Genomic DNA, 141897 nt, shown 5'->3' on the forward strand with positions numbered 1-141897 from the left:
TTGCACTTTTTACACCGCTCAGGCCCAGGGATAGCACCACCCATGGTGGTCTGGGCCCTCCTACATCACTCAGCAATCAATCAAGAAAACGCCCCCACGGGCATTGCCCGGGCAATGTGTGTATGGGTATACTGACTGCACACCTATGTGCATGTGTCTAGTGTCAATGGAGTTGGATCCCCGGGAACTATAGTTCTGGATGGTTTTGAGCTGTATGAGCCAGGAACAAACCCTGGTCCCCTGCAAAAGCAAAGGTGCTCTTAACTGCTGAGTCATCTCTCCAGTCCCATGATGGAGATAATGTTTCAATTGAGGTTCCCTCTTCCTGGGTATGTCAAGTTGACAACAAAGGTTAGCTTACCACACCATTTTAATTAAGCAAGCAAGAATAAGCTTTGAAGTTGATCACCAAACACTGATTGAGGTACTTCCTGTTTTAAGATACTTCCATATGAATGGAATGACTTACTCATTTCAGTGAATCATCAATTGTTTGGGCTTTCCCTCTTCATAATGTATTTATATTCCTTCATTCATAATTTCTCTTCAGTGTTCCTTATTCCACTTGTTATTTTATATAAAAGTCTATGGTGAATAAGAAATATGCTGAAATATATTCTGCTAAAGTATGCATATATACAATGTACATCACTACACAGATAGCATGTATTCAGATGCATGTATTGTATTTGCCTATAGCTCCAAAGTAAGCATAAAACTAGTGAGGACTACATTGTCTTAAATAGATTCTCTCTCTCTCTCTCTCTCTCTCTCTCTCTCTCTCTCTCTTTCTCTCTCTCTCTCTCTGTCTCTGTCTCTCTCTCTCTCTCTGTCTCTGTCTCTGTCTCTCTCTCTCTTTCTCTCTGTCTCCCTCTCTCTCTCCCCTTCCTGGCTGGGAAGGAGACTGACTTATCTATCGCTGACTTATCCCTGCCCCTCTGTGCAGCAAACTGCCAGTGCTAAAGAGTTGAACCTCCTCTATGACATCACAAGGGATACCTCATCTATGACATCACAAGGGATCTATGACATCACAAGGGACACCTCATCTATGACGTCACAAGGGACCTGTTAGTCAGGCACTGTGGAGTAAATCCATTTGCCACCGCACTCTTATCAACCAGACATCTTAACCAGGCTTGTCCCTGGGTGGATACCTCTAAGGGGATCTGAATCTGTCACACCTCATCACATTTCTCCGCTCTGGAAGAGGATAAGGAGAGAAGATCGCAGAGAACACAGTCCCCGTGACTTGTGAAGCAGCCCTAAGTTTACTATGGTTGTTGGCAGAAGCATGGAATGTGAGAAGAAAGTAAGAAGGCAGATAGAAATGTAAATAAATAAGCAGCAACACAGTAAAAAGGAATTTGCACGTCAGGGTGCAGCCTGTGTGAACATGGGAACCCATGAAGACATGACGAGAAGAGTGAGGAAGGAGAGATGAAGGACCGAAAGGTGCATGGAAGGCCGCAAAGGCGGGCTGGCAGGGTTCCTTCGTGGCCACACACACAGCCTGTTGACTTCCCTGAAATTAGAATTTTTTGGGAGTGATAATTATAACACCACTTCTTTACAAATCCTGTTCTAAGACCTGTGGCACTCTCCTCTCTGCACTGTTATACTATTTAAAGTGGAAGTCACAAACCTAAAAGGTCCATTTACTTAGGAATGTCTAGGTGGCCAACCACAGGCACCACAGGACGGACAAAGCATTGGTGCACCGACTCAGAGGCAGCATGGCCTAGTTATCATCCACTCTGCACATTCACAGGTTCCTTTTGACCTTGCAACAGTACCAAGCCCCATAACAGTATCACTTCCCAAACCAACCTACGTTCTCCAAAGGCTAGTCACCCTGACGTCAATGGCCAGCCTTCAAGACAGCACCGGAGGGTGAGATGGCCCTTGACTGAGAAGGTGTGCTTGGTTCTGTGTTTTTGTTGGAAACAGGCATCAGGGTGCTCAGGAGCCATCTGGAAGCTCAAGCTCAGAGCACGTATCACGTATAAGAATTACCCAAGCTGCTTGTTAAACAAGATTGCTCTGAACTCCTTGCCCTACACACCCCATTTCCTCTGCTCTTACTTCCCAGGACTGCAGTGCAGAGATCTGCACTTTACCCATTCCTCCAGGAGATTGTGACGCAGCTTGTCTTTACACTCAGGGAAATACTACTGACTGGCTAATTGTGCATGTGTGTGTGTGTGTGTGTGTGTGTGTGTTTGTGTGTGTGTGCCCGTGCGTGCATGCATGCCTGCCTCAAACCTTCCTAATGCTATGATTACAGGCATGTCAGGCATGTGACACAATGTCCTGCTCTGTAATTTTAATGTCACATCAAACATTTCCACATTTTAGTCTTTCCATGTCTAGAAAATTTAATCATTGGAAATAAAAGCCTTTACTAAAGACATGAAATCATAAATAATAAGTCAGTTTCAAGAAATGGATGTAGATAGAAGATTGGTATATAATAGATGGATAGATAAATTGCTCATTGATAGATGACAGATAGATATAGATGATAGACAACTAGATAGAAGAGATATGGAAGATAGATAGATAGATAGATAGATATAGATAGATGATAGATAGATAGACAGATAGTAGATGATTGATGGATTATATATATATAAATATATATACATAGAGAGAGATGATAGGTAGATGGTAGATGATTGATGGATTATATATATAAATATATATATAGAGAGAGATAATAGATAGATGATAGATAATTGATAGATGGTAGGTATAGATAAATAGATATAGGTAGATGGCAAACAGATGTAGAAAATAAACCACTCAGAGTTCCTTCAATTTGAGTTCCGTGTAAGTGTGTCATGACTAGTATTTTCTGTCCTTGAGTTATTCAATGAAAAATATACTTTAAAGCAGCAGCTGCATGCATGAGAGAAACAATATGAATGTCCACACATGCAGTTATGGTGAACCACCATTGACATTAAGGTCTGAGTGCAGTTGCTCTATTTAATGGTAGAGGAAAAAGCCAGTATGACCTCAAAAAATACAGCTATTCTGAGAGGATCCTGAAAAAATATATATATGGAAAAGCAGTCTGTTGGGTCCCTTCGAATCTCCCAGATGCGACTTATTTATACCTTTCAAGAAGACAGTGAGAAGTGGGCTGCAGACTCGAACAGGCTGCTTTGCCTTGGAGCCACACTCTTTTAGGCTGTTTTGACCCAAGCTGAGAGCTCAGTCTAAGAAGTGGCCGGTGTTCTATACATGGGAAGGGGAGTAAGGTGGCTTTCTCATCGCTGTCTCCCTGCCAGGAAAGTTCTCAGAGCATCCAGGTTTCCAGTCAGAATTTATTTAACTATCCCTAGTACTACACTGTTCTGAGTCATAATATGGTTAAAAATTGCATTATCTTTCATTACAGGCTAAGTTTTTAAAACATACTTCTAACTGAAAGAGAATGACATCATTTCGCCTCCCTCTTCTCCCTCCACCCAAACCCCAGCTACACTCCCTTGAACCCCCCTAGTCCTCCCTCAAGTTAATAGCCTCTTTTTATTTATTGTTGCCCTTACATGTGTGTATGTATGCATGCATGTATGTATGTATGTATGTATGTATGTGTATGTGTGTATGCATGTATGTATGCATGTGTGTGTATGTATGCATGTATGTATGTATGTGTATGTGTGTATGCATGTGTGTATGCATGTGTGTATGTATGCATGTATGTATGTATGCACATATATATGCCATCCTTGGGAGATGCTAGTTCGCCTTCTCCCCAGCCATCATTAGTGCCCACGGTTCCTTGTCTAGGGACGAGACCCTATGGCATTTCCCCCTTCCATGTGAACACGCCCCCCTAACATTGCCATAGCTCTGATATTGTTTATGCAGCCATTTCTAGGGGACATTGCTGCACACCAGACTTTCTGGTGTTGTGAGTCTTCCAATCTGTCTCCCCCACTTTTCCTCAGGCTCCTTGGGCCGTAGATGAAGGAGCTGTGATGTAGACACATCCATTGGAGCTGGGCTGCCCCTGAGCTGTTGACTCCTGCATGGGTGCAGCGTGGTCTTCTGTGAGAGTCTCCACTTGCTATGGAGAGGGGCTTCTTTGCAAGAGGTGATAAGTAGACTTATCCAGGGGAGGTGGCTCCATTTTTTAAAAAGTATTTGCACCAAAGCAGAGAATTCGACATCTCTTACGACGGCCTGAGTCTTCTCCTTGACATTGATGGTGCAATCACAGATGTTCTCATGCTGCCATGATGGGATGTGCATCAAGGGCGACTGAATCTCCTCACCCGAAGTGCTATGTGTGGTCTTTAGGGACCTTCTGGTTTGCTTGATCATCAGTGGCTGCCACCTTCAGGACTCTAGCTGCGGTAGCAGGCTCAGGTCCGCCGAGCTCATGTCTGGTGTCAGAAGGCTTGCTGGGTAAAATCTCAGCTCCCGAGAATGAAGGAGAAAGCTTTGGCTCAGTTGCTGTCATTGGCCATTTGGATAAATTCATGATTGTGTAGTTCCCTTCTTCCTTCTAAAAGTGGCCGAAACCAAGGAATTTTCATCAGCTTTCTCCTTGGCCCTCCTCTCTTCCCTCATCTCTCTCTCTCTCTCTCTCTCTCTCTCTCTCTCTCTCTCTCTCTCTCTCTCTCTCTCTCTCTCTCTCTGTCTCTCTGTCTCTCTGTCTCTCTGTCTCTCTCACACGCACACACACACACACACCTTTGGTTACAAGGACAAAGTCCAATTAATTGCTTCTAGGAACAAGAGTTCAGCAAACCTGATCTCACCGAAAATGTCAACATCTTGTCTCTTTGGCTCCAGGTTTCTAGTCTTAATTTCTGTGTTTAATATGAGCTTAGAGGCAAGGATATCTCCATTAAATTACTTGAAGAGGAAAAGAAAAAAACTAGCAGGGAAGCACCTCCCTTCTCAGCATTTTGTGGGCCTTCATGAATAGTTACTTCTGCTCTCCCACCTTCCTCCCCGTAGCTTTCCAGGAGACTCACAGCTTGATGGCTTGATTCTCTCCTTAAAGATGTCACACTGCCCAGAAGTCCAGCCTTGTCCATGGAGTGGACACAAACTAATGTGATTCCAAACGTGTTTATTTAAGAAAGGCAGATGTCACCATCTATTTAACTAAGTCATCAGCTGAGAATGACAAGTGGAGTAATCTGAACTGCAAGTTAGATAACAAGGTCCCAGGACGATCAGAGGGTCCAGCCCGCTCCCTCCTGTGGCTCTGAGTTCTACACTCAACCCTTCCCTCCTGCATGGACCCTCGTGTCCCAGAAGAGGCACACCACATTGGAGATACCTAGGAGAAGGCACAGAAGACGACGAGCTGCCGTCATTGCCAATACACTCCACGCATGTAAGCAAGGACAGCAACAGACAGAGCTTTCTTCCGGAAAGTGTATAAAGACAGCTCAGCAACCGACGTGCTGTTATTTCTCTCCCTTTCTTACTCTTTTCCTTGTAGTATGGTCATTTTAAAGATGCCATGTCTTCACTGCTCACAGAGAAGAGATCTGAATTTTAAGAAAAGGCAGGATAAAACCTTCTCTTTTCAGAGAATCTTAAAGGTAAAAGGGATTTCAGAGCACAGTTGTATGTGGGACCTCTGACTTAGCTTGATGGGACCCTTAGTTAGAGATCTTGCTTTACAGACAAGGAAGGAAGCTAGGAAGGGTCCACATCAAAGCCCCAGGATTGCTCTGCCATGCGGCCAACACAGAGTAGCCCCGTCCAAACATCTTGTTTGTACACGAGGAGCTAGAGACCAGAAGCTGAGTAAATTATTAGTCTCTTCAATTCCTTTTGAAAAAATACTTAATTATATAACTAACCCTAAATCGCACAGCTCCTACATGTTCTGCTAAGTATGAGGCAATGACAGCAGAAGACAGATGAGACCTTGCCCTTCACATCTTACGTATGCCAAACACACAGAAAACCAGTGACGACATCTTTCAAAAATTGTATTCGTCTATTTTACTTTACACGCACGAATGTTTTGCCTGCATGCATGTGTGTGCACCAGGGGCCTGTTGGACCCTCTGGAACGGGGGTGACAGATGGTTGTGAGCCACAATAAATGAGATGCATGGGACTTGGACCTGGGTCTCTGCAAGAGTCACAAGTGCTCCTAGCCCCTCACTCACCTTCCCAGCCCTCAAGTGAGTGACTGCAGAGCAGGCTCACTGGTAAACTAAAAAATGCCCCACAAGTACAACACATAATTGTCTCATTTTTACATCTAAACTCCTGCATTCTACCAGAAGCAAAAGCCCCTACACTGGGAGGGGGGTTCCTTTTGAGAAAGAGAAATAGTGACCTTGCCACAAGAAGAATGGACGATTCCACATCGGGGAGACTTACAGTCGGCACATGCGCTTGTTCTTGGGAGGGAAGGGCAGGTTTAAAGTGTGGACATCAGCTCTGAAGAAGGCAACACAATGACCCTTTGGTGAGTGCTATGCTTCACAACCTGCATTTCGCTTTCAGTGCGTCAGTCTTCGTATGAAGACTGTCACCTAATGGCTCGCACCTCTACTGAGCCTCCATCTGCTGATGCCCTGGGTCTGCTCCATAGCCCCACAGCGGAAGCCTGTGTTTCTCTGAGTACCCATATGGACAGGACTGAGTTCCTCTGCCATCCGTACAGCTAGTGTTGCTGTGTTGGTCCCTAACAGAGTCCCCAGATGAGAAGATTAGCAAGGCAAATTCGTTTTCCGGTAACTGCACACAAACACCAAGAGGCAACTCTAGGGCTGGCTGATACCTCAGACAATTCTGTTTTCCAAGTTCGATTTTCACTTCTGGTATCTTTTTTAGTGTGCCATTTGGCATAGTGTTTCCATTCTGTAGGAAGTTAAACTTTCAGGGTCCCCCCCCATTTATATCCAGAGTCTCTTGCTTCCCATTTTGAGTGGAATTTTACTAGTAAATGCTTAAATGGCAACTCCACAAATATGAGTGACTTTTTGATGCCAGAATAAACACCAGCACCAGTTATGTAAGTCGGTCTTTGGCTGGCTTAGGAAAAAAATATTTTATTGTTAAAAGCAAATGGGAAAACCCCTACGGATAGAGCTATCACCGGGTGGAGGAGGACTGAGGGTATTATATCTTTGAATGTATCACTAACAATTTGAGAAAAAGTCTGAAAGAGCAATGCCCACTCTCTAACACAGAATGCTTTCCCACTCTGTTTTCTGACAAGAATCCCAAGACAAACAGACTACTCAGCTCACAGAAAGCAGCCCCTGAGCAACTCATTTTTAGAAAGGAACATGGCTCCAAATAGAGGCTCCCAGTTTGCCCAGAAGGATGCCCTGTGGGTTGATACGGAATGTCCATCATTCAGTTGTCTGTTTCTTTATTCTTCCCTGTCTCTGGCCTGAGTTGGATAGAAATGAAATAACACCAAGCCTGAGAGTAGGAGAAGCTCTTGATTCATAAGTGCCCATTTCCTCTGGGGGTGGGAGCAGGCGGAGATGACCCTTCCTGGTACAAAGCCTCCAACCTATCACTGCCTCTGAGCCCAAGTCTCATCTCGGGTCTACCCTCAAAAATCCAAGCATCAGTGGTCATCTTCCAAGGTCTTTTCCTGTTTATTGCCCTAAAAAGGGGTGTGGCTCAGTGAACAAAGGCGGTCCCCCAGGGCCAAGCAGTGAACAACACGCTGAGAAATATTCAAGCCCATGTCTTTCAAATGTCACTGTGAGTCATCCTCTCTCCTTCCTGCCCATGGTTCAGTCATCTTGCCCGCTCCGGATGGGCGCCTTTCGTCGGGGGCCTCGGTTCCCTTCGCTTCCCTGCCCACCACCCCGCTGTCTTTGTCTCCCTTACCCACTCCGCCGTGTCCCATTTTCCTAAAAGGTCTGGCGCCCACCTCCCCGCAACGTTATCCCTTTGTTCCAGGAAATAAGGAAACTTTTGGAGGCAGCAAAGCCATGACTCCAGAGGCCACAGGGTGATATCCTGTCTCACCTAATCCTTATTTATATCTGGCTTTTAATTGCATTTTCCCCCATTTCTCAAGTGCTGCACACCTCCCTTCCTCTTTTACAGGAAGGGACATTTTATTTCTCATTCAAAATGCCTTCCTACTGATCTCAGCCCCTCAGAAGTTCCAGAGGGCCCTTGTTACCTGTTGGTTTGCTCGTGTTGGTTGATCTGTTGGCCTTGCTGTCATTTATTATCTTTCAACCTCCCCCGCTTCCCCCTTTCCCAACTTAGGCCACAACTTACAGCCTGCTGGCTTTTCTCATCTTCACTATCATTATCTTCAGACCGAGTCCTCCCAAAACGGATTTTTCTCCCACCAACCCCATGCTCTTTAAAAGAAACAAAGAAGAGAAATGTGATGGCTTCCACTGCCGGAACGTCTGAGGCTTTGTTTGAGCAAGCGCTTCAAACCCAAAGCTAAACCTTGACTTAACACACAAACTCCATTGCGGAGAGGAGTACCCATGTTGAAGCCCACCAATTGGCCGAGGGCACAATCAGAGGGTTATTGGCAGGTACCTTCTAATCTCCCTGGTGCACTGGAAAAAACTCAATTCATTAAAATAATAAAAAAAAAGATCTTGGTCCCTCATGTGAGCGGCATGCGATTTTCCATGAACGTTCGCTCAGAAGGCTCCGTGCCTATTATACATCCCGTTTATAAATCAAACACCCGTCGTCCTGCGGCTGCACGCTGACATGTCAGCGAGGTGTGGGTCAGCCGCACACACTTCCACGTGAACGGCAGATGAAGGCAAAAAGACAGGGAAGCGGCTCTTTTTTTGGCCCCCTTTTCCACCAGTAATAGGCAGCTCGAATGTTAAAATTGGGCTGGGACTCCAAAACCAAAGTCCCATGAAGCAGAGAAGCAAAGGGACTTGAGATGAAAGGCAGGATCTGTCTGTTCTCTTACAGCCTTCACCTTTCTCTCGCTCCCCTTCATCGTGTTCGTTGGAAAGGAACGAAGGTGCGTGTGTGTTCGAATTAAAGAATATATCTAAGAAAAGATGGGGGGGGTGATCTGGCCCAAGAAAGACTTTGGTTCTAAAAGCTAGGGAAGGTGTTTTGGACCTGGGGGTCTACAGCTTTGTCTATGTCCAGAAACCACCACTGAAAGAGGACACTCGGGTTGTCTAGGAGAAGGCAGTCAAGAATCCTGCTGTGTAGACCACCATGAGGGCAATCAAGCCACTTGAGCCACACTGTGACGTTCCCTTGTCCGTCCTTGTTGCTCCGGGAACCCATGACATCTCATGGCTTCCCTTCCATGTCAACAGCATGAGGAGTTGTTGTTAGGCAAGATTATTTTCCTACAGAATGAGGCGTGTGAGTCTCCCAGTCCTTGCCCTTTGTCCCCTCTCCCGTCTCCTAACAACTCTGTCATCTTTTGCCAAGACCAACAGAGCACAGAATGAAAGTGACCCTAAAGGAGAGCTCCAATGGGACTTGTGTTTCCTTTATACACAAGGGGGAAGGACATTGAGGAGATGTAGGAAAAGAAAAACCAACCAAAACCACGAGGGTGTGAATCAGCCGCTGTAGGAAATGATCTCACGTTGTGCGGTTAAGCCAAATGGGACAAACCAAAGAAGAAAGCAGGAGTGGGGAAGTGGGGACAAAGGTTCTACCAGGTTTTACATAGGTCCAACCTAAGACTCACAAACATCCCTGCTCTCCACACTATAGGGGGAAAGTGGGGACAAAGGTCCTACCAGGTTTTACGTAGGTCCAACCTAAGACGCACGGACATCCCTGCTCTCTACACTTTGAGATGTAAAGGATAAATTATTTACTAAGATCCCCCTATAGGGGGAGTAAAGGTGATTTTAATTTCCCTTGAAACAATGAAATCTTGTCACAAGAAGTAGTCTGTTACAGTGAGCCAGTACCAGCAAAGATCAGATTAATTTTAAAAAATGGGAAATACTGAATCCTGACTAAGAAATCTGAACCACCAGCAGATATCAAATCTGGCATTAGCCTCCCAGAGGACAGGTACACCATAAGATCACATCCAGGCAGGTTGTAGGATAGACTGGGTCTCTCGGAAGTATCTCACTGAAGGGTTGTCATAGAGAACAACCTTCCTCAACCACGGTTTGATATTTGTGTCAAAAAACATAGATTAGAACAAATTGAACAAATTAGAAAAAGATTGGGTCTAGATACATGAGTTTGGAAAAAATCAAATCATCAGTTAATTCTAAAGTACACTATTTATACAGTGACTTGGCCCATATGTAATTTAAGGGCCTTATGCAATCAATCGTGTGCAATTTTGTGAACAAAGATCCCATATTACACTTTTTCTTATTTTTGTGTATTCAGTGTGTGTGTGTGTGTGTGTGTGTGTGTGTGTGTGTGTGTGTGCAAGCATCGTGGAGCCTGTGTGGAGGTCAGAGGACAACCTGTGGGAATCATGTCTCCCCATTCACTATGTGGGATTGAGCTCAGGTCAGCAGGCTTGGCAAGTGTCATTACTTATTGAGTAACATTGCTGGTCCTCAATTATTTTTTTTTAAGTAACAGGAAGAAATTGGCGGTGTCACCTATGTGGCGTGGCATTTTCCAGGAGTGACAGAGTTTGCTAAGGAAAAGGTAACTGACATACAGCAGTGGTCACCTGTCCCTCCCTGGTAGTCCTGGTCAATAGCAAACTGAGTCTAGTGTAGCCTCCATGGACTTGGCATAACTGTGTCACTACAAGCTATGCTTGCTAACATTTTTTTTTTTTTTTGGTTTTTCGAGACAGGGTTTCTCTGTGGCTTTGGAGGCTGTCCTGGAACTCGCTTGGTAGTCCAGGCTGGTCTCGAACTCACAGAGATCCACCTGCCTCTGCCTCCTGAGTGCTGGGATTAAAGGTGTGTGCCACCAACGCCTGGCGCTTGCTAACATTTTTATTAAGTACAGTGACTAAATTAAGGGAAATTTTCAGTGGTGTGTGGTGTATACCTACTGACCTACTGATCTTTTTTTTTTTTATTTTAGAATCTGACATTGTATCCTAGGATTTTTTTTTAATTCTTTAATTAACTGAGTAGAGGTGACATAGATTTTCAAGGTATTTATTTGACTTTATGAAGTCAGCCTCTGCCATGGTTGGTAACAGCCTTTGCCATGGTTGGACTCATAGAATAAGTTGTTATGGGTATAAAATCAAATGGCAGGGCTTAGAGCAGTTAGTTTCCTTAACAGCAATATCTAGTCAATATGTGTTTGCCTGGCTTACAAACGTGTTGTAACCAGTGAAGAAGCATCTGTCCCTGAAATGTCATGTTGTACACACATAGCCAGTGTATAACAGAACAGTCATGTATTTTACTCTACAGACATCGCGAGCACTTGTCACACAGAGATTCTGTTTGCCTCATCGCTTAGTTCTGCGTTGTACTTATTTTGAACTTCTGGGGCTATCCATGTGTCAAAAGGATCATCAAAAGGTCACAGTTACCCTACATTGTAACTTAATAGTAAAAGCATTTGGGCAAATGTATACACTCAGAACAATGCACCATCACCACTCTAAGATGCCCAACAGAGTTCTGCAGAAATGTTTGCATTAGTAAGGGAAGAACTGAGGCACACTAAGGGGGGTGGGTACTCAGAGGGCCCTGATGGGGCCAAGAATCAAATCTCCTGAGTTTTGCTTAGGGCTTCTGAATCACACCAGCTTGGCTAGTCAGCAAAGGTCAGATGAATTTTAAAAAAGGGGCAGGGGGTGGTGGTGGATACTGAACCCTGACTAAGAAATCTGACCCACCAGCTGACGTCAATCCTAGGATCTGAGTAGAGAAAGGGGACCCTACAAAGAGGTCTAGAGCCATGAAGGCCAGGCGCTTATCCCACACGTGGGGATAGAGCCCCCTCCAGAGCTAGTTAGCGGCCCAAATAGAAGAGGTGACTGATGTGGGGGGTGTGGGTCCCCCCACCTCCGTACGCCTACACTAGAGCTTTCCATCTTCACACTCTCGAGGTAAGCTTTCAACTCAAACACAGACGTCCACTTTCAGCAGCAACACAGCAATAGCTTTCTTGTTTCTGCGTAACATCAAGAGTGATCATCTGTCTACGGTCATACCACCCTGGACGCGCCTGATCTCATCTGATCTCAGAAGCTAAGCAGGGTCAGGCCTGGTTAGTACTTGGATGGGAGACTGCCTGGGAATACCTGGTGCTGTAGGCTTTAAAAAAAGAAGGAAGGAAGGAAGGAAGGAAAGAAGGAAGGAAGGAAGGAAAGAAAGAAGGAAGGAAGAAGAGTAACCATCTGAATGTGTACAGGTCAGTTACTGAGGTGGGTGTATCTACCACAACAGAATACCGAGGTGGGAGCCTAACTACCATAACCGAATACCAAGGTTGTTCTACCATAATAGAATTTCTGAGACGGTTTGGATGTCAAATACAATGAGTAGACTTTAAAGCAGTTTATCAAGAATCGAAAATGTCAGCAACCATGTGTTTCTGCCAACTCATTTCAGACTTAAATTCTGCATATCTATCATATGTCTACGACTTACAATTTCAGAACATTCAAAGGCTTATTTAAAAATAAGAGAAGAGTCCCCTGTCCCTAGAATGTTTCTCTAAAGACAAGCTGTCTTTGTATTTTAGTTAGTTATCTCTCAATAATGTGTTTAGCAGTGACTGCCATCTCACTTGAGGAGTTGAGGATTTAGCTTCTAATTATCACCTATGTGCTTACATGTGCTTACCATATCATATGTATGTAGAGTTTCATATATATCATGTGTACAAATTATGTACTTCTTGCAATCACCATCAGTATATATGTATGTATATGTTTGTGAATGTTGTATATGTGTATCTGTGCATATGGGTGTATATATGTGATGTGTGTTTTCATGCATATGTGTGTATGTATGTATATATATGTGTATATGTCTAAGTGTGTATATTTATATTAGTCAGGGTTCTCTAGAGGAACAGAACTGATTGAATATATGTGAGATTTATTAGATTAGCTTATACATGTGTATATGCATGTATGTGTGTAGATATATATGTGTATATGCAAGTATATATCTGTACGTACATGTGTATTAGTCAGGTTTCTCTAGAGGAGTAGAACTGGTAGAATGGATATATACATATACATTATATATCTTTATACATACATAATACATAAACACAACATACACATATACATACATACACACATGTATATATATGATAGATAGATAGATAGATAGATAGATAGATAGATAGATAGATAGATAATTTATTAGAATGGCTTACAGGCTGTAGACCAGCTAATCAACAATGGCTGTTGGAAAGCCCCTGAATCCAGTAGCTATTCAGTTCATGAAGCTGGATGTCTCCGCTAGTCTTTAGTAGACATCACTATTCCAAAGTAGGAGGCTGTAATGCCAGCGAAGGCATAAACTTGCCAGCAAGAGTGAGGGCAAAGAGCAAGCACTTCCTTCTCCCATGGCCTTTATATAGACTGCCACCATGCAGTGAGGCCAGATTTAGGGTGGGTCTTCCACCTCAAAAGGTCTAGATTTAGGGTGGGTCTTCCAACTGCAAATGATTCAATCAAGAAAAATCCCTCACAACTGTGTCCAGCTGCTTAGGTTTTAGTTCATTCCAGATGTAGTCAAGTCAACAACCAAGAATAGCCACCACCATATGTGGTGTGTGTGTGAGTGTGTGTGGGTATATATGGATATGTATATGGGTGTGTGTGTGATGTATGGGTATATATGGATATGTGTGTGTGTGAGAGTGTGTGTGTGTGTGATGTGTGGGTATATATGGATATGTATATGGGTGTGTGTGATGTATGGGTATATATGGATATGTGTGTGTGTGAGAGTGTGTGTGATGTGTGGGTATATATGGATGTGTGTGTGTGTGTGTGTGTGTGTGTGTGTGTGTGTAGGGGCACCTGCATGGCACAGCACTGACGTCAGAGGACTACCTCAGGGGCCAGTCTTTGCCTCCTCTTGGTGAGGAAACATTTATCTTGTGGCTCACCATTACACACACCCGCATATCCAGCCTGTGACCTCCTACAGGCCTCCATCTCTGCCTTCTAACCCCCACACATAAGGTGATATTAGAGACACATGCTACCACATCCAATTTTGTGTGCTTTGGGGGGATTCCAACTTAAGTCCTCATAATTGTGTTACCAACTGAATCATCTCCCAGCCCCACAATCATACTTTCAAATTTCAAAGTTTATTCCATTGTCTCAGAATGTTCTTTTTCAGTAATGTTTTGTTCTTATTTCATGGGTATAATTTAAAAAATATTTGAGTCACCTTTCTCCCTCACAATTTGTGTATCTATTCATGGTCTCTATTTCTTCCAAAGTCCTTTTCCTTGTTTCGTCTTTGTCTTTCCTGTGGCAGATTTTCCCCAAGTATACAGTAATGTTTTCATATTTCCAAACAGGGAACCAAAGGGTTGATGAAGGTTGATGAGTGACACTCGGATGAGGCAGTTTATCCCTGCCATCTCCACACTGGGCTCCTAGCTGTCTGCAGCTGTAGGTCTATGCTCTTGGACTAACTAGAAGAAGGGTTTCCAGTCTCCTCCCCAACTTCTGGAGTCGTGGAGTCTAAACGATGGAGAGAATCTGGGGGTCTCCCCTTTCACTGTGCAGGCTCTCACTGACTGATGGTCCTGCTTTCAAGATGTTACTACTCACTCCATCAATCATGCTCGCAAATCAATCATGCTTGCAACCCAACTCAGAACCCTCTGGTTCACCTCTACAGAGCACAGGGTCAGCTGGAGGGAGGGAAAGGGGGTGTGACCACCCATGCAGCATAGAGCTGCTGGGGAAAAGGGACACCTTGTCAACCATTGTCCCCAGTCCCATGTGCTCCATTCTTTCATGCCCTGGGCCAGCCGTGCTTCTGAAGTTCCAATGACATTGCCTCACAGAGTCGGCTGTTAAACATGTGACAGAGGTGTGCTCATGGAATATGCTGTCTGTGTGCTTGCTGTCAGACATTTGTTTGCTCTCGTAACAGAAAAGACAGGCGTCTACAGGAGGATGACAGCTTAGGGAAGAAGAAGGCTGTCTCCTCCTGTCTCCTGAGTTTGGATCGGCTCTTTCTATCATCCATTCTTTTGATTTTGTATCACTAATGAGTAGAGTGAGCATCTGAGATAATAATAATTTAAAAGCACATAGAGCAGCTGACATTCAACAATAAACCGTAGTGGAGGCCTATAGAGATGGCTCAGTAGGTAAAGTGCTTGCTTTGCAAGTATAAAGACCCAAGTTCAGATCCCCAGAACCCATGTAAACCAGAGGAGGTAGTCAGCCTCTGTAATCCCAGAAGCCCTACAGCAAGATGGGAGTAGAAGCAGAGGAATCTCTAGAGGCTTCTGGGCCAGCTAATCTGGTGAACAACACAAGACCCTGTTTCCAACAAGGTAGGAGATGAAGACCCACACCAGGCATCCTCATCTACTCTGCATACACGCATGCTCACACACATGAACGTGGACACAGGCACACGCGAATGCACACACACACACTACATAAATGAACAGATAATTGAAGACTAAGTCCTAGTGGAATGTATATGGAGTCTGGATCTTCAGGGTGATTCAGGCCCTGTGGGGCACCCATGGTAAGCACAAAACCATGGATTCCAGCCACCAACAACACTACTCCTATGGCATCTGTTTTGCTGGTTTGGGGGCTCTTTGTTTGTTTGTTTTTGTTTTGTTTTGAGACAGGATCTCTCTCTGTAGTCTTGTCTGTCCTAAAACTCACTCTGTAGACCAGGCTGGCCTAAGACTCAGAGATCCACCTGTCTCTGCCTCCTGAGTGCTGGGATTAAAAGCATGTGCTACCACATCTGGCTTGTAAATTATTTCTAAATTGTGTGTGTGTGTGTGTGTGTGTGTGTGTGTGTGAGAGAGAGAGAGAGAGAGAGAGAGAGAGAGAGAGAGAGAGAGAGAGAGAGAGAGAGAGAGAGAGAGAGAGAGACTGCATGGACCTCAGGCTACATGGCCTGTGAGCTTCCGGCAGTCTCTTTTTCTCTGCCTAGCTGTCAGGGATTAGGGATGAGTGCCACCAAACCAGGTTTTCTATATGGGCTTCAGGGACTGGACTCTGGTCAACAAGCTGCATAGGTGATTCATTTACCCACTGAGCCATGTTCCTGATCCAATTCCTTTATCTAAAATGTGGGTTCAACATGAGTTTTCTCTACTGATAATCTCAGCTCATGTCTACCCTGTCCAGATTGTATGCCATTGTTATAGAGTCCATTTTAGAGGTAGAAAACCTCCCCTGAGTTTGCTCAGTTTCTCAGTTAGCGATAATAAGAGCATTGAAATAGTCTGGCAGAAAATTCAAATATTACTGACAAAACACATTTACAGCATGGACCTATTTTCAGTTGAGAGAACTCCCAACTCCCTGCAGGCACATTTACTCACTGAGCCATTTCACTGACCCTGTTTTTGTTTTTCTGTTACGGAATGTCACATGATAGCCCTAGCTATTCTGATACTCACTAGGTAGGTAGCCAAGGCTGGCCTTGAATTTATGACAGTCCTGCTTCAGCTTCCACACCGAGTGACAGCTGTTGCTCTTCAACATAGTAGGGAATGTGTAACAACCTGTCTTCAATTGAGAAAAATTTTTCTAATCCTTCATTAAGAAGAACTCTGCTTGGGTACAACTTCTAAAATGCCACTTTTTAAAAATGTGTATGTGTGTAGGGCTGGAGAGATGGCTCAGACATTAAAGGCTAGACTCAAACCAAAAAATGTGAGTATACATATATATATATATGTATACATACATATATATGCTTATATACACATATATATGCATATACATACAGAGATAAACACATATGCATATACACACATATATATGCAGATACAGACACACACACACACACACACACACACATACACACACACACACTTGCATGCATGCAGTTGCCTGAGGAGGCCCGAAAGGAGCTTAGTGACACTGGAACTGGAGTCCCTGGCAGTTGTGAGCTGTCTGATCAGGATGCTGGGAACTGAGCTCCAGTCCTATGCAAGAGCAATACGTGCTCTTAACTTCTGAGCCATCTCTCCAGCCCCATGTGCCTAACTTGGAACCACTTACTCTGCCATCAAAGAGAGACCTATCGAGTCATAAGCTTTAGAAAAAGAAGAAAGAGTTGTCATATTCCAACAACAAAGTTGATTTTTATTTCAGAAAGCCAACATAGACAAGGACTGCTCCCTGTAGAGCCCCTTAACTGCATTCTTGCACTTTGCAAAACAAAAGATTAATACATTACTGATTAATAGCAGAATAATGACGCAACTCAAAATGTAGCCATCCCAGTATCGAATAATGCAGACATTTGTAGAAAAGCAGACCAGATCATTGAGGAAAATTAGCATATCCTCCAAATGTAGTTATTTGATTGGCTGGCTATCTAGAGCACTTTAGATAACCGTCAATTTTCTATTTTAGACAGGGTAATGATTTCCTACACAAAATGAAAACGGCATGAATGAGAACACAGGAAAACATGTGCCTAGTGCAGGCCTTCATGGTCTCCTCTCCACCATCCACATCCACTGTCTTGGCCATCCTACCTGAGGTCATGGCTTCTACTAGAGGCTAGGGACCTCGCTTTCCAACCACCTTCATGATGACTGTCTCTGGATGGCCAGAGACAGCTATGTTTGTTCAAGGGCAAGCTCTGTTTCACCTCCCTCAGATTCATTCTATTCTCAATGGGTGTCAACTCCAACTTTCTAGGTATTCAGGACAAAATGTGGAGCCAGGCTGGATTCAGCTCTCAATCTTCTGTTGGGCATGCCATCAAAGCACACACAGCCATGGCAGTATCGTTGTCACCTCCTGCCTGGATTGTTGCAGCCATCACAAATGGGAGACTCTGTTCCCACATTTACCCCTTTTACGATATCCATTGCACACTTGCAGCTCTGTGAATTTGTGAGCACCACTTGTAATTCAGGTGCCCGTCAACCTGCAGGCCTTGACCCCTTTGGGGGGTCACATATCCTGCATCTCAGATATTTACATTATGACTCATAATAGCAGCAAAATTACAGTTATGAAGCAACAACGAAATAGTTTTATGGTTGGCCATCACCACACATGAGGAACTGTATTAAAGGGTTGCACCATTAGGAAGGTTGAGAATCACTTCCATAGAGGGTTGGATCTCCTGCAACTAGAATTACAGGCAGTTATGAGTCACCATGTGGGTGTTGGGAACCAAACCTGGGTCCTCTGTGGAGAGGACATGAATCCCTGAATTAATGTGGATTGTTGACATGAACATGGCCATGTCGAGGATACCAAGGCATCAGACTCATGCGAATGGAAGGGCTTTCCCAAGTCGGAGTATGGATGTTGACACAGTTGATCATTAAAACAGAACATGCAGAGTGTCCCAGATAGCTGCATGATTACAGCCCCCCAACCCCAGACTTCCCTATAAAGACCCCCTACCTAAATTAGCTAACCCAATTCCTTGTTCATGCTGTATAAAATAAACACACTGAGACTCTTGCTGCTGGTGTGTTTCCATGCCAGCTTTGTGTTCTGGTGCCTGTCTTAATCTCCTATCAATGCCCAGTCAGGTTTCCAAGACCCAGCTCTCAAGGCCGTGGTGGTCCTCTACAGGAGCAATCAGTGCTCTTAACCACCGAGTCATCTTTCCAGCCCGTATGCAAACCAAAACTCACCTAGAAACCTCTGTGAGTTTGTCCTCTTCTCCCTGTTTCATGCCACGCCACACCAGCCCTCTGAGCTTTCTGCATCCTTCTGCCTCAATATCCTTGGTACCTGGTCAGTACCAGGAAATCACATTGAACAAAGCCCACCCTGGTGTCTTAGTCAGGGTTTCCGTTTCCATGAAGAGATACTATGACCACAGCAACTCTTATAAGGAAAACATTTAGTCCCTTACAGTTCAGAGGTTTAGTCCATTGTCATCATGGCAGGAAGCACGATGGCAGGTAGGCAGACAAGGTGCTGGAGTAGGCGCTGAGAGTCCTTACATCTTGTCCCACAGGAAACAGGAAGTGGTCCGAATCACTGGGCACAGCTTGACCATGTGTGAGACCTCAAAGCCCGCCTCCACAGTGACACACTTCCTCCAACAAGGCTACACCCACTCCAGCAAAGCCACACCTCCTAACAGTGCTTTAGAGGCCATTTTCTTTAAACAACCACACCTGGGGATCCTCTTTAGACCAGTAGAGTCCAAACCTCAATTTGGACTTGATTGGTTTTTCTACTTTTCCTTCGAAACCCTTCCTTTCTCCTTTTATTGTGTATGTATGGGCCTATCCTTGTTATGACAGGCGTGTGGAGGTCAGGGAACAACTTTGAGAGATTGTTTCTCATTTACTGTCCCTTTTCCAAAAGATGTTTTTTTCAGCCGGAGGAGATGGCTCGGTTATTTTGTAGGGGTTCAATTCCAGCACACACCTGGGGACTCACAGGGTACGTAAAGCTTGGACATACAGACTTACATGTAAGGAACACACCAGGACAGTCATTGACATTGCTCTTAGACGGCTTAATAATAATTCAGGAACACCATCATAGCTTTACACTGAAACACTTTGCTGAGTGGCAAATTGAGAATAAACACATTCTTCTGCACAACCACAAATAAAAGACCACATTTAAGGAAGTGGGTATTCATATTAGCAAGTATATAATTCCTGAGCAATTTCCTCAAATTCCCAAGTCTTTTTTTTTCTTTGCATCTAGAGACTGTAACTGTGGACAGTGGAGCATATTCTGTATAAACGCTGTCTTCCTCTCTCTTCTCTTTCTCCTTCTCTTCTTCTCCTCCTTGTCTATAATATCACTGACATATTGTAAGTAGCTGCGCCAATTTCCTCATCACCAAATTAAAGATTGTTTTTGGAAAATGTCTTCTAAGAAATTAGAGTTTCAATGCATTACTTCACGCCTATAAGGAGGCAGCACCATGACATGACTCTAAGGCTGGCCTGCGCAGCCAGACGGACCTATGTGAGTGCGAGTCAACCTGTACAGCTCACGAGCTGTGAGAAACGCCTGGCTGCTCCCTGGCTCTCCTTCACCCCTCACAGAGCGGTTGAGCAAACAGATTGACACGTGTGATGCATAGAGGAGTACCTGGTATGTGGCGGGTACTCTGTGAGTGCTAGCTTTCTTTATGGTTGTAAGCAGCCATTTCCATCGAACGGCTGAGTGAGAGTGGGAGACGCGCCAGGCAGCTTCACACCTCCCCCAAGCGTACAGGCTCTGTGGTAGCTCAGGTTTCTGGTTTGGGGAGCGCAGCGTTTCTGCCTCATCTCTTCTTGATAAATGACAACCACTGGAGGCTCAGAAGGGACAGGAAAGGCAGCTTAGACTCAGAGGTGAGCCACTTTGACCAGACATGCCTGTAGGGTGGGGCAGAGGTACCAACAGCTCCACCCTTGTGGGAGACTATGTGGGGCATTCCCGTCCCTCATTCATGTGCACGTCTCTCTCCTCTCACAGGTCACGAGCGAACACCTTCCTTGTGGGAGACTGTGTGGGGCATTCCCGTCCCTCATTCATGTCTCTCTCCTCTCACAGGTCACAAGCAAACACCTTCCTTGCAGCTGCCCATCACATGCTGTGCAGTTCAGTGGAAGCCAAACCCTCTTTCCAACAAGACCAGGGCAAAGCTGTCGCCTAAAGGACTTGGCTTGAAATATATTCTAGATCAGCTGCGCCCCCCCCTCGCTACGGCACCCCTGGTCTGTCCTGGGTCCACCACAGCTCAGAGTCTGCTTCGGGGTACCTGGGACTGAACCTTTAACTGTGGAAGAGTTTGAGAAGATGGATCATGGCCACACATCTACAAAACTTGGAGCAATACTGCCCACACAGTAGGTTCTTCGTAAGTATTAAGCATGGTTACAGTTGGAGGATGAACCCACAGCTCCAGGGACAAGCCAGGGGTTCCATAGGAGACTCAGACAAACACAAGTGCAGGCACACAAACTCTTGAAAAGTGTTGATGGTGAGGCCTCATCCTCATAATTGCTTCCCATCACATCACTGGCTGGCCCCTTGCCCTTAATTACAAGGGAATGAAGGCTCCGGCTGAGTTGTAATACAAAGAGCCTGGTGCCATGTGCCCCCATGAGACCCACCACAGGCATTCAATTTAGCTAATAAGTATGGCTACTGGGAGACTTGAATGTTCTCTCTCCTGTGGACAGCTTCTTCTTCTTCTTCTTTATTTTTTTTTTAAATAAGTGAAACTCTTTGGTTCATCCTTTCTCTCGGTTTCACAGAGGACTTTTCACGGCGGCTTGTTTGAAGGTGAGCAGCAGGGGTCGTAAGAACTTAATTTTAAGAAATTCAAAGAGCAAGGAACACACTTTGTTCTCTGCCTTTCTTAAGCCTATATTGCCAGCCTTTCATAGTAATTTGTCTTTCATGGATAAAATATACACAAAAATCACTGAGAGGCAAAGGCAGCTGACGTGACCTTGGCCAACCAAGTCCTTCTGTTTTTAATCGGCGTGCACCGAATGTATTATTAAGATTTCTACACGGTGGCATTCCCAGCGAGTAGGTCGGCTCGGAGAGAGAATTTATCGTTTCTTTATTTTTCAGTTCAAAAAAATAAGGGCAAAGAAACTTGCACATGGGATTTTTTTTTTGATTTTCATTTATCGGCCAAAAAGAAAAAAAAAAACTAATGTAGGCAGAATCCCAACACGCTAAGACCAGAACTAAAGTAATAGTGTCTGGGGAACCCGTGAGTGAATTATTGTGATCGTAGGTGCTGAAACATGGATTCTTCCTGGGCCTCTCATCTGACCCCACTGCACACGGGCTTTTGTCCACTTCCCAGCACTTGAGCCAGTAATGATCTCCTCCAGGCTGGACTGAACGCTCTCCCCGCTCCCTCGCCGTCTTTCATCTACTGGCTGTCTTTGTTCGTCGCCACCGCGGTCTTCCTCCTCCTCCATAAGCCCTCTTCTTCTAATTTTGTCTGATCCTTTGGTATTTCTGTTCTTTCCCAGTTCCATATTTTAAAAATAAAAATGAAAACGACAATTAGAGAAGAGAGGCCAAAAAAAGAAGAACCCAACTCAAGCAGTATTATTTTATTGTATTTTTCTTCTAATTTTTCCCCCCAGGTTGGTTTTTGTATGCGGTGAATAGAATTTTTGTGTCTTCCTCTATCCCACCAAGCATTTTCCTTTCATTACTTCATGCATTGATAACCTCTCTAACTTGTCTTAATTTCTGCTTCCGTCCTGGCCATTGCCCATTGTCTTCCACTGTGGGCATTTGATGTTCTGCCCTCTTCCCTCAAAACCATCAAAGAGCCCAAAATTAGAGCCTCGATTCTCTTTCTGTTCATTCAGGTTTCCCTTTTGTTCTAAGAGATGAGTATAGTTTATTATTATTATTATTACGTATGTTTATTTACTGTCTGTGACAGACACGTGCCATGGTGCTCTGGTAGATGTTGGAGGATGATGTGGAGTTGATTCCCTCCTTGTACCACGTGGGTCCCCGTGTCTAACTCACGTCATCCGCTCAGTAGCAAGCACCTTTGCCCTCCAAACCGTTGTCTCTCTGGCCTGAGACGAATGAATATCATCTAAAAGAAACATTGAAAAGCCCTTCCGTGCTCCCACCAACACCATCCGAACCTTAAACAGTCCTGCTTTCCCTGGAAACTAACCTGGCAACGCATATCACAGAGATGCTAATATCTAGAACGTATTCTTTCCTCTAAGCAATTCTCAAGATTTTTCTGGAGTTCCTAGAAAAGCGGCAGCTATGCCCATTCTCTCCTAGATTGGTGGAATATTCACAGCTGTTATTTTTTAAAGGGGGGGCAGGGTATTGCCAGAACTCAAAAAAGTTTGGAAACATTAAATTAAGCAAATCTTCCATAAAAATCTAAAATATCCATCCTAGCACACTGTCTGCGTGGGTGTCGTTTCCCTGTTCTGTGTCTGTGCCAGCGGTACGGCCTGCAACACCCCCCAAATGGGAAATGATTCCTTCAAAAGATCATTATGGCATTGTTTGAACTAGTTTATTTTTTTTAATTCCAAATGTTAGCGGAGGTGTAGAGTCTCACACCTTTAATCCCACACCCAGGAGGCAGAGGCAGGAGGATCTCTGTTTACCATGTTAATTGGCAGTACGGACCTGGGAAAATGGAGCCTAAAACTGAGGCAGACCAAAGTCTCATGCGATAGCCAACTTTATTCGGAGCACCGGACGATTTATACTGTGAGGCTTAAGAAGAGTCACGTGTAAGGTGTTCAATCACAAGGACAAGCCACACGTGGCAAAAACATGGATTTCCCATAAAGGTGCATGACTGGCAACTGAAGTGAAGTCCTCCTGCCTGCTATACCTGGGAGGATCATGAAAACATCTTCCAAGAACAGTTCCATGTTCTGAAGAAACTGAGGTCAGCAAGAGCATGTTCCAACCTATCTCTCTGAGTGAGAGGCCGATCTGGTCTACATCAAAAGTTGTAGGCCAGCGAAGTTTACACAGTGAGACCCTGTCTTAAAAACAAACAAACAAAATCCCAGATGCTTTTCACGTCTATAAAGCTGGGGTTTGGCTGAGCAACTGACAGTATAATAAAAGAGCATGCAACTGGGCGTTGGTGGTGCACGCCTTTAATCCCAGCACTCGGAAGGATCTCTGTGAGTTCGAGACCAGCCTGGTCTACAAGAGCTAGTTCCAGGACAGGCTCCAAAGCTACACAGAAAAGCCTTGTCTCAAAAAAACTAGATAGATAGATAGATAGATAGATAGATAGATAGATAGATAGATAGATAGATAGATAGAAGAGCATGCAGCCATTATAAATAATGATGAGGCCAACACTTACTGACAATGAAAGAAGTTAGTTCCGAGCACTTAAGGGCACTTGCTGTGCTTTCAGAAGTCCTGAAAAGACACTTAAGCAGACAGGTGTGGTGACACACACTATAATCCCAGCACTGGAGAGACTGAGGCAGGAGGATTGTGAGTTGGAGATAGGCATGTTATGTAGTGACACTCAGTGAACAAGTAAATGTTTGAACACACATAGGGAGATAAAAATGCAATAGAAGTTGTGACCCCATTCAACTGCATGTGGTCTCCTGTTTCTTGACCTGCAATAATCTGGTGTGTGTTAAACACCACGGGATGCACACCCGTGTCCATGACTAGCACCCGAAAGAAAATAAGGTATTTAATTCTGAACAGTGGGCACGGGTTTGTTTAGAGACTCAGCTCCCTTTTGCTAAGAGTTCTGGAAAGTGGGAACGACAGGAGGAGGCTGTGAGACAGCTCTGTAGTCAAGAGTGAGTACTGTTCTTACAGAGGACCCACGTCCAGTTCCCGGCACCTGTGGCAGGCTCCTCACACCTGCAGCTCCAGCTCTAGGGGACCCAGTGCCTTTGGCCTTGGCCAGCGCCGCACTCGTGTGTAAAACCCTCATACAGACACACGTGCATGCTCATAATTAAGAATAATAAAAACGTATTTGAAAGGCACTCCAATTTGAAAATGTCTTTGCCTCGGCTTCCCTTGTCTTTACAGTCAGGGTGCTGTTGAGTAGTGCAAGCCCGGGCCTCACATCTCAGAACCAACCAGCCTCCCAGAACCACCCTGCCTCCTCCTCGCCAGTTCTGAGACTGCAGTTGTAGACCGCCATGTCTGGAAAATGGATCAGCTTATGTAGTGACGAATGTAAGTGAAACACTGAATCCATTTCCCCATGGTTTTCCTTTTCCAGCAGACTAGCCAGCACCGGGCCTTTTCCTTACTTTTGTTTCTTTTTCTTGGGGGCCACATAGCATTTTTATTTTTCATGTATTTCTATTAGCATGTACTGATTATGCTTCATAATAGTTTTTCGTATGACATTTTCATACATGTACATTGTGTACTATGAGTCTATTCAACACTGAGACAGACAGACACACACTCACACACACACACACAGGCACCATTTTTAAATGCCAAGGCTAGGAGAAAAGGGGTCCTTCTGAAACATGTTCCATCACAAGCAGAAACCGTGTGCGTTTGATCAAGTACCCCAAAAGTTGTTGCTAAACAGTGAAAGATTTAAAGTAAGTGAAATGGGCCTAATTTTTTCCCCTGGAGCTAAAGCAATTTACTGTTGTTGCAGTCAATTTAAATAACAACAGTTTAATCTGAAATACTTTAATCAGCTTCCTTTCTACATTTACCCAACTTGCCACTCAAGTTTTGTTAAGTTCGCACAAGTCTCTACTACTATGTATGTAACATTTTTCCTTAGAGTCCTGTTTAAACTCAGGAAACTCTGAAGTCTGGTTTGAGGGGCTGGGAGCACACATTGACCATGCTGCTCTGGTTTCAAACACCCCCATGGGTTTTGAACCCATGAGGCTCCTGGGTTCGAACCCTAGGTTCCCATCACCGATCATGCTGCTCTGGTTTGAAATGCACTCAAGAGACTCCTGGGTTTGAACACTCGGTCCTCTTCTGCTGGCACTGCTTTGGGAGGCTGAAGACCCTTCAGAGGTGTGGTCTAGGGGTGACAGGAAGCAGGTTTGAGCACCTGTGACTCAGCACTGGCTACTCTCCACAATCTCTGACGTTGCCTAAGGCTTTTGTTGCCACAGCCCAGAATGCCTCCCCGGCCCGCCATACTTCCCCCCAAAACAAACTTTCTTTCTTCCTCAGAGCAACTGCCTAAGAAACTTCTCCATGCTTGTCCCTGTCTCTACAAGTGCTCTTCTAGGGTGAGTCTCTCTTTCCTGAGGCCCAGGGTGTTAATAACTGTGTTTATGATCTTTCCCCAAAGAAGATGGCAGAGCAGTGGATAGATCTGAGAAACCACAGCGTGTCCACGAGTGTGTATTGATGGCTGAGTTTCTTCTTTCTAGGTTAGAAATAGGACTCCAGTATGCTGGAAAGTCGCCTGCTTCTGTGATAGCCAGTGTTTTTGTTTATAATCCCCAAGCGGCTGAATGCCATCTGTGTTGTATTATCCGTTCCTTCAAGTAGTGTTTATTGAGCATCTACATTCTGTCTGGCACTGCCTGGGGCTATGGCAGCGATCAAAACTGACGCCCTGAGGGCCTGAGGCTGAACATCTAGTGTTTTTTTTTTTATAGCATTCTAATTATATGTTTCCTCTTCTAGACTCTAAACTCCTGGAGAACAAGGTCTGGCTCTAACTTAGTTTCCAGTCCCCCACAGCCTCCAAAGGAGGCATTTGGCACCGATAAATCAGGAGATGGTTGAGGCCACACAACTTGTCGTGTTTGTCTTTTACATGGCCTCTTCGCTGTTCCACCCCTTGACTCTAAAAGCTTGCTCTGAACTCTCCTTTGTTTTTCCCACTTTGTTGATTTTTCTCCTTTTGGTTTTCAATTTTTCTGAGTTTAATGCATAACATGTTGAAGAAACAGTGGTGATGTGGAACAGAAAAGTAGCAACCGATTCAAGAAACGCAAAAGAAGTTTGCAAAAGAAGTTTCATCTGATGCTTTCGAAGCACTCTGCTTTAGAAATACAAGGGAAGAAATGCTTCACTTTTTATTTTTTTAGATTTTTTAAATGTCTTACTGCATTTCAATGTGTGTGTGTGTGTGGCTGTATATGTGTGTGTGAGAGTGTATATGTGTGTGAGAGTGTATATGTGAGTGTGTGTGTATATGTGTGTATGTATATGTATGACTGTGTGAGTGCATATGTGTGGAAGTACATGTGTAAGTGTTATGTGTGTATACGTGTGTGAGTGTATACGTGTGACTGTGTATGAGTGTGAGTGTGTATATGTGTCAGTGTATGTGTGTGACTGTGTATGAGTGTGTGAGTGAGTGTGTATATGTGTGACTGTGTGAGTGCATATGTTTGAATATATATGTGCCAGTGTGTGTATGTGATACATGGTTTCATCACAGCATGGATGTGGACGTCACAGTTGCTCTCTCTCATTCTACTGAGCGGGTCCCCGGGATGGAACTTAGTCCATCCGGCTTGTCGGCAGGCACTTTCTGAGCATCTGTCCTGAGAGTTCAGAAATTTTGTCTTTGTAATTTGTGAGTACTTACTTTGCAAAAAGATTCAAATAATCGTTTAGGTCTAAGCTGCCTTTAGCATACCTCACAAGCTCATGTGTTAACAAGCAAACGAGAAATGCTCTTTCCCAGCTTAGGAAGAGAAATGCTCTTTCCCCAGCTAGGGAAAAGCCTTATGTGTTTACTTTTATCTTAAAGTCTGCTAAGTAACAAGTGTTTAAGGCCATCGCCCCTTAGCCTTTCTTAGGTATAAAGAGCTAAGCCAAAGCCTGGCTTCCTAAGCATCTCACAGTACCCCATCAAGACAACACCTGAGCATCTGCTCTGGGAAGGTTGGTGACATTCTGCCATGCCCAGTCTCTGTGGATTCTTCGACTCACAGCAATGAATACTTTCATTCCTGTTTTTTCTTCCCTCCTACGAAGGAAATAGTGAACAGTTGTCCTGAGGTTCCGTGTGAAGACTGAACCTGGAGGCAGAGAGCTGGACTTGTCGGGCTCGCAGCTGCCTCTCCGTGGGGCTGTCTGCCCTCACATGGAATCAACAGGGATTTCCCAGAGGGCTGAGGAGGTCATGGCCTTTGGGAACAAAGTCAAGTTCTGATCCAGCCCCCTCCTGCGGCCACTAGATGACACTGCCGCCTCAAAAATGACAAAGTGGTTCCCGGCTCAAAGCAGAGACTGTCACAGAGCTTGGAACTTTGCTGCATTTTGTGCAGTGTTGCTGCTATTATTATTATTGTTATTGTTATTAAATGAAAAAGAAAGTAGTGAGATTTCCAAGAGAGAAAAAAATAAAATTAAAGCCCATGAAACCAACTGTGTTGGCAGCAAAGCCTTAGCTTGGATCTGTGTGACCTTTTTGTTCAATATTGAGTATCTGTTCAAAAGAACTACAGTGCCTGAATCGTGTTAGGCCCATAGGAGAGCTAAGAACAGCTGATTGGCTATTCAGGAATCAGACAGTTGGGGGCTGGCAAGATGGCTAGGTGCTAAAAGCACTTGCTGCCAAGCCTTACAACCCCAGTTTGATCCCCAGGAGAGAAATACACTCCCCAGCATTGTCTTCTGCCCTCCACACATGCCTACACACGCACACACACGCGCGCGCGCGCACACACACACACACACACACACACAGAGTGAGAGAGAGAGAGAGAGAGAGAGAGACCCAAGAGAGAGAAGAAAGAAATTTAAGAAGCAAAAGAAAAAAAGAGCCAGATAGTCATGTCTGCACTATTGCTGAGGCTTTCATCCCCTCCCCAGTATGAACAGTCCTTGTCCTTTCTGGGGCAGCCATGCCTGACACAAACGCTGTGGAGCAGCTGGGCTCAGGTGTCATATTGTGAATTATGCATGAGGGAACTCGACTCTCACTGCAGTTGAGCTCTGGGAAGAAGAGAGGCCAGGAGAAGCCATCAAGACTTGGGCCAAGCCAGACATACAGAATGGAGGAAGGGTTAAAAAAAAAAAAGGGCCAAGTGGCAGAAGGTAGGCTTAAAAAATATGGACTAATTAAGCTATAAGAGATAGCTGGGGACAAGCCAAAACTAAAGGCCAAGCTTTCATAATTAATAAGAAGTCTCTGCACCATTATTTGTGAGCTGGTGGTCCCCAAAGAAAATCAAACCACGGGAGGGATGTTACCAACTGATCCTCAAAATAGATAAGGTTTTGGATTTTTGGTGTTTTGGGACGGGGTTTCTCTGTGCAGCCCTGGCTGATCTGGAACTCACAATGTAGACCAGGCTGGCCTCAAACTCACAGGGATCCACTGGTTTCCTCTCCCGAGGGTTGAGATTTAATGTCTGTCTGCCAGATGAGGGCAGGCACCCACAGAGGTCAGAAGCAGCCGTGGTGGCCCGGGAGCTGGAATCACAGCAGTCGTGAGCAGCCTGAGGTGGGTGCTGGGAACTGAACTCAGTTCCTGTGGGAGAGCAGCAAGCTCTCTTAACTATTGAGCCTTCTTTCTAGAGAGCAGAGCCCTGTGCCGATGAGAGACAAGAAGGGTGACCTGTCTGTGTCAACACTGTACTGAGGCAGGAACCTAAGGTCAATGTGGGTGACAGCGGTAACCAAGACATGTGGGATGGGGAGAGACCGGAGAGGTGAAGTTTGTAAAGAGAAGCCTTTTCCTTGAGAGAAGCCTTCCCGCCAGCCTGGTTCTAGAGCCACATCAGTCCCAAATAAACACATAGGAGGCTGTATTAATTATGAAGCTGTTGGCCTTGCTTGTTTCTTACTGGCTAGCTCTGGCTTAAGTGATTACCCCATAATTGTTAATCTAAGTATGTCTCTTACTGGAGAATAGTTCTGGGTTTCCTACCCCACGGTATTACATCTTGACTCTCTGTGTTTCTCCTTCCCAGAGTCCTCCTGGACTCCTAGTCCCACCTATCTAGATTCCTATTGGCCAGCAGTGCTTTATTGACACAGGACTTCCTCAACAGAAGTTCATCCATAAATTGGGTGTGTAAGAAACTATGCAGGGGCTGGAGAGATGACTTAGTGGTTAAGAGCACTGGCTGCTCTTCCAGAGGTTCCAAGTTCAATTCCCAGCAACCACATGGTGGCTCACAACTATCCATAATGAGATGTGGTCCCTTCTTCTGACCTGCAGGCAGACATGTACACATAATAAATAAATAAATCTTTAAAAAAGGAAACTGTGAAAGTTCTTCTGATGAGTGGTACAAATGTCATCTCAGCCAGTCTTTAAAATTCCACCCACATTTGGGTGGCTCCGTGATCAAAAGGAGTGTTTGGTAGCATCCATGGGCCATGCCTTTTCCTCAGCCCTAGCAATGCTCTGGAGGGTCTTAGTGTGTTCTGGGAGCTGTAGCAAAACACCGCGGTGATGGTGAGCAGTTCTGGAGGCCAAAGTATACATGTTTCTCTTATTGGCTAATGAATGAAACACTGTGGCCAATGAGGCAGGAAGATAGGCAGGACTAGGAGACAAGGAGAATTCTGGGAAAGATAGGCAGGAGCCGACCAGAGTAACCATGCAGCTGCCGAGGAGGACAGGATGTACCTGGCATTCTCCGTGGCAGCAGTACGTAGGTGGGACAAGAGAATCTCCAGCTGCAAGACATCCAAGAGTAAAGTTCAGGTAGGTCCCCTTCCTCAGAAACAGTGCTTCCTTCCTGTGCCAGGACACAGCAGAAGGGTCAGGTAACCTCTCCCCGTCTTCCTACAATGGGCACGAAACCACCCTCAGGTTCCAATTCCTTCCCAAAGACCACACTTCTTGCTAGGATTTCAACCGTGCAAACTGGGGACAGAGGAAACATTTGCAAACCATGGCATGAACCCATTGGATGTCTAGGAAGTCACTTTCCTGATTCCTGCGGAAACACTTGAAGATTGGTGCCCCTTCTGTTACTTAGGGAATTCTGGAGTCTACGTGAGACGAGGGTGTGGAAGATCTCTGCCTTGAGCCACCCAAGCTGACAGAGTTGCAGCTGTGCCCCCCCCCACTCCTCCAGACCCACCCGGAAGGAGACCACAGTTCATGGACTCTGGGTTTCCTTCCTTGTTCCTACCTCAACATGACTTTTTAATGATGGAGATCTGAACCTTGATGTTTCCGTAGTCCCACAATGTAGGCTACGGAAGCTCAAGACTCTTTACACTCTTATTCTGCAATCTTGTTTCTTCTGCAAGGCAAGGCTGCCGAACTAGAGGTAAGAGATGAGGAGGGTGCGGAGTTGGAATGTATGGTCCCCGGCTAGCGTCTCTAGCCCGTCATACTATCGAGAAGGCTATTGCGCTATTCTAGACACAAAGCTGTCAAGAGCCAACCTCTTTCCTGTGGAATCAACACAGGGTTGACGGTGGGAAGTGGAGTTGGGGCTTGGGTGGAGCAAACGTCTGCTCTCCTCTAATGCAGTTTCCATGGCTTCTGCTTCCCCTTGTCCTTTCCCATCGCCCGTCCTAACTCACCAGCTCCTGCCAAGGAGAAGATCTTCAAATCTATCCTTCCTCCCGTTGTGAATACCAGCATCCCCCCACACACACACCTGCCTACATCATTGTCTATTAAATCATGAAAGCTGCCTTTCTGAACCAAAAATCTGATCCTGCCAACCCACGTTCTTCCATGGTACCACAATGCCCACACAGCACTGAGCGTTGCCTAGACACAGCATGCCATGCTCTACCCTGCCACCTTTATGGCTTGGCCTCGGGCTGGGGCTCTGGCTCATTGGGAAACATCGTGGTGAAGGACATGGACTCATTGCTAAGTACACTGGCTTTGATTAGACAAGTAATTTTAAAACTCGGGCCTTGTACGTGTCAAATAGACACAATACCCCTGGGTTACATCCCCGGCCTTGAACAAAGAATTTTAACTCTACAACATGCCAATAGAAGGATTAAAGGAGAATCTTTGAAATTTTGTGTTGCAGAGTGGGGTTTTGCCTGTGAGAGTGTGTATGTGTGGTTGTGTGTGTGTGTGAGAGAGAGAGAGAGAGAGAGAGAGAGAGAGAGAGAGAGAGAGAGTGTATGTGTGTGCAACATCAACTTGAAGTTGTGTTAATCATCTGTAACTTTTTTTTAAACCTAGACTGGGTTTTGGTGATGATAATGACACTCACAGTATCATTACCCAAGGAATTTGATAAACATTGCATTAACTGAGATTAGTTTCAGGGGAGTTGGGTGGCACCCCGCAACCCTTCCCCTGCCTGCCTCAGTGTACACAAGTTCTGTTTTCTTCAACCAAGACTCACAATCCATGAAGATGTACCTGTCCTACCTCTCCCTCCCTCACGCACAGCTTGCCTGAATCTCGCACCCAAGTCAAGCCTGTGTGTGTGTGTGTGTGTGTGTGTGTGTACCACGGGCCAGAAGAGCACTGAAACTAGAGATGGCTGTGTGTGTGTGTGTGTGTGTGTGTGAGTGTGTGTGCGCACTGCAGGCCAGAAGAGCACTGAAACTAGAGATGGCTGTGAGCCACCTTATGGGTGCCTGGGATGCAATCCTGTCCTCTGCATGAGCAGCCACTGTTCTTGACCACTGAGCCAACTCTCCAGTCCCCTAAAATGAGAATATTTCACACAGGTGCCTAGCACACAGTCAGAGCTCTGTAAATGTGTGTTATTATCCCTGCATGTCCAATGCTCTCCTACCTACAAAAATTGCAGCCAGTAGTTTATTTATTTATTTATTTATTTATTTATTTATTTATTTATTTATTTATTTAGGTTTTTTGAGACAGGGTTTCTCTGTGCATCTTTGTAGGGCAGGCTGGCCGGGAACTCACAGAGATCTGCCTGCCTCTGCCTCCCAAGTGCTGGGACTGCCTGACTGTGCCACCACTGCCTGACTGCCAGTGTCTTTTTCAACCCTCTTCACTCTATCAGTCTTCTGGTTCTTGCTGGGAGTTTTCCACGGAACTTTGTATCTATTGCTTTCCTGTGGTTGCTGTGACAACTGGCCACATGGTCCTGCAGTCCAGACATCTGGACATAGCACGCCTGAACTAAACTCAGGATGTCACGGTCCGTGCTCCCTGGAGGGACTCTGAGGGAAGACAGGCTTCTTTGCCGACAGACTCCACTGGAGTACCACGTCAAGTCAGTCCGTGTCCTATAGCATGTGCTGCCTAGTCTTTTGGCCTCCACAGAGCCTCGCCTTCTGCCTTGATGTAAAGGGGCCTTAGGATGGAATTGAGAGTCGGGTGACTCATCGACTCTGGTCCTCAACGCACTTGTAAGTCTCCCTATTAACCATACAAGGCAATGTTTACGTGCTCTTGGTATGAGGCCCTAATAATAGTATCGTTACCCAGGTCCTTCAGAACTGAACCTTCCTACAACCGTGCGAGCACCCGATTAGACCGCCACCGCTGTCTGTGGCTGTAGCGGCCGGAATGCGCCAGATCTCCTCTGCACATGCGCAACAGAGAAAGTCCTTATAGAGGAACAACAGTCTGCCCCGGCCTGGCCCATGTTCCCTTCTGGTCCCTCTCTGCCAGGGCTCTATTTCCAGACCCAGAGCCGTCTCTTCCACGTGTTAATCTGCAACTGGAAGGATGCTTTACAAATGGATTAGATGATCTTCTAGGCTTGAGCAGTTAAGCAAAGGGGACCTTCATCCTGGGCCCTGTCTGCTTCTCAGTGCTAGCTAGGCGGAGAGGCTCCAAACCTCCTTCCAACACCGCTTTTCCCAAATCATGGGACCAACGGGACAGGAGACGGTAGACAGGCCCTGGCAGCCATGCAGCTCCCTTCACGGAATGTGAGACCGTTGAGTGGCAGGGCGACAGGCATGGAGGGTGCTGCCATCGGTCTGGCTGGGAGCCTTGGCCATTTATTTTAAGCCCGGTTTTTATCATAACCGAGCCTCCTAGTTTTATGGCTATTGCTTCACTGCCTGTTTCCCCGTCTCGAGTCACTCAAGTTCATACGGGTTTTTCTGAAACGAAGCTGCTTGTCTTCCAGCGTCCTCCTGTGACAGCCACCTCTGGCCCGAGATGCCCTGGATTCACTGCCCAGTGCCCCCTGAAACCCGGTGTGGTACCACACACCTGTAATGCTGCCACCAGGGAGACAGAGGCAGGAGGATCCAAAGTTCAAGGTCATTCGCCAGCACATAGGGAGGTCAAGGCCAGCCTGACTCAAAGCAAAACATGGAGAAAGGGTGTGTGTGGGGTGTGTGTGTGTGTGTGTGTGTGTGTTTGTGTGTGAATTACTCAATCATTCTGCACAGTGAGTTCTTGAAACAGTCAATTGTGTACTGTTTTACAAACATGATGTTTGTTTACATCCATGCAAATCTTCTCTTCTTTGTACTGGTAAGACACCCTCCCACCACCCACGCCCCCAAGCCCAAACCAGAAGGCTAACACGCAAAACAAATGGCAGTCCAGAAACACATTGAAGATCCGCGTAAGATGGCTATGCTCAGAAGATTCCAAGGTTTGAGAAACTGCTTAGGCATCCAGAACTGCCAGCTAAAGGAACCTCCTTTCTTCATAAATCCCTCAGCCTCTGGTACTTTGTTACGGTAGCCCAGGACAGGCTAAGACACCAGGGACAAACGTCTTTTCTGAGCAGTGAGAACCCCCTGGCAGGTGGCAGGCTATGTCAAAGGAGTGTTGCTGTAGTCACATACCTGTCACTCAGTGTTGTTCATTACGAGTGAGTGGTATATGAAAAAAGTTTCTCAAATCTCACACCTGTTTTAGGGTACGTAAGGTGTGTTTAATAAATACATTGGCTCTATAGTTGGACCATTATACCCAGTAACTAAGAGTAATTATTACTGGGCTCAAATATGTGGGATTCGATGGTCCAGGGCAATACTTTGCCCAAGTTTATAGTTCAATGACGCCCACAGTCAGTTCATGCTTACTAAGTGGGCCTGCAATATGGTTCAGCGTATAAAGGCCACCAAACCTGACAGGCAACCCCAGTTTGAATCCCAGGCCCCAGGTAGTGGAAGGCAAGAACCTATTCCTGCAAGCTGCCCTCTGACCTCCGCTCATAGGCATAGCCTATATGCCATAGATGCATGCTTACACATAAACTCCTGCATAGAAAAAAGAAATTGTAAACTGGGCGTTGGTGGCCCACGCCTTTAATCCCCACACTCCAGGGGCAGAGGCAGGCGGATTTCTGTGAGTTCAAGGCCAGCCTGGTCTACCGAGAGAGTTCCAGGACAGCCTCCAAAACAATACAGAGAAACCCTGTCTCAGAAAAAAAAATTGTAATGTAGTAATAAAATACAAATTTGGACAAGAGAACCCACATCCATGCTGCCACAAATTCCGGATTTTCTTTTTCTTTTTTTTTCTTTTTTTTCCTTTTTTTTTGGTTTTTCGAGACACGGTTTCTCTGTGTAGCTTTGGAGGCTGTCCTGGAACTAGCTCTGTAGACCAGGCTGGTCTCAAACTCACAGAGATCCGCCTGCCTCTGCCTCCTGAGTGCTGGGATTAAAGGCGTGCACCACCAATGCCCGGCTCAAATTCCGGATTTTATGGTTTAACCCGGTGAACAAAAGCTTGGGAGAGAACGCAGCTTGCATTGAACCTCTACAAAGTTGATTAACTGTTGTGCAGAGGTTGGACTGTTGCGGTCTGAAGCTTAATGACCAGTTTTTCTCTGGCTGTCTGGGACAGCCACTCCTCGCCTACCCTGTGTCTAACCTAACATCTTTGTAACAGGTAAAGCCTCGGGGACATTAATCAGATCGTTAACTCACCAACCCAAATGCTAAGAATGCAGTCAGACTGCGTCTGAGCTAGGCCTACACTGAGGTCGCCTCTCTTCCTGTAGCCAGCCTACCTGATGGTCCCCCGGACGGACGTATATTTTATGACCTCCTTTGCTGTGTTATTACCGTCATTTTATCAAACTGTTACAACCTCGGAACATGGAATTTGGGGGTAACCCAAACCTGGCCATGGCCCCTCATATCCAGAATGAACTCTCTCTAGTGCCCCGGGAGGTGAGAGATCTGTGGTTTTTGCACGCACAGCTCAACCCTGCAAACCACGTTCATTGACTCCCTGCTGAAGCAGCCTGGGTCTTACGTGAGGACACCGTCTGCCGCCACAGCAGGTGCGGTGGGCCCGGTCTGCTTCGGACTCGTGTCTTTCCCACGGAGCAGTCGCGTGGCTTCAGCCTGGTGGGTGCATGCGGATCCCCTGCGGCAGGCGCGCGCCCGGCGCACCCACGCTCAGCCCTCCCGCCCGTGGCTCCGGGGCGCGGCCAGGGCCCAGCGCCCGCCCAGAGCGAGCCGAGCGCCCAAGTTCCTTGAAGGCGGGCGGCGGCCGCAGAGCCGTCCTTCCTCCTCCCCTCCCTCCTCCCTCCCGTGACGCGCGTGCCCCGCAGCGCGCAGCCGCAGCGCCGCCAGCATGCGCGCCGAGGCCCGCGGTGGCCTGGAGCGCTTCTGCAGCGCCGGCAAGGGCCGGGGGCTCCGCGCGCTGCGACCCTTCCACGTGGGCGATCTCCTCTTCTCCTGCCCGGCCTACGCCAGCGTGCTCACCGTGGGCGAGCGGGGCCACCACTGCGAGTGCTGCTTTGCCAGGTACGCGGCGGCGACCGGTGCGGGGACCGTGCGGGAGGGAGGGGCCTCGCGGGGCCACGTGCGCCGCCCCGCACTGCCACGGCCTGGCCCGCACCGGCCTGCGCCGCCCCACGCGTGTCCGCTTTAACTTAGGCTCCCTGTCTGGGCCAGGCCGTCCCGAGGTGGGCGGTTCCCCCACTCCCCAGGCGTGATGACTCAATCAGCCAGGGACCCTTCCGGTCCTTGGATAGGAATGGGTGGGGGGAACCACGGTTACTGGGGGAATATTTGACTGCCGTCTATCACACATGAGCCGTGTGTGTAGAAGTTGTATCCATATCCATGTGCCAACCTTGGAGGTAGTTTTGATGCAGAAAGGTACCTTCTCACCCCGTCTCTTCGTTTTACAAGACGCTTTATCTTGAGAGATCGTTTTACAGTTGGGGAACTAAGAGCCCAGAGAAGAATGGTGGCTGTGTATACACCAGACACTTATTAGGGGGCTGAAACCTGTCCTGGCTCAGAGCTAGCCACTTCCACTCACTTCTGTGCTCCCTAAGTTTGCTGAGGTAGGAGGTCTGGCTTTGGGGTTCAGCCTGTCCCGGGCCCTCCATGGAAACCTGAGGAAGGGACCCTGCCTTACTTGCTTTGAAGGCCAATGGCTTCATCTTCGAAATGGGCATGCTGAGTTAGGTTAAGTTAACCTGAGGTTCTGCAGGTACCTCTTGAGGGCTGGTCCGCGTCCAACCCTCAAGGAAGCCCTCAGCCTCCCAGACGTGTGTGTGTGTGTGTGTGTGTGTGTGTGTGTGTGTGTGTGTGTGTGTGTGACAGAAAAGACAACAAAAGAACGGACAGAGGTTGAATATTAGAGTAATGTCGGCCCGGACTCCCTGCTAGAACTGTCTTCCGCTTGGGGGGACCTGGAAAGGAACTAGACGCAGAACCGTGCCGTGGGCAGCGGAAGGGCTGTATGTGATGTGCCTCTTTGAATTGGTGAGCCAGGAGCTAAAGGGTCATGGCACCACTTTGCGACGTTTGAGTGAAGTGAGCATTGGGTTTTCCCAAAGTTAAAAAGGCTGCTGCGACTGGTCCCTTGATCTTCTGAGCCTCGCTGTGGCTGGGAGTCTGCTGCAGTGTGGGTGTCTGCAGTACGGGAGCAAGGCGGGTCACCCCGCGCAGAAGGGGCCTCCGTCAGGGGTCCTGGTGCTGCTGGAAGCCGCAGTGAGATGGTGCCGGCCTTGCCGAGTGCACAGCAGAGACTCGTGGTGCCTACCAGTCCCCTCCTCCTGAAATCCAGAATCAGCATTGGCAGTGAAGACCTGATAGTCTTCTGTTGGGAGTGTCCTGGTTGTACACGCGGGCACACACGCCTCCCTCAAATCGGCCACCCCCCCAACCCTGCTGCTTGTGAAGAAGTTTGCTCTCTCTCCTTTTATTTTTTTCTGTTGGACATTTGTTAATGTCCATAGCTGCACGTGGCAGTCACACCATCCTACAAAATCTTCTGTCTGTCTAATGTAAATTTCTGTCGCCAGCCAGAGTCCTTGAAAATCAGCTACAGTTTTGCACAAGAAATAAAACTCAGGAGACCCACGCAGCGAGAACAGTCTTCGCACCTCATCCGATGATCGCTATTCAATCTGATTAGTTTTGCTGGGTCTTTCAAATAGACTGCATAGCTCAGCCTCCTGTTTGTATATGGCCGAGGCCTCACCTGTTTATGTTATTAGACACAGGGGTGCCTCTGTGGGGCCTCAAGAGTAGGAGTATTCTGCAAATGGGGGTGCATGGAGGTCCGTGTGCCACATCCCCAGATGAAATCTACCCCCAGTCCTTTCGTGTGTTAGAAGTATAGTGAGAAGATTGTCGCTTAAGATAAATGAGCCACCTCTACACGTCAGAATTCAACTCGCTTGGAAGGAAAAGCGTAATTTCTTCACGAGAGAATATATTGTATTAGCCAAGAAATAATGACAGATTTTTTTTTTCTTTTTGCTCGATACAAAATAGGATTCTTAGTGCAGGGGATGGGGTTTCCTGGGAGGTTTTAAATTAGTGTCTCGTTTTCTCAGCTTGGCAGGTGACATTTGGGAACATGCAGATCTTGCCTCAGCTGCTAGGAGGCGACTCCTAAAAATATAAATAACACCCAGGAGAGAGCTGTCCCACACACACACACACACACACACACACACACACACACACACACACACACACGCGCACACACACACACACTTTTATGTTTGTATGTGATAAGGAGAGCCCGAAGAGTTGGGCCTCATGTGCCTCTCCTGGCTCACACAGACTGCTTGCTTTAATAACTGAAGTGATGAAGATGTCCAGTCATGGGTAGTTAGACTTTTGCCCCCGTGCCCCCAGGTTTATTCCCTAGTGTGTCCGCCTCACCTCTATACTGTTGCCTAACCTGGCACGATAAGCTTTAGTAGATTTACTTTACCATGAAAACATGCTGCTGTCTTTTGTTTTGTTTTGTTTTTGTTTTGTTTTTTGGTTTTTCGAGACAGGGTTTCTCTGTGGTTTTGGAGGCTGTCCTGGAACTAGCTCTTGTAGACCAGGCTGGCCTGGAACTCACAGAGATCTGCCTGCCTCTGCTTCCCGAGTGCTGGGATTAAAGGCGTGCGCCACCAACGCCCGGCTCTGCTTCTGTTTTCTTAAAGTCCTCTGAATTAGGTCCTGCCTCACACTGTGACATTGGAAGACAATGTGGTGCTCAATTTCCAGCAGAAGAAATACGACTTCAGGTGGTCTAAAGTCATCACGATTTCTAAATGGGAAATTGCACATAGGCACTCGTGAGGATTTGGCCTCATCTGTTACGTCTGGGTTTATTAAGTGAGCAGTCAGATGAAGACACACTGGCCACGGATGTCCTCTAAAAGTGACACTCAAGGATACAGACAGGTGACGTGTGACACACACAGGCTTGGAATCCCAGCTGCTTGGGGAGGCTGAGGCGGAGAGATGGCGGCTACAGAGTGAGCTCGAGGCCAGCAAACCTAAGTCTGAGATGTCAGCTCCCTGGGAACGCTGCTCAGGGCTTGGATAAGTGTGCAGAGCCCTGGTACTGGGTGGGGTCGGGAGTTGTCCCTCTATCAGGTGAAGAGTTCTTGCGTTACCACTTATGTTGCTTTTAGAGCTAACAGAGCAAGGGACTTGGCTCTACATAGAGTGGGTTTGGATTCTGGCTGCCTGTCTTCCCTGGCTGCTGTCTGAGCCTCTGGGTTCCTCTGCCTGTAAACTTAGCCTTCAAATGCCCACCCTGCCAAGCTAGTCTAGCCGGAGAGTGGAGGTCAGGTACCCAGGTACCCAGCAAGCTGAGGGCGCTGTCACGCTGCACCCTGGTTTATTGTGGGGTGAGCCTGACCATCACGCTGCACCCTGGTTTATTGTGGGGTGAGCCTGACCATCACGCTGCGCCCTGGTTTATTGTGGGATGAGCCTGACCACTCAAGTTTTCTGACTCCACTGACTTGTGTATAGAATTCTGCAATGCCAGGGACGTGCTTTGCAAGGTGAGAGGAGACCCTGGGGTGTGTGTACGAGCTCTACTCGCTGTCCTGGGGCTAAAACCAGCCTTTCTCCTGGGTACTCCAGTGATCACAGTCTCTGGGGTGAATCTTCAGGTTCCTGAAGGGCGGTGTCAGCACCACACCCACATGGGCAGTGATCCTTCAGAAAGTTCCGTACAACTCCGGAGTGTTCGGACACATCATTCTTTCAGCATGAGAGTAAACAGATATTTAAGGGGAATGAGAGAAAACAGAATTTTCCACCTAATGAGGCCATCGGGACTCCCATTACCTCCCTCCACTGTGATTCTTCAAGGATTGCTGGAAAGTCAAAGCCTTATCCTTCTTTAGATAGTGGGATATGTGTGTGTGTGTGTGTGTGTGTGTGTGTGTGTGTGTGTGTGTGTGTGTGTGTGTGCCGAACCTGCCCGTTCTCCTTCACTCTTCCCTCGATAGGTAGCAAACTCATGTGTCTCCCCCAAGTAGGAAGTTGATCCTAGGTGCCTGGTACGCAGGCCACTAAGCTGTGTCCCCGGGTCCTTTTCCTAATTTGTCGTGTTTTGTTTTGTCTGAGACAGGGCTCTCTCTGTAGCCGTGGCTGTCCTGGAACTCACAGAGATGTGCCTGCCTCTGCTGGGTTAAAGGTCAGGGCTCTGGTGGCTGGCCCAGAACCCACTTGGCCCTCAGTCTTTCAGTCCTGCCCAGCCTCCTCAGTAACTAGGATGGCAGGCCTGAGCCCCAGACTCCATGCATTTCTAAAGCGGTTTTAAAATTGGTCGGCTCAGCTGCCTCCACGCTGTGTCTTAGGCAGATGTGGGTACTTGGAGCCTGACTAAGAGCCGCATACGTGCTTCTGTGTGGACGGCACTGCATGGACGGCGGCGTGCACCTTGCCGGGAGCCGTAGGCGTCACCTCCGTCTCTGCCCTTTGCATCTCTCTTCCATGCAGGACAGGGTTTGTGAATAACCCCTCTTCCTTTCGTTTGGGTTCCAGAGCCTGTGTCCTGGTTGCATGGGTGAGGGTTGGAGATGGGACTTCTCATGTGGCTTTAAAGCCATGAAATTTCTCAGTGGCTTTCTTGCAGGACAAGCAGGTTGCCCACTTCCTGTCGAAGGCCCTTTTAAAAGCGATTAAAAACAAAACAAACAAACAAACAAACAAAAAAGCCTGCAGTTCCCCTGTAAAGGCCCAGGCTTAGGGCTAAATCTGGCTTTCAGAAAAACTCAGGATGGATGAGAATCTAGTCTGTTTTAGAATTCAGAATGTGGGGGGGGGTGCCCAAGAAAATGTTACTGTACTTCAATGTTTCCGACTCCCTCCTTTGTGCTAGGGTTAATCACCTCGTTCTTCCTGTTACTATAAAAAAGGGAAAATAATCACCCTTTTCGACCAACTTTCTTCCTGCCTCCCCCCAAGCACCTAGGGTGAGTCCCGCGTGGTGGAGACCGCAGGCCCCGGTCCCAGGTCCCAGGCTCCCTTTCATCTGTTGCACAAGCCCGCTGTAATTTTATTTATTTATTTTGAAAGCCCATTCCCTGCTTTGCAGAGCCAGCCCCCTCTGGCTTTGGCCAGCTCTTTGAGCTGATGTGAACTGATGTGTGTCCTGACCTTCTGCCGGGACTGACCAGACCCAGAACAGGGCACCCAGCTTGTGCCTGCCTGAGTTCTGCCCGCCCTGGCCCTTCTGGGGAGCCTGGCTGGGAGGCCACCTTGCCCGGGTCTCTCTCCCCTCCCACAGACTCGCCTTAGGAAGCAGCATACTGGTGCCCTTCCCACCCACATCCGCAGCCCTCACATCTGTGGATCCTAGGAAAATCCGCACTGGTTTAGGGGTGCAGTTCTCAGGTGGGGGAATTGACTGAAGTACCTGCCTTTTCAGGGCTGAACCCCCGACCTTGGCCTCATTAGCTCTGCGAGTTGTCACAAAGCCACACACCTCACTTTGTGTCACTTCTGCTCACTCCCTGCCCGCCACCCTCAGAGGCCTCCTTTTCAATTGCAAAGGCGTTCACGAGGACACAATAGAACAGAAAGAAATCCCAGCTCTTCAAGACTGCTTCCGAGGACCTGGAACATGCAATTTAGCAGGAAAATAATACCAAAAGGAAGGGGGGGAGGGGAGGACTTGAAGGTTCTAGAAACATTCCAGGGCACACATGTGCTGAGGACACAGCTGTGTCTCCTCAAATCTTCAATTGGAAATTTAAAAATAGTGCACGAGTCTGTGTGCCAGTGTATTAACACGAAACCCGTGACTCGTGTGTGCAGAGGGCGGGTTGTAGCTTGCTGCTGCCAAAGTGTGTGTCTGAAAATGTGTTTGTGCTTATCGGGGCAAGTTCACAGTATCTGGAGACCAAACTGAGGGCTGGTTACCATAGTAACAGGGACTCTTGAGCCTTAGCTATTAGGTTCCAATTCCCTGGGGGCACATTGGTACCCAGAGGACTAGCTGTAGAGGAGAGGGAAGGATGCTGTCAGGAAAAGTGCGCTTCACGCCAAGGCTCGCAAGTCAGTCCCAGGGTGCCTACCAGGGTACATGTGAAAAGGATTTCGTACCCTAGCGCTTGACAGAACCTGTGGCAAAATGGAACGATTGTTCTGGAGCTGAAGGGATGACTCAGTGGCTGAGAGTGCTTGCGGCTCTTTCAGAGGATCCAAGTTCAGATCCCGGCACCCATGTTAGGCAGCTCACAACTGCCTGTGACTCCAGCTCCACACACGCATGCACAAGGCACGCGTGATACACTTGTGCATATGAAGAACCCTTTCATGGTTGTGGGCACTGACTCCTGCTCTGCTGGTAGTTCCTGTGATGACGTTCCTGGGAGACAGACTTCCTGTGAGTCTCTCACCTGTCACTTCACAGATCTACAGTGCCCTGCCGTGGCTGTGCACAGTGAGAACCTCAAGGGTCCTTCCGGCCTCAGAGGTCAGGGACTTGTGTTGTGAGCCCCTACGTTCTGGAGAGTGTGAACTGTAACTCTTTCTTTTACATCTATAAAAGCGTTGGGGTCTTGGAAGCCTTTGCCGGGTTACACACCCCTAGAAAAGGCTGTGGAGTGCCCCAGATCCCTTGTGCGCCAGTAGAATGTGATGGAGTTGACACACAGCAGAGCCCTCATCTCAAGGGATATAAAAGACAGCGTGGTTCTTTTTAGGGAATTGTCTTATTTATCGAGAAACGGGGTGTGTCAGAGGACAGCTCCTGGGAGTGGGTCCTTCCCAGCCCGGATAATCGAGTGAGGCCTCTCTGCCTTCTCAGCGGTAAACCTCGTCTACAGAGAAAGGACGGACCCCTTCTACAGCCCCAGGGCCAGTTTGTCTCACCTTATCATATTCTTAGCAGATTGTACTTCCAAGATGTCGACACAGCTCCTCACTTAGCTCACATGTAAAATGAGTAAAAGGATGGAGATGGTGTCTTAGCAACCATGGGGATGTAACTTGAGGGTTCCCAGCATGCTGTGTGTGTCAAAGGATAAGACAGCTGGCTGGCAGCTCACACTCCCTCTACACACCTATTCCACACCCTCTGCACATCTGTATCACACCCTCTGCACACCTGTACCACACCCTTGTGAACACCTGCACCACACCCTCTGCACATCTGTATCACACCCTCTATACACCTATTCCACACCCTCTGCACATCTGTATCACACCCTCTGCACATCTGTATCACACCTTTGTGAACACCTGCACCACACCCTCTGCATACCGGTACCACACCCTCTATACACCTATTCCACACCCTCTGCACATCTGTATCACACCCTCTGCATACCGGTACCACACCCTCTATACACCTATTCCACACCCTCTGCACATCTGTATCACACCCTCTTGTGAACCCCTATACACATACCTTCTGCACATTTCTTCATGCTTAAGCATAGATCTAAATGACTTTAACAAAATCTCTGAATCTACACCATTAGCTGGACAACCCTCACATTCTTTGCAGTCCTGATTTGGCCTGGGTTGAGGTCCCTGCCTGAAAGTCTACGGAATTCTTCAGGCTGCTAGGGGTGGGCTACCTCTACCTGACACAGCGTGCTTTCACTCCAACAGTTTAGAAAACTGATGATATCAGTTGCTGCCTTGTGCCCTAAATTTTCCCTGCCTCCCCCAGAGGAATGGTCAGACTTTTAACAAACCTCAGAACAAAGCTGGGACGGCCGAGGGGAAAGCTTCATCCCGCCATGGGAAGAAGCCCCTGCTGCGTGTGGGTCCTGATTCACCGAGTCTCGCGTATTAAAGTGATGTAGGGGACATCTTTCACCGTCACACAAAACCCTGCAGCCCGAGTGCTATCCTGGTCCCCTGACCAGGGTTACAATAGGGCAGTGTCACAGTTCCTCCCATCTTTGTTCCTGGCCAACGGGACTACGGGCCTTGTGAGTACCCTTGCAGGGAGGGAAGCTAACTTTGGTTCTGATTGTCTTATTTCAGCCTCTGCTGAAGTTGGGCCTCACCGCTGGGCTTTTGCCTTTTCTCTTTTTCATTTGGCCGGGGCCGCCTCGGTTAGCAGAGCAGACTTGTCACCGTTAGTTAAAAGTAATTGTTATTGTAAGCCCCCTGTACGCCACTGTCAATGCCTTTCATGGCCAAACCTGGTAAGCATTCGTTTCAGCAGCAGAGAGAGAGTGGACGGACCCGGATCCTTTTCATGGGGGCCAACGGCACCTGCCACAACGGGCTAACTAGCCCGGCTTGATAATTGTGTGCCTAACTTGTTGATCTCCATGGCTTTGGGTTTGCAGAAGCAAGAGAAAAACCACCGCACGTCTCCTCCCGTAGAAAACGACAGGAGTGTCTTCCGCGCTCTGTTCCCATCACTCATAATCAAATACTCGCATTTCCTGTAACATTTCGTTTTCCCTCTTTGTGGGTAGTCATTTCTTAAGTTCAAAGAGCCTTTCTATTCACGGCGAGTTATGTATTTGCCCGTAAAACAAAGGTTTCAAAAACATCAATCCTGTAGCTATGAGTCTGAGTGGGTGTGCTGAAGATATTTCTGTAGTTGCTATTACTGTAAAAAAAAAAAAAAAAGAAAGAAAGAAAGATACATTAAGAGCACAGAATAGGCTAATTAAAAGGGCCCGTCATAAAGCTCAGCCATTTATTGAATATTCAGGTCAGGCTTACTTCAGTGTTTGCCTGTTCAGGCTTACTTCAGTGTTTGCCTGTTCTGTGAAGAGAGTCAGTCAGCCCTCAGGCACTCACAGGCTCACCTCTCCCAAGCGCATGTCCCTGCGGTCACGGTGTAGGGTCTAGCTCAGTCGGTTCTGGTTCAGGGACACCCATGACTCTTTTCTTTCTCCTGAGTGTGTCAAAGTTAGTTTCTGCGCACTGGATACCAAGCTGGGGACACCTGAGAGAGTCTGGGAACCTCCTCCATTAGAGTGTACTGTAGGCAGGTCTGGGGAAGGGGGGTGCGTTTCCTGCGTTGACGGAGAGAGGTAACTGAGTCAGGTAGGGAAAAGTGAGCCTGTAGCTAGTGTTCTCAGTGGCTTCTGCTTCGGCCGCTTCCCTGTAGGCCTCCTCCGCCTTGCGTGCCTGCCCTGGCCTACTGATCTCTTCTCTCACAAGCTGCTTTTGGTTAGGGTTTTATCCCAGCAGAGACTCCACCTGCACAGTGTGATGTGTGCTAATGCATGCGGGTGCATTTGCATACGGAAGCCCCAAGAAGTTGGGTGACTCCCGTCGCACTTCCCTTTTTCTTTTTTCTTTCTGACACAGGTGTCTTGCCATCTTGGCTGCATGGCTAGGGGTCTCCCAGAATTCCACCCGCCTTAACTCCCAAGCCAGTGTTAGTGCTGGTTTACAGCTGTGCTCCACCTGCCTGGTTTTTGTCCGGGTTCCGGGGATCTATCTGAACTCAGGCTGTCGCGTTTGCACAGTAGGCCCTTTTCTACAGACTTCTGAAGAGCTTGCGTCTGTTTCCACGTGGGCATCCGTTTGCCACCCCCACCTGGCCCTTTGCATCCAAGTTGTCAGGGCCGACGCTTTGTCTCTTCCTCGGCAGTAGCCTTCGAAGCCGCTCGCTTCCCCATCAGGCGGCCGCTGGCTCCAGAGGAGGGAGCAGGAGGTGGCGATGGCAGAAACTCACCCAGGTGCAGCAAGCAGGTTGGCATCGCCGGAGGATGTGATCTCAGGGTCCTCTTTCTTTGGGTCTCCGAGGAGCTGGCCAGTGTCCCCACTGAACAGGGAGGGACCTTCTGTGCACAGGACGTACGTCAGGCACTGTTTGCGTCTGGATCTGCCTCGGGTCACAGGCATCCCTGTGTCACAGCTGATTGAGACCCATGTGAAAAGCCACCCCACACCAGCCCATCTTTGGGTGGCATTTATGGGGTGCCACCGGAGCTCAGATCCTAGGCCCCTCCCTTGTGTTCTTGTGCTGGTTCTCCCTCCACTTGGGTCCCGGGGTTGAACTCACGCTGTCAGGGTTGGCAGCAAATGCCTTTAACCCACTGAGCCAGTTTGCCAACCTGACTTTGTTTTTTTGGGGACAGGGTCTCATGTAGTCCAGGACTCACTGTGTGTCTGAGGCTAGTCTTGAACTCCTGATCTCGCTTCCAGCACCACTTTTAAATTCTGGGATTACAGGCATGTGCCACTGTGAAACAGTTTGCTTTTTCCTCCTTTTCCCAGATTCTGGCTGGTGGATTTGGTGGCTTGCTGGTCCCAGTGAAGGGCAGCCTAGGGGAGTCTGGCATCTTCGTGAAAACCCAGTAGAGTTACACACTCACCCCTCATGCCTTTCTCTCTGGGGTGTCCTGTGGAAGCTGAATCGTTTCTCCCTCAGTAACCCATGCTGGCTTCTGAACTCGAATATCTCTATAGCACTTACTTTAAAAACGTATTCATTTTTATTTTATGCGTAGGTGTCTGGGCACCACATGCATGGAGTGCTCAGAGAGCCCAGGAGAGGGCGTGGCATGTCCTGGAATTGGAATTGGAGTTGCATTGTTTGTGGGCCCCCATATTGATGCTGGGAACAGAACCCGGGCCCTCTGCATGAGCAGTCGGCTCTCTTAGCTGCTGAGCCATCGCTCCAGCCTGTAATCTTACTTTTGTGTGCAGTTAAGCTAAAATGCGTTAACTTTCTACTCTTTACTCGAGGGGATGGGCTTAGCTTTGGTTTCAGATGCTCTTCACTGTTTTGGGAGGTGTGGGATTGAGACGGGGTCTAAGGTAGCCCCGGCTGGCCTTGAACTCCCTCTGTAGCCGAGGAGAACTCTTGATCCTATTCCCTTTGCCTCCCAAGTGCTATGATTAGAAACCCAAGCCACCAGGTCCCAGCATGAGGTTTGGTGGGGGTGGGGGATAGATACTGAGAAAATTTACTAACTTTCATCAAACTGTCAAAGAAGTAGGTGTAAGATCTTTTTTCCCACGGGATAAAAATGAATTGTAAAGACGGCTTTTGAATTGGCTGGCTTATGAGGGGCTTGTCCGGGTTGTAACCCACGTCTGGGAGGAATCTTGAGTGTCCGTTCCCTCCTTGGCTGGACGGCCTCTGCCGCAGCCCCTTGGCATCACTGTCCAGGCCATGCCACTTGCCAAGTGCTGACATGTCACTTCATAGTGCGTCTGAGTGCTCTCTGACCTTTCCTGCCTCCGCGTGAAGGCCAGCAGCCAACTCCTAAGCCTGTCGCTCTTCTCCGTCACCAGAGGCAGAGCCAGAGCCCGGGCCCTTCAGAGGGGCCCATGGGCGGCTCCTTTCTGAAGCGTGTAAACCTGGTGCGTTTATGTATGTCTCAACATCAAGTCATGCTTTTCTCCTGCCTCGAGAGCTGTAGTAGTGGGCTTAGCTCTCTGGTGGTGGGCCTGCACCACAGTCTCCGTCAGGGAGGAATATGGTCCCTGAACTGGCGAGAAGTAGGCGACAGACCCTGCAGCGGCAGACGCCCACCCCACCCCCCAGCAGGAGGAGGGAGGGCAGACCCTGTAGCAGCAGACGCCCACCCTCACCCCCAGCAGCAGGAGTGCCCTCGGCACCAGCCTGTCCCTGGTGACTGTTTGGCAGTGGGTTTTACAAGTTTTGCTCTGACTCCTTACTTTACAAGATAATTCAGATTTAGAATAAAAGCATTTATATTTTATTAGTGTGTGTGCCTGTGACTGTGTGAGTTTATGTGTGCCACATGTACGCAGATGTGCAGGGAGGCCAGAAGAGGATACCACATTCCTTGGAATTAGCGTTACAGGCAGTTGACTGGGAGCTGTCTCAAGTATGGGTTTTGGGAACTAGACCTGGGTCCTCTGCAAGAGCAGTAAATTATTCTTAGCCACCAACCCTTCTCTCCAGCCCCCGAAGTTAAAATTTTATAGTATGTTGCTTAATACAGTAGCTTCACCATTTTTGAAAGACCTTTGGCTACACACACACACACACACACACACACACACACACACACACACACACACACACAGAGGCTCCTAAAATTCATCCTAGAAATCAGGAGGCAGCCCTCCTGTCCTTTGAGAGAAGCAGGAAAATCACATAGCCGTGAACAGGCCACACGGACAGAGTGTAGGAGAGACACAGGGCAGTGAGTGTTGCCTGAACAAAGTGAGTGAGCTTACCCGCCAGTCGTATGCTGTGACACCACATTCAAGGACAGGTCCCAGTGTGCTGTGTGCGTTACTTTTTACACATAGCTTTGGGATGTCTCTGTATCTCGTTTCTGTATTCTCTGCCCTCTAAGCCTGGCGTGGTTTCTCTCCTGGGGCTACCGGCCCCACGCTGTGTCCCAACACCCTTCATGGACTGTAACAACTCGGTTCGTTGATTTCTGAAGATTCTGAGTAAACACCAGGAAACGAGGGCAGACGGGAGTTTGACATTTGCGGACTGCTGAATACAATTTTGGGGTCAGGGCTTGGACTGTGGTTGCTGCGCCAGAGTGTGTGCCTTTGGTGTCTTTGACAGCCATGGTGAGCGTTGGTGACTGTTCTTCAGGGGCCTTGGGAAAGATGCGTCTGTGGGGGGTCAGGGAAGGTGAGCCTTGCCTGAGAGTCTAGATGGCGTCTGTTACCGTCTGACCAAATGGGTCTGCGTCTCACCGCTTCGATTCCCTTTTGTGTTTTTAAGGAAAGAAGGACTGTCGAAATGCGGGCGATGCAAGCAGGCGTTCTACTGCGATGCGGAGTGTCAGGTAGGTGCCAGGCGCTGGTGGGGAGGCCTTCTCTCCTCCGGGGGTTGGGACCCGGGTGTCACCGCCGTCATCGGTTCCCTGATGCACAGCTCTGCACTCCATCTGGAGTGTGTGCACGCACCTCTCAGAAGGAACCAGCCCCTGTGCCGGGCAGAAGGGTGGTGCGGAAAGGCACAGGAAGACGGCCAGGGTAGCTGGGGAGTGTCCCACGGGGACCGTCTACTCCAGGGACGCCATCCCATGGAGGACAGTCCACTCCAGGGACGCCATCCCACGGGGACAGTCCACACCAGGGACGACAGTCCACACCAGGGACGCCATCAACCAGCTTGGGGACGTGTAGAGAAGGAGAAAGCTACCTTCTTGGCACGCGCAGTCCCACAGCAGCCGGGCTCCGCCCCTAGCACCGCAGGGTGGAGGGTTGTGACTGTGACCTTGAGCAGGGGTGAGGAGCGATGGGAACCCTTGCATCGTCGTCTCCTGCAGTGCGGGGCTGGAGAGGTAAAGGAGGAGGCTGCTGTGACCTCTCAGTGTCCTGAGGGACTGACAAGGGTGTCCCCTAACTTAGAGTAAACGCCCGATGCCCAAAACCCATTCTTCACAGAAAGAAAAGCAGTATTGCGGGGCCAGTGCAGGGGACGTGAGCTCTTACCTCACAGCCTCGTCGAGGCCTCCGGCGTGGCGTCTGCTAGGAGCTGTGTCCTCTTAAAAGATGTGTGTTTGCGTGCGATGCGTGTTTGCTCTCACACGTGTCGGTACGCCGTGTGTAGGGGCACCTGTGAGCGCATGCGTGTGGCGGGGTCTTTGTTGATTGCTCTCTGACGGTTGAACCTGGACTCATGGGTTCAGCTGGTCTGGCCATCCTGCCTGTCTCTACCTCTCTCTCAGGTGCTGGAGTTACAGACTGGCAACTGTGCCAACCCCACTTTTAACAGGGCATTTGAGGCAAGAGCTCTCCCTCTCCACAAAGCCGTCTCCTCAGCCCTGCAGGAGGAATTTCTGCATCCTCCCGTTTGACCTGTACCTCTCCCCCCCATCCCCACTCACCCCTGCCGAGCCTCAAAGCACACTTAGCAATGGGAGTCACTGCTAAGCCCTGTGACAGCAGAGTGCCAGGGACAACAGCCCCTTGCCAGGGTAGAGCAGACACCGAGCCTGGCCTCCCTCAGCAGGCTTCCTGAGGAGGCCAGCCTGAGTGACAGTGAACATAGAAGTGAGCTTTGGTCCAGATTTCAGGGCCCATCGCTATCTCTAGATGCTCGGACCTCCAGTGGGCGGGGCACTCTGTGCTTAGGTTGCTGTGGCGTTTGGGAGATGCTCGCATGACTGTCTGTGTAGGAAAAGTAACTCATTCCCTCCCTGATCTTTTAGAAGCAAGCGCAGGCAGCGGTGCAGTCCAGTTGAAAGAGCAGGAAATACGGCGTGGCCAAGAGGCACGTCCTGAGTTCCACTTACCAGCTCTCGGGGAGCCTGGCAGGTCACAGAACATCTCTGAGTGGGCACTTGCTTCACGTTCAGGCGAGGACACGATGCCTGTCGTGAAGAGTGGGAAGGAGAGGCCTGCGTAGATGGTGACTGTAGATGGAGGTTTCTGTCCTGCCACCCTTCAGCCCTGAATAAGCACACAGAGACATGTTAATTATTAAATTGTTGGCTAATGGCTCAGGCTTCTTACTGGCTAGCGCTCTCTCCCTCTCTCTCTCTCTCTCTCTCTCCCTCCCTCCCTCCCTCCCTCCCTCCCTCCCTCCCTCCCTCCCTCTCTCTCTCTCTCTCTCTCTCTCTCTCTCTCTCTGTTGGTTTTTTGAGACAGGGTTTCTCTGTGGCTTTGGAGGCTGTCCTGGAACTTTCTCTGTAGGCCAGGTTGGCCTCAAACTCACAGAGATCTGCCTGCCTCTGCCTCCCGAGTACTGGGATTAAAGGTGTGTGCTACCAACACCTGGCAGGCTAGCTCTCTCTTCATTATTCACCTGTAACTACTAATCTATGTATTTCTACATGGTTTCATCTTACCAGAGAACTTCTGGCGTCCTGTCTTCCCGGCAGCTACGTGCCATGTCTTTTGCAACTCCTCTCTCTCCGTCCTCTCCCCAGCCTTCTCCTCATCTGGTAGCCCTGCCTATACGCCCTGCCTGGCTACTGGCCAATCAGTATTTTATTCATCAACCAATAAGAGAAACATATACACAGGACATCGCCCACCAGGTGATGCCCTGGACAGGCGTGTGGCGTTATTATAAATAATATTGGACTCCATGGTGGAGCAGGTTTTCTGGGACTCAGTGGGGTAGCGGCTTAGTTGTGTGTAGAGGCCCAAGCCAAGAGGCTTGTCTTCCCAGCCTGGGACGATGGCTGCCGTCTGAGATTGCCAGGGCTGGGTGGTGAGCAGTGGTCAGCACAGGGGAGTCAGTCTCCTGAGACATCGAGAACAGCTTCAGCCATAGAGAATCTCAAAATCGGTGGCGTATGCCTTTGCCCCCGCACCCCCTGGGCACACTGACGAAAATGTATTTCCGTACGTCTCAGTAGGTAGCAGTATTGCAATGAGTCATCCCATGTGTGTTGGGATTTTGAGGTGGCCCTGTGGTTCCTGATGCTCTCTGGTCTTCCGGGCTTGCAGACTCCAAAAGCGCTTGCAGACTCCAAAAGCTCATTTGAGTCAGCCTCACGTTAATTAAGGTCTATGCTGGAATGATTGCTCTGCCTGAAGCACTCAGAGTTTGCTCAGTCAGCCACTGAAGGCCGCCTGGAAGGTGGCTGTGTCATAGTCAGATGGTAGGGAGGAGCCCAGGGACAGACTCTGCAGCTGTGAATTTCTGTCACATGACCAGGCATCCCTGATGCGGCTTTCTAGAGGTGCCAGGCTGGATTTAACCTGAAATTTCTCCCTTCCTCCCTCCCTCCCTCCCTCCCTCCCTCCCTCCCTCCCTCCCTCCCTCCCTCCCTCCCTCCCTCCTGCATTCCTTCTTTCCTTCCTATCTCCTGAAGAAAGAGGCTGATGGCCACAAGTTTTCAACCTTCACTCATGAAGAACTAAATGATTATGGGGCCGTGGGCTGCAGCAGAACGGCCATGAGGAGTTAGGAGAAATACATGCCTAGAAACGGAGGGCAATGCCAGGGCTGAGGTTCAGGGAGTGTCCGGCCCAGTGCTTCTGGGACCCCGTCATTGTTAGGGAGGCCATGGCTGGGCCGGGGTCCTGGGTCCAGTCTGGCGAAGCTCACGGTCATCCCTTATCGAGTCCTGCGCCACAGCCGCACCCTCAGCACTCTGCTGTCTGGCTGACTGCCCACCGTCACCACTGGGAAGAAGGCGTGTGGACGCCGTGAGACAGTTCCTCACTGACAGTGTGGACGCCGTGAGAGACTTCTCTCTCCACTCTCCGTGCCGCTGGAAGATTCTCACTCCTGCACAGGGATCAGTCTCACCCAGGGTTTATTGTCCTGGAGGAAAGTGAACTTGAAGTTTCAAAAGAACTCTGAGCACAGAAACCCGCCGTGTCTTTTGCTGTGCGGACGCGTGCTTGAGTTATTTCAGCAGCAGTGAATCCATGACTGAAAGTCAGAGGTACGGTGGGGCGCTGTAGTTAAGGCAGAGGGAGTAAGTAGTTTGAATTTTGAGGGGATAAGAAAGTAGTTTTAGGGGGGAATCTTGCAAAAACTGAAAGAGTATTTTTCAAAGAACACACAGTTGCCTTTTTAGACTTTTTGCACACATTTTTTTCTTACAATTTATTATGCACAGAATTATGGCAGATTGTCTCCCCCAGGAGAGCGCGCTCTCAGTCAAGGCTGCAAGTACAGCTTGTGGGGATGTGGCTGCCCATGTAAAGGTCTGGGCTCGTCCCCGGCACCGTGAGAATCAAGCTGTGTGTCACTCACCTGTTCTCTTAGCTCTTGGTAGGGGAGGCAAGAGTTCAAGGCCAGCGTTGGCTTTGTAGGAGTCCTAGACCAACCTGAGCTACATGAGACTTCCTTAAAACAAGCAAAGGCAGGAAAAGCAGACAAGCAAACTAAAAGTGCTCAAAGCTATCTGATGCTGCTAGCAGACTCAGTTTCTCCTTTCCTTTTTAAAAAGTTTTAATGTTTTAGAAAACGTGTATGGGTATTTTTGCCTGCAAGTTTATCTGTGTCCCGTGTTAGTGCCTGGTGTCCGTCGAGGCTAGACGTGGGTGTTGGCTTCTCTGGAGCTAGAGTTACAGACAGTTGTGAGTCTCCATGTGGGTGCTGGGAATTGAACCCGGGAAGAGCAGCCGCTGCTCTTAACCACAGAGCCTTCTTCAGGCCCTATTTTTGTTTTTTAATGACAAATGAAGTGTCATTGGAGTACCCATCTGTCACTCTTCCCTTAATCTGTGTCCTTCATGTCACCTTCCAGAAGGAATCCCAAGTGAACCAAAGTCAGTGCTAAAGCGGATTGGTGTTGTCGAGGCAAACCTAGCTTGATGCGGCTTAAGTTCTGTTTCCTTGTGTCGTCCATTTTACTCACTGTTCTAACATGGTCACAGTCAAACCCTCTGTCCATGCTCCCTGCTTCCAGTGTCAGCGGCAAGGCTGGTTTCATTACCAACACTGATTACAAATGGACGTGGGCCAGGCTTCTGGCTTCTTAGGTGCTGGTATCTGGGATTGACTGTGAAGTACCCAATCTGTGTGAGCCGATGCCGACTGTGTGTGTGTGTGTGTGTGTGTGTGTGTGTGTGTGTGTGTGTGTGTGTGTGTGTGTGTGTGTGTGTGCGCGCGCGCGCACGTGTGTGCGCGCGCGCCAACTGTCTGGTTGTGTGTGTGAGCAGATGCAGATGGTCCAGTTTGAGCCCCCATGTTCCACAGGCTTTGGGCCCTGGTCCGATTATCACTGTTGGAAGGTGTGAAATCACAGACTCAGAGTTCCAGACCTGCTAAGTAACGGGAGGATCATGTTATTTACAGCCTGGAAGCAGGTGCACAGGGATTAGGAGGCCTGCATGACCTCCCTTAGCTGCTGCGGAGCAGAGTTCCAACGGGGGTCTCTGAGAGTCCCAGGCTGGTAGCCATCCTGCTCCAGGGTCTCCACTTTCCTCCACAGGGCTCCCTAAGGCGAGCTTCTCTTCCCTTGGAAGATAGACCCATCGCAAACGTCAGTGGGATGTGTTATTTATGTGAGCATTGATTTTAAGTTAATTATTTGAATAAATATGTTATTGATACAATTGATTAAATTTGATAAACATTAACATTTCATTTCTTCCTCCTGGGAGTTTATGCCTAGGAGATACCAAGCCCTGTTCACAGTTGAGGAAACCAAGTGTAGAAACCCTGGGGTTTCAAAGACAGGGTTTCTCTGTGTAGCCTTGGTTGGCCTGGAACTTACTCTGTAGACCAGGCTGGCCTTGAACTCAGAGATCCACCTGCCTCCCTAGTGCTGGGATTAAAGCTGTGCACTGGCTTGAGATCCTGTCTTAAATCAGGCTTTTTCGAGTTCCTGGAGTCTCAGTGGGCTTTACTTGTCCCTCTGTCCTGCCTGCTGGTGCTACTTTTCCTTAGTTGTCACAGGCCTCTGCGTCCCTTCCCCTGTACCCTGTGGCCGCCCCAGGCTAGGGAGGAGTGTGCTGGACCCATGCCCTCCTCTGCCTCTTCCTCTTGCTCCGTGGTGTAGCCTCCAGCTAAAAACAGCTCCTGCGCTCCCTGGGGCATATCTTCTCTTCTCTCCCTCTCCATGCTGTTATATCAGGCACGGTGTTATTTAACTCCACACAGCATCTTGGCACAGAATGTGAGCCCCAGGGATGTGTCAGGCGCTGCAGTAAATCATGAGGGTGGATTTTGTGTCTTTCTCTTGGGTTCTGTAGAGGAGAGGGACGGGGTGGGGGGCAGCCCTCCTGAGTGCCTTATGAATGCCAGGCTTGGGTGTAGGACCTGGGGTCCCACCTGTGAGTAAAGCAGAGGCGATTCCTTTATTCTAACGGGGGCTAAATGTCACATGCCGGCAGTGGGGAGGACTAACTAAGACGCACAAATCGAGGGAAGGGAGTGTGGGGGGAAGGGGTTACTTGGGGCAGGTGGCCTGAGAAGGCGACCGTGGAGGATCAGAGGTGTGGAGACCAGGGACAGTCAGGGAGCCATGTGACAGTCTGGGGACTAAAGCGAGAGAGCAAATACTGCAGGGGCACAGGGTTTTGAGAGAGGGAACAGGAAGGGTGATTCTACGGCAACAGCGTCAGGAGAGTGTGGAGGGACAAACCCCGAGAACTCCTGTCCCCACAGCCTGGGAAGTTGTGGTGAGAACTTGACTTTGTGCGCAGGGTCAGAAGTCATCTAGGGTTCTGAGCCGAGGCCCGAGTTCTATTTAAGAGCGTCCCCCTCTCCAGTACTCACAAGGCCAAGGCAGGCTTGAAGCTAAAGGGATGTTGTTGGGGGAAGTCCTGTGCATTTGTCAATGAAGCACTGCTGGCCAATAGAAATCTAGATAGGTGGGACTAGGAGTCCAGGAGGACTCTGGGAAGGAGAAACACAAAAAGTCAAGATGTAACGCCATAGGGTAGGAAGCCCGGAAACTTCTCCGGTAAGAGATATACTTAGATTAGCAATTATGGGGTAATTACTTAAGTCAGAGCTAGCCAGTAAGAAACAAGCAAGGCCAACAGCTTCATAATTAATATAGCCTCCTGTGTGTTTATTTGGGACTGATGTGGCTCTAGAACCAGGCTGGCAGGAAGGCTATTCTTTACAGGATGTGGCAGTCATTTTGGCAGGGCTGGTTGGATGGCTGGTCCTGGTGGCAGAGAGATGCGTCTCTGTGCCCCACTCCCCGTGTGTGGGTGTGTGTGTGTGCATGTGTGCGCACATGCGTGAATGTGTGTGCTGTAGACTCCAGGCTGGCTTTGGATGTCATTTTTTATGGTTTGTCCACCTTGTGGTTTTGAGCCGGGGTCTCTCACTGGCCTGGGCTAGCAGGTTAGGCTGGGCTGCCCGGTCAGTGAGTCCCCAGGGACTCTCCTGTCTCTGCCTCCCCAGTGCTGAAATTCAAGCACACCACCTCCCTAAGCTTTTCTGTAAGGGTTTTGGGTCTCAAACTCAGGTCCTGTTGCTACCAGGGTGACTTCAGATGTTTGCTGTCGGCTTCTGGGCCTGCTGCTTCCTTAGCTGGGGAAGGCAGAGGGCAGAGCCAGGGCAGACTGGTTCCACTGTGCACAGGAGAGCGTTCCAGGCTTCCCTAAGTGCACAAGCATCTAACGGTGTTTCCACTCTCCCCCAGCCCTTCCTCCTGGAGCGCTCAGCATTTCTGCCACTGCCGAGGTTTCCTTTCTGTTGCTGTGATAAAACACTTAGGCTGTAAGGAACCTGGAGAGGAAAGGGTTTGTCTGGCTTGTTCTTACTTGGCCATAGCGCCATGGAAGGCGGTCGGTGCAGGACTCACTGCAGGCACCGAGGCAGAAGCCTTGGAGGAGAGCTGCTGGCTGCCTTGGTCAGGCTTTGCTGGGCCTGCTTTCTTACATGGCCCAGGCCCACCTGCCTAGGGATGGTGACGCCCACAATGGGCTAGGCCCTCCCACAGCAGTCGTCAATCAAGACACCCTATTACAGGTCAGTCTGAGCAAGGCACTTCTTCACTGAAGGTTTGCATCTCAGATGAGTCTAGTTTGTGTCAAGTTCACGATAAAAACTAACCAAGATAGCTGCTTCCCATGACTCTGGTTCTTCTGGGAGAAGCTACGGCGTTGGTTTTGTTTGTTTGTTGTTGTTGTTGTTGTTTGGCTTGGTTCTGAACTCAGTCTGTAGAGACGTTGTGGTGACTGGTGGGTTTCCAGTAGTCTTCCATGGTGCCTGTCACCAGCCTTTGAGCTGTCATTTGCTCTCACCCCAGAGTCCTTTGCTTTTGTTCTTTAGACACCATTGTGTCTTCCACCCCCCCTCCATGGATAGTGTTCCTACCCCTCCACAGGTGGCATTCCCACCCCTCCTCTGATGACTGCAGTCTCCACCCCTCTACCAGGGGCAGAAAGGCCTCAAGATGAGATAGGAAGGAATACAGTTACTCTAATAAAAAAAAAATTCTGAGGGACCTGATGGCACAGGTAGATGTCTTTGCTGGACTCTGGGTGCATGACAGACGCTCAGTTGTGCAAAATGGCCCGAGAGAGAGTTGCCAGTGGTTTGTCTTGCCTTGAGACCAGAGCTGAAAATCCAGCAGCACAGACAGACCCGTCGCCCAGGGCCCCCGCCATGGTCAGTGTCAGCCCACACAGATTTCCAGACAGGAGCAGCTGAGGAGAAAACAGCATTCAGGTATGAGTTCATGCTTGTAATCCTAGCACCCAAGAGGCTGAGGCAGGAGGGTTGCTATGAAGATAAGTCTATTCTGGGACTACATCATGATTCAAAACCAGCCTGAGTGTGGGACCCTTAAAAAATCCCCCAAGACAACAAGAAACACCTTGGCTGAGTTAGAATTACAGTTAGAGGATTGTATCTGTCTTTACAATACAGTATTGGCTCAGTCTGTGAGCATTCCTGGGCTTTCCGAGAGGAAGCATGTCCTCCTTGACCTTGATTGGGGTCTTATTGCAGCTTTCTTCATGCTTTAGTCTGTATTTGTGTGTCTGTCTGAGTGTCTGTGCGTGTGTGTTTGTGTGTGTATCTATGTCTATGTATCTGTATGTCTATCTGTGTGTGTATCTGTGTGTGTGTGTCTGCGTGTGTGTGTCTGTGTGACTGTGTGTGTGTCTGTGTGTGTGTCTGTGTGTGTCTGCGTGTGTGTGTCTGCGTGTGTGTGTCTATGTGTGTGTCTGTGTGTGACTGTGTGTGTGTCTGTGTGTGTGTCTGTGTGTGTGTGTATCTGTGTGTGTGTGTCTGTGTGTGTGTCTGTGTGTGTGTGTGTCTGTGTGTGTGTCTGCGTGTGTGTGTCTGTGTGTGTGTCTGTGTGTGTGTGTGTCTGTGTGTGTGTCTGCGTGTGTGTGTCTGTGTGTGTGTCTGTGTGTGTGTCTTCGTGTGTGTGTCTGTGTGTGTCTGTGTGTGTGTCTGTGTGTGTGTGTGTGTCTGCGTGTGTGTGTCTGCGTGTGTGTGTGTGTGTCTGTGTGTGTGTGTCTGTGTGTGTGTCTGTGTGTGTGTCTGTGTGTGTCTGTGTGTGTGTCTGTGTGTGTGTCTGTGTGTGTGTGTCTGTGTGTGTGTCTGTGTGTGTGTCTGTGTGTGTGTGTGTGTGTGTGTGTCTGCATGTGTCTGTGTGGATGTATCTATACACTGACAGTTTGGTTTCACAACACCTTCCCAGAAAGAAGACTGGCCTCTGCACAAGCTGGAGTGCTCATCCATGGTTGTTTTTGGGGAGAGCTGGAATCCTTCGGAGACAGTGCGGCTCACAGCAAGGGTTCTGGCCAAACAGGTGAGGAAATGTGATAATGTTCGGCTGCATCAGTTTTCACTAAAGGTCAGAGAGATGAGTGGCTGAGCCAGGCTGAGCATGTGGTTACACATTCTTGGACTTCAACTCCAGTCACATCCACGAGGAGCAGGAGGGCACCCGGAGAGCAGTTAGCACTCCTGGGCAGTTAGGACGTTGCTTGCCCCAGAATAGGAGCATAGCCATACTGATTGAATCCTGAGTCTCCTGGGGTTTATTTATGTAGAAGAGCATGGCCATGACTTTATTGCCTGGAAGACCAGACCTGGCCAGAAATCCTAGAACTTCCTGTGAGCCGGGAGGGTCAGGGGGTCTTGGTGCTGTGTGGATGGACTCTGTCCCCTTTCTTGTCTGTCTCTTCCTGCTCCTCATCAGCTGTTTGTGGCCAGTCCCTCCCAAACACTTGAGAATGCATGCCGTGTCTGTCAGTGGGAAGACGGAAGGGGCTTGTCCTTGTAGGCTACCGAAACATAGGGGAGCTCACGAGGCAGTATGCCTGTGGAGGGCAGAGTCAGCCTCGGAGCTGTCGATTTGTTCAGGCTTAGACTTCGCCCACCTCTGCCTTTCCTGCTCCCCGCAGCTCCTTCCTGTCCGTCTGCTCCTGTCCGTCTGCTGTCGTTTCGGTCTAAGATGAGTATGATTACAATGGTTAGCGTGTGCCTATCCCCAGATCAAATTTAGGGTCCTGGGTGTGTAAACAGAAGCAGAACATTCTAGAACTCTGAGGTCATCTTCCCTCTGCGTTCAGCTGGAGTCAGGTGACTAAAGTGACTCTCTGTCCCTGAGTAAGTGGAGCAGGGGTTGCCTGCAGAGTGATGGGATGAGGGTGACTTTTCCCTGGGGAAGGCTACCTGCCTCTTCCTAAATGATGGTGCTCCGTGAAGTAATGGTCTGTGGCAGGAAAGGGGACAGGGAGGGGAATGGTGTGAATGGTGAGGTCTGGGGGTAACCAGGCCTTTATTGCATCAAGGCCTGCCCCTGGGAGTCCACTCTCTTCCTTCCCTCCGCCCTCCCAGGGTCTCTGCAGTGATGTCCTAAGGACCCAGAGGAACTCATACGTTCATCCCCTCCCACGTCTATCCTCTGCTCCCCCCCGTCCCCCTCCCCCCAGCCCCCCACTCACCCCCACCAGGGTGGCTTCTCACAGAAGTGTGCCCCGTGATCGTCCGCTGTGTCTTGAGTGCTGGGATGGGTTTAGGGGTTCCCTTTATTTTCTGTTATAATTACCACTAATCCACTAGTCAATGAAAAGTTACCTGTCCTTCTTTTTATCTCCATAGGAATAGGTGATTAAAAAAAAAATAGAACATTTGTATTCTAGTAGCTTGCAAAGGATTAGGGGGGGACAGGCGACCAACTACCCAGGGGAAGCTTAACATGTTAACTAGGGAGGTGAACGCGTCCTGCCAGACCAACCACCTGTATCCCCAAAGTGAATGGCCAGATTACAAAGCCCAGGCCTCAGGCCAGCTCCTGAGCCCTGCCTTTGAACTCCTGTCAACACCAAGTTTATTCATGTTCTCAGAGCCTCATGGGCTCACTATTGTTAGCTCCTCTTAGGACGTCCAGAACAAAGGCAGCAGGCGTTTCAAGTGCGGCTGGGCTTGCAGATACAACCCAAAGTGTTCCTTTTGAAATGTGGGATTTGAGATCGTTTTAGTCTGTGCTTAAAGACAGTGGAAAATGGATGGGGTTTTCGTTTTGTTCTCTTTCAGGAGGAGAAGCAATAAACAGGATGGTGTGTCTGTAGATGCAGCCCTTTTAAGTCGGGGCCCTAAAAACTTGTTTTCTGGCCCCGGTCTTTTTGGTAATGAGCGTTTCCCAGCCTACTGTGTGTGTGCAGTGTGTTAGGGCATTAGGGGTACCGAGGACCCTTTCCGAAGCTTTTAAAACAATCCCTTTGGATCCGGGGGTCAGGCAGACTCAAGCCAAGTGTGGACTCCTTGAGTAGCATTCTTCCTCGAACGTGGTTGTGTTGTCTTCACGTGGACGTAACAAGGGGAGTGCTGTGTTTGAACCCGGGCGTCAACATTTCTCTCTGGTTTTTGTCACCAATTACTAGAAAATCCACCCAGAGAGGACGCCTTCAGAGAAACTGCTGGCTGTGAAGGAGTTTGAATCGCGTAAGTATTTCTCTAATAGATGCTTTTTTATTATTATTATTTTAGTCACAAATTTAATGCCCATCAGGCAGAAATAGCTCATTCTCTTACTAATGTTGGTAATTTTTAAAACTGTTAGTTGTATTTTGACTCATGTACTATTTTGAGATGGTTCAGTGATAAGGGGGTTGGGGGAGGCTCACACAGTGATCCTCTCTGCTCCTGGCATGATGGGTGCTTTTGGGAGTTAGCTGCTCTGCAGTGTGGAAGAACTGATATCTGTGTGTGCACGCATGCCCTGTGCATGTATGCAGCTTGCATGCACACGTGGGCAGGTCTGTGTGGAATCCAGAGGACAGACTTGGGTGACACGGTTTACCAACTGAACTATTTCTTCAGCCCCTAGGCGATGGCCTCACCAAAAGGCCTTAAATCAGGGCTGTCCAGCCGCTTGGCGGTGACCCATATCCCAGGTTCCGGTAAGGGACGCTGAGGTTGAGTGTCACTTACATAAGTTGCTTCTTTCTGACCTCACTGCCCACGGTCAGTTATGCCTGCATGACCTCTGACTGATGGAGGGAGAGACAGCTTTTCATTTAGACAGTGTCATGGGAAAGTGTTCTCCAGGGCTCTATGGTGCCCGCCATGTTGATTATAACAGGAAGGCCCAGGGGGTTCTGTGGTGACAGATTGTTTCTCACAGATCTGGACAAGCTAGACAACGAGAAGAAGGATCTCATCCAGAGTGACATCGCGGCTCTCCATCAGTTCTATTCCAGGAACCTGGAGTTCCCTGACCACAGCAGCCTCGTGGTGCTCTTCGCACAGGTAAGGGTGCCGGCACCCCGCGAGATTGCAGTTCCTTCCCATGCCCCTCCCACAGCATGGACTCATGAAGACACAGGGAGCTGGGGACGGTATCTACCCGACAGGTCCTGGGACTCATTGGCCCAGCCAGACTAGCTCACTTGCTGAGTTCCAGGCCCATGAGAGGCCTTTCCTCAAGAAACAAGGTGGACTGGGACAGAGAGGTGTCTCAGAGGTTAAGAGCATTTGTTGCTCTTACCGAGGACTTGGGTTCGGTTCCCAGCACCATCTCTAACTCTAGTTCTGGGAGGTCCTATGACCTCTTCTGACCTCCATGGGTACCAGGCATGCGTTGTACATACATACAGGCAAAGCATTATACACATAAAAAACAAACAAACAAACAAACAAAAAACAAAATAAAACAAGGACACTGCCTGAGAAACAACACTCAAGATTGTCCTCTGGTCATCGTACCCATACACACACACACACACACACACACACACACACACACACACACACACACACACACTCATACACATACACACACACAGACACACACACACACCCATACACATACACACACACCCATACATACACACTCATACACACACACATACACACAGACACACACACAGACACACACACTCATACACACACAGACACACACACTCATACACACACACAGACACACACAGACACACACACAGACACACACACTCATACACACTCATACACACACAGACACAGACACACACAGACACACACACTCATACACACACAGACACACACACACAGACACACACACACTCATACACACACACACTCATACACACACATACACACATACACAGACACACACACTCATACACACACACAGACACACACACACTCATACACACACAGACACACACACTCATACACACACACTCATACACACACAACTCATACACACACTCATACACACACACAGACACACACACAGACACACACACACTCATACACACACACTCTCTCTCTCTCTCACACTCCTCATGCTGATAATGAATGGAAAAGGTAAAAGGGCACACTAAGCATTGTTATAGATGAAGGGTCTTTTTTTACTTCAGGCCCAGTGAGAAACACTGTTAATGGTTTTCATAATCAGAAAGCCGCTCCTTGTGAAAGAATCACGGGCTCCAGTGTCCGATGCTGAGGTGGGAGCCGGTAGTCTTGCCCCCTGCCCAGCACCCCTGTCACTTCTCATCCGGCCCAGGAGGCCCTGGCAGGGTGACTCACAGCAGCAGCAGCTGGCAGCTCAAGGTGACTGCACTCCTCGGAGCTGCTTTAATCACTGCAGACCTGTGCATGGCTGCGAAGTGTATTTCTGGTGTGCAGCCTATATCTAGTTTAAATGCTAATTATGAGAATAGCTTTAACAAGGCACTTCACGCCTGATTTGAGTCCGAGGGGGTGGGGGAGGACCGAAGCCCATGCATCTTTCTTAGTGTGCAAGTTCACTTTTCTTCTCCAGGGACATCTCAGAAGGGAGGGGGAGGCTGGTGGGCAGATCGCTATGCTTTGCAGGTCGCCTCGAACGCCATCACTGGTGACACTTGGTTCAGAGGAGAACATGCATGCACACCCCACAGTGTAAGGGAGGGGAGAACCGCGGTGAGAAGACAGGCATCAGAGGCTGACCCAGCCCGGGCTACCTCCGTGGAGAGGCTGCAGCTCAGAGGGCCAAGAGCCCAGTCCCCACGGCCGGGGGGAGCTGACCGTCCCTCATCTGTTTTGATAGCTCTGTGTTTTCATAACATTGTTATTGACGGTTTAGGAATTTCGCATCACGAACCCCAGGGATCTCCCAACTACTCTTCCCTTTAGCGGGCATTTGTCCGACATTGTGGGTACCACGAGGCCCAAGTTGAGCAGGAGAGAGCTGTTGCCCGGTTCCTAGCCAGTAACACCTAGGAACGGAGCTCATGTTTTGAGAGATTCTGTTGAGTGAAGGAAAATCCCAGTTCATCCTACCTGATGTGCGTTGGCAGCCGCTAGTCAAAGCGCCATTGATGCGCTTGGTCGGGATGCGGGGAAGAGCGTTTGGTCTTCCACTTAAGAAAGTCTGGATCTTTGGGATCTGTTTATGAACCTGTAGTACTTGCCTCTTCCTATTCCTCCCCCCCTCCTTCCCCTCCCCCTCCCTTTCCCCTGCCCCTCCCCTCCCTTTCCCCTGCCCCTCTCCTCCCTTTCTCCTCCCCTCTCCTCCCTTTCTCCTCCCCTCCCCTTCCCCTCCTCTCCCCTTCCTCTCCCCTCCCCCCTCCCCCTTCTCTCCCCTCCCCCTTCTCTCCCCTCCCCCTTCTCTCCCCTCCCCCCCCTCTCTCTTGCGCACGCACACACTCATGGCCTGAAGTAATCTGACTCACAAACACACAGACAAGACTTCAATCGCAGAAGCCCCATCACATGTTCCCTCAGCGTCCCCGCTGCTTGTTGGCACTCGGAGCGGATGAGCCAGTTTTATTTGGATAGAGGACACCCTGCAGGAACAACTTCAGCGCCACCAAGCCAGGGTGTCTTGGACACTTCGTCCAGGGCTAACGCTGAAGAAACGATGTGTGCAGCGGGGGTGGGGGAGCCGTCACTGGAGGTCTCTCTTTCTCCCCATTTCTCTACAGGTGAACTGTAATGGCTTCACCATCGAAGACGAAGAGCTCTCTCACTTGGGGTCGGCGATATTCCCTGAGTAGGTTGAGTCTGATTTCCTTCCTTTCCCTTTGTACTTACTTAACACAACCCACCTGACTGCGTGTGGCAGACATGAAGCTCCAGCTGAATTAAGACAGCTTTTTAATCTGCCACATTTCAAAATATTTCCCCTGCACTTGAGGATCTGGAGGTGGCAGTTAGCGGAGCGATGGCGGTGACATCCCCCCAGGCCCAGAGCTGTTGCTAAGGAGTGTCAGTGCGCAGGCGAGCAGCCTGTGGCCCCTGGGAAGCACGCTCGCTTCGGGTCCTTGGATCTGGAAATCTCGTTTCTTAGACATTAATTGACGATGCAAGAATTAGCCGTGGATCGGGTGGAGAATATGTGGGCTGGTGCCCAGCTGCCCTTTTTTGGCAAGTGCCAACAGAAAGTGGCAGGGTTTGGAGGCACGCTAAGCTAAGAGAGTGACCTAGAGAGACACGTCAGGGTGTTACCGGGTGTTTCTCTCCTCATGACTTCAGGAATTTGGATGATCCCCGAAAGGTTAGCTAATGTGGGGCTCTTAGTGGCTCTGATGTTAATGGGAACTCCACAAGGATCCCTATGTCGCAGGTGGAGCCAGGGGAGCCTCTGTGCACCCTGAGTTGGTCCACACTGCGGAGGATGCCGCCTCCCCCCCCCTCCCCCCGCACCCGTTCCTGGTGTGTCTGTCTGCTGCCGGCTCAGGCATCGGGAGGATCAGAAGGAAGAGACCCGATCGAGCAGACCCTGATCCCTGCAGCTCTCACCAGAGAGAGGCTCTGGCCTTGGCCCTGAGGCCAAGGTGTGGTTGGTTAGCTGTAAGGACCAGAGTGCCCCTCGGCAGAGGCTGTCAGGCAAGAACAGAGAAACGAACAGTGAGGCTCTGTGAGGACAGCCTGGACACTGGACCGAGCTGACTGCACAGTGGCCTCTGTTTGTGAGTGGCTGAGGGTGTCTGAATTGGGGACCTCTCTGTCTCCGTGTCAGCCAGAAGTGGCAATTCCGGATCCCAGTTACTTGGCTGTCTGTCCTAATGCCCTCCCATCACGTTCAACAGACTGTTCAGAGAGATCCCCTAACACTTCTCCAAGGTGGTTCTAGAAGCCGCCTCTGCTTTGCTCTTAATATGACCTTTGGGAGCTTCGCTTAGCAGACGTCCTGGGGCCTGGTGCCCTGTGCATCCCATGTCAGAAATCTAAGGAGGCTGTAGTTCAGGGCGACATGTTCCTCCCTGGAAACAAGACTAAGGGCTGACTGCCCGCTCCTCCCAGGTGTAAAGCCAGCGCCCACTCCTCCAGCAGGAGGGATAAAGGGAGGGTCACTGGGGCAGTGTGCCTGCAGTGGTCCTGAGGCCCCTTTGCTTTTTTGTATCCTGGGACAAGCAAGAGAAGGGCTCAGGTCTCTCGGGGGTCAGGCAGTGCTGGCCCTCTGAGTGGCATACACAGGACAGCTGTGCCCACAAGAGCCCAAGCCCCAGTTTCTGGGCGTTTTTAATTGGGGAAAAATCCTTTGGGGCTGAAATCACATGAGTGTGTGATTTCAAAGGCGGCATTTCTGAGATCAAGCACTTTCCCCCGTAGTTTAGAAGTTTCTGTTCTCAGAACTCTGACCTTGATATAATCAGAAAGCTCAAAGCACCTGGACTGGGCGAGCCTCTCCTGTCACTGTCCCTAAAAAGCAGACAGTGAGCGGCGGGAGCGGCCTTGTCCCAATTTCCCAGATTTGCAGGTTGAGGTGCTTCTCTGAGCCCTTGGGGGGAGTCCCAGCCCTCCCTGACAAGCAGCTGGCATTTTTCAACATCCAAAGGGAACAGCCCCCTTTTGTCTGGCGCCCGTGTGTACATGGGGGGCAGTCAGCTGCTGTCAGTGTTGTTTGAGTCTGTTCAGCAGAAGGGACATGTAGGCTAGTGGTCGTTTCTCACTTAGAGCTTAGGGATCATGTTTCATATGAGATTTCACACTGGGGCTGAGGGTGAGGCTCACTTGGTAAAGAGCTGGCCTGGCGTGCATGGAGCCCTGGGTTTGGGCTCCAGCACTGCGTAAACTGGGCATGGCGGCGCCATCAAGGACACCCTTGGCTACATAATGAATCCTAGGTCAGCCTGGGCTACGTGAGACCCCGTCTTAAAAAAACAAAAGAAAGTAAGCAACAAACCCCCAAAAGGGTAGGTACTGTTTTAAATGTGCGGAGAGCATCCTCTTGGAGTAGTGTAAGCTGTCTGTCCGTATCCATACTTTTAACCGTCTTACAGAGACTCAGGCCCTCTCACCCACCAAACAGGTAGGCAGCCAGTCACTTCCGCCCCCGGCATTCAGACAACCGTGTTTCCTCTTTTGATTGACAGTGTTGCATTGATGAATCACAGCTGTTGTCCTAATGTCATCGTGACCTACAAAGGGACCGTAGCAGAAGTCAGAGCTGTACAGGAGATCCACCCTGGAGACGAGGTGAGAAGGCCGTTGGGACAGGCAGAGCAGCCACATCCACGTGGCACCACCGTGGTGACTCCTGCCGCTAAACCGTGTTGGTCCCAGGGCCTTCCCTGGGTTATCTGTCAGATTTGGGACCTGGCTTGATGTCCTTTGCTGCCATTTTCTTAGGCCAGACAGAAACAAGAGATAAATTTGAGTTAAACTCTTTATCCCCAAATTCATTGATTTTACTTTGTGTATCTGAATGTTTTGCCTGCATATGTGTGTGTGTGTGTGTGTGTGTGTGTGTGTGTGTGTGTGTGTACCATGTTCATGCCTGTTGAAGCACCTAGATCTGGTGTGATTGCCCTGTCTAGGTTTAGTGTTGGTTGAACTGGTACTTCTGTTTTGAGGGACATATCATTATCAGTGCTAAGGGACAAGAGCTTTGATTTCCCTGGAAGGTTCTCAGCAGTACACAGCTGACATCCAAGCCCCACACGAGGTGGGTGGGCATCCAGTCTGCAGCCAGGGTACTGAGGGTTCTGAGTGGCTGGTGGAGATGAGCCTTAGGCCTCTTCTAAAGGGAAGCAGAATAAAATGCCCAACCCTGGCTTCCATCAACTGGAGAGACAGATGGCCTGTCTTCCTGGATAGGCTGTTAGAGCCTTGAATGGCGCCACTGGGGTGGCCTTTGTCGCCACCTTCTGGACATATCTGTTTGTTGCACTGTCTACCGGTCATGTCAAGGAGTCAGGCCTGGCCCTTGCCACACCTGTGTTGCAGGAACTGGCTGTTGTCTTTCCTTCTTTGTTGGCATGCAATCATGAATTGTCCGTGTGGCAACTTCAGTTTGGAGAAGCCTGTACTTCCGGGATTGTTTGCCCTCAGACAGAAAGAAGCCAATTCTTCCAGGTCCCAGGGATTAGATGGAACCAAGATTGGAAGCCCCAGGCTTGTCCCTTGGGTCAGGGAGGACCAGTGAGGCGCTGGCTGCCACAGCCTCTCGTCCTGTGCTGCTGTCCCTGACTGCCTGGCAGAGGCCATGGACACTGCCACACTGATGGCAGTGCCTGGGTGTGTGGGGCGCAGCCATTGCTGTCACTACGAACAGATGAAGGGAACTAACCCAAGCAGGCCACATGTGGCGGGTACGAAAGACCCCCAGCACAGATTCGCAAACACGCTTAAGATGCCATCAAATCTTTGTGACTTCTTAAGCTTGATACTGTGCTTCTCAGACGTGAGCTATGTCAGTAACCTCATGCTGCCAGCCAAAAGGTCCGGCACACCCAGGAGGGCTGGCCTCCTCCGTAGCAGGCCGCTCTGTAACAGACGAGGCCAGGAGATTGAAGGAGCCCTTCCGTGTTCCCTGGCCACGGGGCCACTCAGCTGCTACTGAGTGAGGCCCAGCCACTTGTATCTTGGAAGCTGTGTCTGCTACCCTGCCCCCGGGTGCTACTCAGAGTCCGCCGCCCCCACCCCCCCCACCCCCACATACAGCTCTCGCTCCATTGCCTGATATCAGTAGGAAAGGTGAACAGACCTGGTGTGTAAGGCCTTGCTCTCCCTGCACATGCCCAGCAGAGACAGCAGTGATGGCCGGGATCCATCCATGTCAGGGTATACAGAGAATTAAATCAGGGCCAGCAGGGACTGCGGGGTCCAGGGCTGAGTCTGAGACCCTTGATGTTTGGTGAAGCAAAGTGAGGGGTCCGTCTGTCCCTGAGTTCCCGGCTTAGGGGCTGAGCCTGTAGACTCTCTCGCCACCCCAAGGACATGGACACAGTTCCACGGCCTCTAAAGAGATCCAGAGTTAAAGTAAGCGCGTGGCTGTCAGTGGCAGCCCTGCTCCCCCCTCTCTCTCCCCCCCCTCTCTCTCTCCCTTTCTCCCTCTCCCTCTCCCTCTCCCTCTCTCCCTCCCTCCCCCCCCCTCTCTCTCTCCCTCCCTCCCTGTCACCCCATGCCAGAGGTTTGCAAAGCCACAGGAGTGGTAGGTACGGCGTTCCCCATCACAGACCTCTCACACTTCACCGTAGGTGTTCACCAGCTACATCGACCTGCTGTATCCAACGGAAGACAGGAACGACCGGTTAAGGGACTCGTATTTCTTTACCTGTGAGTGCCGGGAGTGTACCACCAAGGACAAGGTCAGTTCACTGGTGGGGAGGAAGAGGAGGGTGCGTGCTGGTGCCAGGGTCCCTGCCTCGAGCCCGCTCCAGCCTCTCCCCACACACTTTTAACCAGTGTGACAGAGACCGGCAGAGGGATCCAGGTCGGGGGGGGGGTCTGCTCAACTAGAGAAACACCCCCAGTCTGTCCACTGTGCAGGCGGGAGAAGGACCTATCAGAGTTCTGTTCCCTAGAAAGAAGTGGCGGGCTGGGCTGTGAAGATGGCCCTCAGCAGAGTGCTGCCTCCACAAACACAAGCCCCCGGATTCACTCCCCACAGTGCTCGTAGAAAAGACAGATGAGAGGAAGTAAACCCACCGTGCCAGCGCTGGGGCAGAGAGGGGTGGGGCACAGAGGGGTGGGGCACAGAGGGGTGGGGCACAGAGGGGTGGATCACTGGAGCCCAGCCCAGCCTGCTGGACGAGCTCCAGGCAGGCGAGAGACCCTGCCTCAGAAAACAAAGTGGGGGCTGGTGCTGTTACCTCGGGGTAAACTTGAGGGCCTAAGTTCAAATCCCTGGTCCGTATAAACAGCATACGTCACTATGTGTGACTGTAACCCCAGCACTGGAGGGCATGTGTGTGTGTGTGTGCGTGTGTGTGTGTGTGTGCGTGTGTGTGTGTGTGTGCATGTGTGTGTGTGTGTGTGTGTGTGTGTGTGTGTGTGTGTGTGTGTGTGTGTAGCATGGAGGTAAGATTACTGGGGTGTGCTGCTTGCAGCCCAGCTTCAGGTGCAGGGAAGACCCTGTCTGAAGGGGATAAGGTAGAGACTGAGAGAGCAGGGCACATGAAGTCTTTCTCTGCTCCCCGTGTGCCCAGGCAAGCCACACACAGTCCCCCAACCCCCATATTCAGCAAACACAAAATAAGGTGCATGGTTCCTGAGGAATGGCATCTAAAGCCGACCTCTGGCCTTCCCATGGACAAACAACACAATCAGGCTCAGACTTTTTGAACATGTTGCCAGGATCCACACGGCCCACATTATGGATTTTCAGAGCCAGCCCTGGTCACTGGTGTAGAGTGTAGTCTTCCTTGCCAGCCGCCTGGGCCCTGCCCTGCTGTCTGAACCCCCAGATAACACACAGGACTCTATGTTAATTATGAAGCTGTTGCTTTATAGAACCATTTGCTTGGTTTCTTGCTGGCTATCTCGGACTTAAGTATTTAACCCATAATTGTTAATCTAAGTATTTCTCTTACCGGAGAAAAGGGTCCAGACCTCTTACTCTGGCGGTCTACATGGTGTCTGACTCTGCCTCTCTTTCCCAGAATCCTCCTTGACTCCCAGTCCCACCTATCTTGCTTCCCTATTGGCCAACAGTGCTTTATTCAACAACCAATAAGAGAGACAGATTTACAGAATGGCATTCTCCCATCACACTGGTCTCTCGGGCAGACACAGACCTCTGCCCACGGAAAACACACTTGGGATCCTGCCTCAGGAGGACTGGCCCAAAACACTCAGTTAGGTTTTGTGAAAAGGGAATAGTGTGGGGTTTCTTTTAGACCCAGAACCCGAGCCTCGGCCCCTGTGTGGGAACTAAGGTATGGTTTGAGCAGTTTGCCCTGGAGGGACGCCTCACACTGTGGACATCTCCTCAGGACAAGGCCAAGGTGGAGATCCGGAAACTCAGCAATCCACCACAGGCGGAAGCCGTCCGAGACATGGTCAGATACGCGCGCAACGTCATTGAGGAGTTCCGAAGGGCCAAGCACTACAAATATAACCTTTCTGCGTGTCCCGTCCGGGTGGCAGGGGGTGGTGGGAAGCTGGGGAAAGGGAGGAGGAGGGGAGGGCGGGAGTAAGGTCTGGAATGTGGAAGGAAGAAAGTCTCCTGTGGCTGTGCGTGGGAAGACAGATGGCCTCACAGCAGTGTCAGCCCCACCAGTGCCTTAGGCTAGGAGTACCATGTGGGGAAAGATACCCCCGGAGCAGCCATGTGTGTTAATGTTTTAGTGCCGGTAGGCCCCGGTCACAGGGACACTGAGTAGTGGCCATTGCCACCTAGAGATGAGGAAAGAGCTTCGTGGGCAGCAGGGGCGCTGTTGGTGTCCATGTTCTCACTGTACTGCAGTGTGTTCTTGGGACTTGAACGGAGCTGGGATTTGCATCCAACACAGCAGAATTTAAAACCTCTCCTCCCCTCCCCCCGCCCCCTTTCTCCCTCCCTTTCTTTCTTACCTACCCCAGTATTGGGGGTTGAACGTAAGGCCTTGCATATGTTCTGCCTCTGATCTTCCTTCCTTCCTTTTCTTCCTTCCTTCCTTCCTTCCTTCCTTCCTTCCTTCCTTCCTCCCTCCCTCCCCCCTTCCTTCCTCCCTTCTTCCCTCCCTCCCTTCCTTTCTTTGTGGTTTCTTGAGAACCGTGCAGGACAGTGGGCTGGACAATAGTTGCAGTGTTACCTGAAGTCTCTTTTCGACATCTTTTCATGGTGTGGTCTAGACTAACAGTGCCTTCCACAGCCCAGGCAGGCTTTGAACCTGCGCTCCTCGTGAACAGCTGAGGTGGTGGCCTGCATCTACCAGGCCCATGGGACACATTGTTTTCTAACATTGGAAACCTCTCGCGAGGCAAGCTTGGGGTCGTTTCCTATGCTTGGGAATCGGTTCCGTGGGGCATGGCTTTCTAAACTGCGCAGGCTCACAGCCCGCGTGAGACTGAATTTCCACAGAAGACAAGACGGAGGACTCCATCCTCACTGCGGGCCTGTGCTGAGGCGCTAGCATTTGCTTACCCAATAGGCCTTGGGGTCTTCCATTTCTGCAAGGAAATTGTAATTGCCTTTAATTCTGTTTACCCTTCTGTAATTTACTCTTCCCAGAGGTGAGGAGTGGGTGGAGGGGGAAGAAATAACCCTGCCTGCCCCGCCTGGGGTGCCCCGCCCCGCCTGGGGTGCCCCGCCCCGCCTGGGGTGCCCCGCCCCGCCTGGGATACCGTCATTTCCTTGACCTTCAGCACCCCCTAGCGAGCTGCTGGAGATCTGTGAACTTAGCCAGGAGAAGATGAGCTCCGTGTTTGAGGACAGCAATGTGTACATGTTGCACATGATGTACCAGGCCATGGGCGTCTGCCTGTACATGCAGGACTGGGAGGGAGCCCTGAAATACGGGCAGAAGATCATCAAGCCTTACAGGTGGGTACGGGTGGAGCCGGGCGGCTCGGAATGAGCGCGGCTGCTGTGCCGTTCCTGCCCCGTGGCTGGAGAGTCTTGCCTAGAATAGGTACTGCTTCTTGGTACCCACGTCTGGGTGTAGGTCTGAGGCTTTGTCCCACTGAGTCAGCCCCCTCCATCCTCCCAAGGAGCTCCCTCGGGAAGCAGGGTGGCCCGGGTTACCCACAGAAGTTCATCCAGGCTGGAGTTAGGAAGCCAGTGCCCACCCGCCTGCCTCGTCTGTGTGACTTGGTGAGTGGACCAGGTGGGAGGTGCGGTGTCCCACAAGCCTCCCCCACTACTCATGCACGCTGAAGACCTCTAGGGCCACTGGGCTGGGTGTGGTTACAGGGGTCTCCTCCTCAGAATCAAATAAAACAAGAGGGGATTCCAACCTGTAGAGACAATGACTTGGAGAAGAAACGGCCCACCCTAGACAGTAACCAGACATTAATGTGGGAAACAGGAAGCCATAGCATTGTCACCTGCCTCTGGCCAGCCACTCCAAGGCCAAGGCCCCATCATGGGCAGAGGGCCCTCCCCCGAGGGCTGTGCATTAGGCATTGCTGTGGAGCAGTGTAAACATTAGACCTGAAGTTCCCTTCCCCAGAGTATGCTCCAGAAGCCCCAGCTCTAAAACTGAGGACTGGAAACTTGTGCCCCAATCCCTGCCATCCACTTACCACTGTGCCCTGGATCACCAGCAGGGGGAGCCAGTGAGGAAGCCTGCTCCTGGAATGAGCTAAATAGGAGACCTCTGACCTTGCCCCTGCTCTTGGAGGGATGAGGAGGTTCTCTGGTCTCAAACCTTCCTCTGAGAGAGGGACACGGGCAGATAGCATCCCAGCCCAGTAGCCATTGGCCCCTCGCCAGCTTGGGGGCCGGGGAGTGCGGCAGACCCAAGGCTTCTTGGGCAGCTTGCCTCCCCCTGCCTGAGAATTCAGCTCACCACGGACAAAGTAGAGCAGACTTCCTGCAGCAGGGCATCTTCCACACTTGCTCAGACACTGGCTCACAGCTATACCAGGGAACAGAGCCCTTACGAAATGGCTCTTTCGTAAGCGTACTTCAAGCAGACCTGAGGTCAAACCCGAGACACGACCTTCTGCTAGAGGAGAGAGAGATGAAGAAGTCAGAGGTGTTCTGGCTTCTGAGGGCTTAGGGTATAGCAGACAGTTGGGTTTTTCAGGTACTGTGTGTTTATGCACATGAGTGTGAGCATGCCTGTGTGTGTGTGTGAGTGAGTGTGTGTGTGGAGTGTGTGGCCTGTCTGTCTGATGGGAGGGAAGAGGCTGGTTACTGCCCATGTGAAAGCAGTATTTGACATTTCCCCAGTGCCTTGGACTGGGTGTAACTGAAATAGGAAAGACAGTGTGTGTCTGATGTGCAGACTGGAGAGTGCTTACAGTGTGTCTGATGGTGCAGACTGGAGAGTGCTTACAGTGTGTTTCTGATGGTGCAGACTGGAGAGTGCTTACAGTGTGTGTCTGATGGTGCAGACTGGAGAGTACTTACAGTGTGTGTCTGATGGTGCAGACTGGAGAGTGCTTACAGTGTGTGTCTGATGGTGCAGACTGGAGAGTACTTACAGTGTGTCTCTGATGGTGCAGACTGGAGAGTACTTACAGTGTGTGTCTGATGGTGCAGACTGGAGAGTACTTACAGTTGTGTCTGATGGTGCAGACTGGAGAGTACTTACAGTGTGTGTGTCTGATGTGCAGACTGGAGAGTACTTACAGTGTGTCTCTGCTGGTGCAGACTGGAGAGTACTTACAGTGTGTGTCTCTGATGGTGCAGACTGGAGAGTACTTACAGTGTGTCTCTGATGGTGCAGACTGGAGAGTGCTTACAGTGTGTGTCTGATGGTGCAGACTGGAGAGTACTTACAGTGTGTGTCTGATGGTGCAGACTGGAGAGTGCTTACAGTGTGTGTCTGATGGTGCAGACTGGAGAGTACTTACAGTGTGTCTCTGATGGTGCAGACTGGAGAGTACTTACAGTGTGTGTGTCTGATGGTGCAGACTGGAGAGTGCTTACAGTTGTGTCTGATGGTGCAGACTGGAGAGTACTTACAGTGTGTGTGTCTGATGTGCAGACTGGAGAGTACTTACAGTGTGTCTCTGATGGTGCAGACTGGAGAGTACTTACAGTGTGTCTCTGATGGTGCAGACTGGAGAGTACTTATGGTGTCTCTGCTGGTGCAGACTGGAGAGTACTTACAGTGTGTGTGTCTGATGGTGCAGACTGGAGAGTGCTTACAGTGTGTGTGTCTGATGGTGCAGACTGGAGAGTACTTACAGTGTGTGTCTGATGGTGCAGACTGGAGAGTACTTACAGTGTGTCTCTGATGGTGCAGACTGGAGAGTACTTACAGTGTGTCTCTGATGGTGCAGACTGGAGAGTACTTATGGTGTCTCTGCTGGTGCAGACTGGAGAGTACTTACAGTGTGTGTGTCTGATGGTGCAGACTGGAGAGTGCTTACAGTGTGTGTCTGATGGTGCAGACTGGAGAGTACTTACAGTGTGTGTGTCTGATGTGCAGACTGGAGAGTACTTACAGTGTGTCTCTGATGGTGCAGACTGGAGAGTACTTACAGTGTGTCTCTGATGGTGCAGACTGGAGAGTACTTATGGTGTCTCTGCTGGTGCAGACTGGAGAGTACTTACAGTGTGTGTGTCTGATGGTGCAGACTGGAGAGTGCTTACAGTGTGTGTGTCTGATGGTGCAGACTGGAGAGTACTTACAGTGTGTGTCTGATGGTGCAGACTGGAGAGTACTTACAGTGTGTGTCTGATGGTGCAGACTGGAGAGTACTTACAGTGTGTCTCTGATGGTGCAGACTGGAGAGTACTTACAGTGTGTGTCTCTGATGGTGCAGACTGGAGAGTACTTACAGTGTGTCTGATGGTGCAGACTGGAGAGTACTTACAGTGTGTGTGTCTGATGGTGCAGACTGGAGAGTGCTTACAGTGTGTGTCTGATGGTGCAGACTGGAGAGTACTTACAGTGTGTGTGTCTGATGTGCAGACTGGAGAGTACTTACAGTGTGTCTCTGATGGTGCAGACTGGAGAGTACTTACAGTGTGTGTGTCTGATGGTGCAGACTGGAGAGTGCTTACAGTGTGTGTCTGATGGTGCAGACTGGAGAGTACTTACAGTGTGTCTGATGGTGCAGACTGGAGAGTACTTACAGTGTGTCTCTGATGGTGCAGACTGGAGAGTACAGTGTGTTTCTGATGGTGCAGACTGGAGAGTACTTACAGTGTGTCTGATGTGCAGACTGGAGAGTACTTACAGTGTGTCTCTGATGGTGCAGACTGGAGAGTACTTACAGTGTGTCTGATGGTGCAGACTGGAGAGTACTTACAGTGTGTGTCTGATGGTGCAGACTGGAGAGTACTTACAGTGTGTCTCTGATGGTGCAGACTGGAGAGTACTTACAGTGTGTGTGTCTGATGGTGCAGACTGGAGAGTACTTACAGTGTGTCTGATGGTGCAGACTGGAGAGTACTTACAGTGTGTGTGTCTGATGGTGCAGACTGGAGAGTACTTACAGTGTGTGTCTGATGGTGCAGACTGGAGAGTACTTACAGTGTGTGTCTGATGGTACAGACTGGAGAGTACTTATGGTGTCTCTGCTGGTGCAGACTGGAGAGTACTTACAGTGTGTGTCTGATGGTACAGACTGGAGAGTACTTACAGTGTGTGTCTGATGGTGCAGACTGGAGAGTACTTACAGTGTGTGTCTGATGGTGCAGACTGGAGAGTACTTACAGTGTGTCTGATGGTGCAGACTGGAGAGTACTTACAGTGTGTCTCTGATGGTGCAGACTGGAGAGTACTTACAGTGTGTGTCTGGTGGTGCAGACTGGAGAGTACTTACAGTGTGTGTCTCTGATGTGCAGACTGGCCATCCCCACACTTGGCCCAGGCCCTGGTGAACTCCGGGGGAGTCTGGCTGCTGTGGAGAGTTGGACAGCCTCTGTTGTGGTGACCCTTTGTCCTTCCTTTCCAGTAAGCACTACCCCGTGTACTCCCTGAACGTGGCCTCCATGTGGCTGAAGCTGGGCAGACTGTACATGGGCCTGGAGAACAGGGCTGCTGGCCAGAAGGCCCTGAGGAAGGTATGTGCAGCCCCAGGCTGGGGCAGGCGGGAGTCTGCTTTGTGCCCTCATGCGCCCTCGTGCCGGGCGAGGCCAGTGGCCGCAGGAGTTGAGGGGGGACCAGCTTCAGGGTGCCCTCTGGCCGTGGCATTCTGAGTGCTTTCCACAGGTGGCGGTGGGAAATGATGCTAAGCCTGAACTTGGTCCAACCCAGGCCCTTCAGGCAAGGGGGCTGAGCTGGGGGAGCTGGGCGGGGGGGGGGGGGGGTTGATGGGGTGTGGGGGGTTCTCCACTTGCCTGCTTCCAATGCCGGGGCTGGATCTGGAGAATCACTCAGTGTCAGGCTGTTGCCCGGGCAGTGAACTTAACTGTGATCTCTACTCATGGAAGCCAGTCACACAAGGGCTTCCCTTAGAGCAATGAGGTAGAGTTTCCCATGGGGAGGGCTCAAGAGGAGTCTAGGGTACACGGTGGTCCTTCAAGTAGGACCCTTGAAGCTGGGAGCTGTACCCTCGCCAGCCATGCTGGGACTAAAATACTTGTGCATAAGGCGCAGGGACCCAGGCATGTGCCACCAGTGTGTGTGTATGTGTGTGTGTATGTGTATCACACGCATGCACACGTACAGGCATGCACACATGTGTGCATACATGCATGTACAGTGTACTTACAAATACGGAGACCTTAAGACAGCCTTGGGTGTACTTCCTCAGTCCACATTGTTGGCAGAGTCTCTCGATGACTGGAAGTCACCGATTAGGGCAGGCTGCTCTGCCATTGAGTTCCCGGGATCCTCCCATCACCGCCAGTGCTGGGGTTATAAGCACGTGCCACCATGCTTAGCTTCCTTTCGTGGGCCTGGGCCCAAGAGTGGGGTCTGTGCTTGGGGCCGCACTTTGCCTTCTGAACTGTCACCCCAGCCCTGTTGTCTGTATTCAGAGCCCCTGATGGGAGCTGTGTCACCTTCCCGAGAGATAGAATCTGTTTTACATGGATGTCGGCAGCACAAGGTGACATCCGAGTTGGTCTGTTGACTCTCTTTGAGAGACTTTGTATAAATGCTGCAGCCGCAGACTAACCCGGTCTCCCACATTTCCCAAAGCACCTGTGGAGTCAGGGTCTGGGTAGGATGAAGCGTGAGGTGTTGTGTGATTTTTCTGTTGGTGTCATGTCCATTGTCTCAGTGACACCAGGGAAGTGTACCTAGTTAGGTCACCGTTGGAAAACATCAGCGAGTCTAAAATGTCTGGAATGGTAGGTTAGAAGCATGGTGAGAGATGAGGCCCTCTAGGTCTCCTCCTGGGCGTTTGCAGGGTGAGGAGGAGGGTGGAGGAGAGGATGAGGTGAGGCTGAGAGAGGTGGCCTGCGTGCTGTGTCCTGAAGCACTGACGCGCAGCATGGGCTCCTGCTGAGCTGGGTGCGGTGGGCTAGCATTGCGCCTGCCCTCATCTGCCCCATGCCTTGCTGACTTCTAGGCCATTGCCATCATGGAAGTAGCTCACGGTAAGGACCATCCCTACATCTCCGAGATCAAGCAGGAGATCGAGAGCCACTGACTGCGCACCACAACTTTCCTTCGGAGACCTCATAGGACCGGGAGTGTTTCCAGCCTTGCGGGCCACCCCAGCCTTCTGCAAAGCCTCGCCCATGCCGCCTGCGTTTTCAGGGTCCTGCTCAGCTCTGACCCTGAAGTCATCTCCAGTGCTTTCCTCTTCTTCTAAGGGCCATGGCATGGCTTCATGTAATACAGATTTGGGGCAGATCGAGCTTTTAAAATGCAATTGTTTTTCCTCCGTGCCTGTTGGAATGTTCTGCATAGAATTGAATGAGGAAGGAATAAACGAGCCAGTCCTGGAAGTGTTGGTTTTCTAGCATCTGTGAGGACACGCTCTGTCTATGTGCGTGTGTGCGTGCGTGCGTGCGTGCGTGCGTGCGTGCGTGTGTGCCTGCATACAGACACGCAGAACTCCTTCATCAGTCCCTGAGCCCAGCTCTCTGCCCAGGAGTGGGGTTAGCCGTCTTCTTTGGTCTGCAGTTACTCTCACAGAACTGAGACTCTAGAGGAAGGCAGCAGGCAGGAGGGAAGGTGCCAGGAGCAGTCCGCTGGCCTGGGTGCCCCTCCCTGGCAGGAGGACTTGGCCTCTTGCAGCAAGGTTCTCTTTGGCATCTCTTCTGGAGATGCTTAGCGATGCCGCATCTTCCTGCCGTTTCCCCTCCCGTTCCGTGGACTTTCCCTGTGCGTTCCTCTCCTGGTTTGGAAAGGCTCCAGGGTAAGCTTGAGAAGGAAAAACTAACTCCCTACCAACCATGTGCTGTGAGCAAACACTGGTCTCTGCCCCCACGCCAACAGGAGTGTAGCCCTTGCCAGCCCGTCACTTGGACCACGGCAGCCCGGACTGCACCTCCGAGGGCAGGGATGATACCCTAGCGAAGTCTCTGAACCCCAGAGAGGAGTTTCCCCACTAGATGACAAGTAAAACTTACTGGAGGTACCCTCTGGTGTCTGTCACAGTCACCATTGGCCTGAATGACTGGCTGCAGGAACAGTGTGCCCCCCCCTCCTACATACTGTGTTTGTTCCACAGTGAAGACATCAGAGACTAAGCAAAAGGAACACAGAAGGCAGTTTCCTAGAAATCTTTGCCTACAAAACTGCTTTTGCGTGTGTGTGTGTGTGTGGTGTGGTTTTTCAAGACAGGGTTTCTCTCTGTGTAGTCCTGGCTGTCCTAGAACTTGCTCTGTAGACCAGGCTGGCCTTGAACTCACAGATCCACCTGCCTCTGTCTCTGGATTAAAAGCATGTGGCACCACCAGCACCCAGCCCCAAACTAATCTTGAAGTAGGAGAGACAACAGGGAAAGTGGTAGCGGTGTGAGCACGAGGACCTCAGTTCAGTCCCCAGAACCCATGCAACAAAGCAGGGCTTGGTGGCACATATGTGTAATTCCAGTACCAAGACAAGGTACGCCCGGGCTTGCTCAAATCAGAAGTCCCAGGCCAGTGAGAGACCCTGTTCAAAAACGAGGTAAATGCTCCTGAGGAATGAATGACACCCAAGGCTGGCATTTGGTCTCCATGAGCATGAATGCACATGTGACTGCACACACATACATACATGCTCCCACACATGCACATATATACAAAGTAAGGAAAGCCAGTATATTCAAACAGTGAGGGATGTGTTACGAAAAGACTTGTGTTTTCTCTGAAAACAATCAAAACAAAACAAAGTTTATTGCATGTAGAAATCAATAGATATTTTTTACAAAACAAAGTTAGAATAAAGATCTCACATTTGTAAAGGCACATAGGAAACATTTTATAGCAATGACAAGGACAGAGACAACATCCTCTAGGACTAATATCTAATAAGATTCGTAAAAACAGGAAACAGTGCAAAAAAAAATACTGTCAAGAATCAGCTCCCTACACCTCAGAACCGTGTGAGCGGCTGGTAAGCAGGAGCTTATTAACTGACATAAACAGCTCGCGGGACAGCGTGCACATCTTTACTGAAGACCTCTACTGTTGTCACAATGGCAGGGGAGTCTGCCTGGACAGTGACTGTCATTATCGGGAACTCAAAGGAATGTCCTCATGTCTTCTCTGTCATTCCCTGGCTACCATCTCCACTGAGGAATAAGTGGCTGCTAGGGACAGGCTGCTGAGCCCCCACCCGGAATGCATTTTTTTACAGCTCACAACATAGTGGATGCTAGCTGGTGCCCAGGCCAGCCCTGGAAAGCCAACCACATCTGAAGCACTGGAGTCAAGCCACAGTGGAGGGAGCTAGGCTTCGGTGGGCTGACCCAAGAGCCCTGAAGCAAGCTGTTTTCTCAGCTGGTGGGCGGGGGTGTCTATACATCATTTCAAAATAAAATCTGTAAATGTCAGTTATTTTGAAGGAAACCGAAATTTACAACATTTGGCAGAACACACACCAAAAAAAGCATCAAAATACTGAATGAAGGAGAGACACTAGTCTAGTGAAACAAACTAGCTTGTTCTACGTGTAAGGAGTCACAAAAGGTTACACTTTCAATAGTCATCTGCGTATGTAAACCTCCCCCCCCACAGGTCAGCTGACCACTGAGGGCTGAAGGGCATACATGGGAAATCATCTCTGATGAGCAGTGAGCTCCTGTCTGAATAGATACGGTTAAAGAATTTTAGGGCTCCCAGTAGTGGCAAGGAACTGCAAAGGAAATTGCCATAAAATTTTACAGGGTTTCAGTCTAAATAAAATGGCTCCGAGGGGCACTTTTCAGTTCAATGCCAAAGGTATTTATTAGCTAACACTGTCGCTGGGGGAGGCATGGTGGCCCCAGAGAAATGCCAAGAACACCAGGTGCCTGAACCACCTGGCTAAACTTGAAGCGGCATTCCTGAGGCCTGAGCAAGGGGTTCCCATCGGAAGGCAAGGAAAAACCCAATCTGAAAGGCTGGCGTCTCTCCTCCCTATCCCCCACCCCAGAGTCGGATCCTGGAGGGAGAGGCTGGAGAACCATTAAACAAGGCAGAGGGGCTGAACTTGTCATAGACTAGCTGTCAACCACAGCACATACGGTGGGGTTCCTGGGAAGCCCTTAGGTGCATCTGCCCCACCAGGTGGCAGTTAGCAGGGAGACTGAGAAAGCACACAGCCAGCAGGCCAGGAACAGGTTAGACCATAGGTTAGACCAAGCAGCACTGTCACCCAAAAGCCTGTGGAGGGCGCCTCAAATGGAGTCCTGCTGCCATCTTAAATAGTCCTGATATCAGTCTTCTTTTCTGTCTCCTGGCAGTGGGGGACAGTCACTAAGGGGGACAGGATGTAGCCAGGCAGGACGTGTAGGCGGGGCAACCAGAGCAGGAGAATGCTGGGAAGAGGAACTCAGAGAATGAGTCACCAGAGAGAAGCCACGTAGCTGTCAAGGAAGCAAGAGGCTCGGGTATCACTGGTAAGCCAAGACCACGTGGAGACACACAGATTAGTAGAAACGGGGTAATAATTAAGAGAGAGCTAGCCAGTAAGAAGCCTGAGCCACTGGCCAAGCACTTTATAATTAATATAAGCCTCTATGTGTTCACTTGGGACTAAACAGCCGCAGGGCTGGGAGGGACAGAAACTTCCGTCTACACAGCTCCCCTAGAGTAACTGACATCTGGACAAGCCATTTGGTTTGGCAGCTTGTGGCCGAGCACAGCCGCCTCTCTCCCCAGACATGTGGATACTACTTTCTACAGATGTATCAGGAGAGGTGGCCTGCCGCCCGAAGGCTTAGACGCTGAGGTGAAGGCCAGGGCCATTCTACTTCTGCTCCCAGAGAGCAACCCCACAGGGCTTACTGTGACTTACTCCACTCTCCAGAGCCAGTGAGTCCCTGGCTCACCAGAGGATGTGCAGTTCCGGCGGAAAGACCCAAATCTCTCTGCTAGAAGCTGAGTGAGCTGGAGTGCCACTCGAGAAGAGAAGACGCTACATGAGAGCCTGATGGCAGCCTGACAAGACCATGGCAAGGAACAGCGGCAGCAGAATCTCTGGTAAAATGGGGACGCCGGGAGCCCAACGGCAGTGACTTGGCACTCTGCGGACAGAGTCGTTCCCAATACTGAGAACAACACGATAAATTATTACCAATGGGGGCTAGGGCTAATCATGTCCCTCGAGTTTATCTGACAATGTCCTGGTATTCTCGCCCTCCCCGCCTCGAGTAACTGGCACATCTTCCCCCGCCAAAATTTGTTCTCTCCGTTAGTCTTGCCATTAGAAATGGGACAGACTGGAAGACACAGGGTGCTTGTGGCCTAAGAACATGTTTGGGACCCATTGATGATGGGTCCAGAGGATGTGCAGTCAGAGGATACAGATCAGTAGGCTAGTGCTTCAAGAAAGTGTTCGAAGACCCCACAGCAGCGTGTCTGTCGACCCAGCCTATCAGCATGCAGAGACAGCCCCCAGCCCTAGGAGATGCAAGGCCACCATGCCAAGGTAGCCACATCACGAAGAACCAGGTCTGTGTCACAAGCTCTTAGTTGAAGAAAAGATGACGCCCGCTATTAGATCCTTAATGAACTGGGAAGAAATAAATGGTACGCATCCCATCAATCCAGAAAGTTCCCTCCATTCCTGGAAACTCAACACGGGGCAGTCTACAGTAAACTAGAAAAGACAGGAAAATGCTGCTAACCTCCTCTGCCCACAGGAGGTAGTAACTGAAAGGAAAAGCTGAGAGAGGCCAAGGGAAAGGCTCGCTTAGGAGTTGGTGGCTGTGTGCCACAAGGCCCAGATCCTAAAACTAAAAAGACGCTCTGTCCAGGCCAGTGGAGGTGGCTGCGAGAGCCTAGGACTCAGGAAGAGAAAAAAAAAAAAAAGACAGCTTCCTCCCAACTGAAGAGTGGCAAGCAGGCCCTTTCTCATAACAGTAAACGTCTCCCAGAGCAAGTGCATTAAATCACAGCGTGCAGGATACACTCCCCGTGAGATGCCCTCGCCCTCCCTAGTAGCTGCAGCACCTCCGAGTAGAGGAACCCACTTCTCCTCACCTCAACAAAGCAGCCGAGAGGCCTACCTACCACTGTTCTCACACCTCCCTCCTGGGGAGGGAGCCTGTTCAGATGTGCAGCTCCCTGCGGTTCCCGGAATCACCTCAGAGTCCCACCAGACCAGCCCGACCCTCCTGGGCTTCACCACCAGCCCATCTCACCCTGAGTCAGCCAGGACGCAGAGGCCCCTGAACAAGGACAAGGGTGGCCATACGCGAATGAGCGTGAGCCAGAGACACAACTCCACAACGGGAGAACCTCAAGGGGCGGGGGGGAGCCGTCCACTGCTCTGCAGTGAGTCGGGATGTCTTTCTGGCTCCTGTTTTAATTTTCTCCCCCTTCAAATCCAGACTGCAGCAGTGGGCTCGGACGGCTCCTGCTTCAACCCCAACACATTGTCAGGAAACTGTTCCAAAGCCCTGACTAGATCACTAATTTAATACGCTGCTGCTTCAAGGCTTACTCCTTGGCTGGCTTCCCAGGTAGGAAGCATCTCTCGGCGATTATTATGCAGATGCCACTGAAAGGGCTTCAAATGCCCGCTGATAATTTACCCGTGGATCTATGAGGGCTTCCTGGGGATGGGAAAAAGGAATTTGGAATGTATTGAAGAACCAGAAGCAACAGTGTTTAGGAAGGAAATACGCGCCCAGGACACTTAAATGCTTCCCTTTGGGTTTTCACCGTGTGTTGGCTAGGAAGCTGGGTATCAGACCAATGTCTTCCCTGTACCTTGTTCTGTTAGCGCAGGACAGAAACAGCCCCTGAGTGATATGAGTTCAAAAGGGCATCACCCTATATCCTCACTGCTCTCGTGAGATGTTCTAACACAGCAAGGCTGAGAGACAGCGGATGGGTACCAACATTCTTCATCATATAACGAAACTGTAAGTGGGACCCACTGTTAGAACCCTGGAAGGAAAACACCTCCAAAGGACGTTAAATACCCCCTCCACACACACAACGGGCTCTTCCATTTCCCCCCAGAATATCTATCAGAACCCAAGCCACTGTGCCAGGTCTACAAGGCTCTTACTCACTTACGCCCCTTGACTCATTCTGCACTGTGGGAGGGAGGGCAGAAGTGTCTCCCCCAGATTCTGAACCCCCAGATACCACATGAATATCAGCATCAGCACCGCCCTGGCCCAGAGGGAAGACAGCTCGGCTCATTTTCCAGAGAAGCTCAAGGGGCGTCTGCTGTCAAAGGCATCTCTACTAGTGTGTGGGGACAGAAGCCACCAGAGCACACTCTTTCTGGTTGGTCTCCAGCTCAGGATAAATAAAAGGAAGCAGCTATAACTGTGTAGGAAGACGTGACACACTCAGTCCCACAACCTCACAATTATACTCGGGAAGGAGACGTGGGAAGGAAACTGCCCTTCAGAGTGAGGGTAGCTATTACCATCATTGGCCAGATGTTGCAAAAGACACTCTCAGCATTCATGACAAGGGGCAAGTGTGGCCTGTGTGTGTGTGTGTGTGTGTGGTACATGCCTGAAATCCCAACGGCTGGGAAACACAGATGGGACCCACCAAGTCCAAGGTCAGCCTGGGACCCTGCCTCAAGATTGCAACAAAGAAGTTCCCAAGTGGAATCAACTCAGTCCTTGTTAGCCAGCGAGTGGGGCCTGGGTGTGAGCCTCCCAGCCAGGGCCTGCTACAAAGTGCCAGACAGCTCCCAGATGTGAACTTCCTTAAACCATTTGCCTTATGACCCTTCTAAGAACTCAGCGATGGATAGGAAAATGGAACACACCCAAACCTCATCCTCTAAATCCTCATCTGCCACACTCAACATCGGTTGGTTAAGAATCCACACCAAGGCCCAACCCAACACCATTTCCACCCTGGTCTATTATCTTCTCTCTCAATTAGGCACGGGGCTGAGCTGTGCAGATGGCCTGGCCCTGGGCCACCAGATGAGGGTGCTGGGGCACCCAAGACAAAGTCCCATCACCATATCTGACTTCTAGACCAGAGCAAGCGGTGAGCAACAGAACCAGCAGCCATAGCTCTTTACCAAAGACAACGCCACCAGCCTTAAAGGCACAGTGCTTTCCGGCAGGGCCCACCCTTCACCCCAGGCTTAGGGAGAGAGATGCTGAGAGCAGGGCAGTAAAGGGGAGGGGAGCAGCTATCCAGCTGGGCACATGGATCCAGTGTTTAAGGGGAAACCAGCAAGGACCTTCCTCCTCGGCTGGCTCTCATCCTTCCGGGTGAGAACGACTTCTTTTCTCTTGCCACCTGTGACTGGGGCATTACCAACTCGTCTGCAACTTCACTAGAGATGCGTTCCCTTATGCCTCTGTGCCTATAAGGTCCCCTGGCGTCACTACCTTCCCTCCCGGAGGCTTACATGCAGATCAGTCAACATGTGGTTCAAATGAGAAGCACTATATTATTGTGGAAAAAAAATATGCATTGTAACAACTCACAAAACTTACTCCAAAGGCAGAAAAATAAATTATCTCATATAAAATAATACATGATGTTTGTAAGCAACTCTGGCTCTCGCCTGCTGTCAGCCGTCTGCCTCCGCAGCTGGAGGCAGACGTTGTCTGTAAGTGTCGCCCCCTGCAGGATGGAGCCAGGTCCCTCCTCCCGAAGCTGCATCTGGGAAATCAAATGAGCCTGGAGTTCTGCAGGAACTGGACGAGGACTTGGTAGACGAACTTGTACTGTGCGATGGTCTGGATCATGAACATCCTCTGCTCCCTGAGGAACCTCAGCATCGTGGGCACTTCCACCTTCTGCAAGGCAAAAGAAGGGCGCACAGCCTGAGACAGGACGCCTCTCATCGGCTCCTCCCACTCTGGGAAGCCTCTGCCTACTGCGCATGACCAGGAAGCGGGCAGAGCTTCCGGGCCGACCCCTCCGAGGCGTGAGGAATGGGTTCTGTGCCAGGGTTGGAGAACCCGGTCACTGGTGTGACATCTTTCGATCTGTGTTTGTTTAGGCTTACTGCTGTGGGTGATCTGAGCGTGTCGCACCAACACTTCAAGGCGCTCAGAGCCGTGAACTGTGGCAAATGCCAAACAGTATCCATCCCCACCATCACCTCCACCACTACCATTGGGACACAGTTGCCTCCTGCCACATGCAGGGGCATGGCAGACATTGCCACTGATACTTCCAGCAGAGGAGTCCACAGAGAGCACTGGTCTCAGCTAGTAACCTCACTGCAGGGATTTCCCCCCCAGCACACACACTACCCATGTTCAACTACTCAGAGTTCAGAATGAGACCCCAGGGCTAGAGACGTGCCTCGAGGGGTCAGAGAGCTTGCCACACTCTTCCCGACTCACAGAGTTCCCAGCACCCCACATCGGGTGGGTCACAGCCACTTGGGGCTACAGCTCCAGACGGTCAGACACTTTTCTCCTGGCCTTGTGGGTGCTGCACTGACATGCACCCCTCCCTTCATCATCTCCACATAATTGAAAGTAATTATTATTTTTTTCAATCAGACAAAATGGGGGGAAGGGGAGGAAACAGAAAAGCCACCTCTTCGGCAAAATGAAAACCGCCAGAATTACAAGATAAAATTTAAAATACTCTGATAACTTCAGTGGTTAGAAGAAGGAGGTTAAGTTGCCATGGGAGAAAACCAGGGCATAGCAACCTCATATTTATTTGTCAAAAGTCTTTGTTTAAAGGACAAAGTAAGCATGTTTGCCCTTCTCCTGATAACAGGCACATGAGTGGGAGGAGCCAGGCCTCAAGAATGCAGAGCTCACGAGTCATCTTGCTATCTCTCAATATCAATGGGAACAGAAGCCCTTTCAGGACTACCACACGCCAGCAAGGAATGTTCCGGTACACAGCTGGGCAGCGAGGACGTCCACTATGTCTGGACACACCATGAGGAAGCCTCAGGGAGCCAACGGGGTGCCCGGCTGGCTGGATCCCCTTTCCACACCCATCCCGCAGTAGGCTGGGTGAGACACGTGTAGCAGGATGAGCAACATGACTTCCAGTCACTGCTTCACAGAGGGCGTTAATTGGTCTCCAAAGAGCTAAGAGACCAGCCTTTCCCAGACAAGAGGCTGGGCAGTGTTCAAGCTATGTTCAAATCTCTGAGTCGATTGTACACACATTACCACACTGCTGTACCATCACACACAGCAAGAGTTCCTCACTGTGTAATGGGTAACTGAACAGGCCAACAGCTTGGTGGAAACAGTGAGAAGACAGGAAGTGACCTCAAAGTAGAAGAGCTTGCTTCCTGCCAACACACAGCTGCTTAAAGACATGGGGCGCCAGGTACATCACATGACTGCTCCTGGGCCTGGATTTCCGCATCTGGGCCTGGCTTTGCATGAGGCAGAGGGGAGGGTGCTCCCTTATTAACCTTACAGCGGAGGGCTGGGGAACTAGTGTTGATGGGGAAGTCCTGTGTGTATGTCAATAAAGCACCGTTGGCCAATAGGGAAGCAAGATAGGTGGGACTAGGAGTCAAGGAGGACTCTGGGAGGGAGAAACACAGAGAGTCACCATGTAGCTGCCATAGGGGTAAGAAGTCCGGACCCTTTTCTCCGGTAAGAGAAATACTTAGATTAACAATTATGGAATAAATACTTAAGTCAGAGCTAGCCAGTAAGACACAAGCAAGGCCAACAGCTTCATAATTAATATAGCCTCCTGTGTGTTCATTTGGGACTCATGTGGCTCTGGGACCAGGCTGGTGGGAAGGCTTCTCTCTACGTAGTGTAATGGTCACATGATAAGACCCAACTGAAAAATGCAAACAAACACCCACAACAGGCCAGAGGTATAGCTCAGCGGTAGAGCACTTGCCTAACATGTGCAAAGTCCTGGACTAGATCCCCCAGGACTCCCACAAACAAACCAACAAACAGACTAGCAGAATCCAAAACCCCTGCCCCCAACCCTATGTACAACCTCATGTGAATGAAGGCAGAGCTGTTGTCGATGTCTCTCGATACAACTCCAGGATCCCATGGCAGTGCAGGATAACACACCCCGTATGACTATAGCAAGGGGCCGCCGATGCTGGGGCCCACATCCCCACGCTCTGTGCTACACAACACACCACCCAGCCAGATGAGGGCAAATACCGCCAAATAAAACCTGAACTATAAATAACAACTGTGTTCTGCATAGATGCATCTTCGCGCAAAAACTGGGGACAGAGCTCACCCCAGAAATGCAAGACATGTCCGAACTACACGCGCCAAGACAAGGTGCCATGGCAAATGACCCCCAATGGAACGCATCTGGCTACTTCCGGAAATGAAGGCGGAGAGCAATAAGACTTGCTGGATGTTTCTAGAACACTCCAGTTTTCTTCTCCTACACAGGGTAGCAAGGGGTCAGAGACAAGGAAAGCTATAAATACTGGGGTCCTGCTGAAGAACTCAGGTCCCCTGAGAGGAACGGCGGCTCTGATGCAGAGCTCTACCAGGGGTAGCAAGCCCTCAGGGAGAAGGCCAGAGGCCTGGGACCATGGCTCAGCTGATAAACTGCTCACCACACAAGCGTGAGGACCAGAGTTAAACTCCCCCAAACCATGGAGACAACAACAACTGTGCATGATACTACGCACTCGATTCTAGCACTTGGGAGGTAGAGACGGGAGGATCCCCGGGGCTCACTGATCAGCTGGCCTACACTACTTAGTGAGCTCCAGGCCGCTGAGAGATCACGGCTCAAAGAGCAAGCTGATGCTGCTTGAGCAGGGACCGCTCACACACACACACACACACACACACACACACACACACGCACGCACGCACGCACGCACGCACGCACGCACGCACGCGCACACACACACACACACACACACACACACACGCAGGTCCCTTCCATCAAATGAGCAAATGCAACAAGAACACGGAGAGAGAGGAGGACTCACTTCATCATGCTCCAGGCAGTAGATCATGAGCTCAGACAGAATGACCACGCCGGTCCTTCCCACCCCTGCGCTGCAGTGGACCACGATGGGCGGGTGCCTGGGTGTGATGCCTTCCAGCACGCTGTTGGTGTGGCGCCTGACCGACTGGATTTCCTCCAAGTAGGCTGCGGGAGAGAACGCGAATCTCGTCACCCACGCACAACACGTGACTTTGCTGCCAGGGGGATGGGGGAGAGGCACCAGGACTGAGGGTGAGTCCTTTGTTTTCAGTCATGATAATCTGCAATTCTTATAAGACACTAATCACTTGGCTGGTACCTGCCTCCATGTCCTGGACTCAGAAGACACCAGCTGGGAGTCAATTAGTCCACAGGAGGATTTGTTCTTTAAATAGTTCTTTTTTTAAAAAAAATTAAATTCTGTTTTCTCCTCTGCAAATCCCCACGTCCCCCAAGCAGATGATTCTAGAGATTACTTACAGCATTTCACACTATTAGCAGACTGGGATCAGAGCAGCCAGTAAGTCCCCTTGAAACGCCTGCCAGTCAGAGCCTATTCCTATTGGGGAAAGAGCGGCCACCTGCTCCGTCCTGTTCCCCTCATCCAACGAGTGAATGTCAACCAAGGCTTGATTTCAAATGCAAAAAATGGACTACAGGGAATCCACTTCCGTGAAGTTATGTGAACATTCAAGATGAGCCCACTTCTGGAGGCAACACTGTGCCTGTGGGTGAAGGGTTCGAGATACGCTCACCCCTCTCAGTAGCTGCCAGTCCAGCAGGGGTGTGCAAAGGTTTGTTCACAGCCCCCAAGTGGGCACAAAAGAAAAGCAGCCACATAACCCTTAATGTTTCTCCCCACAACCGTGTAAAAAGAAAAACAGGGCCTTCCGGCAATCCAACAGCCAGTGTCTCTAGGCGCTATACACTACCACGGACTCAAGACTCTTACGAAAACAGCCGTTAGATAACCCGTGTACTTTGAAGGGATGCCTGTGTCCTTCGGTAGCTTGAGCCGGCGTTCCTTAAACTGGCTGGTTTTAAAGATCTGACTACACTTTAGACCGGCTCATGGGTCCCACACTTCAGTAGAGCTGTCAATCATCGAACCAACCTACTTGAATTGCTTCTAGGGTTCTCTTCTTGTGGACAACTTTAAGCAGTCCACTACCAGAAGATTCCATGAACTGGAAAAAGAGTGCAGCTAGGAGGGAGGGAAGTTCTGCAGAGATCGCATCCCTCCTGTGCTACAGACGGCTGGTCACATGACCTCAGGCAGAACCCTAACCTCTCGGGATCTTGCGCCCTTTGCGCCTTCCGGGTTCTTTGTGTTCACCGAGTTCCTTGAGGTATGCCCTCATTTCAATGGTGAATGTCATCCTCTATCAATGCATCATAGTCTACAGGAACCAGAGAAGTGGTTTTCTTGGTCTCCCTGCTCTGGGCCTCCTCAGTCCCTAATGCCAGTTCTAAAATATCAAAACAAAGCAAGTTTCTAATGTTTCTCCACATGTACACAGTGAGAATGGACCTCTGTGCACAGCGGGCCTCGGTGGTGGTCACGGTTTGCCCAGTAGCTGTTGGTTTCCTGCCCTGAGCCACCGCCTGACACTCGGGGGGGGGGGGGGCGGGGGCACCCATGTATTCTCATGAATCAGTGTCTAAAATATCTGTGCCCTGAACATAAAAACACACGCAATGGATTTGCAGGAAGTAGGAGCTCCGTGCAGGGAGAAATCGTACCATTCTTATCCCTTTAACGTCTGCTATCTTTGACTTGGTGTGCTGTCAGGGTTCATCCGCATTACCGCACACGTTAGACAGCAATTGGTAAGTCTAAATCAAGGCAGAATTGGTTCATCACTGTCTTGTGGGCTTGTGTGAAAGATTAAGGAACACAAGCAACATTTATTACTCTTCTCTGCCCTACGCAGGGGCGGGGAGATCAGGATCTCGCCATACGGAGCTTCACGGGCATCCCACAGCCCGCTCCTCTCTATCTGACAGACTACCGACGCCGTCAGCAAAACTCAGCCTGGGGAAACTTACACAGAAACCCTTGGACGTCCTCTGGGCAGCCATGGTGGGGCCAGTCGGTGTACTGCAAGTGCCACACGGTCCTCTCCTGGCCGGACAGCAGGTGCTTGACCTTTAACCCCGTGGTTGCATAGCAACCAGAGTCTGTTCGAAACTTTGTGGTGACCTTGAACTTGCCATAGGTGGCTGAGCTGTGCTTGGACCCCAGTTTGGGCCAGTATCGATGGCTTTTGGTCCGTCCACCCTCCTGAATCACACACAAAAAAGCAAAAGTGGAAACAAGTCAAGGGTGAACTCTTGTCCTCCTGATCTCAGGAACAGGAGAGCAGGCGGCAGTTTCTAAATCGCATCTCCACGGGGCTCTGTGCAGTGCCTGCCTACGGGGTGCTTGGATTTTAGCCCACAGAGGGCGGAAAAGCCACTGAAGGCTTCAGGCTGGGGAGCAGGAGTTGCTGGTGGCCAGTCCCCACCCTGCTTCTCATGCCCGCGCTAACCCAGAACTCTTTCTCAGGCACCATGCGCTGCCCCGTATTCCAGGGCTGTTCCCACTTCCTGTTCCGCCTGGTTGACTCGCTTCAGCTCGACCTACAGCTAAGGCAGAGAACAGCTACTAAAGTGCCATTGGTTCCCCCCCCCCAGATTTTATCATCTATTCGGAGACCGTGAACAGTCTACAGAGTCTCATTTTTTTCAGTTGTGTACAGTTCAGAAATCACTGGTGTGGGGTGGGAAACACGGAGGGGGCTGGCGGCTGAAGAGGAGACAGAGGGCAGGGGCAGGGTGGCAGGGAGAAGACGCAGTGAGTGTGACAGGGACTCTGCCCAACTGAAGGCTGGAGGAACCCCGTAGGGCGAAGATGCCCTCCGTGGGTCTAAGGCATCTACAACACGCATGAGGACCTGGGTTCAATCCGTAGGGCTGAAGCAACCGAGTATAAACCAACTATCACTTGAGAGGTGGAGACCCTGTCTCAGGTAGATAACTAAAGAACTAACTAAAAGTAACTATCAACTTGCCTGTTTGTAAGGTGACACATCCTTGGGGGACGCTAGTCATCCTGTCTCATACTAGAGGGCTAACTGGGTCTTCCTAGCTCTGAAGTACTTTGTTTTTTTTTTAGTTCTAGTTCTGTAAACTTGGGTTGATTGGAGAACTCAAGCTCATACTTGGTCAGTGCCCAAGTCATTTCTGGATTTACAAAACGGTACATTCCTGGCTATCCCAGGCGACACCAGGCTCTGCTTCGTATTGACGTGGGCAGATCTGATGCCTCAGCTGGGGCACCAGAAAGTCACAGCTGCCCCCTTCCCCTGACCACCGGCGGTCCTTATAGCCTTCCGACATGTGCTGTCTGTTCACTTTTGAGTGTCTCTCCCAGGAAGCAAGGGTGTCTCAGCCACCACCCGCCCCGTAGTCTCCACAGATGGACGAATTCAAGGCCAGTCTGGGCTTTGAGACCGTGTCAAGGAGACAAATAAGTAAATAAACAGAATAACAGACCCACCACGACATGACCTATTCAGTTTAAAGGTGTAAAGGTGTCATGAGTTCTGACAACTGACTTTCTGTGTGTGTGTGTGTGTGTGTGTGTGCGTGTGTGTATGTGTGTGTGCGTGTGTGTATGTGTATCTATGTGACATGTATTCATGTGGATGTGTGCATGTGTGCCTGTGGAGGCCAAAGGTCAACACTGAGTGTCCGGTCAGGGATCTCCCTGTCTTCACCTCCCCATGCTGAGACTACACGTGGGTGCCGTGAATCCAAATTCACGTCTCTATGTGTCCGTGGCAGGTACTTTACAGTGGTGAGCTATTTCAGCAGTCTCAGAATTTACTTGATGCACCCTCACCAAATCTCTTCGTCAGCTGCTCTAGAATAACTGCCCATCACGGTCATAGGTGGTGATGGTGGGGGCCATGACTTTGCTGCGTCCCAGCTCTCTCTGCTCTTGGCGCGGGATAACAGGTGGGAATGGAACCTCACAATACCAAGGGGTTTGGTAAAACGCACGAAGCTGATTCCCTAAACGAATTTGAAAATATTGCGTGGACTCCCATAGGAGGATTAAAGGGGGTGGGGGGCACAATATTCTGGGTTGTCACAGACAGGAAACCCAACTCTCTTCCCTCAGAGTCAGCGCGCTCTGAGCAGGCGGCGTCACACGGGGGCATTGTGTGCCGGTTTGTGCAGCGCAGGCACAGCAACTCAGCTGCAACAGAGAACCTGTGTTTGCCTCAACAAAGGAAGGAAAGGAATCTTCCTCTCCTGCTCCCTGAAGAATAAAGCCCTTTCCCCCCAGCAGTGGCTCTGGTCTTCTTTCAGCTGATAAACACCACGGCACACAGGGTTGGCAGCCCTGGGGATGGCAGCCCCGCGTGCTCACCCAGCACAGCCCGAGCTGCTCACGCTGCCCACTGGATGAACACTCGGGTTTGGTTGTTTGGATTCTGTGTTTGGTTTTCACTGCAGCCAAGGATGTCACAAAGGAAAGAGTTAAGAATCAAAGGGAAAGGAAGGGGCGGGTGAGAGTCCACTGTAAGCCATCTCTGGGGAAGGAGGTGTGCACAGACCACGAGGAGAGGGGCACGCTAACCCCAGAACGGGCGAGCGGAAGCACAGAGCTGTAGCGCGGAGCAGGCCAAGCGTGGTTATCAAGCCCGCCTTCTGGTCACCCCTTCCCCAGAACAAGGGCACCAGGCAAGCCACCCCCTTACCTCCTCTGCGGTGACCATGGCAATCACGTTCACCCCCTGCTCCCACACCATCTGCCAGAAGTCATGGCAGGTATGTGGCAAGGGTCCCTGCGTGGCGATGTAGTGCCATTCGGCCCCACTAACCACCACCTGCAAGTCAAGGAAAGCATCGTCAGCACAGCCAGGCTGGTGGAACCACCCTCCATTCCCTCTCTTTTGGACCAAGTCGATCGGAGCAATCATAAAAACCCAGGAGCCATAAATAGGAGGTGACACACGTTTGCATCAAATGCTTTCTGCCAAAGCAAGCCCACCAAGTCATACCTGCCTGATCTCTTATTGCACGCGACATACACACGACACACGCAAACCAGGACAGATCAAAAATACACGCCTGAGCTCAGGAGGTGGCTCATTGGGAAAACTGCCTTCTGCACAAGCGCGAGGACCCGAGTTCGATCTCCAGCGCCCACGTGTAGGTCAGGTGTGGTGCTGTGTGTGTGCTATCCCAGGGCTGGGGAGGTCAAAGAGGAGGGAGGCGTCCCTGGGGTTCACTGGCCAAACTTGCTGACACAGTGAACCCAGGCGCAGTCAAAGACCTGCCTCAAAAAAAGCAAGGTGGAGGGGCTGGGAGAGACAGTCCGTGGTGAAGGAGCCCAGCGCTAACTCTGACGACCGAAGTTTCACCCCCAGGATCCATGTCATGGAAGAAGGGAACCAACTCCTGCCAGTTGTCCTCTGACCTACACACGCACACATGCACACACACACACACACACACACACACACACACACACGCACACATGCACACACACACGCACACACACACCACAGACACACACACACACGCACGCACGCACACACACACACACCATAGACACGCACACACGCACACACACACCACAGACACACACACACACACACACACACACGCACGCACACACACACACACCATAGACACGCACACACACATAGACTCGGGCACACACACAGAAAGACATAGGCATGAAAAATAAAATGTAATAGCAAGTTAAGAGTGATACAGAAGATCAATTGTTTATCTTTGGCCTTCATTCGTGCATACATGGGGGGAGTGCACACACACACACACCACATATAAACATGCATTCGCATAAATGTGTAAGTACACAAGAGCATGTGCAAACACCTAAGCATAAATTAACAGGATTTATGTTACAGGAACAACACCTATGCTTAGTGTGCACAATATATTCTTACAATTTTCATGCTTTGGTCCGTATCTTGTTGAAGTATATGCACGGTTATAAGTGTTAAATTAGTTTCACAACCACCAGAGGGCTGTGGTTCTAAACAACTTGAAGAACAGGGTTCCATGGCAGGCTTTTAATAAAAAATGCATGCCATTGGCAAAAAACAGACCCGGAAAACTGAAGGCCACACTCTCAGCATGGAATGGCGACCACTTCCCTACCTGTGCCTTGGCATGAAAGTTGAGCCCCTTCACACGCCCATGCAATGCAGACCTCCAGAGGGCGCCAGAAGCAAAGGGGGCTTTTTCAGACTTGCCTCCTCATTTATTGTGAGACTACATACTAATTTGATTTTGACAAAAATAACATCAGCTATGGTCTCACTACACAAGACATGCTCAGGTCAAAGTTTGCAAGAACACCCACTTTCCACACACTGGCAGTAGAAAACACCCACAGGCTCACTGGGAAGGGACATGGGGGCGGCGGTGTGTGTGTGTGTGTGTGTGTGTGTGGAACTGGGAGCTAAACGCTATCCTTCCTGGCACCCAACATACAGGAACCATAAAAACCGGCAGAGAATGAGCCTCCTCTTAGTATTGACAGGAGCGCATTAAAAACCACACGGATGCCATCCGTTGGTGCTGCAGAGGAAGGCTCAGAGACACGGTTTCACCTCTGGAGGAACTCGGTTTCCTTCCGGGTCAAGGGCTGCTTGGAACCCAGGAGAGAAAACAGTGGCGAAACACATAGCTCAACTCTAGAAGGCGAGGGCAAGTTCCTGCAAGCTCTGTGGGCTGGTGAAATGTGCCACGTCTACCCTAAGACGAACTGTGGGCCTTGGAGGATACCGCAGAAAGGAAGGCATCTCCCAACAATTCCCAAAGGGCACTGCTTACGTGGAGTGACAGCTGTGTCCAAAGAGAATGGAAAATGGGGGAAAGACTGGGCCGAGGGCCGAGGCCAGGAGGATGTCCCTCTGTACCGTGTTCAGAGACACTCATGTGGAATCAGCTGTCCTGTCCTCATCCTTGGGTGGGCTGTAGTGTTCATTATCTCATAATCTAACTAAGACCATCATTGGTTTACTTGAGAGTTCCCTATCACTCGTTATTGGTTTTGTTCTTGTTCTCAAAAACAGCAAAAAATAAAAATAAATAAAAAGAACTTGCATATTATAAACGCATGTATACAGTGCTATGTCCTGTGCATAAAAACACTATAACCAAACATGCCACATTTTTCATGTCCTATATGGAAACTAGCTGTGAGTGATACACAAACCAGATACCTAACTACATCTTGGGGTGGGGGAGTTCAAAGGAACCTTCTAGCAATTTCCACCAGAGTTGAAAAGTCCAAGGAACTTAAGAGTTCAAAGCTACTAATCACATAAATTACTCAGGTGAACTGTGTAGCTTAAAAAAATGTCCTGTACCCACTGACCAAGCAAGAGCCTTTGAAACACTCTCCAGTTCAGAGGTCAGAGTCAGGTTCTAAAGAAGTACATCCAGTTATTAGGAAATCATTCACTCTAGGTACCCATGAGTTTACAGCTCTCAATCCTAACTGGGGTCTAGCTAAGCCATGACAGACTGAGACATGAAGTATTTGAGACAGCAACTGAAATCCCACACACTGCGGGCTGGAGAGGTGGCCAAGAGGTTAAGAACACCGGCTGCTCTGGCAGAGAACCTGAGTTCAGTCCCAGCACCCACATGAAGGTTCACAACTTGCTATAACACCAGTTCCAAAGGACCCGATGCTTTCTTCCTACCTCTGCAGCTACCAGGCATGTGCATGGTGCACACATACGCACATGCAGACAAACACACCCATAAAATAAAAATAAAGAATGCACTCCCATTCACCGGCCGAGGATCTGCTGTGATCAGGTGTGGTTTGTGTATAAATCACCCCACTCTCATCAACAGCACCGAAAATTACCGTTTGGCTGTAAAGTGAATTGCCTATGGTAGTATAAAGAATAAACAATGGTTTGTGCTGTTATTGGACAGGATAAAAACACTAGTGATAAGAGTTATGAGTTCCATGCCGGGCGGTGATGGCGCACGCCTTTAATCCCAGCACTAGGGAGGCAGAGGCAGGCAGATCTCTGTGAGTTTGAGACCAAGCTTGGTCTACCAAGCGAGTTCCAGGACAGCCTCCAAAACAATACAGAGAAACCCTGTCTCGAAAAACCAAAAAAAAAAAAAAAAAAAAAAAAAGAGTTATGAGTTCCAGTGTCCGTCATCTGTGAGCCACAAACCAACAGGAGGACAGCTCTATTTGCCACAGCTTGGGGATGGAATCTCTGCAATAATGAAGGCGGCCTGTTCGAGAACCCCGGTGTACGCCTCTGAAGCCCCTCACCTTGATGTGGGAGGCGTTGATGTAGCCTGTGTTGTTCTCCTTGGTGGGGATGAGCTCCACCCGGTTCTCCTCGTAAGGGACAACCTCTCGGATCCGGCTGCGCTCGGCGTTTTCCGGCAGCGTGGCGGTGCTGAAGATGCCATTGGCCTTCTTGCTCGGGATCTGCTCATACTCTGTGAACACCATTCCCTCTTCCAGCTTCTTCTTCAGGGCTCTGAGCTGCAAGAGAAGCGGGGCTCGGCTCTCCCAATCCCCACAGGGCAACCAGGCTCTAAGCACTCCCAGTGAGGGCGTTTCTGAGAGGGGTTAGTACTTAGCTACTGCCCTCACTATTACCCACATGGCTAGGCTAGTCTCTCTGCCCTGACAACTGTCTCCCTTCTCACTCAGCTATAAACTGCAATCTGCAAAGACCGGTGTACGCGGAAACGCAAACTCCGTGCTCCTATTACTTGCGCTGCCTACGACCGTTGCTGACAAGGACAGTGTCGATCTTAACTATCCAAGCATCCTTTACCTCAGAGCAGTTTTTACTGAATTACTGAAGCTCCCAGTTGTAGAGTGCTGAATAAGGACCCACACAACACAACCTGCCTTTCTCCTTCCTCGGACAAACCACTAATTTCAATTGCATCGTATTAGTTGGGGGGGGAAACGTCCCTTCTGACTCAAGAAAACATTCTAATTCCAGCATCTGCTGACAGAAATCCAGCACGCTAACACATCATTCAGGGAACTCAGAAAATCAGTTTCCAGACCTTCTGGTAGCAAGTCTGGCAGCTTTAGCATTTCCCCCCCTTCCCACCTCAGCAACAGAACCAATACCTAACCAAAGAACTATAGGTCACATCACCTTACAGCTCTTGAAGGGGACAGCAGGAACCCTAAAACCCTGGATGACTGTTTCCTAGGAAACAGCAGTCATTACAAAAATCACTGAGTGTGTCAGGTGGAAAATTTTCTCCATTTTCTCATCTTACAAAAAGAGTTCTCCACACTTACAGAAACATAATGCTTTCATTGCAGAAAATGAAAACTTTTAGTATTTCCCTCAGCATGCTTCAATTTAGTGCATCTTCGGATTCAATTGAGTGAAGAAAACAAATGTGTCAATCACATCAGAATGCAAATTTGCATTTTCCTTGGTGTTGAAATCATGTAAAATGCATTAAGAATTGATAATTACATTGGCCACGTATGAGTAAAAAAGTAGAGAACTAAGTGAGTAATAGGCCAAGGTCACGCAGCTTGTTAGAGGTTAGACTCTTGTTTTGATTGCTTATTTTGTCTGGGGGGGCAAGCTGTGCAGAGGTCAGAGTACACCTTGAGAGAGTCAGTCCTCCCTTGGCACAATGCGAGTTCCAGGGATTGCACTCAGGTCTTCAGACTTGGCAGCAAGCTCCCACACCCACTGAGGCATCTCAGCCCTGGGGCTAGACTTCTTAACAAAGCATCAATACGCTCGTTTGCTAAGTGTGGAGACCAGAATGAAGAGACAGGAGATGTTGGAAAGGGTTGGCTTTCACACAGCGCACTCGGACCAAGCCTTCCTCAGTCTGAAGGAATGAAGCCGTGAGGCAACCCCGACAGGCCTGGGCAAAGAGGCCCTCCTGGGATCTGGAGGCACAGGGAGCGAGGCACACCCGAAAACCCAGCACTCACCCTCTCGTCTATGGGAACTCGGGTGGCATCGTGTCGACTGTCTTCCCGCCCCGGGACGCGGGCCACGGAGAGCCCATTCAGGGCTGCCAGCATCAGTGGCCTCCTCTGTGGGTCCAGACCTGCCATCTTCTGCTTCTCTAGATTCTTCCGGCAAGAAAAGACACGTTCTCATTGTTTATAATTCCAGGGGAAGGCTGGAATGTGTTTTAATCTCCCCAAATCTGTAACTCCCCAGCCAAGGAATGCAGACATTCACCATTAGTAGGGCAAATTCAAACACAGACTTCCCATTATTCCCACCGTGCCCAGGGAGGCCAGTTCTTACAGGACCCTAGGGCCTTTATTCTTAATTAACTCATACGTTGGGCAGATAAAGAAAGGCTCCCTAGCAGATATGCCTTGTCACAGGGTTTGCAAGAGAACAGCAACAAAAAAGGGGGTTTGTATAAATACACTTCAGAAAACTATGGGCTGGAGACAGAAGGAAACAGGACTACAGGGAACGAGTCCATCATGAGGACAGGCCGTTCGCACTGACTAATGGTGTAAAACCCACCAGCGACAGTATTGGTTAACGCAGCAGAAAAAAAAAAGAAGAAAACCGGGTTTCCATTCTGAGGGGCTCAGGCTGAAGACCTTACTCCCAGTCCCCGGGACACCTGCTTTGCCAGACCCAGAACAGGGTCTACCATACTTAAAAAGGTCACCACCGTGCCTCTGCCCTCCGTACTCCATCCATGACTACTGCATCACTGGAGGGTCTTGACAAGAGTGTGGATGGTCGGCCCTATCCGCCCCTCATCTCTGGGCTGAGCCAGGTGTGGTCAGGCATGGATGCTGGGATCACTGCTGGGCATCATCGGTGGGGGTGTGGACATCCTCCCTCTTTTCTGATGGCAGCCTACTGTGCCCTGTGCACATCCCTTGAAGACTGTCTTGCCCTAGATATTCAGGGAGGAGTGTGCAGGAGGACATTATGATGCTAACTGAAGTAGCGACAGTTTGCAGGTGCCTGTGACTGCTAGAGACGAAGGGGCAGCCTGGTCTCCTCAGTGACTTGTTTTCTTATTGCACTGCTTATCCGTTTACTCCTGGAGGAGGTATCTTGATGGAGCCACGCTGCCGGAAAAGTGGCGCCGAGGAAGGTGGGGGTGGGGTGGCAGGGACCTGGGCTTTGCATAGGCGTCACTGTGGCCACGGTGTGACGTACGGTGAGGGAGAAACCCCTGCGAGGGGCGGTATCAACAGGAGAACTACTGTGGTGACGGACAGGCCGGCCCTGACAACCGAGGGTGCACAGAGAGCAGGGCCCGAGCCGTAAGCTGTGAAGGCTGCGTCACTACACGGACAGCCTCGGCGTCTCCACGCCAAGCGGCCCTCCAGGACGAGTCTGGATTCCTTTGCCGATTAGTTCAGTTTTGCAAACTATCCTATCCCCTCTTTCTACTGGGTTTTGAAAGTCTTCAAAGGTTTTGCTTTGGTTTGATTTTTGGGACAAGGTCTCTCTCTCTCTCTCTAGGTAGCTCTGGGTGTTCCTCAAACCTGCAAGCAACCCTCCTGCCTCTGTCTGCCTGCAGAGCTCAGGGATTGCTATTCTTGGGAGGGGCTCACTACCCAACTGGGGAAAAGTGGATACAGTGACTATGAACCAGGACTCTTAGGTGCAAGTGTCCTTCATCCCATTAGCTTCTCAGCAGGGACAATAAATGCATAAACAAACAGCTAAATGAATGAATGAATAAATAAATAAATAAATAAATAAATAAATAAATAAATAAATAAATAAATAAATAAATAAATGAAGCTGGCTTTCTTTGCTCTCGGAACCTGACTCCAGGCCCCGGGGTGGAAGTTGGAAAAGTCTTCAGGGCGGCAGCAGGAGTGAAGGATGCGGCCGTAAGGGCAGCAGGCTGAGCCATTCATCACACCAAAAGCAACTGAGGACAGGGAGCTCACTGTACCCAGCCCTCCACACAGGCTTGAGCGTTCTCTCTGTCCTCTTAGCGTGAGGGGCTGGAAGGCCCACAGCAGCCTTCTTTCCATTAACAGAGGACTCCGGGAGCTGTGTGGGTGCTGCCTGGACCAGTGAGTACAAACACAGATTAATGGCGAAGATTCATCTTGAGTGTTAGAGCCACTGGCACAGGTGGCCCTCTCTGAGTCTGAGGCTGTGAGAGGGGGGTCTAACAGGGACAGGGATGTAGACATGGGCAGCCATGTTCCTGAACTGAAAGCTAACTGGTAAAATCTGCCACCATCCTGGAATAAAACAGAACTGGGGGGAGAGGACAGGAGAAAATACTTCACTCTTCCTCGTTTGCCCGATGTTTCCAAGCAGAGGACCAGCAACAGGGCTATGGCCAAGATGAGGCTACAAGACCATGTGGACATCCTTAAGTCTCCACCTGGCAGGGCCAACCGGGAAGCTCAATGCTTATGGTGATGGATTCCTAAGCCAAGGCAGCTTCTAAGGGGCCAGGAGCCAAGATGCGCTGAAACATCACTTTACACCAATGAATTACTAATTTTTCCAAGCTGGGAAAACTGTATCTTCATGTTACTCACCCCTGCATTTCACTGCATCCCCAGCCAGAAGGGGGTGTGTGTGTGCGTGCATGTGTGTGCGAGTGTGTGTGCATGTACATGTGTGTGTGTGCGCTCCAATGCAAGAAGCATGAAGTCCATCCACGCTGACTCCTGTCACCACCCTGCTGACCACCAGAACCTTGGGATTTCCAGGGAAAGCGGTAATGAGGGTTTTTTTTTTTGCCCCAGCAGCAACTACAATCCAACAGTGTTCTCGTTGTAAGAGGTGTTTATTTTCTTGTTTATACACATCTGCCACCGTGTGGTCTCACCCCAACAACAGGACTAGCTCTCTAGGCTGTGTGCATGCCAGTGAAGGGTGACCTGTGACAGTGACACCGCAGCGTATCTTCATATGTGGCGTATAAGCACGTACAACGCACGTGCACGCACGTGTGAGCTTCTCACAGAGGGAGTCTGACGGGACGGGGGCTCAGCGGGACGCTCCTCAGCGACTTACCCAGGCTCAGTGGTACACTCCTCAGCCACTTACCCTACCAGGGCTCCGTGGTGCGCCCCTCAGAAACACTGCCCAGTCACTAACACGTTTTTGAACTGAGAACACCAGCCACAAGCCACGAATGGGAAGGGGACGGAAGGAAGGTGTCACCTGACATCTGGTGACGTCAATGCTGAAACGCCCACCGTTCGTTCTTTAAAGCCCAGCACACTCCCTGAAGCCTCCCCCCTCCAGGCCTCCAGCGCCAGGGCCCCCTACCACCAATGACCTGGGGGTGGGGACACTCACCCTAGTCATCATCTCTCTCTCTATAATGCTGTCCTCCAGGGAGAACATCTCTGACACGGGCCTTTCCTTCACAGGCTCTCTCTTGACCCGCTCTTTCACGCTGGTGAGGTCAGGCTCAGAGATGGAGGGGCCCAGAGAGGCCCCATTGACGGCCAGCTGCTCAGCCCGGGACACACTGAGGGCCTTGGCTGGCCCGTGTCTCAGCACCCTGGCTCTGGCCATGGCAGGAAGGAGAGTCCCCTGGTCCTGCCGCAGAGCCCCGTTGCTGACGCTTTTCTTGGGCCCCGGGTACTCAGGCGGGGGCCTGTTGGGAATGCGGGCCAGGGCAGCCTGCAGCTGGGCACTGTATTCTACCTTCTCCCGGAGCAGAGGAATCTGAGGCGCCACCTCGGGGGCCTCCTCCTCCTCCTCCTCCTCCTCGCTTTCGCTGCTGTGGATGAGCATGGTAGCATCTGAGAGTGTCTTCTTGTGGTGATACTGGGGAAGCCCGGGTACCTCGTGGCCACCTGCGTCCCCCGAAGGGCCCTGCTCCCGGAGCGTGTTACGCCGAGCCATGGGGATGTTGAGGGACTTCAGTGTCATGGCCTCCATGCCCCGCACCATACTGTTCATCACCTCCAGGCTGTGGCGCTTGTTGACCGTGCCGTGGTGCTTGGTGGCTGTGAGGGGTTCGCTCACCTCCTGTAAAGACTGGTGGACCACGGGAGAGCTGTCCTCCTGGAAGGTCTTCACGGACAGCTGGACCTTCCGAGTTACCAGGTCGGGGCTGCTGCTGCTGACATACTTGTGGCGGTGGCTGGCGAGGTCTGGGGTGCTGGTGGCAGGGCGGGGCCGAGGGTAAGGGGGTGGCGGCCTGAAGAGACAGTTCTTGAGCATGTGGGCCACGCTGTAGTTTTGTGTTCCCTGAAGCTGCATGTTGGCCAGCTCTGGGGTGCTCACCGTGTGCGAGATCGAGCTGGCCCCGGGCTGGCTGGGCACCGCACTATTCTTGGGGCTCATGTGGTCAGATGGGCTAACGAGTTTGTGGCCGTAGCCCCCCGGGGGAGCATATGGGACAGTGTAGGGATGTCTCTCCCTCATCTCTGGCTGGCTGTACACCAGTTCCTCGGGCTGGTTGTAGGCGTGGGTGTTGATGATGTTGAGGTTGCGCAGAGACCGGCTCTGGCTGTCTGCCTGCATCAGCCCCCTCCTCATCTGCCGCATGACCGTCTCGTAGTCAGGGGTTGGCCTGTAAGACGGCACGATGATGGTGCTGTGACGGTGGCTGGGGATGTAGTCAGCCCTCATGATGTCACTTCCAGGGATGCTGAGGTTGGAGGACACCGGAGAGGCCTGGATGAAGCTTTGGGAGCAGCTGAGGGAGTTAACGCTGTGAACACTACACACACTGCCATTGGTGACTGTACCATTTAAGTAATTTAAGTCCAGGCTGTTGTGAGAATTGCAATACAAGGCTTCTTCGTTCCCAGGGAAAATGCTGTCTGCAAAAAAGCCAAAGAGAGGAACGTGAACCATCACACCACACCACAGAGCTCATCCCTATGTTCCTGGAGGAATCACTGAGACAGGTCACTAGAGGCAGATTCCCTGAACCTCACCCACGTGTCACAAAGAACTGTTATCTTGGATGAAGTGTCCACGTACAGAACATGTCAGAGAACACTGCAAAGAAAGTATAGCGTGGGCATCTCGTAGGCACAGCGTCAAATTTGCTATAATTAGATTAGACAATGAGCTATTTGTTCAGTAGACCTGGCCTCTTGTGCACAGCTTAGGGGCAGAACCGGATATTTGGGCCAGGAAGTCAAGAGCTTTAATAGAGCTATAGACTTGAGACTGGCCCACCCTCAGAGCTACCCTCTGTGACTACATCTGAAATGGGCTCTTCACCTACGGGACTGCCCAGACAGAAGCAAAGCTGATGGCGTGGCCAGCACGGCCGCGGTTTCCGAGCAGCGGCCGGTGCATGGCGAAGTCAGAATCAGGAGTTTTTGAGAAGTTCCTGAAACTGTCTTCTAGCTCCACCACCAAGGTGGATTCCAGCAAAACTAACAAAGGCTGAAAGAACCCAAGGAGCTACAAAAGCTGCTTTCGTGTGTAGTTATGGTCTGCGTGTGTGGGGGGGGCATGTTTGTATGGAGGACCAATGTTTCGTGTGTAGTTATGGTCTGAGTGTGTGTGGGGGCATGTTTGTATGGAGGATCAATGTTTCGTGTGTAGTTATGGTCTGAGTGTGTGTGGGGGCATGTTTGTATGGAGGACCAATGTTTCGTGTGTAGTTATGGTCTGCGTGTGTGGGGGGGCATGTTTGTATGGAGGACCAATGTTTGTGCTGGGAAGCATCTCGGTCACTGCTGATGGATTCTCTCAGGCAGGGGCTCTCAGACTCCCAGCTTGCAGTTACGGTGTCTCACTGGCCATCTGGCTCAGGGGGCCCCAGCCCCCTGCCTTCTGAGGCTGGAACTTCAGGCGGCTGTCACCCCCCAACCCCCAGCATTTGTGTGAGTTCTGGGGAACCACACTCTGGTCCTCACTCTCGAACAGCGAGTGATTTCATTGCTGTGCTGGCGATTTTTCATGTAGCTTCATATACAAGGAAGAAGCTGTGGTCAAGAGAATGCCTCCATATGATTGGCAGGTCTGTGGGGGCGTTTTCCTGGTGAAGGGCTGGTGGGAGGGTCCAGTTTACTGTGGGTGTTGCCACCTGGACAGGTGGTCTTTGGTGGTATAAGGGAGCAGGCTGAGCCAGCCATGAGAAACGAGCCAGGAGGCAGCGCTCCTCCATGGCCTTCTGCACCATTCTGGCCGTGAGCTCCTGCTCTGACTTCCCTCAGTGATGGATATGATCTGAGAACTGTGAGATGACACAGACCTTTCTTCTCCACCTTGTTTTCAGTCACGGTGTTTTGTCACAGTAATAAAAACCCCAAGTAAGACAACCCCAGAGTCATCTCCCCAACCCATGAGCCACAAAAGCCAGTTTCTAAAGGTTGACTGTGGAGATGCCAGGTCTCTCTCTCTCTCTCTCTCTCTCTCTCTCTCTCTCTCTCTCTCTCTCTCTCTCTCTCTCTCTCTCTCTCTCATACACACTGGATATGCAGGGTGTCTCTCTCTCACACACACACACGCACATGCAAGCACTCATATACACATACAGCATACACTCATATTCAATTAAGTAAATAATCTTTTATCTGAAGAGTAGACACAGTTAATCAAGCCACAAGACGGAGCAACAATGAGGACAAAGCCAAGGTGCAAGCATTTCTCCACCTCCAGCGGGGTTTGGTTACAGACACGTGAGAACAACGTGAGGCTGTTTATAAACAGTACTGTTGCACTAAACGGTCTTGTCTTAGGTTTCCCGCTTCAGCATTCCAGCTGCGGCAGCCTCAGAATATCGAGGAGAGGGGAACAGACTCATCTAATGTATGTTATGTAGCAGGTAAGGCTTTTGGTCACTGTTTTAAAGATGCAGTTAGCTCAATGGTAAGAGATTAATGGTTTTCTGACAGAAGAGATGAATCAGTTTATCTGGAGCGATGGCTACGCTGGCAGATGAGGACCTGAGCTTGGATCTTCAGCACACAGACAAAAATGGCAGGCGTAGTCACCAGTGTCTGTAATCCCATCACTGGGCGGGTGGTTAAATGATGGCAGAAGGGAGGAGCCATTCACTGTGCAGCCAATCTGGCTAATTGGTGAGGGCCAGGTTTAGTGACAGAAACTGCCCTAAAAGGTGAAGTGATCGCAAGGAAAATACCCAACATAGACCCCTCTGCCCCCCCCCCACACACATACACACACAGAGAGAGAGAGTTCTCATATCCAAAGTGGCAGGCTTGCTGTAGGATTAAATGAGACAATACACAACAAGTTCCTCGCCTAGCTCCCGACACCTCCCCACCACTGTGTCCATGTTCATTCCTGTCCCTGTACACAGAGAAAAGGCCTGAAGGGGGCGGGGGGACAGAGAAAAACACTGAATGATGAGGGTGACAGTCTCTCCAGTCACCCCGTCACCACGTGGCTGCTCCAAGGCCCTGACACTGGCACTGAGGGTGAAGTCAGCGTCCCGGGGAGGGCTGGGCTGTCGGTCTCCACCCCTGGCCCACGAGCAGCGGGAGGAAGACAAGTGAGCGAGAGAGCATCCTCCACTCGGCCTAGCCACACTTCTCCCTCGCTACCCAAACTGGGGGACTTTCCTTTCCAGGCAGCTGATGTACTTAATTTCACAAACTGAACCTGCTGCAGTTAGACTGCGGCAAAGTTAAAATCGAACTGTCACGGACGTTCTCTAGCAAGCTTCTTGGCTGTGCCCCGGGACCCAGCCGTCTGGCTTACAGAGGCAGAAGGACGGGCTACGGTTGGTTACCTTGGGAAGTGTGAGTCTCCGAGTAGTGCTCACTGCACTGCACATGCATGGGAGGCAGGATGTACGGCTGCTGCCTTGGCTGAAACAGAGAAAACAGGGCTGCAGATGCCGCAAAGACACTCGGGAGAGGCCAGAAAACCAGCCCCGACCCGGGCAAGCGTGGTCCCTCCGACCCACCCTCTTGTACAGACCTAAGCTCCCATCTCATAGTGATGCTGAGAACAGCAAAAGTTGGTTCAAGGTCAGAGAGAGAGAAAAACGCTCGCCAGCATCCGAAGTCTGGGTGCAGCCATTGGCTAGGGTGTCCACACTGGCCACATTCTCTGGGTCTTTGAAACAGGTGTAGCCAAAGAGATGTACCCATTCAAGAAACTTGCTTTGCTGTGTCCAAAACTGGCTCCCTACATGGCAGCCGAGCCCACGGTTCCTGCACACGGAACCACGGGAGGCTGGTGTACGGTCAGGGATATGTCAGGCCGGGCCCCGTGGGGAATTTACATAAGAGTTCAAAGTATGATGCACATAGTCTCAAGGTCACTGCAGAATCACACGTGGCACGGGCCAGACTGGCACTCTAGTCCAGAAAGGACACCCTCCTGGCCAATGCAGAACCTTTGCCACTGACTCGTGAATGTGGCAGTTAAATCATTCTGAACCTCTCGAGCTGCAGAAGAGGGCATGCTTGGTGTTAGGGGGTGGATGGTCTGTCTCCTAGCCTTATAGCCATCATCTCTAGATAACTGGGTACTCGGTGGCGCGCCTTTAATCCCAGCACATGGGAGGCAGACAGGCGGAGCTCTGCGCCTTCAGGTGAGCCTGCTCCATCTAGTGAGTTTCAAGGCACCGAGTGGAATAAGGTAGGTCATGAAAACAAGAGATGTCAGAGAAGAAAAGCACAGACGTGAGCTGAGAGAATTCCAGGTACAGGGACAAGGTGCTGCTCACACTTCTAAAACAACCCCAGAAGTCCTGGCGGATGCTTTTAGAGTTGCAGGCTCAAAGAAGTCTTTCTGGGGTTGACAACACAGACGTCAACTACAATTTTCTATGGTGGGTAGGGACTGTCAGCTTTAGGAACCATAAAAGAGTATGAGGACACAATGGCAGGCTAGTTATACACTGGATGTGGAGAAAACTCTTTGGTGCTCATGTCCATGGACTCCAGGGAACTGGACACCTAGCAGAGCAGGGAGGTCACCCGCCTTAAACAGCTATGACAAGACAAGTAGAAGACAGACAGTCCTAGTACCCTAGAGTAACCCTTAAGACACAGAGAGCCTGCAGCAGACTCATGTACAGCTACGCTTCCTGCTCGCATCTCTGGGAAAAAGAACAGCTTTTAAAAAGTAAAAATCAGTCAACAGCTAGGGGCTTCATTGACCAAAGGTCTAAATTAGAAAATGTCCCATCCGTTTCAATACACCGAGACAGTTAACTCATTTGGTTGCGGTTCACTGAGAAAGCATTTTCTGGCTAGTTTGTTCGGCGCTGTCTGTGGCAGTGAGTTCCTTGGAATCTGTGGCACTCACAACTGGAACACGTTAGCAGAAGAGATGAGTGAATGGTCTGAAGGTACACGATCATCCTGGCCCAGAATAAGCCTGGGGACTTCCTCAAACCACACGTACAAAAGAGGGAGGTGCCCACAGGTAAGTGGGACACAGGGGATAGTTACCACACCTCCTGCAAGTGAGTGACGGCCTTCTATACCGTCAGCAAGCCTCCCCTGGTCACGGTGACCTTAGCCACCTCCCCTCAAATCCGTAACGCAACCCTTACCCCAACAGCCAGACGGCTGGCTGAGGACATGTACGTACCAGGGAGGACCGACTCCAGGTGGGCTGGCGTCTGATCGGGGGTGGAGAATTTGACTGTCTATATGAAAAATTAAAAATGAAGACCATCATTATTGCTGACCAAAGTTCCAAAGGTCAGACAGACAAGGGACACCGAGAGGGGGGCCAGGCCGGACCAGCGAAGCCCGCCTCGCAGCATGCGTGATCCGTACAGTCCATGCCTGTACACCAACACTAAGAACTCAACTCTGTCGCTCTCTTCCATCCTCAAAGTGTTCCAAGCACGTGTTTTTGTAATGCTTTCTCACTACCACAAGAAGACCGAAGCTTTACTGCTAAAGAAATACGAGGAGAGGAATAAAGACTGGAAAATCACACAGGCTTTCAAAACAGTGTCCCGTGTGAACCCGTGCGTATGTGCGTAACGGAAATGTTTTGATAATGCTTCCAGTTTAAATAAAATTCCAAAACAGAGAAAATATTTTTCAGTTTGAGACCCTAAAGATGATAAGACATACTGCAAATGTTTATCAAGCCTTTGCTGTTTGTTTTAACTCTGCTCTGATGCTTTGGGGGGGGCGGTGGTGTCAAAGCCAACAAACGGTAGGCAAATATTCCACAGCTGAGGTATGTCCCCAACCCAGCAACTCTTTCACAGAGAGAGTCCTCCAGCACTGATTAAACAGCAATAGCAGGGAGGTGTGGCGAGCCGGAACAGCGAGCGTCCATTCTTCAGAGTGGACATCAGGTGGTCCCAATACCACACAGAGCTTAAAAGGCAAAATGAAAAACAAGACAGAGACTTTCCATGGGGATAAAACTCCTCAATTGAAGGCTCTCCTGATTTGGAGATTTTACCCTTCTACTTGCTTGCTGATAAATATCTTTGCTGTGGCGAAACCATAGAGATAATATTGAAGGCTTTCAGCAGCTGGTCAAATTCAGCGTTATCACCACCAAGTTAAACATGGCTTTCCGACCCTTCCTGCCCAGGTCAAAGGCTCAGCAACCATATTCTGGAGCGAGGTATCCAGAGGGCAAGGCCTGGTTCTACAGGGGTGGATGCTGCAGGACAAGCCTGAGTGATGAGTCCTGGATGGAGAAGGAGGCTACGGAGACACCTCAAGTTTTGGAGGACTCTAGGGGAATGCCCTTGACTTGGCTATAGAGCTCCCCATGTGTGTGGGAAGGGTGAGGTTAAGCGCTTCCCATGCCACGCCAGGAAGAAGAAAGGCAGGGCTGCCCCAGAAACAGGATTCCTCATTTTCAGTGTTACATGTGGTGTTCTCGGATATTAGAAAACACAGCAATGAGGCCATTTGCTGAGAAACGGTAAAAGAAGATGGCGACTCTCAAAGGGGCTCATATCTACCGGCTGTAGGACTCCTGGTGGTGTGGAGGCCACGGCACACGGGCAACGGCAAACTAGAACCGTAGGCACACGGTGAGTGTGCCCACAGAAGCCACGGTCACGCCCTTGCTTGGCCCTCCTAACCCATCTTTGCTAACTTCGCTGGCAGGCCCAGACCACCACAGCGAGCCATGGCGGTGCCTCGTTTGAAAGAGCCTGTGCTACGGAGGACGGAAAAGGTCTGCCTCGACCTTCTCCAGCGACACCTGCCATGCAGCAGCATTCCACCGTGCTTCCGATGTGCCCACTGTGGGAGGGGAAAGATGGTCCCTCTCTTGCATTTACATCCCTCATGCTCTTTGAACCAAAATTAAACACCTTGGGGGCCCAAGCGGCAGATGCGCTCTGTGGAGGGACACCTTTTGAAAGCAACCGACGTAAAGGCAGTGACAGAGCGGGGAGCCCCCGGCACGCCATCTCCAAGGTCAGGCCACGAGGAAGTGCCCTCAATCAGACTCAGACTTACCATCTTTATTCCCGGACTAAATTAAAAAGACACACAGATGCGTGCCATCTCGGAGTGCCTTCCAAATCCCCCTCTAATTACCCTGGCCTCTCATTTGCAGTCAGAAGGCACGACCCAGGAGCGCACGCAGGGCTTGCCAACTGTGAGCGGAAACAGGCCGATCCGGCGACAGCATCCTCTCTTTTAAGTAGGCTCATCACTCCGCTCCCCACTTCTGAACATGCTCCACATCTAACGCGGAGGGGCACCTGGGCAAATTGGGAACAGCTGGGCTCTTCCGAACTCAGCGCCGGGTGTGGGAAAGGCACTGATGTGGCCCACCCATCCAGGAAGTTCGCCATTTTATAGTCAATTTGGGAATGATTGTCTCTCGGACTGCAGTCGACTGCACTTAAACTTCTCTCCCTCCTGACGGGCTTTAGACTCCCCCTATGGCTGCTACGAAGATCAAGGGGGGAAAACCGATGGAAACAAGGGGGCCACAACTCCTCAGAGGCACTCGATTTAAATGGGGCCCAGCCATGCGGAGAGAGAGGGCGAGCTAAACATTAACTTACTCAGTGCAGATCTTGTTCTGTTTGTAAAATTTGTGCCGTGTTGTAAATAACCGAGAAATATACTTGGCATTTTCAATGTCATCCTTGAAAAAGAAGAGGTGGGGGGGAGAATTAGTTGGATTAGATATGTGCTTCACAAAGATGGCTCTGTGTAGACACTCATCCCCTCTCCTCCCATCTGAAGTACAAGACAACACTCTGGGCCAGGAAGCAAATCAACCTTTGTGATTTCAATGGAGTCCAAGCTACCATGGTCCAGCAAGGACGGCAGGAGTGGCCATCTGCTAATGAGTTCTTCATGCCATCTGCAATGATTCTGATTCTGATCTAAGCCAGAACTTTCAAAGCCAATAGCTGAATCAAGGCAGAGTCTACAATTAACACCAATGTCATCCAACCAGAGACAGTATGATGAGGTCAAACAGTCTTCGCTCCCAAGAAGGGACTTGAGTAGAGAGAGGGTCAATGGACTGCAGACAGTGTAGGTTATGAGGGGACTGAAGAATCCAGGTCAGCCAGCAACAGAAAATGCAATGTGACATAATTAGGAGTCACCTGAGGAAGACTGTGACCAGTGTGCCATGGCATGCTGGACAAACTTGAATGTTAGTGCCAAAGCCAGTGGGAACATTCATCACTTGCAAGAAGTCATGCAGGATCAGGCAAGTATTAGAAAGAATTCCTTCATCAGCACCGAGTCCCTCATGGAGTACAGTTGTGTCCAATGGGCAGCCATGGGCTGCATGGACCCTCGGACACCTAGGAAGGCAGCCCAACACTGTAAACATATTTATAACATTATGAGGAGGTGTGTGTGTATGTGTTTGTGCTTGTGTGTGTGACCTGATTGTGTAGCCCTTGAGTGTAGACTTTGTAGATGACACCAATGCATTCCCAACATTAAAAGGCTAAACATGCAAGTATATTAGGACATGGAGAATGAGGCGAGGGCATTGTTAGCTTAAAATCAAATTCCTCCTCCAGCTGTGCAGACCCCTGGACTCACTGTGTGGAAGAGTGCCGTCTCCTCCTTGTCAATCAGCTCCAGGAGGATGGATGATTTGCTGTGGGTGACACTCCCAATGTCATTCCACCTGGGTCAAAGGAATGTGACTACGTTTACTTGAAGATGGCCCGTGAGAAAGATTTAACTATCTTAAATATGTAACTAGCTTAAACATTCCACCTCTCAAAGGGAAAAATGGAAAGAAATCCAATGTGCACCAACTCACGAGGTTAACAGTTTGATTTAAAATATTCTACACCGTGACACTCATCCGTGAAATGCAGTCCTCTTTATGAGGAGCCATGAGAAAACTGCAGAGGTCTCGCCACTGTCCCCCACGTTTCCCACGGATGAGGCACTTCCCGTGACTGCTGCAAGTTTTGGTGACCCCAAGGCAGAGCTGAAGCTCTGCTACAGTGTGCCCTTCGCACGCTCCGTGCCCATCCTGGAAAAACCGCACAGCGGCTGGTTCCGCATCTACACATCAGTCAGGCAGACACACACGTACGTGCTTTCCTGGCCTGTCCTCAGAGGCCTGCCTATAAAGGATGTGCACGGGGCTGACTCAGAGCGCAGACACAGGCAGGAAGGCACGGGGAACCCACCCGAGTGTGGGGCCTGTGGTCGCCAGGGTCTTGTGAGAACTCTAATCCCAGGAGAAGGTGACAGACACCAGGAAATAAGTGGTCGCCGCCAGTTCTACATGGAGCCGGCTCCCAGCCATCTTTTTAATGGGCAAGCCAGCTGCAGGTCCCCACCCGCCCCTTTTATATCCCATCATGCTCACTGAGTTCCCCGGTCTCTAGTGAGCTTTTGTCTTTTTGCTTTCTCTCTTCCTTCCTTCCTTTCTCTCTTTCTCTGTCTCTGTGTCTCTCTATCTCTCTCTGTCTTTGTCTGTCTCTCTCTGTGTCTCTCTCTCTCTCTCTGTGTCTCTCTCTCTCTCTCTCTCTCTCTCTCTCTCTCTCTCTCTCTCTCTCTCTCTCTCTCTCTCTCTCTCTCTCTCTCGGTTTCAAGTATTCCAGGCTGACCTCAAACTTAACCATGTAGCTGAGGGTGACCTTGAACTTCTGGCCCTCCTGTTTCCAACTCTGCACACAATGTTTATATGGTGCTGGGGATTGAGTGCAAGGCTTGCCACATGCTAGGCAAATACTGCACAATCCAGGTTCCCTCCCCAGCCCTTTAAGAACCAACGCTGGAGTCTCCTGCCCTAGCAAGCCCTTCCTCATTCCCTACCACTCGCCCAGAGGAAAAGCCTGCTGAAACACTCACTGCCTACCACGCAGCGGTGCGAGCTTTTGACTCTAGGGTTAGAGCTCTCAAGAGAGCCTGAAGACCACAGGCTCCTCACCTGGGAGGGGCTCCCTGTCTCCATGTCTGTAATCTGTGCACTGAGCCGGCCTCCTGCACAGAGCCCAAGTCTCCCATCCTGTCTGAGGCAGAAAAACGTGGCTGACTGGCTCCTCCTTGGAGCGGACTCACTGTAGACAGACACTGGTGAGAATCTGAGTCGGTGAATCTACTCCCTGAGTCTGACTGGTGGGCTTTTCAACGTTTCCCCCAGTCACCTGCCCATTCCAGAACAGCTACGCTCCCCACACATGCCCGCGAGTCCTCTCCCCTCTCCACATGCTCCCTGAAAGAGACACCTGGCCGAGCAGCCGCTGCTGCTGCTAGGATCTCAAGACAGGAGGCTTCTTGCTCCCAGGTAAACTCCTTCAAAGCGACTGCCAAAACTCACAGGCACCCCAAACCCTGCGCCCGCCTGGGAACAGCTCCCGAGGGACAGGAACAAACCCTGCCTGAGGCGTCTGCTTCTGCTGTCTGCAGGAGGCTGTTTTCAGTTCAGCAGCACATGTGTGTAGGGGTGCTCACGTGTGTGTAGGTTCATATGTGTGTGTATGTAGTATCCCTCAGTCACCACCCACCTTCCTTTTTGATACAGTCTCTTTCTGGTCTGGAACTTGCCAAGCAAGTTAGTCGGGCTAGCCAGAGGATCCCGAGGATGGTCTGTGTCTACATCCCAGCTCTGAGATTACAAACCTGAGCCAACCTGCCCAGCATTTTTTTTTAATGTGGGTCCTGGAGACAGAACTTGGGTCCTTGCAGACTTTACCAACTGAGATACAGTTCCTAGCCCTTAAGAGTTTGTTAAATTGAGCAGGGCAGCGGCCTTTAATCCCAGCACTTGGGAGGCAGAGGCAGGGGGATCTCTGTGAGTTCGAGGCCAGCCTGGTCTACAGAGCAAGTGCCAGGACAGCCAGAGCTACACAGAGAAACCCTATCTTAAAAAAAAAGTTTGCTAAGTTCTAAAGTTCTCTATACTCACTGTCGGTTCAAAAATCAAGGGGGTAAATCCTAAGAATAACAGCAGAGTGGTGATCTAAGATAAGCAACACTCACCAGGAGGGTTCTGGTTGGAAACTGTCTAAAAAGGCAACCCTAACTGACCCCCATGCTCTGCCTGTTAGAGCTGTCACGTGTCACCTGCCTTAGATACACGGCTACGCTTATCAGATGCACATACACGAGTGACATTCTGTCCATCAACACAGGGCCAGCCTGCCCAGGCACACAGAGGTGAGTAAGCATGCTGTCGTCATGGAAACTCTAGGCAACCATTCACCGCATCCCTGGGCAGGGTTGCTAGTACTGAGTGGAAAGGGGGTTAAAGGCCCAAGCATTTATAACAACAGAGCACTCGGGTCATCTCACTTGTAATCACAGACTAACTGGCTCTAAGACACTCTTTTATAGGCAACCCATCCCTTCTGTTAGTGTAAAGAGTACTCTGTCCTTGCCCAGCACTTGAGGTCAGGCAGAGGGTATAGGGCTGTGGCAAGAATCCGGCTAGGATCTAAATGGCCAGGGACAGTCCCAGCAAAGGCAATCAGCAGGACTGACTGCAGAGCCCGCTCTTCCCGCTCTCAAGGTCTGCCCCGCTGATTCAGCAGACCTGAAATGCACGATCCCTGTAGTCAGAGAGGAAGGAACTGAACCCCCAAGGAAAGCAGTAACAGTTTTCCCGTACCAATCCTGAAGGCGGCCAGTTTCATCTGAACTGAGAAAAAGAAGCAGCTCGGGTCCAGCAGCTCTTAACTCCCCACCTAACAACAGTCAACTGCACCGCCCACCGTCTCTGAAGGGGGGAGCACGTTACCTGTATATCACTGCCTGTCTTCCGATCCTGTTCCTCACAAAAATCCCCATGAAGAAAATGCCAAGGTGCACGCTGTTGCCGTGATTGTCCTGCAGAAGACCAACAGAAGGCAGCTGTTAGCACCACGACCTCCAGGGACCATCACAACAGTCAAGGTCACACAGCCCAGGGACCGGTGGAGACAGAGGGGGGTGTAGTGTGGTGTTCGTGTACACCACACCGTGGGGTGTGGTATGCTGTGTGTGTAAACCACATGGTAGGGTGTGGTATGGTGTTCGTGTAAACCACACAGTATAATAATATGTGGGCTTTACATAGGATACCCGGGCATTTGAAACCGGAAGCCATTACTCTAAATGGAATGAGAAAGGCACAGCGAGGCGAACACTGAGTTCACCTACGTGGAATGGATCTCATCAGAGCAGAGAATGGGATGGCATGAGCAGAACAGAGGGCGAGAAGCCGGGAGTCAAATTAGAGGGACAAATTTGGGGGTCTACTGTGCTGACCGTACTTAGTAGCAACACGCCGTATTCTCAAAAATCCACTGAGAACAGAGTTCATGCTCATCTCACACACACACACACACACACACACACACAAAGCTAAGACAACGAGATAGCACATGCTTAGCTTGACTTCCCCATCCTGCACACGTATGGGTTTCAGAAGATGGTGTATTTCCCTCCAATTTGTCCTTTTAAAGGCACAAACATTTACAAGGCAGGAGGCAGCACCAACCCTGAGCATGCGTCTGCAGTCTGCCCACGGGCACCCTGCCTGCCCAGGCCTATAGATGGGATGAAGCGACGGAGCTGCTGGCATCCTGGCGACGGAGCTGGGCACCCAGCCGCTCATGTCTTTCTTTCCCATACTCTGTCCAGAGGCAGTTTTATGACGCCCTCAGACGTGTGGGCCAGTTTTCCTTCAGGGACGTCTACTGAAGTGTTAGTTAGTTTCCCTTTTTCTTTCATTCCTCGCTTCTGTTTTGTTTTTTGTTTTTTAAGAAAAAACTATCCATCCACATACTTTGAAGAGCTGGATATCACTTGGGTTTGGGTAAAACTTCACCCACCCTCACCCTGCTGGGGCCCAAAACCTGCTTTTTTCTCTGGCCCTTCCTTCTATCCTGGCCCTCACACTCTCGGGTAGTCCCACCCCTGAAATGCTCCCTCATGTTTCCTGGTGTCCCTCTCTTCAGAACCCGAATTACTCGGATACACAACATTCCAGGTGGTCTTCCCGTTGCTTTTTTCCCCATCTCCTACTTGTCATGACTTGGGGGGGGTCTGTGCCCTTTACGCATATCTGGTGCCCACGTGATACCAAGAGGATGACAGAGTCCCTAGGACTGTAGTCACGGATGCTGTGAGCTGCCTTGTGGGGGCCGGGAACCAGCCTGGGTCCTCTGCAGAAGCAGCCAGTGCTCTTAACCGCCGACCCATCCCTCCATCCCATCTCTGATGTATGTTTAGTTCCTGAAATTTTTAAACCGTCTTGATGATTGTTTTTGTTTTTAAACAGGGTCTTGCTGTATCCCAAACTGCCGTGAAGCTCACGATGTGGCCAAGGGTGACTTTGAACTTCTGGTCTTCCTCCCTCCACCTCCCACGAGCTGGGATTGCAGACATGCGCCACTGTGTGCAGCACAGGCGGTGATGGGAGATGAACCCAGAGCTTTGCGCACGCTGGATAAGCGCTGGCTAAGCGCCGTACCAAACGGCTCTTCCTGCAGCCTCTGCCTCTTCAGGCTGCTGAGTTCTCCCACCAGCCCCTGTTGTAAACACTGGGGCATTCTGCAGGGCAACGCTCTGCTGTCCACACTGACTGCGGACACTCGATGGTGACTGGGAGCTCTGTGACACAGGTAGGCCTTGTGGACTTTACGGCCTGGTCACCTATGGGGCCCTCTGCTGAGGACCCCAGACTTGTCTTCAGCCTGGTCTCTGGGTCAGTCGGGAGCTCCCCAATGCCTGGGAGAGCTGGCCGTCAGCATTACGAGAAGAGAGTGGGCAAAGACTGGACTCTGGAGAAGCTACCACTAGGTTCCCCGCTGACACTGGAGCAGTCATGACAGCAAGAACAAAGGAAAGCAGGACTATCCCCACCCCCAGACAGGAACCCCACCTCAAGGTCGGCACGACAAGGCTTCTAGGGGGCTTGGGTTAAGCCACCGGTGGCCAACCCAGGAAGGACATGAAGAGAGAACAGGTCAGGCACAGTGGTGCACCCCAGGAAACCCCAGCATTCAGAAGGGAGTGGCAAGACAGTTACGTCCCTGATGCCAGCTTGAGCGATTCCCTGAGCTGAGGGGTGGGGCAGGAACTGGAGACGAAGAAACAACATGGTTTCCACACTGAGGGGAGCTGCCAGGTAAGCGGCACCACAGGAAGACGAGTGTGGAGCAGCAAGGTGGGGAGGGCGTGAGGAGGGAGGGAAAGGAGGCTTTGCCTGCTGGTCCACACCCGAGTCAGGCGTAAGTAAAAGTGACTCAGCAGGAGGCATCCCTGGAGGACACACAGAAGGGAAGCCCAAGGCGCTGGAGAACACACAGAGAGGACGCCCAAGGCCATGGAGAACACACAGAGCAGACGCCCAAGGCCATGGAGAACACACAGAGCAGACGCCCAAGGCCATGGAGAACACACAGAGCAGACGCCCAAGGCCATGGAGAACACACAGAGAGGACGCCCAAGGCCATGGAGAACACACAGAGCAGACGCCCAGGTGATGGAGAACACACAGAGAGGACGCCCAAGGCCATGGAGAACACACAGAGAGGACGCCCAAGGCCATGGAGAACACACAGAGCAGACGCCCAGGTGATGGAGAACACACAGAGCAGACGCCCAAGGCCATGGAGAACACACAGAGCAGACAGACGCCCAAGGCCATGGAGAACACACAGAGAGGACGCCCAAGGCCATGGAGAACACACAGAGCAGACGCCCAAGGCGATGGAGAACACACAGAGAGGACGCCCAAGGCCATGGAGAACACACAGAGAGGACACCCAAGGCCATGGGGAACACACAGAGCAGACGCCCAGGTGATGGAGAACACACAGAACAGACGCCCAAGGCCATGGAGAACACACAGAACAGACGCCCAAGGCCATGGAGAACACACAGAGAGGACGCCCAAGGCCATGGAGAACACACAGAACAGACATCCAAGGCGATGGAGAAAACACCGAGCATACGTCCAAGGCAGCTGCGCCACACTGGACTCCACACCAAACTCAAGTGCTGGGCACCCTACTGAGGACAGTTCTTGAGCTGTCGTCCTGGGTCGAGTCGTGTCTGAGCAACCTTCTATGAGCCCACAGGCTCCATCAGCATGGGAGCAGCTCAGGCAGCAGCTACAGCAGTGTGTGTAGAGGGTTAGGAAGGGGCAGGTGGTGCCCAAGGAGGGCTGGGGACAACTGGGGGACCTATGGGAAAGCTGGCTCTCAGCGGAAGCGCCCATCGGGGCGACGCTGTCCACCTCACCTTCTATCCCCACACACTCTGCTGTCTGCTTTCGCAGACTTCTCCGAGGCAGACCACTCCCCACCATTCTGGGTCACCCAGCATCACGGGGCCTTTGGATGGGTCACCTCCATCGGGGACAGATATATTGGGGGAATCTAGCATCTCTCAGCAAAGTTCCCCCAAAGATCAGCACTGCTGGTCCTCCCACTCCAAGGTAGGCAGCTAACTGACCTCCTGAAGAATTTACTAGAAACGGAAGAACCTGCTAGGGAGACGTCCAAGCTCTGTAAAGCTCTGTAAAGTAGACTTCAGCGCTAGCCTGAGCGCCCTCCCTCCCTACAGATCAGACACGAAAAATAAGCAAATGATGGCAACCATGGAATCCATAACTTCCAGGCAGAGAAGCTGGTTTGGTAGAAATAGAGAAAAGTTTACTGATTTTATTTTTTTCAGTGACCTGAAATATCACGACTGTATGGGCCGCTGTAAGTGGGCTGCAGATGGCCTCGCCAGACATTACCGCAAGGAAAATGGATTACCGCCCTACCAAGGGCAGCCATTAGAGAAGCAGAAGAAAATTAAACACACCGAAAAGAGAGCCGCTTAGACCCTTTCACGAGATGCGGCCACCTCGCTTGACGCTGCTCGGTGCTCACAGGCAGCTCTCATTTAGGCAAATCACCAGCAAACGACAGAGCGGGAACCGAGCGGGGTAAAGCAGCCAGAGGCGCCAGCACCTGGTGAAGCGTGCGTGTGTGTGTGTGTGTGTGTGTGTGTGTGTGTGTGTGTGTGTGTGTGTGTGTGTGTGTGTGTTGAGATCGCAGGTATCTCCCAGGTCGCTGGGGTGTGCCAGCTGCATTAGGCTTATGACAGAACTCCATCTTTTGAAGAGTTGGTCAGTAGAGAGGAGAAAAATGAGTCTGGAGTATGGGCTCCACAATGCTCCCAGCCACACCCACTCCAGTAGGCGGGGCAGTTACAGAGGATGTGAGGATGTGGTGTGTGCTTTAGCGATTTGCTAGGCATGGCTTCCACAGAACACCCGCCACACACAGCTCCACCGAGCTGGAGAAAACAACGAACACCATCGCATACTGGAGATGCTTCAGGCTGCCTCACCCCACCCCCAGAGAAGAGCAAAAAGAACACAAGAAGAAGACTGCTAGCCAGCCTCCCTGTCCACGTCCCCAGGATGTCAGCTACTGGTGCTGCTGTAAGGAAGACAGGTCTGGCCTTGACAACGGAGGGTCCCCCGTGCACGGACTCACTTAGACGACCGTCCTAGCAGATGAATGCAACCTGCTGAAGATCAATCCGCAAATCTCTGAGCTCAGGAAAAGCATTCGCCTTACCTAAAGTGAGTTTCTAACTGCTGCAGTTAGGATGAGAACTCCCCCCCCCCGCCAAGCTCACTGTTTGAAAACTTTATCCCAGCTGGGGGCACTGTTGCTGGGGAAGGTTCTGGAACCTGGCTGGAGGAGGCGGGTCACTGGGGACCAGTCTTGAGGCTTTACTGCCCAATTCTACTTCCTGTTGGCTCTGCTTCCTTGGTTGCTTGTGTACTGTGACCAGGGGCCCAGTGCGTTCGCAAGGGCCCTGCCCCTCGAACTGTGAGCTAAAGCAAACCATCCTCCCATAGGCTGCTCCTTGGTGGGTCTTTTTTTGGGGGGGGTCATGGGGAGGAAAAGGCAACCAACACATCAACTAATGTCACATGACACGGAGGAGGGGTTGTCACTCCAGCCCAGGGCGGGAAAGGCGTGTTACCTTCACCGGGAAGGTCTCCTGTCCAAATCCGTCCAAACGCTCCACTTCGTTGATGTACATCAGCTCGGCTTCTGCAGGCAGGATCCCGCTACAACCAAAACAGCACCAGCGCAAAGTCAGTGGAAAACGCCGCTGTACCAACGGCAGATCCCAGAGCTGTGCCACGCGGCAGCCCCAGGCTCCGGGGATGGCAATCATTTCCACCTGGGAGGGGGGGCACCTTCTTAAGGTAGTGGCATTAACTTCTCAGCAGCCTTTTACTCAAAAAAGAGTAAGAAAGGGAAGTTACATCACCCAATCAAGAAGCACAGCCCTAAAAGCGCTATTCCATACCTCCCTGTGAACAATGCTGTCTGCTTAAAACAGAGACTATTTTGCTCATAACAATGGAAATTTCTACAATTTTAAAAAAGGAAAAATTATAAGGAGGGAGCAGGGGAGGGGAGGGATGGGAAGAGAGCCTGGAGAGAGAAGAGGGATTGGGGGGGCTGTGAGGAGTCAGGGGAGCCCAGCTCCCCCCACCCCCACCCCCAAGCTCCACACAGAACAATAGCACAGAGCCCAGCCTCAGGGTAGAAGGAGGGAACCAGTGGCCCAGCTAGGGGAAGGGCGGCGCCACAAAGGCGCTGCCCCACAGACGGGTGTGTTGTGCTGGGTGGGCAGCCTCTGTCTCCTTCTGCCTCACCTGTGGGCTTTGTGCTCCTGGGCCGTCTTCTGGGTCAGCTCCTCCACGACAGCTTCCTCCAGCGCCAAATCCTGGAGGAACAGAACACTCAGGTCAGGGATGACATATGTCAGCGGCTCCCCGGTCAGGTGTCCCCAGCGACACAACCCTTCTCTCTCTCCTGCAGAAGAATGGGCTCAAGTGTTCGGTTTCTGCTGCTGCCGCCCCCCCCCCCCGAACCTCAGACACTGGTGTCGAGCATCCCAAGCCACACCAGGTGCTGACTCTAAAACGCGTAGAGCAACAGAACAAACTGAATGGAAGATCAAAAGGCTCCGGTAAACCGACCCCCCCCCCCAGTTCCAACTCTGAAAATGCCCAAAGGCGCCCTTCTGCTATTATACTCAGCTCAATGCCTCCACCTGTGTGTGGGGGGGGGGTGGCAGAGGTATGCACGCCCCAGAGACGTGAGTGTGTGGCAGTGGCTGAGAGACAAATGGCTGGGTGTGTGCCGCAGCCACACACCTGTGGACGCCTGTGTACACAGCTTTGTCCTCTTCTCCTCTGAGGAAGTGTCACCTGGCTAAGGAGGATCAAACAGCGCCATTCATCTGCCCTCCCCTCCCCCAGCCTAGGAATGCAGGCTCCCCTCTGAGAGCTCCAGCAGAACCCAGCCTTCCAGGGCTCCCCGCCGCTTACACAATTAGGTCCACACCTGGGCCTGGCATCTGGACCCTTTCTTCAGTGGGACCCAGCCATTCCTTCCAGATCTCCTCCCCTAAAGGGCTCAGAGCCTCGGGCAAGCAAGCTTCTGTTCTCAACACAGCTTTTACTGTCTCTGTTTACACCCACAGTCCCACCGCACGATGGGAAGCCTCCCGTCTCGACTGACATCACCAGCGATACTCCCTGGTGCCTCCCCTCCCTGGACACAGCTCCTCTGCTGTGGGGGCCCTTTCACACCCCTCCTGTGTGTCCTGTCTACAGTGTTTCTTCTGTGGCTATCTGTACACCATGCCACATCACTCCTGGCGTCCCTTCACCTGCTGGAATCTGGGTCCCTCAAGGGCAGCAATTCTTCCGTCTCCTAAGAGGTCTGGCATGCCTTGGGGCTTTTCCACAATGGCCCACCCAGGTCCATAATACAAAGCAAGCGGTCAATAAATATTGACTGAACTGAACTTGCGGTACGGTATACGACTTCTGTGTTGTTAGAGGAGAGGCTTTGATTGCACAGAACCGTTAGCAGTAGTTTGTCCCTCAGCTTGTCCGGTTGGCTTGCATTTCAAAACACAGACAGGGGCATTAATCAGCTCCTATCTGCACATCACAGGGAGAGTCGCTGTAATAGTAACACGACCAAGTAAGAGGCTGCTGAGAATTTACTCTGGACTGAGTTAGGTGTCTCATACAGATGTTCTCCTTGATCTTCACATTGGGGACGGGTTTATTCTCACTTTGGACGAGACGACCTGGGCTCCGGGCCATAAGCTGACTTGCTCGAGGCTGTGTGGCCAGGAAGGTGCTCGGCCCTGTGTAGCCTCAACGTCACGTGGCAACTATGTGTGGTGAAGTTTCAGACCACAGACCGCCCAGGACAGGTCGACACATGGTGGGCTGAGGATGTGAGCTCAGAAAAAGAAAGATGAGGGCTGCAGGCCAAACCTAGAACATTCCCAGTTCAGCCATGAGCGCAGGCAGCCAGACCAGGCATCCTAACTGGCAAAAATAAATAACAACGAGCAGGTTCAAACTCGGAGGGGGCTGGGAAGCGCTCACCAAGGTGCCAGTGTGTGCGTGCCTGGGGCACAGTTGATGGCTGCTGCCCGCTGAGAGGCAGGCATTAAGGCTTCCCTGAGGAGTAGGTAGGGGACTCTGACCTCAATGACAGATCTGGCAGAGCACTTGCCAGCAGGGGACACCCAACCTCCAAGGGGTGGTGTGGTATGTTGGGAGGAGCCAGACTGTTACAAATGAAGAGGACTCGGCAGACAGGTGTCTTCATGATAACCCTAAGTACTTATGAGGAGAGCTCGTCCCTACCATTCCTGCCCTGTGTCACTGTCAACACACATCCTAGCAACTGAGTGGCAGCTATGGGTCCGTTCTCCCCACACAGTTACCCCGGCCGGAGTGAAGCAGTACTCCACAGAAGTCTACACAGATACTCCCTCACGATCAGTGACGCTGAATATTTTTCATGTATCTCCTGGATTTTTTTTTGTTAATCTTCCTTTGAGAAATGTCTGTTCAGGTCCCCTGTCCATTCCGTCACAGGGTCCTGTGTTTTCTTATTACCACATCTGAGTTCCACAGATTGGGTTACAAGCCCCTTGTCCAAAAGTATGATTTGCAACTATTTTCTTTATATTGATGCGACCCTACTGCTACTTACGTACTTGTGTTTTAGGGGGTCATATGTAGAACACCATTCCTCTAACATTTTAAAGTCTCTGGGCTTATGCCTGCATCTTTTATTTTTAAGATTTGATTTATTTATTATGAATACAACATCCTGCCTCTATGTATTTCTGTAAGCCAAGAGCGGGCACCAGATCTCATTACTGATGGTTGTGAGCCACCATGTGGTTGCTGGGAATTGAACTCAGGACCTCTGGAAGAGCAGTCAGTGCTCTTAACCTCTGAGCCATCTCTCCAGCCCTAGGCCTGCATCTTAATCCACTTGGAACTGATTTGTATACACTGGGTGACATAAGGTTTCCAATCCCATCCCATTTCATGTCAGCACCAAGCTCTCCCAACACAGCACGCTTATGCTTGACCTCTCTGTCAAAACTTGGTTGTGTGAGTATGGATTTATTTCTGGGCTTTATTCCAACCCAGTGTCAATGAGTTTGTTTATCAGTCACCATGATGTCTGAATTTGGGTTACTATAGCTATGAAGAAACACCATGACAAAAAAAAAAAAAAAAGATGGAGAGGAAAGGCTTTATTAGTCTAGCCCTAAAGGGAGTCAGGACAGGAACTCATCAGGGCAGGAACCTGGAGGCAGGAGCTGAGGCAGGGGCTCACTATGGCAAGACTGCTTTGGCCACTTGGGGATCTTTTGTGGCTACACATGAATTTTAAGTTTGTTTTTCCATTTTTTCTGTGAGGAATGGAACTGTGATTTTTGGCAGGGGTCGTATTAAATCTGTAGGTTACTTTGGGTTGCATGGGCATTTTAACTCCAATCCATCCAAGCCATGGCCCCAGGACATCTGTTTGTGTAATCTTGAATTTCTCTCGTCGATGTTTTATAGTTGTCAGTGCAAGAGTCCTCCAGCTCCTTGAGTGAATTTATTCCTGATGTATGTATGTATGTATGTATGTATGTATGTATGTATGTATGTACATGCTCCTACACATCAGACTGGTTTCTGTATACTTTTACCAATTCCCCCGAGTTTCTTGTCCCGCCCGGTCCCATCATCCTTTAGCCCCAAATAAACACACAAAGACTTATACTAATTTATAAACTTTTGGTCGATGGTTAGGACTTCTTATTGGCTAGCTCTGTCTGAATTATTAACCCATTTCTATAAATCTATATATTTCCACATGGTCTAGGTTTACCAGAGAATGCGCAGACCTGTTAATCCTTTGGCGGTTACATGTCATCCCCCATGGTCTACCTTTCCCAGAATCCTCCTCGCCTCCTAGTCCCACCTTTTTCCTGCCTCTACTGGCCAAATGGTGTTTTATTCATCAACCAATATGAGAAACAGTACAGAAGGATATCCCCCATCACCCCATCTCTTATTTTCTTTTGTGGTCCCGAGGACTGAACCCACGTCTACACAAGCTCAGCAGGCCATCTACAGACGGCTACCTCCCAGCCCACGCTCACCACCTGCATTCAAACGGGACTAGCAACCTAGCTAGAATAATCAGGGCAATAACAAATGAAAGAATGAAGATCTGCATGGGAAAGGAAGAGGTAAAACGGTCTGTGTTTGCAGATAGCAGGACTGTATACGTAAGTACGGATGCCATCAAAAGAAAAAGAAACACTGCTGGAGCCTGATAAACTGAGAATCAACCCACAAGACTTGGTGCTGTTTCTCTATGCTACAAAAAGGTTCTATCTGGGGGGGACCATAAAGTGTCCTGACGTGGGAAGAGGCCCCCCCTCTACACTCCTGGTGCTTCATAAAACTTGTCCCTATGTTAAAGTATGCAGACCTCCTCTCCAGGAAGCACAGAGAATTTCCAAATAAAGAATGAAATGTCCAAGGAAAGAAAGGAAAACAGCAATGGACTCACCATAGGAAATAGGACATATTCTCGGAGGAATTCTTGGGAATCAAATTGGTTATAGTCTCCGAAATCCGCTGAAAAGACAGGGAAACAAGAGCAATCGTTATGTGAGGGCAGAGACAGAGTAAAGCATGGCAAACTTGTGCCCGCATTTCCCCGAGCCCCACTAAACAAGGCTGGTGCCAAGATGTGCCTGCTGTGCCTGCTGTTGTCCCCACTTTTACCTAGCAACTATCAGTATTGGCATGTGAACCCCACTAGATGGTTTGCAGGAAGAGTAGGGAAATTGGAAGCAAGTCCTAAAGGCTATTTAAAGACTTTAAAACCAGCCTGTGTTTGTTTGTTTGTTGAGTGTGTACCAGGTTGGTATCCTACATCATCTGCCAAGGGGACTTTCTAAGTCAAGGTTAATATGGTGAAAAGCAGCTGGAAAATGCACCGGCAGCTGGAAATCCCCACCGTGAGTCACCCTTGGCAAACAACCTTGAAAATCTTCACACCTCCTGAGCACATCTACATGTCACAAGATGCCAGGAATTCTGTTCCCGGCTGCCATCTCACAGTGGTATGCTGGGACGACACGTGCAAACTGAATCCACGGAAACACCTTGCCCTCTGCTGCCTCTGTGCACAAAAATGTCAACACGACAGAGTCACAGAGACGGTGATGACTCCCCCTACAAATGGAGTGCAACTGTCACTTGGATGAGGAGCTCAGAGGAGCAAAGACGACCCCCTAAACACCTGCTTCCAAGTTCAATCATGCCATGTGTCCAATCACATCTTTTACTTCTGTGGGTATGACTTTGCATGGGCCCAATAGGAATTGTTAGGTGTGTGTGTGTGTGTATGTGTGTGTGTGTGTGTGAGAGAGAGAGAGAGAGAGAGAGAGAGAGAGAGAGAGAGGTTTGCACGCTTGTGGGTGCATTCTTCTAAGTGTGCATATGAAGACAGGAAGCCAATCTCTGGTATCTTTCTTGGTTGCTTCTGCAATCTTATTTTAAGAGGCGGGGGTCCCCCGTTGAATCTGAAGTTCACTGTTCTATGCAGCAACGCCCTAGGATCCACCTGTCTATGTGCTCCAATGCATACACAGATGTGCCCAACCTTATGCGACTCTTGGGATCTGAATTCAGGTCCTCGTCTTTGGAGATGATCACTTTACCTATGAAGCATCCCAGAAGAACAACGCTTCAAACATATATATGTTACGTGCTCTCTTGGGGTTGAAGAAGTGTCTCAGCAGTTAAGAACACTTGCTTCTCTTGCAGAGGACACGCTCCCAGCACCCACTTGGTGGCTCACAAACACCTGTAACTACAGTTCCAGTGGATCTGATGCCCTCTTCTGGCCGCCCCAAGCATGGCACATAGTGCGTATACACACATGTAGGCAAAATACTCATACACACAAAAGATAAAAACCTTTTAAAAATTATAGATACTCTTCTTATTTTCAATATGAGCAAATGCATTTAAACCACCATTCAAAAGATTATAAAATACAGGTCTGGAGAGAGGCTCAGTGGCTAAGAGCATTTGCTGCTCTCCTGGAAGATCTGAGTTGGGTTCTAAGCACGCATAGGCATCATAACCACCCGTAACACATTCTACAAAGTAGAGAAGGTTGAACATGGCCATCATCTCTTTAATCTGCTCTCTCCATCTCCATGACAGTGGGGGTACAGACTGCTGGTTAAAGCTATTGTCCTCAAGCGGTGACAGTAACCCGTTCACACCATCAGCACGCAGAATACGACCACCCCGTGCTGTGGAATAACCCCGGGACAACGTCTCCCACACTCTGAAGGGCGGCCTCAATTACAGGCAGGATTTAGACTGTTTCTTCCGGTTATAACCGTAAGGGAACCGTAGTCGACCAAGCATGACTGACTTACAAGCGGCCTGGAGAAATCCACCCTCCCGCCACCCCAAATCACTAACTTTCCATCTCAATGCAAAACCCCTTGAGAAGACCAGGGAGCCTCAGCCAGAGGTCGCTTGACCAAATCTGTTCTTCCTGGAAGAGCGTCCCGAGGCAGAAGACGGAATTCCACAGATGCTTTCCTTACCTTGCACAGCCAGGCCGGCCAGCCGGACCACCTGCTCCAGGGTGCACCGCAGCCGCCCTTCAAGCACATCCTTCTTGACTTGCAGGTAATACTGATATCTGTTCCGGGAAGAGAGAACAATCGTAAGCACACACGCATGCTGGTGTTCCCGGCAGGGTGTGCAGGCAACGCTGGTGGCGTCATCTCTGCAAAAGGCAGACAGTGACCTCTGCCCCCTGTGTCCCTTTCCCCGTCTGATGTAGCAGGTGCTGAAGACCGTTCGAGGTGAGAACAATCCCATCTAAAGGTTTGTTTGTGGGCCCTCGGGATGAACTGAGACCAAGGATGTTCCGGAAACGCTCAACAGGACCTGCTTTCAATAGCTCAATTGTGAACTTGACACAATCTAGAATCCCCTGACAGATGGGTCTCTGGTCATGTTTGCAGGTTGGGAGTTGCGCTATCTTGATTACCTAATTGAGGTAGGAATAAAATAAAATAAAAGTGAATCTTAAAAAAAAAACAAAACGATAAAGGCGAAAGTCTGGTAGGCCAGATCACTAGTTGGTCACGTCATATGGAATTATGTTGAAACTTTTCCAGAGCTAGGCTTCACCTCACATGTATGAGACTCATGGAAAGGTGGTTGGTTTTAACTTTCCGACCTGGGGCACCCTTTCCAAAAGCACAATGTAAGTAGTCAGCAGGGCAGCCCCATGTCAGGTCTCTGGGGAGGAGCTGCAACAGTGCCTGCTCCTCCTGCTTCCAAAGCCATTCTCTCAGAATGGCCCGGATCTTCAGACACCTCCCTGACCCGGCTGTTTGCTTCCAGCTGCCACTCTCGCAGTCATCTCTCCAACCCGACTGCCCCTGCAAAGCCATCTGGTAAATACTGACCGCCAGCACGCGCGCGCGCCCCTGGTAATAATTACTCTGGATTTTAACTTAACTCTGAGGACCCTGTCTGGGAACTCAAAGGTCACCCAAAGCCTACTTTCCCTACAGACAGACAGTCAGGGGTAGGAACTGCTTCTGGCTAAGTATATTATATACCTGCACTATGACAGGTGCTTGGACACACTGGCCTAGTGCCCGCCAGAGGCTGAGACACTGGCTCTCTGCTCAGCCCAATAAAGCCCCGCCCTCCTTGGCCTATAGGGCGGGGCAAACAAACAAACAAACAAACAAAAAACAAACAGGTTAGTGTTTGGTGGTGAAAACCTAGACTCAGATCTGAAGAGCAAACACTGGGAGTCACTTAGTAAATCCTTTCAAATCAAACTTAATGTGCGATAGAAAACTAATTTTTGTTATCTACTCCCACAAGTTCATAACCATTTTTATAGGTTTCACCATCCAGTCAGGAATTTTCCTCCTGCCCATAATGTTTGGCTGTATCAAAGAATGATCTCCATTGAGCTTTCGAAGCTGACCAGCAGAAAACCTTTTGTCTACTTGAGGGGGGAAGGCCACCCCCTCAATGGACACTGCTCTGTCCTTAACTGTCACTACAGTCCTGATTCCTCTTACCCCCAAAGTCCTAGAGCACAGGAAAGGAATTAGACACAAGAGCTTAATGGTCAAAGTCATTTGCTGGCTATGAAAAGCCACTTTTATCAACCCTGAAAATGCTTAGAGTAACGGGGAGGAAATATCACAATCACTGCAAAAGTCAGTGAAATAAAGGGCACTCTGTGTATGTGAGAGAGAGAGAGAGAGAGAGAGAGAGAGAGAGAGAGAGAGAGAGAGAGAGTGTGTGTGTGTGTGTGTGTGTGTGTGTGTAGGGAGGGGATGGAGAAAAAGAGAGAGAGTGATTCTTGGGGACAGTTCTTGGCAGTGGGCAAAGGAAGCCACGATTTGCTCCTTCGTGAGAATCTGGACAAATAGCATGAAAGCACAACTTTATATTGAACTTAGAATCTTGACAAGAGTAAATCAAAACACCCGGCACTAAGAATCCTGAATGGTTAGTCATGTCCTTTGGCATTACGATTTCCTCTGTGCAGAGTATCAATTTCTCATTCCATATTTCCCAGTTGTCATGTTTCTCTCAGAGAGATCAGTGGTCCTACACTGCGGTCCACAGCCAAGCGCTTGCCTGTGTCTCCTCTGAGCCCAAGCTACAATCATAACCCCAGTTCCTCTGCTCCTCTGTATTCCAGGAACTCCACCAAGACTTCACATCCTCCCCTTTGCGTGAAGGAACACACGCCCTCTCAACTACAGCACAGCCATATTTAAACACACGAAATGCTGGTATTTAAAAACCAACACCAGGCGGAGGCATGAACCTGTAATCCCAGCACTCCAGGGACTCAGACAAAAGGGTCACAAATTCAAGGCCGGCCCAGGCTCTGCAGTGATGTCTGGGCCAGCCTGGGGTACACAGTGAGACTTGTCCCAAATGGAAATGAAACAGGAGCTAACTGACAACGCGCCATATTGGTGCACCTCACGGGAGTAAGCTCGGCAAGTCTGGGGAGGGAGGGGGGGGGAGGCCTGTGGCTCCAGAGGGATGCTTCTCATCTCAGAGCACTGCACGGCCTCCTGAGGTCTGTGTTCGGTGCCCTCCGCCATCTTGCTCACTGCGTCCCTGGGCCAGTTCTCCAGGGAGCAGTGCCTCATTCGCTCCGGGTAACCTCTCTTCGAGAGACCCTGGGAAGTGTCTGGGAGTCTCTTGAGGAGGCTTTCATCTCCACAACCCCAGCAGTTCTTAGAGGGATGAGACACAGCCAGTGAGAGGGTCCTTAAGTCACGAAACCCCCTTTCAAGCGCCAAGAGCTCACTGTGAGCTCAGTTGCGCCTTTGAAGACGAGCCGCTTAGAGACTTAAGATCTCAAAACGGAGGGAATGAGAGCAGGAAGAGGGACAAGGAAAGGTGTTACTTTTGCGCTCTGCTGGTCCCACGCTAAAGGTCTCTCCAGTCATGCTAAAGGGTAAAAACACGCTAAGAAGGCGCCTTCAGGGATAGTAAGGAGAGCTACAGAGGGGCTCTGAAAACTGACCAGACCGGGTGGGGAGGGGTGGGGGCATCCCAACTGGGAAAGGAGGTAAAAGCTCACCTCACCCTAACTGCACAGTGTTTGGACCTCTCTGGTGACACAGCCCCTCTCCTCTGTCATGGGGGCTTCCACTCATTTTCATCCTTCAGGTCAGAAGGACGTACAGGTATGCCGTCAGCTGGGGCAGGACCAGGCCTCAGTCTCTGCCTCACGGGGACCACAGCTGGCCCACGATCCTGGCCAGCATGGCTCTTTCCTGCACTGTTTGGTGGAGGCTGTCTGTCATCCCCGGGGGAAATGTTTCTAAGGATGTCCTCACATTGTGTGCCAGAACTAACACTGTTTCCCTTGCCACTCCCGGAGGTGAAAAATGGGCAACCAAAGACCAATGACGAAGGAACCCACTAAGTCCACCAACAGCAGCCCTGCTTCTCCGAAGCCTGGCACTCCGTTGTCCACCCGTGTCCAGCTCTGCTGCTGTTGCTGGCTTTCAAACAGGGTCTCATGTGGCCCAGGCTGGCTTCTAACTCCCTACATCGCCAAGCTTGACCTTGAACTCCTACTCCTCCTGTCTCTGCCTTCCAAGTCCTGGAATTGGAGGCATGGGCGACCACTGCTGGTAGGCAATGCCAGGGATCAAGTCCAGGGCTACTTCGTGCTAGCCTCTTCCCACTGGGCCAAATGCCCAGTCCACATAAGTGGCAGGTTCTACTCAGACCATCCTGTGACAGGAAACAGTGACTCCAGCCTTACAGCAAGGAACACTGGAACGTTCCTCACACGTAGGCTGGTGTGGGCTTGTGCTTGGTATAGAACTCCAGAGCTGTATGCTCTAGGCTGGAAGCCATCCAGACCACAAAGGCCTCTGAGAAGACATAGTGATGTGTGCTGTCACCGCATGAGGCTGTGGCGGTTACTAGTGAGACTGGAAAAAAAAAACAAAACAAAAAGAACAAAATGTGGACTTATGTGGAAATCGTTTGCTCCGTTCGCCTTCCCACCGAGAGCCCCTCCGTAAAACACAAAAATGTCGTCCCGTAGGATCGGAGCGAGCAGACTGGCATTCTGTTTCTAGCATGGTTGAGTTCCTCTCTGATTTGGTTAGAGATACAACTCTGACTGCAGTCAGAGCAAAGCCGTGGGTCCTATTTTGGAAACATACAATTTCATGGACGGACGTACACTCCGCCCTGTCAGCACCGTGGGTGTGGGTGGAAGGGGAAAATCCAGCCAGCCAATCCTCGTGCCAGGAAACAAAGCACAGCCAAGTTTCCAAAGAGCTCCTCTTTGGACCTACGCTCGCAAGGAAATGTTAAAACATCCCTCATACTCAAAGTCCTTGAAACACCCCATCTTGCTGCAGAGACCCAGGGACTGGCTGTAGGTCACAAGTCTTTGGTGCTCCCTGTAAGAATGGGGATATAATTCTGCACGTTGAATAAAGGTACATTTTCTTGTTTAATTTTTTTTTGGTCTTGATTTTAACCTAAAGCAAAAATCCATTCATTGAGTAAATGCTAGTCTCTCTGGGTGATGCAGACAAGGGTCCCAGTGATCCCTGTCGCTGAACGTTAAGAACGGAGAGCCGAAAGATGCACCGAGTGTGGCTCTGGAGGGTCATCCTGAACATTCCTATTCCATGGCACCGACAACTTTTCCAACTTCCTTCCTCCTCTAAGATTCTGAACAGAAAGCTTGTGTTTATTTTTAAATGCTAAACTTAGCCAAGCCAGCAGAGCACTTGGTGTTCTGAAAGAGAGGTACTGAGAAGCCCCCAAAAGTCTCCGCAGCATCACGCTATCCTCTGTGTTCCAAGACGTGTGGCTGGGACCCCTCATCGCCACCTGAACTCACGCGTGAGGAATCTGATCATTCCATCTGTCTTATGCTCTCGGGTCTGACTCTTCTGGTTGAGAAACGCCTTGTGGTAGCCTACAAAGCAGGGCCTGTCTTACCGCAGAACCACGAGAGAGGCGCCAGGAACTCAAAAGGCTGAGGACGTGTAGCTTTGAGAAAGTGTTTCCCACCCCTCCCCCAGGCGAGTCCCTCATTCCAAGTCTAGGGCAGCAGAGGATCCCGGAGTTGGGAAGAGCCCGTCACAATAGCAAAGTCTTCAGACCTGGGCTGCCCTGACTGCCATCTGAGAACACTGGTACCCTCACCACCACCAGAGGATGGAAGCAGGGGAGTGGTGGGCAGTAGGTGCTGTAGATGCCAGCTTGGAGGACCACCCCCCAGTCCCCCGACACACACACACACACACACACACACACACACACACACAGAGGCTAACCTCATTTCCTGATAACAGTGGTGGGCCAATGGAGCTTGAGTACAAGTGGCTGCCACCCTCTAGCAGGCCTCTTCAGAGCCCTGTGACTCCTATTTCCATTTGTCCTCCTGTTGCCCTGTCTCCTGGACAAAGATGATGAGATGACACTGAGGAGCTTCAGCCTCAGGTGAATGAAATGTTCAGGGGCAGTCCTCTGATTAGGAGTGCCACGGAAGCCTGGAGGCCAGACACTGATGCTGTATAGTTGATCCTAAACAAGTAACTGGGGGAGATTTTACAGCCATGCCCGGCCCTTCTAATGTGGACAGCAGGAACTGTGCTCAGAGAGAATGGCTCGTCCAAGGTGACATCGCGTCTTAAAGCCACGGCCAGATGGCATCTGAGCAGGGCCAGCCACAAACACGAGGAGGGCGGGATCTGCTTCTCAGCATTCCGGGTGAGCACCTCGATTCCCTGAAATCCCCAAATAAAAACAAAATTAAAAGCACCCTATCTGTGCTTCTGGGGAAGGCTTGAGGAGGCTGGCCCTTCCCCAGGAGACCTGTGTGTGCCTCAGCCTGAGGCTATCCCACAAATGCACTGTAGGGTGTGTTTCATCACATGGCTGAGAACTCTCTAGGTCTGGCTTTCTGCTGCCTACAGCCAGGTGGACTAAGGCACTATGAGCTATGAGCACCAGCCTATGTCTCCAGGGTCATCAAGGGTTCCTATCATCTCGTTCCCTCCTCCACGGCTGAAATCCAGCTCTGTCAACCTCTCTCATCTGAGGAGCCAAAAACCGATGTCACGATGTGTAAAAGGACATCTTTACGTTCTGTCTTGGAAGCCTTTACAGAACGATGGAGGGTCAGAGGAGGGAAGGGTCATTGCTGTCTCAGTTACTGAGTGGGCAAGGTTTAAATGTCATTTCCTGGCTAGAAACCTTTGTTCACAACCAGCATCGGAAAGTCTTTTTTGCTGGAATGCACTGGACCCTTCTCCCTGTGTGGTGGAGACTGCCTGGGAAAACACTGCTTTCTGTTTGACAGTTTGCTGTACAAATAAGAAAGAAAGCAAGAGGAAAAAAAACAAAAAACAAGATAAGCCGTCCTGAAGTAGGATGGAGCAAGCTAAGCTCTTGGATGGATGGAGGCTGGGTAGCACCAGGGGAGGCAAATCTCATCTGCACATTCCAAAGGCTGTTCTCAGCTCCAGCTGGAAATAATGGGGTGGCCCATACTGACTTTGTCCTCATATAACTAGGCAGGCATACAACCAGACCTATCTAGTCATCTCCTTCCCTGGCCCTGAGCCCTCAAAAACCCTTGGGAAGTATTCCAGTCCACGACTCCTGACATACATAATAATGCGTTTGGTACCTGGTCTTCGTGCTATCTAAAAAGCTTTTATGTTTAATGAGTGTCCCAGCTGACAGTCAATTAAAAGTGCACACCACACTCTGACAACTATGGGAAACAAAATGACCCAAAGAAAACCAAACAGAAGGAAAGGAGCCAACCCCACAAGTGACAGCAATGACCCTAAAAGGGAAAGCCTATCTTCGGGCCTTACTCACAAACACAAGTTAACCGATGTGTACTCCAGAAAACACACACACACATTTTCCCAAACACACCTGGGCAGGATTTCCTTGGTGCATGTTCTACTCCACGAGGTTACAACGGCACCGGATCAATAACCGCCCTCTCTCACCAGAGACACCTAACTTCTTAGGAAGACTCTGAGGCTTGCCATTTCATCCTTAAAAGGATAGTGTTTGTTTAAATGCACACAAACACACAGGCCTTGAGGGCTAAGGGAAAAAAAGACCAATGGCAGCGAATGTTGCGTAAGAAGCAAGGCAAGCCCCGACGTGACCCACACTCTCTGCTCTTGAACTCTTGAGTTAATTATAACAAATTATAGAGACTCCAAGTATAGGATATAGTGGCCATAAACTCCCTAATAGAGGCCTACATTGAACAAAGGTTCTGTGTAAAAAAGGAATTCGGTTTCCACAGCACATCACAGGGAAAGAGGGAATGTCCCAACTCCACTTTTCTGTCCTGTCACTGGGCACAGACCCCTTCACATTGACCCTATCTGTAGGACTAGAAAGGCCCATAGAGGCCTGCTGTGACCCAGATGCCACCAGCTAGAGAATGGTGTCTTCAGAAGACCCAAAAATAAAGTGGTATTGGTGTCAAAATAAAATCTGAGCTTGTTTTAACCTACCTTAAAATCTCTCATAACTCAGAAAACAGTTTCGTAGTTCCTAAGAAATATTCATGACCACCCCACAATTATGCCCCCCAGGTACAGTCAAGAAAATTAGGGATTTAAAGCCACACAAAAAATTTGTATACAAGGTTGGGCAGTGATGGTGCATGCCTTTAATCCCATCGCTCAGGAGGCAGAGGATGTCTGTGAGTTCGAGGCCAGCTTGGTCTACAGGGAAGAGTTCCAGGACAGGCTCCAAAGCTACATAGAGACACCTGCCTTGAAAAACAAAAAAATTGTGTATGAGGAGCCAGTAAAAGTGCTTGAGGGCTAGACTGATGACCTTGTTTCCATGCCTGATCCCTGGAATCTACATGGTGAAAGCTGAAAACAGACTCCTACAAATTGTCCTATGACTTCCACACAGATGCTGTGACATGTATCATGTATACACACACACACACACACACACACACACACACATATGCACACAAACAAGGCAGCAGATGTCATTCACAGCCCCACAGTCCTTCTTCTAGCCTCTAGTGATCCCCAGCCCACAGCACCCCAGCGCACCCCCCACCTCTCCGTGCTCCCCAGTCCTCCCCACCCCTGTATTGCACAGCCCAGGCTCCTGCACTATCCCCTTGGAGCTTTCCATATCAGCATCTGGACGTTCAGTAAGTGCTCCCCGGGTGACACAGAAGAAGGCAGACAGGGAGATGAGTCCCTTTCCACCAGTGTCGTGAGATGTTACATCCAGGGCATGCAAGCGTTTCAGAAACACTAGGTGTGGTGTGTAACGTCGGTCTTCGTGGTCGGAAGCCCAAGGCAGGAGCGTTACCTGAGAAGAGGGGTGCAAGACTGTGGGGGAGAAATCCAGCTCAAAAACCAGTTTGGGCCGGCTAGATAATCACTTTGTAAAAGCACATGCCACATAAGCCTGACAACTTGTGTTTAATCGCCAGAATCCATGTAAAAAGCTAATGTGGCGGTGTGCATAATCCTACAGTGACACCGGGGTGGGGGGGAGGGAGGCAGAGACAGGAGAATTGCCTGGAAGTTGGTGGGCCAGCTAGCCAGGAGTACTAGTGAGACCTTGAGTATACATCCTGAAGACCCTGCCTCAGCAGCACATACAAACACACACACACACGTAAATATTAAAATGAATTTCATAAACGCAACCCATTGCACACCAAGTTCAAAGGCTTAAACTTTTGTCACGGTGGCGAAATAGCCCTGTGGGTAAAGGAATTTGCCACCAGGCTTGACAACTGGAGTTTGATCCCTGGGATCCATGTGGTGGAAAGAGAGAGCATACCCTCCCCATGTGCCCCATATATACACACAAATGAAGGACAAGGAGGAGGAGAGAGGAGGAGAAGGGAGGGGCGGGGAAACTTGGGGACTGGGGACCTGACTCAAAGCTAGAGTGCTTAGCATACATTCGCACTTGGACACAGAGCGTGGGGGTGTGCGGTGGCGGTGGCAGTGGCGGTGTCTGAGCCTTACAGTGAGCAGCGAGGTAGGGCAAACTTCAGCCTCCGTGCAAACGGAAGAAACACTCCTGCACCACAGAGTACGAATCTCAGCCACCAGTGGCGGGAGTGGAGACTGAGACGCTGCCACATCAGGAACCAGCAGCCTTACGGAAGGAGATGAATCCAGACACAGGCAGCCTGCTCATTAGCCAGCTCCCGCCACGCCTCTGAACTACAGCTGCAGGGCAGAGAGACTTCATCCGTCCTACCTATGCTAGTAATGAGTATGGCTGGAGTCACCTGCCTGAAATACACACCTGTCTGCCCTGAAAACCATGTGTCCACGCTATTACCTCCCATCCACTGTGGGAAAAGGAGCTTGAATTACCCTTGGAAGCATGAGTCAACTGCCCAGGGAGCGTCTTTCTGGTTAGAAGCCAGAAAGTCGGCAGAAAGGCCTGCGAGTGTGGTTAGCAGTCAGAGGCATCATGGGATTGTCAGCAGTGCGCTTGGACTGTGAAAGGGACTAACAACAGACACTCAGTGAAGGGGGCCTAGGCTCTTCTTTAGAATCCTGAACTAAAGGCAACATCATTTGTGATGACATATCACTTATGATTTAATAAAGCTTGCCGGGGGATCAAAATGCAAAGCTAGTCCTAGCCTTGGAGCCAGGCACTGGTGGCACACACCTTTAATCCCAGGACTGAGAAGACAGAAGCAGATGGATCTCTGTGGGTCCAAGACCACCCTGAGCTACATAAGAATGAATCAGCCAAAAAGAATAACAGAGCTCACGCCTTTAATCCCAGCACTAGGGAGGTTTAAAAGGAAAAAGCAAAGGGTCTCATGAGAGATTTAGTTTCCAGACAGGGAGAGCATCGCACTCACCCATTTCGGTCTGGGGTAGAGGTTAGAGCTAGTGTTTGGCTGCTTTGCATTCTGATCTTCAGTGGCTTTATCAGATCATAAACAATAGTATCTCCACGATCACTGCCAAAGGGGTCTGTCTCCTGTCAGTGAAGTCACACACCCAGAGCAAGGGGGAAATACTGACTATCCGCTTAATAGGTGTTTGAATGAGGGATGACGCAACGGAATTAATTACTTATATAATCCCCAGAGACTATGATGAAAATAGAGAAAAGTAGAAATCTTCCAGCCCATTCTAAATTACTGTAGCCAAACTCTTGACCAGTGGCCTTGAAACTGTGGATGGAGGTGGAGAAGACCACTGGGTTGCAGTGACCTTGAGACTTCAGATGGAGGAGAAGACCAGTGGGTACCAGTGATCTTGAGATCTCAGATGGAAGTGGAGAAGACCAGTGGGTACCAGTGACCTTGAGACTTCAGATGGAGGTGAAGATCATTGGGTACCAGTGACCTTGAGACTTCAGATGGAGGTGAAGATCATTGGGTACCAGTGACCTTGAGACTTCAGATGGAGGTGAAGATCATTGGGTACCAATGACCTTGAGACTGTGGATGGAAGTGAAAACCATTGGGTACCAGTGACCTTGAAACTGTGGATGGAGGTGGAGACCATTGGGTACCACTGACCTTGAGACTTCAGATGAAGGTGGAGAATACCACCAGCTATCAGGCTTCTGGCCCCTCCCACACCAAGAACCAAGCCCTTCTCCACTTTTGTGAATGGGTCATCCTGGATTTCCAACCCTCAAACACCCATGCAGTAGTGTAGGATAAACTTCTTCACTGGCCAAAGGGCAGGTGACATGCCACGCCCTGGGATACACTTCCTGTTTAGAATGATGGATAGAAAATCCATCCTACTCTGTCTGTAGTTTGCTTGGGGCCTGGATACCTCCCGGCTCTGCACCAGCAGAGTGATTCCCTGTGTCTCCTGTATCTTCACACCATCTCAGACCCACAGCCTTTCAGACACTAAGATTTCTCTTTACACACGAGGAACTGGAGGTGCTGGCAGCTGAGACCCGCCAGGCTTCTGTGTCCAGTGCTGCGCCTGTATAGAAGAGATACTTCTATGGCTCCCATGGTCTAGGAGCACAGATCTCAAAGGGAAAATGGAAAGAGAAGAAACTACCCAAGGTCTGAGCCATACTACTGTAGGAGGAAACTTAGGACTGTGCCATTAGCCACATGGTGCTCTAGAGGCACATATGGATGTGGTAACGAAAGGGCGGAACCGTGCCGCTAACTACACCCACTTTGGACAGGGCGATGATCTACGCCGCTAGCCAGGCCCACTTACAGGGGTGACTAGAGGCGTGTAAGGAGGTTCTTATAAAAGACTACAGCAGAACCACATTTGTTCTCTGTTCTGCTTCCAGTTTGGTAGTGAAGGCTACTTGACTCATCTGGGTTGCCCGTTTTTCTCTTGTAAGTAATTTCTCAACAAGTGTGCCGTTTATCGTTACAGTGACAATACTACAACATGAATCCACTGGCCACTGACAAAACTTCCAGAGTTGGATATGGATAGCTTCCCTTATAGAACCTTCAAAAGTGGCTGAAGACATCAAATATGGCAACAACTGCCAAAGATAAAAAAATGCCAAACCAGCAAATGTGTCACTGACCAAGAATCTAGTATCATCCATGCTGTGGTTTCTGAGAAACTATTCCCAGATTTCTTTTTTTTTTCAGCATGGAAATGTCTCCCTATCTATAGTCCTGTTTTTCAAATCCCTCTCAGGGATTTGTAAGTGTTCTTCCGTCCTGGAGATCGACTTCTCTGTCTCAGTATCAACAACAAAATCTTCTTTAAAAGTCTCTCTTATGTATGCATGTGTTGTACAAACGTGTGGGCGTAACCGTCGTGTATGTGGGATGTATTTGCATATATGCATGGAAGTCCAAAGTTGTTGTCTTGAGCTTTCGTTCATTCCTCCCACCTTATTTTCTGAATCAGATCTCTAAATTGAGCCCAGAGCTCACAAACATGGCTAGTCTTGCCAGCCTGGCTGCTCCAGGGATCCACTGACTTCTCAGTCAAGATTACAGATGAGCCACTGTGGTCACTCAGCATTTTTGTGGGTTCTAGGGATCCGAAATCTGGGTCACTGCAGGTCGTTTAACCACTGAGCCATCGCCTAAGGCACCAAATTTTTCTCATAACTCTGAACACCCAGATAATTTCAGGGTAGAAAAATAGTTGACTAGATTTAAAAAAAAATGATGAGTCGAAGTTTCAGAGGACTGACTACAAACAGGTAGACAGCAAACTTTTGTTGAAGATGTAGGCAGGGGTGGGGAGTTGTTAAGCAGAAAAATGTAGTTCCCATCTTCCATCCCACGAGGGGAAAGCTAGAAACACATTCCTCCTCCTTAGCCTAGGACCAAGAACTGAAAACCATCCGTTAGAAATCAGAAAGGAAGTGCGTGAAGCATATTCTCCATAAACCAAGAACCTCACGGACAGTGCCACGGAGCTTTGACACAGAATATCCCCAGAGGCCCACGATCACTATGATGTCTCTACTTTGGGGGGGCAGAACATTTAAGATGTGGGGCATGATGGGAGTGATTCAAGTCCTGGGGGAGGAGCTTGAGGGCCATGGACCCGGACCTCCCTCTTCCTTAACCTTCTCTTAGACGGAGAAGAATAGCCTTGCCATCATGTGCTCCCACCCCGATGAGCCACCACTGAAGAACAAGGCCAACCAGTCATGGACTGACATCTACAAAAGTGAGAGCCAAAAAGAAATCCTTCCTCGTCATAGACTGACTTTTGTCAGGTGTTTACTATTGATACATGTAACCTCAGCACGCACTTCGGAGGCAGAGACAGGAGTGCTGGTTAGCAGGGCCGGCTAAAGTGAGAATTGAGAGACTCTGCTCAAAATCAAGACAGGTGGCTCCTGAGGAAAGGTATCTGAGGTTGATATCTGGTTTCAGGAGCATCGGAGCACAAAGACACGTAGAGACAGACAGACGGACTGATGGACGGACGGATGGGCAAACAGATGGGGACAGACAGACGGACGGACAGATGGATGGATGGACAGATGGACGGACTGACGGACGGATGGGCAAACAGATGGGGACGGATAGACAGATGGACAGTGGACAGACGGACAGACAGACAGACAGACAGTCAGAACCAGCCATGCCATACAGACGATAAATGACAGTGAAGAGGTAACGCCTATAAATGCAGTGAAGTACATTGGGAATGCACATTAAGCCATATTAAAGAAATCAGGCCCAATAATTTATGGAAAACACCAGACTAATGATGGGTACCACACCTTTATATGAACCAAATAAAAGCAAAACTTACATTGCAATAGCAACAGCACTGCTGATCACCAATGCACCGAGGAACCTAAGGGCAGAACTCCTAACTGCCCTACGGGACTGAGCTGAGCAAGGCCCACTGCCTGACTGGTCCTTCTGGACCACACTGAGGTTTGACGGTTTCCACCCTCAGCTCTGCCTGTCCCGTCAGCTCTCCTACTGAGTTCTTAACGCCTTACCACACCAGGTACTGCAATTCTCGTTATACTTACCAGATCCCTCGTTGCCTCCAGTAAGGAAGGCCTCTGTGAACTCTGACATATATGGACGTGTGTGTGTGTGTGTGTGTGTGTGTGTGTGTGTGTGTGTGTGTAATGGAATGTGTTACTGACAGTTGCTAATAATAATTAAGATTGGAATAAAAGAGCCTGTGTCTACCGAGGGCGGGCTATCAAGAGACGTCAGATCACCTGACAAGCCTCAGCCAATGGACTAGACACAGCCTGTGACTTTGTTATTCAATACACTCTGATATCTCGGAAAGACGTAAGCATGCCTACCTGTGTTTCTTTTTTGCCAGTGTGCGTGTGCGGTGCACGTCTGTGTGTGCAGAGCCTGTATGTGAACGTGTGCATCCGCGGTCCCACTCCAGCACACGCAGAGGCCCACACAGGATGTGAGGTGTCTCCTTGATTGCTCTTCCAGTTGCTGCCTTGAGCCAGGGTCTCTTACTGAACAGGAAGTTTGCTCTTTGGCTAGGCTAGCAGGCCAGTGAGCTCTCACGGGACCTGCCTGCCTCCACCCTCCATTGCGGGGGTTCCAAACCCAAGTCCTCATGACTCAAGTGCTCTTACCCACGGCGCCATCTCCCCGGGCCCCACCTATGTTTCTGACACAGCGCGTTCAGAACGTTCTCCTCTGCTGACTGACTACATGTGTGGTCGCTAAACTCTGAGCAGAGTATGGGCCTGCCCGGGAAACAAGCACCCAGGACTGAGGTCTCCTGGGCTTCTACTTCAGCGGTCCTGCTTCTGTGGTACACTTCATCCTCATCGAACAGTAAACAAACATAGTTCTTTGCTGACTCCAGTTATCATTAGAAACAGACGTGAGACGTCTAGAAGATGTATAACTTTCATCAGTGTCCCAGCAGGGTCATACCAATGGCCCCCAGCTTTTCAGAGTGGGTCACCTATTTCAGTGACATCTGCCAGGAACACTTCAAGTCCAAGTTGGATGGCCTACGATTCTGTCATCCTAGCAGGCATTATTGCCACCGTCTTCGAAACATGTTTGCTCCTTTTCCTGACATTACTTCATCTCCACCATTTCCTAGGAAAGCATCAAGTGTCTGCTTGGCTTTTGGCTAGTTTTAGGTCAAGGGTGCTGCCCTCTGCTCTGAGTGGCACTAATTCATCTCGGGCCTGGTGGTGGGAAACAGCAGGTGAACATCCCCTCGTTCCCTCTGGCTGCAAACATGACTGACTGGATGGGTTAGGGCATCAACGGCTGTGCGATGCAGCCTGTCCCTCCAATGCCTCGGCCTGGGCTCTCCACTGTTTCCATGGCTGAACCTGGTAACTTGACACAGGCAGGTGCCTCCGACAGTGTCTTCCTTTTCCTCCCTTCTAAAGGCCTCGGTGTTATGCGAAAGCCTGGCACTGGTGTCCAAGGCTGGAGATGACTGATAAATTCAAACTAAAGCCCATCCTGGTTCCCACCGCTCACATGTAAAAGGCTCATTCAAAGAAGTGCCTGCTCCCCTCGCTCGGTCTCTGCTACTTCCTTCTCTTTGATAATACTCACCCCTCCGATGCCCTCAAGGCTGTGCAATACCCAGGCAGTCACAGGGCAGGAGAGTGGGGAGTTGGCAAAGGCTCTCAGGGAGGTCAAATAAATCCTACCCGCAGGCTCTCCTAAGTCAGGAGGCTTGCTTCACCTAAAACTATTGCAGGCTCAGCCAAAGGGCCGGCTTCTGTCATGAGCTGCAATGTGACTGAGTAACATCCCCCTTTTCACTCTGGGTTGCAAATATAGCACTCTGCGCCTAAACGGCACTGTGTTTAGACACAAAACTATGATTCTGGAAGAACTGTGTCTTGATAGACTCCTTCTCAAACAGGCTATGCGGCTCAGGATGTGGGAGGTGGCAGGTAGGGGAGACAGACATAGAATGATTGGTACCCATTATCATTTGACGTGACTTGTTCCCACAGGCCATGGGCTTGATCACCTGTGGCATCCTGTCCGGGGACTGTGGATCCTTCAGGAGGTAGCACCTAGCTGGAGGAAGTAGCTCTCTGGGGGACAGAGACTTGAGGTTTATAGTCTGACTTCACCCCCTCTTCTCCCCTCTCCTCCCCCCTTCCC

General features: G+C 50.2%; 2 protein-coding genes, 3 long non-coding RNA genes and 1 other non-coding gene across 10 annotated transcripts in view; 3 read left to right on the forward strand and 3 right to left on the reverse strand.

The window, feature by feature from the left end:
- The first annotated feature begins 12068 nt into the window (after nt 1-12068).
- On the forward strand, nt 12069-12187 carry LOC121137286. The gene has a single exon (XR_005874548.1). It is a non-coding gene; the product is annotated as a 5S ribosomal RNA (ribosomal RNA).
- A 4995-nt stretch (nt 12188-17182) lies between these two features.
- LOC110343318 lies at nt 17183-35862 on the reverse strand. 2 transcript variants are annotated; one of them, XR_002385566.2, is made up of 4 exons: nt 35604-35862; nt 30096-30207; nt 23892-23961; nt 17183-22631 (listed from the first exon to the last, which is right to left on the reverse strand). It is a non-coding gene; the product is annotated as an uncharacterized LOC110343318 (long non-coding RNA). The 2 variants fall into 2 exon arrangements; XR_002385565.2 differs by lacking the exon at nt 35604-35862 and having other exon boundaries at nt 30096-32273.
- LOC110343317 lies at nt 20796-27595 on the forward strand. Of its 2 annotated transcripts, none has more exons than XR_005873840.1 (3): nt 20796-20906; nt 24590-24739; nt 27488-27595. It is a non-coding gene; the product is annotated as an uncharacterized LOC110343317 (long non-coding RNA). The 2 variants fall into 2 exon arrangements; XR_002385564.2 differs by lacking the exon at nt 20796-20906 and adding an exon at nt 21217-21334.
- A 42-nt stretch (nt 35863-35904) lies between the features above and the next one.
- On the forward strand, nt 35905-77466 carry Smyd2 (SET and MYND domain containing 2). The gene is made up of 12 exons (XM_040737744.1): nt 35905-36100; nt 48714-48777; nt 58021-58131; nt 60212-60272; nt 60955-61079; nt 63719-63786; nt 66113-66215; nt 68219-68329; nt 69956-70076; nt 71313-71487; nt 75522-75630; nt 77085-77466. The coding sequence occupies exons 1-12, from the start codon at nt 35928-35930 to the stop codon at nt 77163-77165; spliced, it is 1302 nt and encodes a 433-aa protein (XP_040593678.1). The 5' UTR covers nt 35905-35927; the 3' UTR covers nt 77166-77466.
- On the reverse strand, nt 48404-50387 carry LOC110343316. Its single transcript, XR_002385563.2, has 3 exons — nt 50233-50387; nt 49430-49553; nt 48404-49270 (listed from the first exon to the last, which is right to left on the reverse strand). It is a non-coding gene; the product is annotated as an uncharacterized LOC110343316 (long non-coding RNA).
- A 7049-nt stretch (nt 77467-84515) lies between the features above and the next one.
- Nucleotides 84516-141897, reverse strand: part of Ptpn14 (protein tyrosine phosphatase non-receptor type 14) — a 125100-nt gene continuing 67718 nt past the window's right edge. For all 3 annotated transcript variants that reach the window (XM_040737384.1, XM_040737385.1, XM_040737386.1), the window contains exons 4-19: nt 126350-126447; nt 124285-124352; nt 120039-120109; nt 119354-119441; nt 114114-114202; nt 110954-111041; nt 109948-110030; nt 107535-107592; nt 105718-105796; nt 101343-102823; nt 98009-98152; nt 96347-96565; nt 92763-92891; nt 90061-90295; nt 88013-88176; nt 84516-84887 (exon numbers count right to left, since the gene is read on the reverse strand). In XM_040737384.1, coding sequence (XP_040593318.1) covers nt 84759-84887; nt 88013-88176; nt 90061-90295; nt 92763-92891; nt 96347-96565; nt 98009-98152; nt 101343-102823; nt 105718-105796; nt 107535-107592; nt 109948-110030; nt 110954-111041; nt 114114-114202; nt 119354-119441; nt 120039-120109; nt 124285-124352; nt 126350-126447 — 3223 coding nt within the window. In that variant the 3' untranslated portion in view covers nt 84516-84758. The remainder of the gene's footprint in view (nt 84888-88012; nt 88177-90060; nt 90296-92762; nt 92892-96346; nt 96566-98008; nt 98153-101342; nt 102824-105717; nt 105797-107534; nt 107593-109947; nt 110031-110953; nt 111042-114113; nt 114203-119353; nt 119442-120038; nt 120110-124284; nt 124353-126349; nt 126448-141897) is intronic.

This window comes from Mesocricetus auratus, unplaced genomic scaffold, assembly GCF_017639785.1.
Source record: "Mesocricetus auratus isolate SY011 unplaced genomic scaffold, BCM_Maur_2.0 Super-Scaffold_100676, whole genome shotgun sequence".
Lineage (NCBI taxonomy): Eukaryota > Metazoa > Chordata > Mammalia > Rodentia > Cricetidae > Mesocricetus > Mesocricetus auratus.

Bases quoted from the DNA above. Each gene is read 5' to 3' on its own strand.
- Smyd2 (XM_040737744.1), top strand. From the start codon at position 35,928: ATGCGCGCCGAGGCCCGCGGTGGCCTGGAGCGCTTCTGCAGCGCCGGC. The intron at 63,787-66,112 runs GTAGGTTGAGTC...TTTGATTGACAG, and splicing joins GGGTCGGCGATATTCCCTGA to TGTTGCATTGATGAATCACA. The intron at 75,631-77,084 runs GTATGTGCAGCC...GCTGACTTCTAG, and splicing joins GCCAGAAGGCCCTGAGGAAG to GCCATTGCCATCATGGAAGT.